Here is a 144179-nt window from a genome sequence, read left to right as displayed (position 1 = left end):
TTAACATGCTGTCTGACCTGCTGACTTACACAGGTCAGCTTCATTGTTTGATTCTGATAGCTGAGCTGACACAGGCTCTGTGATCTGCTGTAGTTTGTTAGAAATACTTTGACTCACAGAAAAAGCTGCTCAGCTCTTGTTCTGGACACATTTGGGAGAGAACCTGCCTCTGTGTGTAACAGCGCCCCCTGCTGCTCTTGATGATAAATGTGCAGATGCTGATTCTTGCTGTGACTGTTGATCCAACTGGAAGTTCTGTGGTTACAGGTCCAGCTTCCTCCTGTGAAACCTGTACTAGTGAGCTGCTGTTACAGACCACCAAGTTCTAATATCCAGTATCTCCAGGTCACAAAGCTGCAGTCAGTCAGTGGAGACCTTAATATTGACGGGTTCTCACATACCAGTATTTAGCCACGTCCCCGCTCAAGATTATTTTGTGTGATCAACTCGACCGTAATAACAGAAAAATACTTTTAAAGAAGGATCAGAGTTTCTTTTCATTCCTGTAAAAACATTTATCACATTTTTGTGGAGATGAATGTGTTTGAAAAACCTTTAATTTGTTTACTGCCTCAAATACCAACTACTACACCTGCTGCACCTTCTCACCTCTGATGGTGTTTGAGGGAGAGAAACAATTTAAAATTAACAAAAACTTAAATGCAACATAAGCATCATGTCAGTGGCTGCCTTATCTGTATGTTTAGGATCATTATCCTCCTGCATTGACTGAAACTGAAGGACTGTTTGTTAACTTCAGTGAGAACTCTGACATTTCTAAACTGAAGTTTATTTATATAGAAGAAAGTGTGAACAAGCTTAAAAGTTGATGTGAGCGGAAAATAAATTTTTTTTTAGGTCAAACAAACATCGCTCTCAAACTGCTCCTCTTTCTGGAATGAGACACAGCCTGATAAACAAGACAGGCTCCATTCACTGCAGAAACATGTTGTTGAGATCAGAGCTCAGACTAGTTTCAGTTATAACGAAGTGAAACTCACACAGTCACTGACACTGAGAGGAGAAATGGCACAGAAAGGAGTTCAGCTGGACCGAGAAACCTTCTCTTGTTCCATCTGTTTGGATCTACTGAAGGATCCAGTGACTACAGCCTGTGGACACAGCTACTGTATGAACTGTATTAAAGCCCACTTTGATGAAGAGGACAGGAAGGGAATCCACAGCTGCCCTCAGTGCAGGAAGACTTTCATACCGAGGCCTGTCCTGGAGAAAAACGTCATGTTTGCAGCTTTAGTGGAGCAGCTGAAGAAGACTGGACTCCAAGCTGCTCCAGCTGATCACTGCTATGCTGGACCTGAAGATGTGGCCTGTGATGTCTGCACTGGGAGGAAGCTGAAAGCCATCAAGTCCTGTTTAGTCTGTCTGGCCTCTTACTGTGAGAAACACCTCCAACCTCACTGTGAATCTCAAACTTTTAAAAAGCATACGCTGGTTAAAACTTCTGTGAAGCTCCAGGAGAACATCTGCTCTCGTCATGATGAGGTGATGAAGATTTTCTGTCGTACTGATCAGCAGAGTATCTGTTATCTCTGCACAATGGATGAACATAAAGGCCATGAAACAGTCCCAGCTGCAGCAGAAAGGACTGAGAAGCAGAAGGAGCTCGAGGTGAGACGACTAAATGTAACCCATATCAACTACTCCCTGTCACATGACCCACGTCAGCTGATTTGAGGTCCCTCTTCTGATTGGCTCCTCCCACGTCGCGGCAACTCTGAAAACCGGCTGTGGAGGGATACTTCCGGGTTCGACTCCTGCTGTGGCTGTGAGCTTATGGTATTTAGAACGGTGTTGGAAAACAAAGCGTTTTCTCCCCTCAATTCATCTTTAAACTTTAAACTCAGCGGTCAGGTTTTTTTCCCCCTTTGAATTGATCTTCTTCATATTGAAGTGGCGAGCCGGTAGGACCATTCTTTGTTTTCCCCTCTTTTCCCCCACTTAGCCGTCTTTGGATTACGGACATATTTCCCCCTTGTATGAAGCTGGACCCTAAGGAGGAATACCTTAAAAGTGAACTTTAAAAAGAAAAGGACCAAAAAAAAGGACTCTTAGCAAAAGGACTCTTGCACAGAAAAATCACAGCACTGATTTATTATTTAATTGTGGACATTTACGTTGTGTGTTGTGTTAATTATTTTGTTCCATTTCCCCTTTCCCCTATTTATTCAATATATTTTTGGTACAAGACATTGCAGTTTTTGGTCTCATCATTCACACCATCTGGGCTCCATAAAGAACTATTTCTTCTGCGCGTCAGTCAGTAAATTCATCCATTGACATAAACTAGTCCTTAAATAACTTAGCGTTGCATGAAACAGTCCCAGCTGCAGCAGAAAGGACTGAGAAGCAGAAGGAGCTCGAGGTGAGACGACTAAACATCCAGCAGAGAATCCAGGAGCGAGAGAAAGATGTGAAGCTGCTTCAACAGGAGGTGGAGGCCATCAATGGCTCTGCTGATAAAGCAGTGGAGGACAGTGAGAAGATGTTCACTGAGCTGATCCGTCTCATCCAGAAAAGAAGCTCTGATGTGAAGCAGCAGGTCAGATCCCAGCAGGAAACTGAAGTGAGTCGAGTCAAAGAGCTTCAGGAGAAGCTGGAGCAGGAGATCGCTGAGCTGAAGAGGAAAGACGGCGAGCTGGAGCAGCTCTCACACACAGAGGATCACAACCAGTTTCTACACAACTACCCCTCACTGTCAGCACTCAGTGAGTCTACACACTCATCCAGCATCAATATTCATCCTCTGAGCTACTTTGAGGATGTGACAGCAGCTGTGTCAGAGACCAGAGATAAACTACAGGACATTCTGAGAGAGGAATGGACAAACATCTCACTGACAGTCACTGAAGAGGATGTTTTACTGTCACCAGCAGAGCCAAAGACCAGAGCTGGATTCTTAAAATATTCACATGAAATCACACTGGATCCAAACACAGCAAACACACGTCTGTTATTATCTGAGGGGAACAGAAAAGTAACATTTATGGAACAACAACAGTCTTATTCTGATCATCCAGACAGATTCACTGGATGTTTACAGGTCCTGAGTAGAGAGAGTCTGACTGGACGTTGTTACTGGGAGGTGGAGTGGAGAGGGAGAGAAGTTCGTGTAGCAGTCGCATACAAGAATATCAGCAGAGCAGGGACGGGCGATGAATGTTTATTTGGAAACAATGACAAATCTTGGGCATTACATTGTGACACAAAAAGTTATAAATTTTGGCACAACAAAGTCCCAACTGTCCTCTCAGGTCCTCGGTCCTCCAGAGTAGGAGTGTACCTGGATCACAGAGCAGGTATTCTGTCTTTCTACAGCGTCTCTGAAACCATGACTCTCCTCCACAGAGTCCAGACCACATTCACTCAGCCGCTCTATGCTGGACTTTGTCTTGGGTTGTATAATGGAGCCACTGCAGAGTTGATTAAAGTCAAATAGAGAAGACAGGTTCATGTTGATCCCTGACCATTATATGTACTTGTGTAGTTTCTAAATGAGGCTTTACATTTTAGAAGCTGAGAAGTTCAGTGGTCCATTGATGTGTGAAAATAATGTTGCACTGATTCAAACTGTACTTACATTTATATACCTTACATCAATATAAATCTGAATTTGTTCTTATGGCTGATAATCATGTGAGTTTAAATGATACTACTCTTCATATTCAGCATGTTTGAAATCTGTCATCAGTCTGGTTAGTGCTTTTATTCTGTAGTTGCTGTAGTGGGTTGTCAAATGCAACAATATATTGGAGCTGCAGTGATTCATCAGTTAGTCAATGATTAGAGAATTGATTGTTTTATCATTATTTTAGTCACATTTAAAGCTGCTTCCAGTTTCTGAAATGTGAAGATTGTTGGTTTTCTTGATCATATATGACTGTAAACTTAATGTGTTTGAGGTTTGAACTTTTAAAATGTAACAAAAAAAATTTAATCTTTGAGGTTTTTTACATCGTTATTATTGTATCTAGAGTGATGACATTTAATGTCATTTTTCAGATACAGAGACATGTGAAGAAACCAAATCACACAATAATGAAGTGAACACATTTATAGTCAGTGTTCAAGATGATGGATAGAAATGAGAATCATGGAGCATTTATGCATTTTTACGTCTGTGTCACAGAAACTGTTCAGCTATTCTCTGTTTATTAGTCTATTTATCAGGAACCTCTGTTGATTGGTGTTTGATCAGATGTTTGATCCCTGCAGGGTTGGAGTTTTTTCTATGAATGTTGAATTTGATTTGAGTTAGATTTTTACTGATGAATGATTCATTGTAACAAGTGGATCTACCAACAGTTTATTTCTTTGTTATTGTGATTAAAATGTCAAACAAATATATTTTCCACTTTTTGTGTGACAGAGGCAGGAATTTCTCTGTCCTGCATGTGGAGAAATCTGCTGTTAAATCAGAACATTAACAGGTTTCAGGTTGTGTTCAAACACATATTACTGTGTATCATGTGTCAGCAGGCATGTGTTAACAGGGACTATAAGACACTTTAGTGGCTTTAATGCATATTTATATGTTTAACACAGTCAGGTGCACAGGTTCTTTAGACTAAAATGAGGAAGGAGATGTGCTTCCAAGATTTATTATCCAGACAGAGAAAGCAAGAGAAAGTTTTTATCTCAGATGTAAATTCATCCAGTGAATCGTTAAACTGTCAGAAATGAGCTTGTTTGTCTTTTGTGACATAAACACTCAAAGTTCACAACACTCATGTGTGAAAATGTGCCGATAATGTGTGTTGGGAGCAGATAACAAGTTAAGACAGCCAGCAAATGTGTGCCCTTGATAGTTGTTCTTTTAACAATGCTGGTTAATTCTGTCGTGTTCATGTTGATTCTTAGTAGCCGTGTGTGGTCAGTGTGGTTTGTGCTCGGCTGCAGGGGAGGAGTGGAGCAGTGGGTTCAGGGTGTGGTGTCAGGGGATACTGGTTGTTACAACCAGCAAGCATCATCTAAACACACCTTCCCTCCTTTAAACAGCGAAACAAATGAGATTCATGGTACGATCCAGAGGATTTCTGAAACAGGTTTCCAGCCTTACATTTCCAGTTTGAATTAACGACGCATTAGTGAATGCTCTTTATCAGCTTCCAGGCTCAAGCTGAATAAAGTGCACTTTGTTCTGCGTAACGCAAATGATGATGTGGTGCACAATTCCCTGGATCACAGCAAGTCTGTTGCACAAGAGGAGAAACTGCTGATGTGGGAAGCATAAAACAGGCGCGCACTGCTGAGTGTTTTTGTGTGATGGGGATGAAATAAGATGTGTTAACACTCACAGTCTGACCACTTGTGTCTCATAGCGATCGTGGAAAACACATGACATAAATGATATCATGACCCTGCTCAGTTGGTGGGTTTGGGCAGTGTGAATAACCCTCTCAAAGCTGCAGGGGAATAAGCAGGTGTAATGTTGTCACTACTGGAGGTGAAACATAGTCATTGTTTAAAGAGGGAGGATACTTACACACTTCATAAACCAGCAAGAAGACTTTGTAGAAGTCTTTCCAGAAGGCAGCAGGGTGAAAAGTGTGTGTGAGGTCCTCCATAGTGCTGGTGGCGTTGCAGATGGAGCGGGTGCTGAAAGTGTCCTTGGTGGAGGGAAGAGAGGCTCCAGTGATCTTCTCAGCTGCTCTCACTATCCATTGTAGGGTATTGCAATCCGATATGGTGCAGTTACCACACCAGGCAGTGATGCAGCTGCTCAGCATGCTCTCGACAGTCCCTCTGTAGAAGGTGGTAAGAATGGATGATGGCAGATGGGCTTTCCTCAGCTTCTGCAGGAAGTAGACACGCTGCTGGGCTTTTTGGTTATGGAGCTGGTGTTGAGGGACCAGGAGAGGTTCTCCACCAGGTAGAGACCAAGGAATCTGGTGCTCTTGACAACCTCCACAGAGGATCTATTGATGTTAAGTGGGCAGTGAGCTCTCCGTGCTCTCCTGAAGTCAACAATCATCTCTTTTGTTTTGTCCACATTCAGAGACAGGTTGTCAGCTCTGAGATGAGTTTGAATCCCTGTGATCTTGACCTCAAGTTCAGAGTCAACTTTTCTGAGATCACCTGTGATTTTCACATTTACCAGAAGTGCAGCTGCTGAGAGGCTGAGGGGTAGCTGCCAAAATGTTTTAGAAGATGAGAAAGTTCATGTGAGACAAGATTCAGCTCTGCTAAGTTTTTTATGCTTTTATTTAAAACATATAAATGTGTGTGAAAAGGTTCTTCCTCAAATCAAATTTTATCGTCACAGGGAGAAGATGATCTGCAGGATCCTGCTGCTCATCATCCTCACTTCATGTGTCTCTGGTTAGTTTACAGCTTCACTTTATGAACTCCAAATAAAGCTCAACAACAGATTTGTTCCAGTTCTCAGTGTGTCTGCTCCTCTCTTTCCCTCTCTGTCTCCTCAACAGGATCATTTGTAGTCAATGTGACACAGACCTGCTATCACTCTTCATCAGTGATAAACTCTCAGTCCTGTATCAGGTCCATGAAGGTGTTGAGGTGTCAGAGTCTCAGGATGAAAAGTTTTCAGGACGAGTCCAGAGTGACAAAGACGCCCTCAGAGAAGGACGAATCAGACTTCAACTGTCCAGACTCAGGACTGATGACTCGGGTCTGTACAGATGTGAAGTGCAGACAAATGATGGCTGCAGCTTTCAAGATTGTAAACTTATTGTTACTGGTAAGTTGATTGAGTAGAACTTTTAAACTGAGTCTCATATTTTAGTTGAACTTTAGGATAATAAACTTTGGTGAATAGATTTGATGAACGTTCAGGATAAAATAATATTTTCTGTCCTTCCAGCAGCTGCTGATGAGCCCAAACATCAAACTCCAACAATGAACCCACAGACAGAGAGTCGAGGAAGGATCAGCCTCTATGCTGCACTCACACTGACAGCAGCTGCTGCAGCTCTGCTCATCACACTGAGTTTAAAAAGCAAAGTCCTGAGATTTTAACTGTGGATGCTCATAGTTACAATGTGCAGTTTTCTACTTTTCCTAATGTTACTGTTTATAGTAAGTTATAGTAGCAGCATATGATGGGGAGATGAAACAAACATTGGATGAAAAACTGTTGGGTGATTTTGCATCTGAATGGAAACAGAATAACTTTGTTATTAATCCTCAGGAAAATCACTTCCAGAGTGAGGAAGAGTTTTATTGCCACCAGTACAAAGGATTTCCTCTGACGGTCAGTTCTGCGTTTCGGGGCGATGAGTCTTTTGCTGCGTGTGCGCCGATGGTCCATCATGGAGGCGTGCATGGGGTGGGAGGGGTTGTCCATGATACAAAGAAGCTGTTTTACACCCCCTCCAGGTTCTCCAGTCTGACACCCAGGACAGACCCAGCCTTGTTAATCAGTTTGTTCAGCCTGTTGGCATCGGCTGTCTTCACCCTACTGCCCCAGCACACAGCTGCAAAGAACACAACACTCTCCGCCACAGCGTCATAGAACATGGTCAGCATTTTCCTACAAACATTAAAGGACCTGAGCCGCCTCAGTAGGAAAAGCCGACTCTGCCCTTTTTTAAAGACAGCACTGGTGTTCTTGGTCCATCCAGTTTACAGTCCAAGTGTACCCCCAGGTCACTACCCCTGTCACCCCTCTGATGGTGACGGGGTAGGAGGAGGAGCTTCCTAAAGTCCACGATCAGTTCCTTTGTCTTCGTGATGTTAAGTTGTAGATTTTGTAAATATGAACACTTCACTGAGTTATTTTGATTCCTCAGAGGCATCCGACGGAGGACAAAACACTGCTCAGTTGACCATTTAACACTTTATTACTTCTAGAAGGGAGATGCGTCCTGCACGACTCGCTGCCTCGGACCTCAAAATGGTGGTGTGCCCCTAACAGTGTTATTACAGACGCTCTCTCATTCTAGTCTAAACAACAGTGTCTCAGTAACTTTCCACTAGAGATGGTCCCCTCTTATCTACATTTTCCCAGGCAAGTGTGAGCGAGAGTCTGCAGCTTTCTACTCTCCAAGGACACATGGTCTCACGCCTTTATTTTTCAGGGCTGTGTCCATTTAATACTACACTGTATAACTTTTAACACTTATTAATAAAAAAGCAGTGATGACACACAAATATGTATGACAGCAGGTTTTAAAACAGGAGTGCTGTAAAGTGTGCTGATGACTCTGTTATTGTTAGTCAGCTCCAGGATGATGAGAGCAGCCCAGTCCTTGATGATGCTGTTAGATGCTGTGATGAGTCCTGTCTTCATTTAAACAGACACCATCACTGATTTTAGAAAATGCACTCATACACAAGAGGTCACGTCCATTAAGGGTCAGGGTTTCCGCTTTTACACTCATTTGTGTCCAGAGCGTCTAAAATAACTGCTGTGATTTATAGTTTGTCTTTTCTGATCTTTGGAATCAGAAATTTTTGAGGACTCAGCTGTGAAACTGACTCTGATGATCTGTGAAACATTTCGATGACTCTGTCCTTGTGCGTGTTTGAGAATAAAGGGTTTCTGTTCTTTATACACAGTGTGTATACTTTGTACAAGTGTGTTGTAAGCTTTCATGGAGAGTCTACCTACTTTTGATGCTGCTGCAAGCTGAGAATTATTATCAGAAATAAAGTTCACCTGACTGAAAAGGTCTTAAAAACCTACCAGCATCAAACCCTCCTGCCCCTAAATGTTTCCACCTTCATCTTTTAAAAGTTAATACTGCACACATGTGCATCAGTCAGTGCACATGAGAGAAAGCAGATGAAGAATCGTGCTCAGCGACTCAGGAATAGTAGTGAATTTATGTTGAAACACAAATAACTAGATTAACAGTTGTTACATGAGCTGCCATGACACTGCTCTGGCTTATCTTATGCCGTCTCTGGACAGTTTTGGAGCTCACCATCACCACAGAACCCAACTCTGAGCTGAGAACAGTTCATGTCATGTACAGCTTCGTGGACACGTTCCTGATCAGAGCCACACAGTAATCCAGGAGCAACTGAGTGAAGAGATCCTGCAGGACTAAAGCACACAGCTACATTCAGACACATAAGAGGAAACGCGGCCATTAGAGAGGAGTGCAGCTGTACTAGGTAGTACAACTGCATGAGAAATCAATTATTATGTTGGAAGTGATTTCTGAAATAAGAAAAAAAAGAAACATTGGGCATTGTGTTAAAGTAGTTCCCATTTGCTAACATGCCAATATCATAAGCTCTCATATTTTCATGTTGGGTCTAGTTCAGACATTTATGTCCAGATTTGTTATTATGCATGTAGAATAACGCAGAGCCATAAAGATACTTGCAAATCAGGTAATTTCTTTATTTTGTTTATAACCCCTTTAGACAAGATCTCATGGAAGTGGACTGGAAGGAGGTTTATGTTAATGAGGTCAACGTTGCATACAGAGCATTTTTAAATACATATTTGGCCTTGTATGATAAACATTGTCCATTGGTAGCATTTAAGCATAAGAAAAAGAATAAGAATATGAAACCTTGGATAACTAAGGGTCTTGCAAATGCGTGTAAAAAGAAAAATAATTTATATAGGGATTATATAACACAGAGAACTAAGAATGCGGAAATGAAATATAAAGTTTATAAAAATAAGTTGGTATTAATATTGAGGAAAGCCAAGAAAGACTACTATAATAAACTTTTTCAGGAAAACAAGAATAATATTAAGTGAATTTGGAATATTTTTAAGGAGGTATTGGGTAACAAGAACACACCCTTAGATCGGCCTAATTATTTTATTAAGAATAATCAAGTTGTCGAAGATAAGACTGAAGTAGTAAACGAATTCAATTCCTTTTTTGTAAATGTTGGACCTACTTTAGCAAATTTAATTAGGAAAAATGATGATCCAGAATATGAGGAAGCCTGGAAAGGAGATAATAGAATGGTTAATTCCATATTCTTGGCTGATATTACCATAAAAGAAATAGTAGCAATTGTAGAAAATTTTAAAAATAAAAAATCTACTGACTGTGATGGTATAGACATGGTTATAATTAAAAAGACTTTAGATTGTAAAAGTATTCCTCTTTGCTATATTTTTAATCTTTCGCTACAATCAGGAGTATTTCCTGATCGAATGAAAGTGGCAAAAGTGATACCCTTATATAAATCAGGAGATAAGCATAGTTTTAACAATTATAGGCCAGTGTCTCTTTTGTCACAGTTTTCAAAAGTGCTTGAAAAACTCTTTGCGCAAAGACTTGATAGTTTTATTGAAAAATAACAACTAATAAATGAAAATCAATTTGGATTTCATAAAAATAGATCAACGGCATTAGCATTGTTGACTTTCATTGATGATATTTCATCTGCAACCCATAATAATAAATATACAGTGGGGGTATTTGTTGATTTAAAAAAAAGCTTTTGATACATTACAACATTCTATTTTGATTTCTAAATTGTATAACTATGGTGTGAGAGGAGGGGCATTGAATTGGTTAAGGAGTTATTTAGAAAATAGGTTGCAATATGCACATTATCTCGGCAATACCTCTGAAAGATTGAAGATTGTATGTGGTGTTCCTCAAGGTTCAATTTTGGGACCTAAACTTTCTAATTTATATATTAATGATATCTGTGATGTATCAAAAAGGTTAAATTCTTTTTTATTTGCAGATGACACAAATTTTTATTGCTCTGGAGAGAATTTGAAAGAATTGGTTGAAATTATGACTTCTGAGATGTTAAGATTAAAAAAATGGTTTGATGTAAATAAATTATCTTTGAATTTGACAAAAACGAAATTCATGATATTTGGCAATCGTCTAAAGGAGGATGAAGTCATTATGTCCATTGATGGAGAATTGATTGAAAGAGTTACTGAATTTCGTTTTTTGGGTGTAATAGTAGATGAAAATTTTACGTGGAAATCTCATATTGACTATATTAGAAAGAAGATGGTTAAAAGCATTTATATTTTGGGAAATGTAAGAGATTTATTAGATTATAAAACAATGCGCATTTTATATTTTTCATTGTTTTTCTCATATTTTAGTTACTGTGTTGAAGTTTGGGGGAATACATATGAGAATACTATAAAACCTCTAAACTTATTACAGAAGAAAGTGATACGAATGATTCATAATATTAAATATAGAGAACATACAAATAAATTATTTATAAAATCAAAATTATTAAAATTAGGAGATTTAGTGAAATTACGGACACTATTAATTATGTTTAAGGCTAAAAATAATATTTTGCCCTTTAAGTTACAAAGAGTATTTTTAATGTGTTCAGGGGGAGAAGATAGCAGAAGGAAATTTTATTTTAAGCATCAGTTAGCTAGGACTACACAAAGATTAATGAGTCAACAGTTAGGGGTATACGACTGTGGAACTCTCTTCATTATAATTTAAAGAATTGTATAAGTTTACATTGTTTTAAAAAGTGTTACATGCTTAAAACGATAACTCAATATGAAGAATGCGAATGAAATTGGAGTTCATTGAAAATGGATCTATTATAATTTTTTGTTTTATTTATTTTATTTTCTCCTTGTTACTACACTCAACAAAAATATAAACGCAACACCTTTGTTACTGCTCCCATTCCCCATGGGATGGACGTAGAGACCTAAAATTCATTCCAGATACACAATATAACCATCCCTCCCAAACAGTGGTCACAAATCAGTCCAAATGTGTGGTAGTGGGCACATCTGCCATATTGAGATAATCCATCCCACCTCACAGGTGTGCCACATCAGGATGCTGATCTGACATCATGAGTAGTGCACAGGTGTACCTCAGACTGCCCACAACAAAAGGCCACCCTGGAATGTGCAGTTTTGTCTCACAGCAAAATGCCACAGATGCCACAAGCAATGAGGGAGCGTGCAACTGGCATGCTGACAGCAGAAATGTCAACCAGATCTGTCGCCCGTGCATTGAATGTTCATTTCTCAACCATAAGCCGTCTCCACAGGCGTTTCAGAGAATATGGCAGCACATCCAACCGGCCTCACAACCGCAGACCTCGTGTAACCACACCAGCCCAGGACCTCCACATCCAGCAGGTTCACCTCCAAGATCGTCTGAGACCAGCCACCCAGACAGCTGCTGGAACAATTGGTTTGCACAACCAAACAATTTCTGCAAAAACTGTCAGAAACCGTCTCAGGGACGCTCAACTGCATGCCCGTCATCCTCATCGGGGTCTTGACCTGACTCCAGCTCGTCGCCGTAACAGACTTGTGTGGGCAAATGCTCACATTCGATGGCGTCTGGCACGTTGGAGAGGTGTGCGCTTCACGGATGAATCATGGTTCACATTGTTCAGGGCAGATGGCAGCTGAGAATGTCCCAGTTCTTGCATGGCCAGCATACTCACCGGACATGTCACCCATTGAGCATGTTCGGGATGTGCTTGACCGGCGTATACGACAGCGTGTACCAGTTCCCACGAATATCCAACAACCTCGCACAGCCATTGAAGTGGAGTGGACCAACATTCCACAGGCCACAATTGACAATCTGATAGACTCCATGCGACGATGTGTTGCACTGCATGAGGCAAATGGTGGTCACACCAGATACTGACCGGTTCTGGGTCCCCAGACCCCCAATAGCGCAAAAAACTGCACATTCCAGGGTGGCCTTTTGTTGTGGGCAGTCTGAGGTACACCTGTGCACTACTCATGATGTCAGATCAGCATCCTGATGTGGCACACCTGTGAGGTGGGATGGATTATCTCAATATGGCAGATGTGCCCACTACCACACATTTGGACTGATTTGTGACCACTGTTTGGGAGGGATGGTTATATTGTGTATCTGGAATGAATTTTAGGTCTCTACGTCCATCCCATGGGGAATGGGAGCAGTAACAAAGGTGTTGCGTTTATATTTTTGTTGAGTGTATGTGGAGTGGTATATTCTAATTGTAAATTTGTTGTTTGGTTTGGGTTAGGACCGGAGATAAATGTTAATGTTAGTTTGTTCCCTGATTTTTGGTGCCCACTTGTAATATAAGTTGGAATGTAGATAGGGGGCAGGGTTTAATAAGAATATTTTCTTCTTTCTGCTCTTTTTCACACATGGTTGTAGTGCTTTATTGATAGAAAGTGTGGTTGGTTTGTTTGATCTGTTGTACCAAGTGTGAAATAAATAAATAAATGAAATGAAATGAAAAGTAATCCTGCTGACTACAGTGTATTTACCAATTGAAACAAAAAAATACATTTAAAAACACATGACACATCAGATATGACTTTTTGTGTTAGATCCTGGTTGGACAGAGAACAGAGGGGGTCACTGGTCTAACAAACATTTCTGTAGCCCCAACTTTAACCTTAAAACTTTAAAAAGTAAAATATTTTAGAGTAAATCAAAGTGCACATTTTTCTTGCTTCCATCGCAGTGGTTGTAGTTCTTGTATATTTGATCAGTCAGTGTAATAATCAGGATCATGAACAGGATCAGATGTCGTGATGAGTGACTGAAGTCAGACTGTAGATTTTCCTTCTTCTAACTTTAATGTGAAACATGTCGCTTGTTCTGTTTGGGAGATTAAGTCCAGTGTGTTCACTAAAATCAGACATTTGAATCACAACATCAATAATTTTATGATCACTAACTTGTTGTGGATTTTATTATGACATATATACCTGTATACACTAGACATGTAATCATAAATAAATCATCCACTTTGTGTAATCATATATACTCACATATACTATGAACCATCAGTAAGAAATAACATCTCCCTTCAGGCACAGATTACAGCTATGAATTCAATTAATAATAGAGTTTAACCTTTAATTCATTCACATTATTTAGGTGGTTTCTAAGCTGATGCCCTAAATGTCATGGTGCTGGGTCGGTTTTGAGTTTATTGTCATTATTTTCTAGTTTATTCTGATTTTGTATTAATTCTTTGGGTTTAGTTCTCGTGTCTTATTGTCCCCACCTGTGTCTCTGTGCTCTGTTTGTGTCCCCGGGTTTTGTGTTTGTAAAACAGTCAGTGAGGTTTTACTTTGTAGGTCTGTGTCTCGTTATGTCCACCCCTGCATGTCACTTCCTCATTACCTGGTTTGTATTTATAGTGTGTGTTTGCCTCTGTTTGTTGTCGCTCCGTCTGTGTATTTTGGTATTCCTTGCGGCTCTCTGCTCTCCTTTCCCTGCATGTCCTCATGTTTTCAGGTTTGTTTATTAGTTTTCCCAGTTTAGGCTTTAGTTGTCCCTGTTCCTTATTTCCTGTTTTGTACTTTACGTTCATTACAAATAAACACTCACTCGCACCCCAGCCAGTACCTGCATTTTGGATCCTTCTCTCACTACACCACACGACTGCTGCCCCAGCCGTGACACTAAACAAGCGTTTCTAAACATACATTAAAATGCACAGATGGTATGGCATTACTATGTTTTTTTATGCACAACAAAACAGCAGAGAATGTAATTCTCTAAGTGTCTTGTATGGCTGAGATTGAATCAGTCTTAGTAGATATTCTGGAAGATCCTCATGCAGTTTGGAGTACGTGAAAAGCATGTCTCATGTGCTGTAAATAGCCTATGTACTCTTCCAGCTCTTGTGAGGATGCTCTGCATGTAGCACACTCACACAGAGAAGCTGGATGTTGGACGACAACACAGACACTCTTTGTTTCACTGCACACGTCTTTACGCTATATTGCCAAAAGTATTCTCTCGTCTGTCTTCACACACATTGAGCCCATCCTTTGCATCTACAGCAGCCAACTATTCTGGGAAGGTTTTCCACAAGGTTCAGTTGTGTGTTTATGGGACTTTTTGACCATTCTGATGTTGGGTAAAAAGGCCTGGCTTGCAGTCTCCACTCTAATTCATCTCAAAGGCGTTCTACCGAGTTGAGGTCAGACTCTGCTGGTCAGTCAAGTTCTTCCACACCAAACTCCCTCATCCACATCTTTATGGAGCTTGCTTTGTGCACAGGTGCGCAGTCATGTTGGAAGAGGAAGTGTCCATCCGAAAACTGTTTCCACAAAGTTGGGAGCATGAAATTGTCCAAAATGTCTTGGTACGCTGATGCATTAACCCTCTGGGCTCTATCCTGGGACTTTTCTTTTTTCAACCATTTTCATTCTCTTAATACAAATGGAATGAAATTTCCCAAAGGTTTATATTTGTTCAGATTTTTTAATTTTCAACATCAGCTCCTTAATAATATCAATAATATTCACTATACACCAAATTGTTCCTCTTGACCCTATTGTGGCCATTTTTGACCAATTGAAACCCATTATAACCACTTTTTTTGATTCCTTGTTATTGACAGTACTAAATCATGCAATTTAAGTAAAAATGCTTTCATTCTAAACTCAACACATGAAAATTGTAGTTTTTAATACTTTTTTTTACAAAATTACATCAATTACCCATTTTTGGCCAAACAAGCAATTTCATGTAATATTCCTAGTTTCTACTACGGGCCTTTGATGGCTGACCACACTCCAATGGACCAAAATAATGAAACAATTTTGACATAGGTTTGATCTTAAGGATCTACAGTGGGGCAAAAAAGTATTTAGTCAGCCACTGATTGTGCAAGTTCCCCCACTTAAAATGATGACAGAGGTCAGTAATTTGCACCAGAGGTACACTTCAACTGTGAGAGACAGAATGTGGAAAAAAAATCCATGAATTCACATGGTAGGATTTGTAAAGAATTTATTCGTAAATTAGGGTGGAAAATAAGTATTTGGTCACCTCAAACATGGAAAATCTCTGGCTCTCACAGACCTGTAACGTCTTCTGTAAGACGCTTTTCTGTCCCCCACTCGTTACCTGTATGAATGGCACCTGTTTGAACTCATCATCTGTATAAAAGACACCTGTCCACAGCCTCAAACAGTCAGACTCCAAACTCCGCCGTGGCCAAGACCAAAGAGCTTTCGAAGGACACCAGGAAAAGTATTGTAGACCTGCACCAGACTGGGAAGAGTGAATCTACAATAGGCAAGCAGCTTGGTGTGAAAAAATCAACTGTGGGAGCAATCATCAGAAAATGGAAGACATACAAGACCACTGATAATCTCCCACGATCTGGGGCTCCACGCAAGATCTCATCACGTGGGGTCAAAATGATCATGAGAACGGTGAGCAAAGATCCCAGAACCACACGGGGGGACCTGGTGAATGACCTGCAGAGAGCTGGGACCAAAGTAACAAAGGTCACCATCAGTAACACACTACAACGGCAGGGAATCAAATCCTGCAGTGCCAGACGTGTTCCGCTGCTGAAGCCAGTGCATGTCCAGGCCCGTCTGAAGTTTGCCAGAGAGCACATGGATGATACAGCAGAGGATTGGGACAATGTCATGTGGTCAGATGAAACCAAAGTAGAACTTTTTGGTATAAACTCAACTCGTCGTGTTTGGAGGACGAAGAATACTGAGTTGCATCCCAAGAACACCATACCTACTGTGAAGCATGGGGGTGGAAACATCATGCTATGGGGCTGTTTTTCTGCCAAGGGGACAGGACGACTGATCCGTGTTAAGGATAGAATGAATGGGGCCATGTATCGTGAGATTTTGAGCCAAAACCTCCTTCCATCAGTGAGTACTTTGAAAATGAAATGAGGCTGGGTCTTCCAACATGACAATGATCCAAAACACACCGCCCGGGCAACAAAGGAGTGGCTCCGTAAGAAGCATTTGAAAGTCCTGGAGTGGCCTAGCCAGTCTCCAGACCTCAACCCCATAGAAAATCTGTGGCGGGAGTTGAAAGTCCGTGTTGCTCGGCGACAGCCCCAAAACATCACTGCTCTCGAGAAGATCTGCATGGAGGAATGGGCCAAAATACCAGCTACTGTGTGTGCAAACCTAGTAAAGACCTATAGTAAACGTTTAAGCTCTGTTATTGCCAACAAAGGTTATGTTACAAAGTATTGTATCTGCCAGGTCTCTCTTGGAAATGAGATTTTTAATCTCAATGAGATTTTTTACCTGGATAAATAAAGGATTAATAAAAATTGAGTTGTATTTTTGTTATTGACCAATTACTTATTTTCCACCCTGATTTACGAATAAATTCTTTACAAATCCTACCATGTGGATTCATGGATTTTTTTTTTCACATTCTGTCTCTCACAGTTGAAGTGTACCTCTGGTGCAAATTACTGACCTCTGTCATCATTTTAGGTGGGGGAACTTGCACAATCAGTGGCTGACTAAATACTTTTTTGCCCCACTGTAATAGTTTGTGTTTGTGCATGACATTGCAGCACAAACATGTATTTGCAAGATAGACTGGAATAAATTATGACGCATCAAACATTACAAAGGCTGCAGTGAATTTCTGTGGATGCTATTGAGCTTTGAGGTTCCCAGTCAAACTCAGCTTTGAAGCACATGTTAAAAGCACTTTTACTCTTGTATTTTTCATAAAAAGATATCATACCCAAAATATTAACTCTAGAAAAAAAAAAAAAACTCCAATCACAGGACATTTTGCAGAATTCAAAGAAACAAACAAAGAAACAAACAACAAACAACACTAAACGTGTCCTGGAGTTTATGCAGGAGCATTTTCTGAGACTGAGGAGCCGGTGACTGAGTGGATCCCTCATGAAAGGAAAACCATGTGGGTCCTACCACTGAAGAGAGACTGCTCTACAATCCAGCACCCACTGGTATCAAACCAGGGCTCACCCTGTATGTAGTTCCCTGCATTAGCAGCCTGAGATTTACTTTTGACTTTTTTATAACAAAGGAGATCTTTTAGCTCCTGTGCACCCTTACAAACCTGCACGGGAGGTAAAGGTGTGATGATTAAAGGACTACAGATAAGGTAGAGATGTGAGCCTAAACCAGAATAAAGCAATACATAGCATGTTGGATGACAACACTGGAAGTTCTCAGGAAGTAAAAAAGCTCAAGGGGTTCAGACTCCAACTGATGGAGGAGCTCCGAGGACAACGTCTTTCCTTCGGTCACCTTGGTTTAGGAACTCCTTAGATGAAAACTGGCACAGAGGAAACAACCCAAAGCTTCCTCCCCAGCTCCTCCAGTTGCAACAGAGAAAGGCTTTGTTGTCTGTCTGTCTTCACCAAAACTACCACGGTAATATCCCACATGCCAAAGCAATGGAGGAATGTGCTTCTTTTGAGCAATCCTGGACTACAATAGGCACAAATACAGCTTGGATAATTTAGAGAGGGTGTTGGCACCTCGAGTTGTTGAAGGGAAACTAACTGATGGCTGATGGCTCTTTTCTCCAATCTCCTGGATGTCTTGGGAAACGATGTCTTTGTCCCGCCGGAAACAACTTCACTGAAGTGGGGGAGTCCTCTACAACCTACAAATGAAGAGTGATGCTGGGAGAGCTGGGGCACATGCTGGTGACCTCAACAACTGCAAGACACCCTGATTCTCAGCCACTTCTGCCATTGATCTCAAGATACAGTAGTCTGAACCAGAGTGTGACCCACACCCCACCAACGAAATGAGAAGAAGGTGCAAAAGGCGCACCTCCAGGATTGGTACAGCAGCCCCTTGCACCAGGTGTAGAAAGTGCGCCTACAAAAACCACTCTAATGTGGTTAGTACATCCTGCTGCTAATGAGGATGCACACAGAAGCTCACACACACTGGAATATAAATTTTGATCATTTCAGTGGTTATTTGGTCATTAAATGGCTTTTCTGGCCACTAAAACATCATTTGTGATTTTCTTTTTAGCCATTCATTCCCCCCCCCAAAAATGATACTAACCTACAATGATGATTATTGTAGGTTAGTATCATAAATATATATTTCATCATTCATATGCTGAATTTTTTTGCTATTCCCCCCCAAAGCGAGACCCCACAAGCAGCTACAAAAAGAAAGTTATAGCTTGCCTTCAAGACTTTGAAAAGGACAAAATCATTGACCGCCTTACATATCACCGCCTTTACCCAGGGGATGCCATACCCTGCATTTACGGACTTCCTAAAATCCACAAGGAAGCTGTCCCACTCAGATCCATAGTCAGTACCATAAACTCAGCCACTTATAACATTGCAAAACACTTTGCTACCATCCTTGCTCCTCTCGTGGGTAACACCCCACATCACATCAAGAACTCCACCAACTTCACTGACAAGGTCCAGAAACTTGATCCAGATGAAACCATGGTGTCCTTGATGTAGTCTCCCTCTTCACTTGCATACCCACCAGGGAGGCAGTGGAGACGGTCAGAAAACGACTACAAGAAGACAGCTCCTTGGAAGACAGGACCAACTTGACACCCGATCAGATTTGCACCCTGTTAGACCTCTGCCTCACCACTACATATTTCAAATACAACGAAGGCTTTTACAGACAAAAACATGGCTGTGCCATGGGCTCCCCCGTGTCACCTATTATAGCCAACCTTTACATGGAGGAAGTGGAAAGGAAGGCTCTTGGCTCTTTCAAAGGAAGAGTACCCAGCCACTGGTACAGATATGTGGACGACACCTGGGTCAAAATCAAGACACAAGAAGTGGAATCCTTCACTGCGCACATTAACGCTGTGGATAAAAACATCAAGTTCACCAGGGAAGACAAAAAGGACGACTGTTTGCCTTTCCTGGACTGCGCTGTGCACATTGAAGAGAACGGCAACTTCAACATCGAAGTTTACCGGAAGCCCACACACACGGACCAGTACCTCCTCTTTGACTCCCATCACCCTCTGGAACTTAACAATGTGGTGTATGCTGTACAGTGCAGCGAGGAATGCCCAGACCTCTACATTGGAGAGACCAAACAGCCACTTCACAAGCGCATGGCACAACATAGAACAGCCACCTCCACAGGACAAGACTCAGCAGTCCATCTGCATCTAAAGGACAAAGGTCACTCTTTTGAAGATGCTCACATTTTGGACAGAGAGGATAGAGATTTCTGACCCTTTTACAGCCAAAACTACCAAATAAGAAAAAAATATTGACTGGTTCTCACATACCTGCATCCAAGATGGCGCTGCGTATGGATGCCCTGGTGCTTCAGTGCGTTACTTCTGTTTTGTTTTTGTGCATTTCTTCTGTGTCTGGGCACTCCTCTGGATATTCTTACACCAGAGAAGAGCTTCTTAACTACAGGACTACAACACCTGTGGATTTATTCCCAATATTTGTCGCATCTGCGGCAGATTTACTGCAGACTCTGATCAGGAAAGTGAGACGCCGAAAGAGAGGGAAGCGAGCCGGCGCACTCGTGCGTCTGAGGAGACGCGGACTGCGAACTGCTCTTCCTGGGATCTTCCTTTCCAATGTACGCTCACTCGGGAATAAGATAGACGAACTGGCCCTGATGAGAAGCATGAACAGAGACTTTGCCTCCTCCTGTGTCTTATGTTTTACGGAGTCGTGGCTCAGTGAGGACATCCCGGACTGCGCGCTCAAGCTGGAGGGCTTTCATCTGCTGCGCGCGGACCGGCAGGCCTCTCTCTCCGGTAAGACCAAAGGTGGAGGTGTCTGCTTCTACATAAATAGTGGCTGGTGCACAGATGTAACAGTGATTGCTCAGCACTGCTCTTCCTCTCTGGAATACCTTTTTATTCACTGCAAACCGTTTTATTCTCCGCGGGAGTTTGCTTCATTCATCCTGGCCGCTGTTTACATCCCACCAGACGCGGATGTGCAGGCAGCTCAGTGCGCACTCGCGGAGCAGATACTGCACATGGAGCGGACATTCCCGGACTCTCTCATCATTGCTCTTGGGGACTTTAACAAAGCCAATCTGAGCCATGAGCTTCCGAAATATAAGCAGTATATTAAATGCCCGACCAGAGAGGAGAGGACATTAGACCACTGCTACAGCACGATCAGCGGGGCCTACCGCGCGGTGCCCCGCGCTTCACTCGGACTTTCTGACCACGTCATGATCCACCTAATCCCCGCGTACAGACAGAGGCTGAAGCTCTCCAAACCTGTCGTGAGGACTAAAAAACTGTGGAGCAACGAGGCTGTGGAGGAGCTTCGCACGTGTTTGGAGTCTACAGACTGGGACACAATGAAGGCTTCTTCTAACAGCTTGGACGAGTTTACGGACACCGTCACCTCCTATATCCACTTCTGTGAGGACAGCATTGTGCCATCACGCACCAGGGTGAGTTATAACAATGACAAACCCTGGTTTACTCCTAAACTCAAAAAGCTGTGGCTGGAAAAGAGAAAGGCGTTCAGAAGCGGAGACAGGGACTGCTACAGAGAGGCCAAGTACAGGTTCACTAAAGAAGTGGACATTGCTAAACATCAGCACTCTGAGAAGATGCAGCAGCAGATCTCAGAGAATGACTCGGCCTCTGTGTGGAAAGGTTTTAGGAATATCACCAACTACAAGCCTAAAACCCCCCACTCCACTGATGACTTGCTCTTAGCCAACACCCTCAACGACTTTTACTGCCGTTTTGACGAGCCATCAGGCAGCCTTCACACCTCCAACGGCCCCAACAATAGAGGCACTTTGGACACTAATTCCCCCACCTCTCCCCCCTCCATAGAGCCATCACCACCTTCAAACTGTTCACCTACAACACCCCCCTCCTCACCCCACACAAAAGAGGATTTCACACCACCCCCTCCCACCACAACTCTTCATATTCATGAAGCAGATGTGAGGAAGCAGTTTAAGAATCTGAATGCTCGGAAAGCTCCCGGCCCAGACGGTGTGTCTCCTGCCACCCTCAGACACTGTGCAAACGAGCTGGCCCCAGTGTTTTCTGGCATTTTCAACTCCTCACTGCAGGCATGTCATGTGCCTGCCTGCTTCAAGTCCTCTACCATAATCCCTGTCCCCAAGAAACCTAGGATCACTGGACTAAATGACTACAGACCCGTGGCTCTGACATCTGTGGTCATGAAGTCATTTGAGCGCCTGGTTCTCTCCCATCTCAAGACCCTCACGGCCCCCCTCCTGGACCCCCTGCAGTTTGCATACAGAGCCAACAGGTCTGTAGATGACGCCATCAACATGGCCCTACATTTCATCCTGCAGCATCTGGACTCCCCAGGAACCTACGCCAGGATCCTGTTTGTGGACTTCAGCTCTGCCTTCAACACCATCCTTCCAGACCATCTCCGAGGCAAGCTTTCCCAGATGAATGTGCCTGATCCCACCTGCCGGTGGATCACTGACTTCCTGACAGACAGGAAGCAGCATGTGAGGCTGGGAAAGAATGTCTCGGACTCTCGGACCATCAGCACCGGCTCCCCTCAGGGCTGTGTTCTTTCTCCTCTGCTCTTCTCCCTGTACACCAACTGCTGCACCTCCACCCACCAGTCTGTCAAGCTAATCAAGTTTGCAGATGACACCACCGTTATTGGGCTCATCTCGGACGGGGATGAGTCTGCCTACAGGAGGGAGGTTGAACGTCTGGTGTCCTGGTGCAGCCACAACAACCTGGTGCTGAATGCCCAGAAGACAGTGGAGATTATTGTGGACTTCAGGAAGCACACAGCCCCACTCCCCCCCATCATCCTGACTGACATCCCCATCACCTCTGTGGACTCATTCCGCTTCCTGGGTACCACCATCACCCAGGACCTGAAGTGGGAGCCCACCATCACCTCCGTCATCAAGAAAGCCCAGCAGAGGATGTACTTCCTGAGGCAGCTGAAGAAATTCAACCTGCCAACACGGACGATGATGCAGTTCTACACTGCAATCATTGAGTCCATCCTCACCTCCTCCATCACCGTGTGGTACGCTGGAGCCACTATCAGGGACAAACAGAGACTGCAGCGTGTTGTGCGCTCTGCTGAGAAGGTGATTGGCTGCAGACTCAGAGCGTTCTCACTCCCGAGGCGTAACATGTCGACGTTTTGTCACGTCCCGCGGCGTTCCTGAGGAACGCGAAAGGAGACCTTCGGCGTTCTTATGGTACGCGGCGGGTTATTGCTGGAATCCAGTGCAATGACGCTCCCGCGGTAGTAGACGTTCCAGCCCTGTATTCCAGCCCTAAACCTAACCTTATCCCTAGCCCTGACCATAACCTTATTCCTGACCTTAACCAGGACTTTAATGATGTTAAATAGCGTGTTTCTAAGCGATTTGAAGAAAAAGAGCGAACATGTGTAGGTTCAGTCCAGACGGTTCTCATATTTCCTCTTTTTCCGAGGTCGTCATTTAGGAACGTGGTGGGTAGCCGAAAACGTAATATGGTGACGATTTGTCACCTAGCGTAAAATGTTACGCTTTGGGAGTGAGAACGGGTTGGCAGACTCCCATCTTTGCAGGACCTGTACACCTCCAGGACACTGCGGCGTGCAGCTCGGATCTCAGCTGACCCTTCTCACCCTGGATACAGTCTGTTTGACCTGCTCCCCTCGGGCAGGAGGCTCCGGTCCATTCGCACCAGAACCTCTCGCCATAAGAACAGTTTCTTCCCCTCTGCTGTTGGACACAGGAACAATAAACGTACGACTGTTCCCACCCCTAACACATGACCCTACGCTGTGTTCACTGCATCATTCCATGTTTGGCACTGATCACCACCTGCACTCATGTATATATCTTTCTACATAGCACTTTTAATTCTTATTCTCATGTATATATCTCATGTATATCTCATGCATATATCTTTCTACGTAGCACTTTTAATTCTTATTCTTACTTTTATTTTTTCATGTCTATTTAAGCGCAATTTATGACAGTATGTTTGCACTGAAGCACCGCAGCAATTTCCTAATGTTGTAAACCTGCTCAACATTTGGCAATAAAACCCTTTCTGATTCTGATTCTGATTCTGATACCAGTATTTAGCCACATCCCTGCTCAAGATGATTGTAGATTGTGATCAGCTCGACCATAATAACAGAAAAATACTTTTAAAGAAGGATCAGAGTTTCTTTTTATTTCTGTCAAACATTTATCACATTTTTGTGGAGATGAATGTAAATTTAAAAAAAATACAGGTTAAACAAACATCACTCTCAAACCGCTCCTCTTCCTGGAATGAAGCAAAGCCTGATAAACATGAAAGACTCTATTCACTGCAGAAACATGTTGTTGAGATCAGAGCTCAGACTAGTTTCAGTTATAAGGAAGAGAAACTCACACAGTCACTGACACTGAGAGGAGAAATGGCACAGAAAGGAGTTCAGCTGGACCGAGAAACCTTCTCTTGTTCCATCTGTTTGGATCTACTGAAGGATCCGGTGACTACAGCCTGTGGACACAGATACTGCAGGAACTGTATTAAAAGTTTCTGGGATGAAGAGGACAGGAAGGGAAGCCACAGCTGCCCTCAGTGCAGGAAGACTTTCACACCGAGGCCTGTCCTGGAGAAAAACACCATGTTAACAGCTTTAGTGGAGCAGCTGAAGAAGACTGGACTCCAAGCTGCTCCAGCTGATCACTGCTATGCTGGACCTGAAGATGTGGCCTGTGATGTCTGCACTGGGAGGAAGCTGAAAGCCATCAAGTCCTGTTTAGTCTGTTTAATTTCTTACTGTGAGAAACACCTCCAACCTCACTATGATGCAGCTCAATTAAAGAAACACAAGCTGGTGGCCCCCTCCAAGAAGCTCCAGGAGAACATCTGCTCTCGTCATGATGAGGTGATGAAGATTTTCTGTCGTACTGATCAGCAGAGTATCTGTTATCTCTGCTTAATGGATGAACATAAAGACCATGAAACAGTCCCAGCTGCAGCAGAAAGGACTGAGAAGCAGAAGGAGCTCGAGGTGAGACGACTAAACATCCAGCAGAGAATCCAGGAGCGAGAGAAAGATGTGAAGCTGCTTCAACAGGAGGTGGAGGCCATCAATGGCTCTGCTGATAAAGCAGTGGAGGACAGTGAGAAGATGTTCACTGAGCTGATCCGTCTCCTCCAGAAAAGAAGCTCTGATGTGAAGCAGCAGGTCAGATCCCAGCAGGAAACTGAAGTGAGTCGAGTCAAAGAGCTTCAGGAGAAGCTGGAGCAGGAGATCGCTGAGCTGAAGAGGAAAGACGGCGAGCTGGAGCAGCTCTCACACACAGAGGATCACAACCAGTTTCTACACAACTACCCCTCACTGTCAGCACTCAGTGAGTCTACACACTCATCCAGCATCAATATTCGTCCTCTGAGCTACTTTGAGGATGTGACAGCAGCTGTGTCAGAGACCAGAGATAAACTACAGGACATTCTGAGAGAGGAATGGACAAACATCTCACTGACAGTCACTGAAGAGGATGTTTTACTGTCACCAGCAGAGCCAAAGACCAGAGCTGGATTCTTAAAATATTCATGTGAAATCACACTGGATCCAAAGACAGCAAACACACATCTGTTATTATCTGAGGGGAACAGAAAAGTAACATTTATATACCAACAACAGTCTTATTCTGATCATCCAGACAGATTCACTGACTATTCTCAGATTCTGAGTAGAAAGAGTCTGACTGGACGTTGTTACTGGGAGGTGGAGTGGAGAGGTGGAGCAGTTCGTCTAGCAGTCGCATACAAGAATATCAGCAGAGCAGGGAGCATCGATGAATGTGGATTTGGAAATAATAACAAATCTTGGGCATTACGTTGTGACATAAACAGTTATAAATTAAACAGTTATAAATTTTGGCACAACAATGTCCAAACTGACCTCTCAGGTCCTCGGTCCTCCAGAGTAGGAGTGTACCTGGATCACAGAGCAGGTATTCTGTCTTTCTACAGCGTCTCTGAAACCATGACTCTCCTCCACAGAGTCCAGACCACATTCACTCAGCCGCTCTATGCTGGACTTTGTCTTGGGTTGTATAATGGAGACACTGCAAAGTTGATTAAAGTCAAACAGAGAAGACAGGTTCATGTTGATCCCTGACCATTATATGTACTTGTGTAGATTCTAAATGAGGCTTTACATTTTAGAAGCTGAGAAGTTCAGTGGTCCATTGATGTGTGAAAATAATATTGCACTGATTCAAACTGTACTTACATTTATATACCTTACATCAATATAAATCTGAATTTGTTCTTATGGCTGATAATCATGTGAGTTTAAATGATACTACTCTTCATATTCAGCATGTTTGAAATCTGTCATCAGTCTGGTTAGTGGTTTTATTCTGTAGTTGCTGTAGTGGGTTGTCAAATGCAACAATATATTGGAGCTGCAGTGATTCATCAGTTAGTCAATGATTAGAGAATTGATTGTTTTATCATTATTTTAGTCACATTTAAAGCTGGTTCCAGTTTCTGAAATGTGAAGATTGTTGATTTTCTTGATCATATATGACTGTAAACTTAATGTCTTTGAGGTTTGAACTTTTAAAATGTAACAAAAACTGAATCCTTAATGTTTGACATTTAATATTATTTTTCAGATGCAAGTTTGATCACACTCGATCATTTATACATTTAAATACAGACACTAAATAACACAGGCCTGTATATTGTGGAGGATAGACATGTGTCTTTGCCCTGAGCTGTGTCTGGCAGGCAGAGCGTCTCCACAAATCTGAAGCTTCTGATTTGGAGAAAATGAGCTGAGGGAGACACCTGGTGGACAAACACAGACATGACAGGAAGAAAGACTAAAGTGCAGAGTGGAGACAAACAGCTGGAAATACTTGTTGGAAAGGATTGTCATGCTTCAGAAAAACACACAGCACACACTCTAACAGTCCTTTATTTGCACTCAAGGAGACACGTGAAGAAACCAAATCACACAATAATGAAGTGAACACATTTATAGTCAGTGTTCAAGATGATGGATAGAAATGAGAATCGTGGAGCATTTATGCATTTTTAAGTCTGTATCACAGAAACTGTTCAGCTATTCTCTGTTTATTAGTCTGTTTATCAGGAACCTCTGTTGATTTTATATGTAAAGGATTTTTCTTCTATCACTGAACCTTTTAAGGGTTTTCTCTTAGTAGTTTTGGGGAGTTTTTAATTAGATTTACAGCTTCAGAATAACTTTGTGATGTCAGATTAGAAAGTCTGTGTCCAACCCTGGTGTTTGATCAGATGTTTGATCCCTGCAGGGTTGGATTTTTTTTTCTATGAATGTTGAATTTGTTGTATTTGATTTGAGTTAGATTTTTACTGATGGATGATTCGTTGTAAAGTGGATCTACCAACAGTTTATTTCTTTGTTATTGTGATTAAAATGTCAAACAAATATATTTTCCACTTTTTGTGTGACAGAGGCAGGAATTTCTCTGTCCTGCATGTGGAGAAATCTGCTGTTAAATCAGAACATTAACAGGTTTCAGGTTGTATTCAAACTGTGTATCATGTGTCAGCAGGCATGTGTTAACAGGGACTATAAGACACTTTAGTGGCTTTAATGCATATTTATATGTTCAACACAGTCAGGTGCACAGGTTCTTTAGACTAAAATGAGGGAGGAGATGTGCTTCCAAGATTTATTATCCAGACAGGTAAAGCAACTTCACATTCAACCATACAGGGAAGAGGAGTTCAGGACTGAGGCTTACCAGCAGGTGAGAATGGTCGACACAAGGGGAAGGCGGATCCATCAAATAAATAAATAAGTAAAAATAGATCAACAGTAACACTGTTTCGTCTTCCGTGGACTCTGTATCTCCTGAATCAGAAAACTCCGCTACTGTGTGTTTGAACTCTAAAGACATTATTCAGAGTGACACCTCGGTGTCAAGTTGAAACTGTCTTTGGCACCATTAACCTAGTTTGCCCAGTGACTGTTACTGCTCCTGAGCTCCGCTCTGCTCTTCCAGTTCCTGTTCCCAGGGCAGCTCGGGCCAAGCTTTCCCTTGCACCCTTACCGGTTCCTCGGGTGGGGGTGGCTGAGGTCCAGCTGGTGCCTGCTTCAGTTGCCAGGCTAACTGAGGCTGTATTCATCCCTGCACCCGTACCTGCTCCTTGGGTGAGGATGGCGGACACCCAGTTATTGCCAATGCCTCTTCCGGTTCTCCAGGTGAAGGCAACTGTGACCCTGCCGACTCCTGCACCCGTTTCAGTTCCCTGGGTGGGAGCAGCGGAGGTCCAGCTAGCTCCTGCGCCTACATGGGCTCCCAGGGTAAAGACAGGCAGAACCCAGCTCGTCCCTGCGCCCGTATCTGTTCCTCGGATGGGGATGGCTGGTGTTCGGCCAGGCCCAGTACCCATCCCTGTTCCCCAGAGGAGAGCAGCTAAGAGTCAGTTACCTGATTAGTTGCAAGTTCAACAACCATCACAGCCACCAGCTCGTCGGCTATGGTTACCACACCATCGTATGGTTCTGCACCCACCAAGCCTCCACCAGTACGCCCGGTGCCCGAGAATCATCGCCCACTTCCAGAAAACAACATGGATGTGCAGTTTTTCACTAAAACATGTTTTTATCTCAGATGTAAATTTATCCAGTGAATCGTTAAAGTGTGAAAAATTAGCTTGTTTGTCTTTGTGACATAAACACTCAGTGTTCACAACACTCATGTGTGGAAATGTGCTGATAATGTGTGTTGGGAGCTGATAACAAGTTAAGACAGCCAGCAAATGTGTGCCCTCGATAGTTGTTCTTTTAACAATGCTGGTTAATTCTGTCGTGTTCATGTTGATTCTTAGTAGCAGTGTGTGGTCAGTGTGGTTTGTGCTCGGCTGCAGGGGAGGAGTGGAGCAGTGGGTTCAGGGTGTGGTGTCAGGGGATACTGGTTGTTACAACCAGCAAGCATCATCTAAACACACCTTCCCTCCTTTAAACAGCGAAACAAATGAGATTCATGGTACGATCCAGAGGATTTCTGAAACAGGTTTCCAGCCTTACATTTCCAGTTTGAATTAACGACGCATTAGTGAATGCTCTTTATCAGCTTCCAGGCTCAAGCTGAATAAAGTGCACTTTGTTCTGCGTAACGCAAATGATGATGTGGTGCACAATTCCCTGGATCACAGCAAGTCTGTTGCACAAGAGGAGAAACTGCTGATGTGGGAAGCATAAAACAGGCGCGCACTGCTGAGTGTTTTTGTGTGATGGGGATGAAATAAGATGTGTTAACACTCACAGTCTGACCACTTGTGTCTCATAGCGATCGTGGAAAACACATGACATAAATGATATCATGACCCTGCTCAGTTGGTGGGTTTGGGCAGTGTGAATAACCCTCTCAAAGCTGCAGGGGAATAAGCAGGTGTAATGTTGTCACTACTGGAGGTGAAACATTGTCATTGTTTAAAGAGGGAGGATACTTACACACTTCATAAACCAGCAAGAAGACTTTTTCCCAGAAACAGAGTTTTGATTGGTGGAATCGACAAACAGTTTGAGGCTGATTTGGCTGATATGGGTGAATATTGTGCAGATAATGATAATGTGAGACACTTACTGACATGTACAGATGGATTTTCTAAGTATGCATGCAGGTGTCTTCAAACCAAGGCAGCAGCATCTGTTGCATCTGCTTTTGAGGATGAGTGAGGGACGTGTACCTGTTAAACTTCCAACAGATGAAGGCGAGGAGTTTAATAATAAACATTTGCATCAGCTGATGGTTCAGTTTAACATCACACATTTCTCTGCATAAAGCCAGATTGAACCAAGTGTTGTGGAGCATTTTAACAAAAGCTTTAAGGGCCGTATGTGAAAATACTTCACATCTGTTAACTTATGAAGACATGTAAACGTGGACCAGGACCTTGTGCTGTCAAGGCCAAGCGCTGCAGAGAGGGGGTTTCTCCAGGTGTGTGGTGGAGTGAGGAGAAGAACAACATGTCTAACCTTTCCTTTCCTTTTTCAGAGCAGAGGTGCAGACAGGAGGGCAGGCGGGTGAGTTTTCAGACTTACTCCGGGAAGCTGAGAGGAAGAGCAGCAGCAGCGAGCAGGTAAGTTTCCAGCAGGCAGTGAACAGACAGAGGACCAGCATCAAAATTTCCCCTCAGAGGTGAAACAAGATCATGATGAAGAAGACTTTAACACATTGTAAAGGCGGCACCACAGAAGAGGGAGACTTTAATGTGGCTGATACGCAGAGGTGGCAAAAGTACACACATGTTGTACTTAAGTAGAAGTACAGATACCTGTGTTAATTTAATTTAATTTAATTTCTATTGAGAGCTTCAGTAGATTTTCTGAATGTACAGGCTGTGATCAGCTGACCTGCTGCTCTTTGTGGATTTACACAAGTGAATTCAACCAGATGTCAGCAGATGTTTTATGAGTTGAACAGGCTGATTTCCATCCTCTACACTGACAGTAAATTGTTTATGCTGTCTTTATATTAGACACTATTCAGCTGGTATGAAGGTGGAATTCAGTGAATCTAAGCATCATGAGCTTAACTGCAAATTCATCTCTGCTACACTTGATGTAACCAAACTGAGCATGAAGCCACAGCCACTGTGCAGCAGTCACACACTGTTCTGTACTTAAATCCATCACAGTGCAGCAAACTAACCTGTTTATCCTGCACTAACATGCAACCTTTAAATAAACCAGTTATTCTGCCTCAGTTTGTTTAGCAGCACGTTTCAGAATATGAAAAAACATGATGTCACATGTACAGACCCAATATCTGATTTTAAAACTGAGCTTTAAATGTTACAGGTAAGCTTTACTCCCTCCCTGTGAAACACAGCAGCTGGACCTTTAGCTACAACTCACTGTGAGACAAACTGCACATGAACAGTTTGTATGTTTTTTGATGTTTGAGCTGATAGAAACGTTGCATTAGAAACAAACTCACACTTAAAGTTTGATGCTTGAAGGCTGTCTTCATCCTGCTCTCTCAGTCTTTGTGTCATCACCCAAAAGTTCAATGTTGCAGTGAATCAGAATTTACAAAGTAAAAGACAAAAACAAAAAACGACATGAACTGATCCATATCAGTTTCTAACAATATTGAACACAGGCTGCAGCTGGACGCTGACAGGTAACATATTTTTCACCTGCTGTCTCCTGTATGTGGAGCAGTACTGTAATCAAACACTGAAGCCCAATTCGATCAGAGTAGGAACAGAAATGTGCTATGGGGTGCTCTTGATAACTGTTTCTGTCATGTAACTGGATTGCACTTTGTCAGGCCTCTACCCTAAGACTAGACCATCCTGGGTGTCGCACCTGCAGGCTAAACTCCTGCTGGTCTAGCTCTTAGGGTCACTGAGGCACGCAACCCCCCCCCCCCCCCCCCCCCCCCCCCCCGGACCACATTAAGGTGTTAATCCGTCAGGGGGAAAACGGAAAAACAAAACAACAAACAATAAAATAAAATATTCCTCATCAGATCCTAAACTAAAAACACTAATTAGATGCCCTATATTAAATACATCCAAGCCCAGCAGTAATACTTCTTACTATTGCCAATATTAACTAAACTAAAAAGGGTAGGCAATGTTATTAAAAAATGCAGTTCACCAAGTCTTAAAAAAGTAAAACTCTAAAATAGAATTAAAAAATAAAATAAAAGAAAGAATAAATTAAACTATCCATCCAGATCTTTACAACCAGCAACATAAAATCCATCTTTATTGAATGGCCTAATTCTCAAATACATTTGTAAAATAAAGTAAGAATAAAATAAGATTTCTCAATATAGCCAATATTTACAAAACTAAAAAGGGTTGGCATAGTAATTAAAAACACAACAATTCACCATGTGTTTCAGGTTTTGCTTTAAGCTCATTTGTTTTGCAAGGAACTGAAGTCTGTTTGCAACTAAACAGCTCCACTCTCCTGTCTCCTCAGTCCACTCTACAACAACAGTCTCCTGTTCACCTTTCCAAAAAACTCTTACAGATTCATCCATATCCAGCATATTTGTTATGGACTTCTCATGGACCAAGGTCACCAAATTCCTCTTTCTCTTATGTCACAAAACTAAATAATCTTTGCTAAAATTGCTAATTGCTAAAATTATACAATATCCTGCAGGTACCCGTCTCAAAGGTATGGACACCCACAGTGTGTCTCTTTCCCTCTCTCTGTCTACAAAGCACCTAAAAAAAACCTGAAACCTTTTTGTTAAATATTTGGTAGTCGAGTTGTTTATGATGTTTATTTATGTCTGGGATCATTTATAAGAACAGTCGTCTCAAAGATGTCAACATCTGAACAGGCACTCAAACCAGAAACCTGCAGATTATCAGTCTGCTGCTCTGACTTTATCTCAACAGTTAAACATAGCAGAGCAGATCTGCCGCTGAACTCAAACCAAGTAAAACGAGGTTCTTTTCATTCATATTCAGGTTTCCTCAGTTTCTTACTCAGATTCACCTCTTGCTCGTTATGACTCCATCTTTTATATACAGTCTATGAAGTAGTCCTGGTGTAGCTTACCTGCTCAGAGGTGGGTTTTTTCTATACATGAAATTATGACCTGAGTAACTCTGTGTAACTAACATTTTAGTTTATTTCTGATCAGTTATGAATATTTTCATGTCATTTACAGCAACTGCTGATCAGCTTCAATCTCACAGACCGACAGCAGCAGAAAATGGAGAAAGGACCGGTTTCTGCATTTTAACCACCAGATGGTGGTATTGGATTGCATTTGTCCATGTAGTCAACAGCAGTAGATAAGAGAACTATTTTCATTAGATTGTTGTATAAACCTACACAATCTGTAATATTATGTAAATGTTTTTTATTTGTTTTGCACACAGCATCCAAAGTGTGCGAAACCTGGAGCTGCAGTTCATTCCTGTGATGCATAAATACCTGCAGCTCACTAGATCTGTGTATTTCTAAACGATTTACTGATTTATTTGATATATGACTGTTCCTTTAATGCTTCATTGTGTTTTACACAATGCTATTGAGAAAGTTACTTGTGTTGGGATGAACTGAGAAGGAGTAAAAACATTTTGACTCATGACAAACAAAGAGGAAATGTCACAAAAAAAGCTCCAAAGTCTCATGTGTAAAACATGTTCTTGTTTTTGAATCTGATATTTACAATAATTTGTGCTGGGAACATAAACTGTCTCAAAATAGTTATAATAATAATAATAATATAATGAGGAAAAAGAGCAATGAACTAATGATGTCACATGTACATGCTAGAATGGCTTAATGGTGATTGGGAGCTCAAAACCTTTTAGAATCGAAGGGAAAACCCAACGACGGCACCCTGGGAATTTCACCCAGACAATATTTTGTTTCAAAACATGTTAATTATCAAGAAGTAACTCAGGTACATTATACTTGAGACAGAGACGTGTTTCAGTGTAAACAATTTGCTGAGAGCCATTTAAAATACATCACATAAAAAGAGCTGAGGATTCAACTGCACATGTGCTGTAAATTAAGAGCTGCGGCTTACTAGTGGGTGAATGGGATGCCATGTAGACAAACTGGTGAGATTGTGATTACAGATGTGCAAAATTTTATAAACCTGTTGTGAGAAATCACTTGGTTTTTTGTTTTTCTTTTTTTGTGTGTGTGTGTGTGTGTGTGGGGGGGGGGGGGGGGGGTTCTACTAGCAGCTGTACAAAAGCACTTGAAGCTTTTGAAATGTTAGCGTAAATGTTTTAATCATAGTCTAAATTTCTCCGGAAGCTGCTGAGATTATATAAAGTCCAGCAGGTAAGCAGAGAGCAACTGTTCTTTGTGTGCTTCACACTGAAAACAAACTGTGAATACGTTGCAATATTTTTCTAAACAGAAGCAGTGTTTACAACTGCACTGGTTATTCAAGCTGCATTAATTTATAATTTAAACTCATTTCCATTGAATATCAAAATAATTTAAAACCGGACTGTTGTAATAATTTATTTTAAGGCATTTCTAGTTGTGGTGATCTTAGTTTGTATTTGATTCTGTGCTTGTTTTGGTGTTATTTATTTATTTATTTTTTTGGTTAAGGTCTGGTGACAGATACAAATGAAAAAACTATGTGTAAAACTCTGTGCTCAAGTTCTCTGGCTCTATGTGACTTTCAACTTACAAGTATGAATTTTAACCCAATGTTACTTCCTTTCAGCTGATTGGTTGTCATGTCAATCCCCAATTTAACAATCCAACAAAGAAACAGATTGTTGGGCTGTTGGAGCAGTGCTTCATTGAGATTCAGGTCCAGTAAGTAATAAAAGATAAGGTAAAGGTAAAGGTAAAAGGGTAATACAGTTTGAAGATGGAGGATCTCTATACGAATATCCCATAAGGCTCACACAAGCTAGGTCCCTTAACTTTCGGTAGCTGGTGAAAGGATAAAGTTGTGGTATATGTGACTGCTGAGCTCTGTCGTTTCTTTTTTTTTGTTGTTTTTTTTTGCGGCAGGTCTATGTCCATAGAGCCATTGAAAAGGCTCTGGAAGTCTCTGTATAAGCACGTAAAACTGTGACACAAAAAATTCACAGAACTCGGACATGCACAAAATGTTTCACCTTCATGTGCTGTCTGATTGGATTGTTGAATTTGTGATTGACATGACATTGACCAATCAGCTGAAAAGAAGAAAAAAATATGTTAAAATTCGTACTCCTAAGTTGAAAGTCACACGCAGCCAGGGAACCTGAGGACAGAGTTTTACATGTAGTTTTTTGCTTTGTATCTGTAACCAGACCTTACCAAAAACAATTTGTAACTCGTGTAAATATTTTTTACAAACACACATATTCTCATTTATAGATGCACAAACATAAAAATGTCAGATATTTTTGTTTACACAGTTACAAAACTCAATTCATATTTGCATGCATTTGATTTACAAGTACAAAATATTTATGACCACAACTTGAGCCCATATCTGTGTTTGTCTGCATCTTCAAGGCGTGTTGAGGAGGTAATTTTGCCATTTAAATCAGCTGTGTTGGATCAAGAACACATCTAAAACCTGCAGGTCACCGGCACTCGAGGCCTGGAGTTGCCTACCCCCCAGGGTCCTCCATTCCTGCCTGCTGCACACAACAAACATGACAACTAATATTTTTTCAGTTACAGTCTGACTTCCAGTTTCTACATATTCAGTCCATTCTGCCAACTCTAAGATTGCACTTTTTTATGTATGTTAGATCTGTGGTCTCATGTTTTCATAAGCATCAAAGGGCTCAGCCACACCTCCTCACTGAGGTAAAGTTTTAGTTCTTCCTCTCTCAGACATGCTCTGACAGGTTTAGGAAATCTCTCTTAGTGATAATAATAACAACTTATTATTATTTGGGACATTTTGAATGAAGGGTTTGCATATTTTAATATCATGTTAGGTATAATATATAATAAGTACCATTCTGATTTTCACTCAAACAAAAAAGTTCATGTGACAGTCATGTGTATATATATTTAGAATTCTGCTGATATCAGTAATCATTATTACCGTAGGTGCATTTTCTTTAAGCATTCACATGTTTTCTATCTAAATGCTAACAAAGCACATTTTCAAACCACAAGCGGACTTTCTGATCAGCTGAGCTGAGTGCAGCTGATCAGAAAAATGCTGAGAGAGCGCTTCCCGCACACATGACAAAACTTTGGCGCTTTACTTTGGCAGGAGATCGTGATCAGACACAAGCAAACATGCAGACCGCGTAGTCCACAAGACAGAAATAAAAAGTAAAATGTGTTTGTCACAGATGGAGTACAATTCAAAGATAAAAACAGATCAAATCTGTTCTGTACATACGATCATGTTTTTAAATGTTTATACCGTTAATAAAAGATTTTGTGTTTTGTGTAAAACGCGAACAAAAACACATATCCTTAAATCAAAATCGAGAAACGATGTTTTGAAAACGCTGATAATCCCCATACAGTTACGCGAGGGAAGAAGAAAACTACCCTTTACTTGTATTTAAGATTAAAGACTAAATATTAGCAGAATTATGAATCTGATTAGTCACGTAGGTCAGCTGATGTGACGTATCAGATATGTTGGGTTGGTAGAAGCTCATTACACACATAAACTTTTGTAAGATTGGCCACTCCCACTGGGGGGTGGCTGCTACTCTTGGCTTTTGCGTTTGGCTTTTGACTGCAAGCACCGCCCCTCTGGTTGTGCATTTATACACAACAAGAGGGACAAGAGGGGCTCGAGCAGAATACGTGGTAATTCGTTTTCTCATCATACAAAGGTCTGTTGTTCCACTGGCTGCCTTTTCACACTGGAGGTAATTATTATTATTATTATTATTATTATTATTATTGTTGTTGTTGTTGTTGTTGTTGTTGTTATTATTATTGATATTATTAATAACAATAATAATAAGATATTATTTTCTTGAATACTATTACAGATATTTTGGGTTGATGACCCTTCGTCTTGATGCCAGAGTGAAAAAGAATCTGAAAAAGTAACACAGTCATGTGTGTCACACTGTTTGTCAAAGTCAAGTCAAAGTCAACTTTATTGTCAATTCTGCCACATGTACAGGACATACAGAGAATAGAAACTTCGTTACTCTCAATCCCTAGATAAAATAGAAAATGAACATTTAAATATAAGAGTGATTAAAAATGCAAGTAAAATATTTTAAAGTAAAAAAATTAAATAAATATAATACAATTTTACATATAACAAGAAAGCTATACAATATACAATATAAGGGTAAATGACATTGAGTGCAAACCAGGCAGAGTAGTGCAAATAGGCAAATAGTGCAAATGGAGATTTAGTAATGTACGGTATGAGATAGTGTAACACAAAGTCTTATGAGGTAATGTGGTGTCTGTGGCCTTCAGAATGTCAGAGGAAATGAAACTGTACTTTACCAAAGTTATGGAGTGTGTATTTGGAGGGAAACCCAGGCATTTTATTCAAGTATTATATGCCCTGGCACAAAAACAGTTTTACTGCATATTCTCTGGAACATGTTTGTGCTTTTATTCTCTGTTTAAAGAATTAAGATTGATTAATTTGTTTTTTGGAAGCCCTCAGAGAAGGAAGAATCAGACTTCAACTGTCCAGACTCAGGACTGATGACTCGGGTCAGTAGCTGTGTGAGGTGACAACTAGTGACAACTAAAATAACAAATTCCATTCCCCCGCATGCTCCAGAGTAGTGGTATGACCCAATTTGCAGATTTCCACATAGGCTTGCTCTGACTGTTTTCCACCTTTTAGCTCGTCAACCAAGGGACTGGGAGCAGCTGCCACTGAGGTAAATCAGAAAACAAAGAAAGATTAAATAATACGTGTGACAGTGGAAACTAAAATGTGCGCAGATTTTTAGAATACAGTTTAATGTGATTGTATAAGTAAATTAATGCTAAACCTAAACCAATTCTTTATTACTCTGTAAATTAAATCCTACATTTAAAGAACGAAACATATATGTGTAGTGTTATGGTTAAGCCTCTACTGCAACACTGATGTTCAATAGATATTACCACTGTGTAGCTGTAACTGCAGCCATCACAAGTATATCCAGTTATCCTAAAATTAACATTAAAAATGTTTTAACTTTAATTATTTAACTTTAGAACATCTGTGAGGTACACCTGAGGGGGATCTTTGGTTGCCAGTCTTGAGGAACACCAGCACATATCCAAACATGAAAGATGGAATGTTGTGGAGAAAAGGTGTGTGTGTGTGTGTGTGTGTGTGTGTTGCAGCCAAACTTCAGGAATAAAGTCAATTTTCGCATCATTAATAGTAGATAAGTTTCCATGTTTAAAGGACTGCCATGGCACAGGATATGTAAGTATCTACACTTCAGTGGATACACACAACAATTAAAAAAAACCTAAATACTGGTCAGTTTTTCAAAAGGTATACTGAGTGTCATTGTGATTATAAAAATAAATATACAGTTTGTATGTACTCAATTTCCATATCTTTAAAAAATGTACGCACATTATATGTCACTCATCCAAGTGACTTCTTCAGTCATATGCACATTAGAGATGGATAAATAATAACATTTGTTTAAATCTATTGCAAAGTTAGCAAAAAGGTTTGTACAACCTTGTGACAGTATGAAGTGTGTGAAACATGATACTTGATCTTGGCTTAGTCAATCTCCTAACAATTAATTGCAACCATTCACAACCACAGACTGGTCTGCTTCATTACAGTTTTCTCCTCTCTGAGCAAATGTCAAGTATAGTGTTGAAGGTTAGCGCTCCAGGATTACAGACAACTTGACCAAACAACTGCAGATATTCTTTTAAATGTAACTTTACTGACCTTTTTCCTTTGTTTAAAAAGACGGATGCGTGGTTGGCCCTGGCAGAACTCATAGTTCAGCAACTGGATTTCTGGAGCAGTGTCTACGCAATGTCATGAAAAAGGCTTCTTCTATCAGGAAGAAGAATTCACTAAAGGACCAATAGAAGGTAATTTGTTTCTGCTTTTTGCAGCAGTCTAAGGTCTGTTGATGGCAGCTTCAAAGCATTTTTTGTTTTTGATGCAAGTTACCCAAAGTGACGCGCCCAGGTTTCGGAATTCCTTCACACTGTCATCTATCCCAGGACATGAATCAAATATGATGAAATGAATGAGGGGTCATTTAGCTTTGATGGAAGTGTAAAATGTTGATCATAAAGGTGCATGAAATGATCTGAGAGGGAGATGCCCTCTTGCCACTTTTCCAAAGTGTTGATGTATGTTAAGTACTGAGATAATCATCAATTCATCAGTTTTTTTTAAAGTTCTGAGTTTTTACATGTAATTTGTTCTTGTGTATTAACATGTACATGTGCTGTAACCAAAGACTGATTTGAAGTAATGGATATAATATGAAGAATTATACTTTTTTGTTACTTGCATTTTACTTTCATTGATTTATTTTTCATGAATGTTGCTGTCTATGTTCATGTATCATATGGCAATAAAAGTAGTTTTGAGAAAATCTAGTTTTTATATGCTGAATTTTAAAGTTAGCAGCAATATTAATTCAAATGCTAATGGTAATATAACCCTTGTGATGGGTGCTGAGTTTTGAGTCAATTTTGTATATTAGCCTCAGCTGTAAACACTGGTCAATTTAACCCAATTTTTGGATAGTTATCCTAACCCAGTGTCCTGGGTCAAACCAATAACCCAACCCTGTTAAGTCGAAACAACCCAGCATTCTTTCGGTCCATATTTGACCCAGCACTGGGTTACAAATTGGGTTATTTTTAGCCCAGCATTTTTCAGAGTGTACACTTGTGTAACACAAATGAGACTCTTCAGAAACATCTAAATTAAATCTTCAGTTTAGAGCAGGTAATGTCACTGATCAAACTTCCTGGAGCACCGCAGAAATCAAAGTTGGTTTTGCATGAGACAATCAATAAACTGTAAAGCCAGTTACTGAAATGAACAGAAGAAAACCTCAAAGAAAGACATGAGGACAAAGCAAAAAGGGCAAAAAAAAAAAAAGGCAAAGCAGCAGCTCTTCTGTAAATATAGCTGCCCTGTTGAAAATCTGTTAACTGTCCATTCAGGCCTAGAATTCTGATCAAACGGATTCAGTAACAAAGAGGCTAATAAGAGGCTTCTGAAGCTACAACCAGCAATCGATGGATGGCTTCAAAGGGAGAAATCTGCAGTAAATCTCTAAAAAAAACATGAGTAGCACTATTCAGCAAAAATGCAGCAAGTTCAAACTGAGGCAGCAGGGACGTGTGTGACCGAAAGCCCGGATGCGTATGAGGGTTATTCAGCGTAGCAACATGTGATTGGCTTTTTAAATTTTTTTTTAAATTTCAGTCTGAATGTTTTACTCATAATCTACATTTCTGGAGTTGGCGTGATTACATTTTAAATGTTGTAAAGTCCTGCAGGTAAAAAGATGTTTAATGTCGATTTTGCACTGAAATATTTTTTTCTGTATTTCTTTCTTTTTTAAAACATTGCTCTCACTCAAGGTTTGTATATTTCTTGCTCTTGAACATATGCTGCTTCTCATCTTGGATGTCACACTCCTGAAAACGGGGGAGAATCACGTGAGTTATTTTCAGTTTCTTCTCTCATGGAGTAGTTTAATGCAATCAAAAATGAACATAAGTATTTTACAGGACTGCAGTGCATTATCTAACTGCAGAAAAGCATTAGATGATGAACTATACAACTAAAGGGTAAATAGAAAAATAATTAGTATAAAAACAAACAAGCAGAGGCACCTTTATCTGAAGCACAAGCTCAAGATTTTCATCAAAGCCTCCTCACCCTGTGGTCTTGGGCTGAGGAGGCTGGATTCTGTTGCATTTGTACAGAACAGAACAGAATCGTGTTTATTGGCCAAGTATATGTGCAGACACATACAGGGAATTTGGTTCCGGTAGATGGTGGCTCTCAAGCACAGCAATGTAAATCACACACACACACACACACGTGTCTATATATACGCATTACACATACATACACAAGCTGTGAAAACCAACTATAAATAACGAATCTAAACTTATATACATAAAATACAGAAATGAATGAGGTGGAATGAATACTACAAAATGTACATAAGGTGCAGCTGCAGTCTGGCAGGGGGAGCAGTGTGACAGGTCAACTGTTAAGAAGGGAGATGGCGAGGGGAAAGAGACTGTTCCTGTGTCGGGTGGTCCTGGTCTGCAGGCTTCTGTACCGTCTGCCAGAGGGCAGCAGGTCAAAAAGTCTGTGTGCAGCGTGTGAGGGGTCTGTGATGATTTTCCCTGCCCGTTTCCTGGTTCTTGAGAGGTACAGATCCTGGATGGAGGGCAGGGGGGCGCTGATGATCCTTTCTGCTGCCCGTACAGTCCGCTGCAGTCTGCTCCTGTCCTGTTTAGTGGCTGCTCCATACCAGACTGTGATGGAGGAGCACAGGACAGACTCAATGACCGCAGTGTAGAACTGGATCAGCAGCTCCTGTGGAAGACTGTACTTCCCCAGTTGTCTCAGGAAGTACATCCTCTGCTGGGTCTTTTTGAGGATGGAGTTGATGTTGGTCTCCCACTTCAGGTCCTGGGAGATGGTTGTACCCAGGAACTTGAAGGTCTTCACAGTTGACACAGGGCTGTCTGATATGGTGAGGGGGAGCAGAGTTGAGGGATGTCTCCTGAAGTCCACTGTCATCTTTACAGTCTTAAGAGTGTTCATCTCGAGATTGTGCTGACTGCACCAGAGTACCAGCCGCTCAACTTCCTGCCGGTATGCAGACTCATCACCATCTTGAATGAGGCCAATGACAGTGGTGTCATCTGCAAACTTTAGGAGTTTGACAGCCGAGTTCTTGGAGGTGCAGTCGTTAGTGTAGAGGGAGAACAGTAGTGGTGAGAGGACACATCCTTGAGGGGCACCAATACTGAGGGACCGGGTTTCAGAGGTGATCTCCCCCAGCCTCACTTGCTGCTTTCTGTCTGTCAGGAAGCTGGTGATCCACTGACAGGTAGCTGGTGACACGCTGAGCTGGGAGAGTTTGGAGGAAAGAAGTTCAGGCACAATGGTGTTAAAAGCTGAACTAAAGTCCACAAACAGGACCCTGGCATAAGTTCCCGGGCGGTCAAGGTGTTGCAGGATGTAATGCAGCCCCATGTTCACTGCATCATCCACCGACCTGTTTGCCCAGTAGGCAAACTGCAGAGGGTCCAGCTGGTGGCCTGTAATGTCTTTCAGATGGGCTAACACCAGTCGTTCAAAGGATTTCATGACCACAGACGTCAAGGCGACAGGTCTGTAGTGATTCAGTCCTGTGATGGTGGGTTTCTTGGGAACAGGGATGATGGTGGAGCGTTTGAAGCAGGAGGGAACTTCACACAGCTCCAGGGATCTGTTGAAGATGCGAGTAAAGATGGGAGCCAGCTGTTCAGCACAGGTTTTGAGGCAGGAGGGTGAGACGCTGTCTGGTCCGGGGGCTTTCCTGGGCTTCTGTACAGCCATGGTTTAACATTTCCAGCAAGATCCAGCATGTTTGTAAACTGATGCAACCACCCTCCATGAAGCTACATGTGGCCATCGGCTTGCTGAAGTAAACCAGAGATTAACGTGGAGGCTGAACTCAAACAGGAGCAGCTGAGAAGCACAAAAAAGCTCAGTGGATATGAGTCTCCATACGAGCCCATGAAAGATGGACTTTGAAAAAAGGAAACTACATGTTTTTACTATGGTAGTGAAAAAGCTGTCTCTTCATTTGATCATTTGAGCAGTTTCAGATGTTTGGAGAGGTAAATGACAAATTTGTTTATTTGTTTACAGTTTTAATTTTGTGAGTAGTTAAATCTGAAATTTTGTGTTTTTGCTGTTTATAACGGATTAAAATTTTTGGGGTTTTTTGTTATAAAATATGTTATTTTTATTTATTTTACTTCTAGTTAACTTGTTTACTGAAAATGAAATAAAATAATCAGACACAGATATTCAGTTCCTTGTGTCAGTTTCTGTAAATTATCAGTGGAATTGACTGCGATGCACCTAAAATCTTTCCTACAGCACAAGCAGGGTGATGGCCTGGACTGGCAGGTATAATATTTACAGCTGGGCTCTTTGACAGAGGTGGGTAGGAGAGTTACCATTGTTGTAAGAGAGGAAATAAGGAGAGAAGCTTTTCACCTGATGGTGTTGTTATTGTTGTCAATCCTGGATTCTAGAAATCTTCCCAGACATGTTCATTACACCTGAAACTAAGATCTTTTTTGTTTGTGAGGCAGCAGACGAATGTTAATTCTTAAACTACTGAAAGAGTGTTATTTGTACTTTTTTGAGTTTGTTACTAATGTAATGGTTATTTTATTAAAATGTATGTAAAGTTGCTTTGTCACCACTTAAAATAATTAGAGGCTTATTTGTAAGAGCCATTCAATATTTCGTTTATAAAACATGGATCACCAGGGGGATTATATACTAAAGTATTCTCCTGTGTATAACTCATAATGATTTCCACTGAACTCTGTCTATTCAACAGGCTCAGAGCACTCTTGTTTTTCACTCATTGGAGAGTTCTGTGATGTCACTTCCTCTCACTCTCCAGTTTAGGTAGCAGCTAACTGCTAACATAACTATTGATCCAGTGCTGGGACAAATTTAGATTTCCACTTATGTTGATCAGAGAGGTACGGAGCCCCGCAGGGGACATGGGAGAGAAAAAAAATTAAGACAGACTTTTGCGATATCTCGCAAAACAAACTCGGGATCTTGCAAAACTTTTGCGAGATCTCGCAAAACTTTTAGCCGCATTCTTAGGTCGAGACCTACTACAGCCGGGTGGAACACCGCTTTCCCGGCACATCGTGCCTCGACCGATTATGATACAGACTTATAATTTATTTTTTGAAATTTCAACGCGAAAAGTGAGTGCGAGAGCCTTCGGTGTGTCTGCTCGCTGCTGAAGTCAAACAAAGTCATCTCCGCTCCATACAGTCCAGTATATAGAGACGAGACGACGATCAATAACAATTTAAAATTTATAATTTAGAGTCGAAAGGGGACAGGGGCGGCTGCTTCCAAATATTTCACATTTCATCCATAATGATGTAAATCCAAGCCGTTTATGTATTCATGATTTGAATCCTGGGTTGTGTGAAATCCCAGAAATAAACCGTAGACAAAGCGAATCTGTGAACTAAGGTCTGTTAGGTTATGTTGTGGTGATCCTCGGGTTGGGGGATGGGTGTTCACTGGCGTGCAAAATTAAAACCAATAAAAGATGGACAAGAAAAGTTCAAAACCATCAGGTGCTCAGTTTAGAAAAAAGAGAAGAAGAGCAGAAACGATCAAAGCGGGAGTGTTCCCCTACTATTTCTTTGACCTACAACCCTGCAACTCTCCAGAACTTCACACCACACAATTTATATTATTGTTATCAACAAGGCTTTGAATTATGCTGGACGAGATCTGAAGTCCCACAAAAGTGTGGATGGTTCTCAGTATTTTGTGTTCTGATGAGAAATGCTGCAGTCGCGGTCTCTGTCACTGCTCAGGTATTTATGTGATGAGAGGAGAAACTGATAGAATGAAAGTTGGAACGAGTCTTTCTGCTTCTCGCTTTTCCCCTCATATACTGTACAGAAAATGTACACTTGTTGTATAAATGTTTACAAAGATGCTTTAAAAATATCTTCCTGTCTGTTTTTCCTCCGTTTTTGTTTTTGTCTCTCTGGATACAGTGTACAGTTTATACACATATAAACAGTTTCATTTTAGTGTTTCATATAAACAGTGCAACATAGTACCAGACAAACAGTCCTTTATTAAAATTTATTTAAAAAACAGCTGTGTTTAAATATTCTCCAACTGAATTTAAAAACAGCTGTTTTTAAATTCAGTTGGAGAATATTTAAACTGACAAAGGTTTTAAATTAATTACACACATTTATACACTGGAGAAGTAAAAACACCTTCGTCAACAAGAAAAAAATCCTACTCTTTACATATTTCTTTTGTCTTCACCTTCCCTTTTCTGTTACAAATCAGGATTGTGTTTTTCACACAGAATAAAAACCAAATCTGAGATTGAAAAACAGTTTCTGATCAGTCGAGAAATACGTTTGTGAAGGTTCTCAGTCATCGTAGTAACTTTAAGAAGTCCAGACGCTTTTCTTTCCAAGCTCCTTAGATCAGTCGAGAAACACAGACTGGAGGTCATCAATAAGTCAGACTGTTTTTACTGAATATGAAATGAAGAGAGATGTCTCCAAGGCCTCCAGTTACAACCTCCATAAGGTGCACTCGTGTCAGTAGTATTTAAAGCTACATTTAGATCATCAGAAATTAATAATTTTTTTTTGGATCCAGAACCATTTGGATCAATTGTTATGAAAACTGGTCACATGGTGGTGATATCGCCTTTTTCCAGGAATTAATTGTAGTGAAATGTTAATTAATTTGCATAACAAGAGAGAAAAACACAAATGTATAGTAATGCAATGTAAGAAATTAAGCCTAAACACAAAATCTGAAGCCTGCAGCTCTCCTCCTCACAAAGTCTAACTCATCAACATCTAAAATGTCTACATTTTCTGTTCCAAGGATTTCATCCATCAGTCTAAACATTATTAAAATGTGTATAATGGAACAAATATAATAGTTGATAATAGTAATGCAACAGATTTTAAAGTAAAGTTCCTCTTTCCTATTTAAACTGTGACGCATAATAGAAACTGACAAGTGCTCTTAAAAAATAGGCACCAAAGACAATAAGATGATTTTTTTCAGGAGAATCTCATTCAACAACTCGGGGCTACAAACCAAGCCAATATATGTACAACGTATCAGACAGTTTACCTGATATATTTAAGGTTCATAATATTTAAGTGAGGAAAAGTATGAAATACTAATGTGAGAATATTTCTCTGCACAGTAAGTTCATTATTCTGAGTCAGCACAGAGGTGGATACTAGAGTCAGGCTTCACTCTAAACCCAGCATATACAGGTTCAGTGAAGGTGGTGTTGAAGGTGTGCAGGTGGATCAGTTTATATGAGGAGATGCTGTAGAAGGATACAATTCCTGCAGAACTGTCCACATACACTGCTACTTTGTGACAGAGAGGTGAGGAGAGCAGAGGGATGGCTCTTGCTATGTAATTGTGATCTACATAGTAACCCCTGTCATCACTGCAGTAGAGACTCCAGGATTGGTAAGTCCTTCCAAATCTGCTTTCATCACCATCTCCTTTCCGTCTGATTCTTCCATAAACTACAGCAACATGAACCTCTCCTCTCCACTCGACCTCCCAGTAACAGCGACCAGTCAGACTGTTGGTACACAGCAGCTGAAGCCAGTGATTAAATCTAAGATCATGATCAGGATACAGCTGATCTTCTTCCACATGTGTCACCTCCTTGTTTCCATCAGACAGTTTGAGGTTCTTGTGTGCTGTGTTTGAATCCAGCGTCAGATCACAGAAATCTAAAAGGGACAATAAGACACAGTGTATATAGCAAATAATTAATTATAGCCAATGTGTAACAGTAAATGTGGTCCTCATATTTTGTGTTCTATTGCTTAAACATTCAAGGATGCAGGCAGTGTGATGATGAGTGTGAATGAAAAATAGAAAAAAAATCTTAAAATTTAAAATTATCAACAATAATTAATTCAAAAGGGAAGTGACTGGAATATATATGAACATATAACTATTATTATAGAGGCTTTGCATTCACATTCAGTTCACGTCTAAGGTGCACCACCAACACTAAACACAAACATCAAAGTGATGTTATGTGATTTGATTATTTTCATTTTATGTGCACATCAAAATGCATGTAAATGTGTTGCTAGGCAACTAGGAGTGCCAGAGTTGTTTTACACTGATTTCTACACAGTGAAAATATCTCCTGTGGTGACAGGATTTTTAAAATGCTGATGGGTAAAAATATTCTCCTTGGTAGTTTAGTGTTAACAGAGCCAAACTTTACATTTGCCTTTCAGTCAAAAATCAGGTCATCATCAGAATCAGTCAGCATCAGCAGTGTATTTGATTTATGGAAAGATTTTTCTGTCTTCATTCTCAAATCTGATCATCGGTACATTAGCTAATGCTAGTTAACACAGATGAATTACAACCTGACTCATGAAGCCAAATTCTGTTTAAAGTAGATCAATAATTTAATAAATCTCCCCCCCCCTCTCTGGTAACTTTGATTTCGCACCAAATATTATAAACTAATCACGAGGTTGGCGCTGTTACAGCTGTTCCTCTAGCCATGCCAATCTTACCACTAGCAAAATTATATCTGAATAGAAAATTCTAGTTGACTATGTGGCCACGTTTCTTCACCAGATAATGAAGAAAGGGTTTAATTGGTTTTCACGTTAGTTTATGAAGAAGAAAAACCAGTATGCAAAACTTTGTGATGTTTTAAGATTGTATCAAAAATGGGTTTTTAGTTGTGGAATTAAATAACTGAAACAATTTTTTATAAAATATATGATAAAAGATATTTAGCAGAGATGCATATAATGTGTGAAAAAATGATGTAAATACAGCTAGTAAATCAAAAACACACTTACATTTTCTTAGACCTGGTCTCATCCACTGGACTCCTTCAGGCTCCACACTGAAATAAGCACATCATCTTTTAGTGTGAAAACATGGCCTTTATATTCTCTGATTCATCTCTTCTAGAGAAATAAGCTTGCACTTTATTTTATCTCACAATAAATTGAAAATGATCATAGTTTCTCATTTAGTTCTAAGGTTGGATTTTTTTTTTTTATGTATCGTAAGCACGTTTCTTTTAATTATCAGGTCTGTATTAGGTTCTTAAATGACCTAAATACAACCTGAGGACATTGAAGACGTGTAAAAAAAAAGATCCTGTATAAATAACACTGTATAAAACAGTGCACCCCTGTAGGATCACCTCAACAATGAGTAGGAATTGAATAACTTAAGAAGAATTCTTACTTTTTCACATGACTGTATCTGCACCGCATGAAATGCAAGTACTTACTTCACTTTTATTTGGCACCAGGAAAGTGAAAATCCTGTTTCAAAGCTTACAGTGGTTCTGCATTTATTGGCATAAAGGTACACAGTAAGCTCCAGACTGAGAGTCAGTCTGGGAAGACAATCTGACCCTAAACATTGGCAAGGGAAAATAAATCTGGAGGGGACAATGAAACAGGGTTACATAATGTCATGATCCCTGGGTTTTAGACTCAGAGTTTGGAGTTTTGGGATGTTTGGGTTTTTTCTGGTTTTGAATTTTTGATTATTCTCCATATTCTGTATTGGTTTCATACTTTCTTGCAGCAGCATTTCTTGGTTTCAGTCTGCTTTATTTTCTGCCTCCCTGTGTTTCTGTCACTACAATAAACAATGTGCTTCAAATACTATGTTCTGTCTCTGTTAACATGTGTGAGGATGTTTCAGTTGCTTAGTTATTCAGTGCAACACAAAACAAATCAATATATAGAACAAAACATTTTGAGAAAAGACTGCTGTGTTCAGGCTTCAAGTTATTTGGGTCTGAGTCTGTTTCTGTCTTTGTCACTGTTGCCCCAGCATTGGTGGGGGACAGTGTTGGGAAGGTTACTTTTAAAACGTATTCCATTACAGAATACAGAATACATGCCCCAAAATGTATTCTGTAACGTACTCCGTTACGTTACTCAATGACAGTAACGTATTCTGAATACGTTGGATTACTTAATATATTATCATGCTTTTTACAACAACGTGAATGTACTAGTGCCAGTATACCATGTACACTGACACAAATACAAGAAAATAGCCTTTGAATAGCTGTCCACTGTTGTGACCACTATATGTGAAAGGGTTAAAAGTGTGTGAATTTGAGTGAATGAATAGTGGAATTGTAAAGCACTTTGGGTGCGTAGAAAAGCGCTATATAAATGCAATCCATTATGAAGACGAAGAAGACGAAGATGAAGAAAACATGAATAATAAAACATGTATTAACTTTTGTTGGCTAATTCTGACCAGTCACAACATAACTGTCACATTGTCCTCCCAGCCCATTGTTCCTTCAGTGGGCTGGTTTCAGTCATTATGCAAATGTACTGTTTATAAGGTTGGGGAAACCTGCAGTCAGCTGAGACTGAAGAAGTCAGTTGGATGAGTGACGAAACGTTTCTCCCACAAAAACGCTACGTCCAGATGAACAGAATCAACTTTTGGAGATTGTCCAATACCTTTCAAAATCTGAGCAAACATATCACCCTGTGCAACCTCTAAACTCCGTCTGAGTCTTTCTCCTGTTGTTTATGAGATGTTTCTACCAGAAGTGTCAGTGGGAATAACAGGGCAGGGAAGCATGAGCATCATGGAAAGTCTTTCATTCATCATCATGTGAATATGCTGAAGATATTGTCTTCAAAGTCAGCTGTGTGTGGTGAGTTCATTGAGAGAATATGTGTGTACAGCTTGTCTCTTGCTTCTACAGTCTAACACAGATATTTTTGTACTTATTTTAACCATGGATATATTTCCTTCTGAGTATACTGTGACTGTATAGTTGCAAATATACATTGCTTTTTTTTTTTATTTGAAATGGCAAAAAGAGTCAAATGTCAACCTTTCAAAGTTAATTGCCCCTCCAGTTCATTTAGACTGCTGCTGACCCTGTCATATAGTCCTGGGGCTTCGATCCAGCGTTTGTGTTTGGACTCTAAGTTCTGACTGATCTTTATTATTCTCATATTTTTATAATTGAAAGTTTTTAGGGTAGGCGTCTTTGATTTAGTGTTCCTGGGTTTCTTCATTACTTATTATGCAGTTGTGCTTATTTTTGTTTCTGCTCTTTCATATTCCTGGTTATAGTGATTGTTTATTTTGATTCCTGGAGTTTCAGTTTGTTCCCTGCTTTCCCTCTGTCACTCCTTGAGTCTCTGTCTTTGTGTTTGTATTCCTCTGTCTCCATGTTTGTCTACCTTTCTGTCTCGGTCAGGTTCATGTGTCTCTGTCACAGTCAGTATACTCTTAATTCCTGTTTTATTTTGAAAGTTCCTCATCTCATGTGTGTTTGCTTCCTGTCTCATCAATTAGTTTCTGTTAATCTGTGTTCCCGGGTGTGCCCACACCCACAGATGACTTCTTCGTGAAAATGGAAACCCTGGCGCCTCATCTGACTAAAAACAGGGAGGTATGGCTGTGACTGTGTGGAGCACAAAGGACATGGGTACACAACAGGAAGCAGCAAAAAAAAAAAACCCTCAAAACCCTGTGTCACAGACCCAGAACCATCACAAAGACACCTGTCATAACTGGGGTTAAACAAATCAAAAATTCAAAATATCTGCTCTTTGTTACAATATGTTGGAGAAAAAATAGATTTTTCCAGTTGTATTTCCTGTTTTCCTACCAGAGTATTTCCAGTTTCACATGTGGATCCTTCTTTAGATCAGACAAAAGCTTCATTCCTGAGTCTCCTGGATGATTATAGCTCAAGTCCAGCTCTTTCAAATAGGAGGGATTGGAGCGCACAGCTGTGTCCAGAGAGGGGAAGCCTGTTCCTGTGATCTGACAGCCTGACAGCCTTCAAACATACAACATGTCACATCATTGTTAGGAACTGCTCTGAATTTGATGATGTACAGTCGAACTAACAGATTCTGATTCTAGTTAAAGTTGTTAAAAACACACTAACTGGCTTTTCTGTACTCAAATTTAAAAAAAAACAACAAAAAACATAATTATTTTCTGTCTTTTTTACTATGACGGACACGTTCTCATCCAAAAACGTAACATACCGATGCTATGTGACAAATCGTCTGTATGTTACACATTCGAAAATATGAGAGCCGTTTGGAATAAATCTACACTAAATCATAAATAAAGTTATAGTTTTTTTGATTTGTGAAGTGTGTGTTTCACTTCTACTCTACTGTTCTCTTTCAGAGCTTACATCAGAACAGAAACCACATCTTAAAATCTATAAAATAACGACAGTTGTTGTGAAATACCCACATTTTCTTAAACAAAGAATCAGCTAACCTGAGAGTTTCCAGCATACAGTGTGGACTCCCAAGTCCAACACAAAGCAGCTTCACTCCTGAGTCCTGTAGGTTGTTGTTACTCATGTCCAGCTCTCTCAGTCTGGAGGACTGAGAACTTAGAATTGAGGAAAGAGCCTCACAGCTTCTCTCTGTGAGGTTACAGCCGCTCAACCTGGAAACGTGAATATCAGAGAACTTTCCAAACTCTTAAAAGAAGCACTTTAAAGTAATCTCTTGAAAGGCTTAAACTGGATACTTACTGGGCTTTCTTACAGGCTGTGACCACTGGCAGCAGCTGCAGAAGAGCCTCTTCTGAAGCTGAATATTTCCTCAAGTCAAACTCATCCACACCTGTTTCTGATGACAGTAAGATGAAGACCAGAGCTGACCACTGAGCAGGAGAGAGATCAACTTTGGACAGGTGTCCTGAACTCAGGTGATGCTGGACCTCTTTCACTATAGAGTCATCATTCAATTCATTTAAACAGTGGAGCAGATGGATGCTTTTCTCAGGAGAGAGAGTGTCATTCATCCTTTCTTTAACATATTTGACCATATCCTGATTTATCTGTGAGCTGATTCCTTTTTGTGTGAGCAGGCCTTGTAAGAGATCCTGATTGGTCTGCAGTGAAAGACCAAGGAGGAAGCGAAGAAACAAGTCCAGATGTCCATTTGGACTCTTTAAGGCCTTGTCCACAGCACTCTGGTAGAAATGTCTTACTGAAGATTCTCCAGTCTGCACTGAGGCTGTTTCTTCTTCTTTCAGCAGGTTGATACCAGAGTTGGTGAATGTCAGATGGACATGAAGAGCAGCTAAAAACTCCTGAACGCTCAGATGGACAAAACAGTAAACCTTCTCTTGGTACAGTCCCCCCTCCTCTTTAAAAATCTGTGTGAACACTCCTGAGTACACTGAGGCTTCTCTGACATTAATGCCACACTCTGTCAGGTCTGATTCATAGAAGATCAGGTTTCCTTTCTTCAGCTCCTGAAAAGCCAGTTTCCCCAGTGCTTCAATCATCTTCTTACTCTTTAGACTCCAGAGAGGATCTGTCTCAGCTCCTCCATCATGCTTGATGTTCTTCACTTTGGTCTGAACCACCAGGAAGTGAATGTACATCTCAGTCAGTGTCTTGGGCAGCTTTCCTCCAGCCTGTTTGGTTTTTAACAAACTCTCTAGAACTGTAGCAGTGATCAAGCAGAAGATTGGGATGTGACACATGATGTGGAGGCTTCGTGATGTCTTGATGTGAGAGATTATGGTGTTGGCCTCTTCCTTGTCTCTGAGTCTCTTCCTGAAGTACTCTTCCTTCTTTGGGTCAGTGAACCCTCTGATCTCTGTAACCATGTCTATATACTCAGCAGGGATCTGATTGGCTGCTGCAGGTCGTGTGGTTATCCAGATGTGAGCAGAAGGAAGCAACTTTCCCCTGATGAGGTTTGTCAGCAGCACATCCACTGATGTGGACTCTGTAACATCAGTGAGGATCTCAGTGATGTGGAAGTTCAGAGGAAGTCGACACTCATCCAGACCATCAAAGATGAACACAACTTTGAACTTTTTAAAGTTACAGATTCCTGCTTCTTTGATTTCAGTGAAGAAGTGATGAATAAGTCCCACTAAGCTGAACTTTTTATCCTTCAGTAAATTCAGCTCTCTGAATGAGAATGGAAACATGAACTGGATGTCCTGGTTGGTCTTGTCTTCAGCCCAGTCCAAAGTGAACTTTTGTGTCAGGAATGTTTTCCCGATGCCAGCCACTCCTTTGGTCAGAACTGTTCTGATTGGTTTGTCTCTTCCAGTTGAAGCTTTAAATATGTCTTCACACCTGATTGTTGTTTCTGGTCTGTTTGGTTTCCAGGAAAACATTTCAAGCTGTCTGACCTCATGTTCAGTGTTGACCACTCCGGTCCCTCCCTCTGTGATGCAGAGCTCTGTGTAGATCTTATTCAGATTGGTTGCGTTTCCTGGTTTAGCAATCCCCTCAAACACACACTCAAACTTCTTCTTTAGGGTAGACTTAAGCTCACACCTACAACCTGAATAAGGGTTTTCTAAGCAAAAAAAGAGAAATTCAAATATAAATGTTAGTCCATAATTTCTTTTATAAAAGTATCGTAAGAATGTTATATATTTTTATTAAAGTATTGAATATACAGGACTAGGGAACCGGTACCGGTATCCGGTGCCATGATGGCATAAAGGGTAGTAACCAGACCGAAAAGCAGCGCACATTTCGGTGCTTTATTTCGGTGCTTTTTTTTTTTCCTGAGATGTCACACAATTTGAATTCTAGCCAATCATTTTACGTTTCCGAGGATAGTAGGCGGGGCCAGGTACATACGTTCTTTTAGAGCAGAGCTACAGATTAAAAATGCCCAAGGCGAAGCGGTCAAAAGTCTGGCTGTACTTCACAGCAAAATATGCAAACTCAGCAGCCTGCAACAAGTGCTTTAAGCTGATACTGTGATACTGTCAAAGTAGGTAACACCTCAAATCCGATGAAACACCTGGCGACGCATAGTGTTTTTTTTTTTAAGCCGAAAAATGCACCGTATTTGATAGCTTGCTGCGAGACCTCACACCGAGGTACACCCTGGACAGGTCGCCAGTCTGTCACAGGGCCAACACACAGAGACAGACAACCATTCACACTCACATTCACTCGCACATTCACACCTAATGGCAATTTGGATTATCCAATTAACCTATCCCCACAAGCTGCACATCTTTGGACGGTTGGAGGAAGCCGGAGTACCTGGAGGGAACCCACGCGAACACGGGGAGAGCATGCAAACTCCACACAGAAAGACCCCGGCTTGACGGTGGAATTGAACTCAGGACCTTCTTGCTGTGCGGCAACAGTGCTAACCACCGTGCCACCGTGCTGCCAAAAGTGGAAAACAGTTAAACATGAGAGGTCTTTGGACAAAGTTTGTGTTTTTATTCCATTGTTTAAGCACTGCTTCCAGCCATGAGTGATACCATATATGCCCTATAGCTGCAGAAAAGGCTAACATTGTTATCTCTTTACAAAAAAACAGCTGAACATGAGAGGTTTTTGGACCAATTTTGTGTTCTCCATTCTTTAAGCACCGGTTTGAGCACCGTTTAAGCACCGGCACCGTTTCAAAAGTACCGGTTTGGCACCGGTATCGGATAAAACCTAAACGATACCCATCCCTATACAGGACACACAACAGTTCTGTCCTCCTAAATGGTGCATTTATGAAAAGAAATCCTCTTACTGCTCTCCAGACAGGCAGCCAGATCTTCCAGTTTCATTGTCCTCAGGAAATAAACTGTGATCTGCAGAAGTGCCTCTCCAATGATCCTCCTCTGCTCCTCGTCTTCACTGTCCAATATTTTCACATCTTCTCTCTGACTTTCAGGGGATTCTGCATTTAGATGATTTTGCATTTTCTTTAGCTCATTCTTCACAAAAGTGACAATGTTGTCCTCCAGCCCCTGAAACAGAATGAATGACAAATGAACAAATTTCCTGAAGTGAAGGTAACGCTTTGGCTTTATTTCTGTTTAAAATGTAGCTCTAGTGAAAGCAGATTACTTTTATCTACTTTTTGATTTAAGCTGTATAGTAAAAAAACAAATAAATAAATGTTTCACATATACAGACCATAAATATTTGGCTCAGGTCAGTTTTATGTTGTGGGGCATGATGGGGGCAGGAGACATCTGAGCCAGACTGAACAACTCTATGGAGACAACGTGAAGAATCAAAGCTTAGACTTTGTGTGTCTGTTTTATAAAGGTCTTAAAATTAACCTATTTATGTTCATCTCGAGCTCTCTTTTTAAAATTTGGACTCTACTAGAGTACCATTGCATGAGTAACAGTGCAGGCCTTCAATTCATCCTCTGTCTGACCAGCAGGCGGATTCTACACTCACAGTGCTTGAAATAACAATATAACGGCCATTCTCTCTTCATCTTTCATACCACCATAGATATCAAAGGGAAAAATGTCTAATTTGTTTTGTTTTACATAGTTGTTTCTTAATTTTTCATTGTAAAAACTTTGTAGACCCGATTTTGAAAAGTACTATAAAACATGAATATAAACAAAAGGTGACTATTGAATAATGTTAGTATTAAAATAAGACTTTTCTTTGATACTCAAGAATAATAATCACATACTAATTTTTTATCAGTAGTGTTCCTACAAAGAGAAAGATCAATACCAAGCTCATGTTGATATCATGTATGGATTACAGTGATACACTGAATTCATCTTTCAGACAGAAAATGATTTCCTTATATTTCAATTCTTACTTTAAGTTACCATTTTATCACCAGTTCACCAGACTGGAGTAAGGAAACACGTCAGCTATAACTCCTACTAGGCATCATTTAATCTTACTTCTCAACAGCAGGGGATCCCTTTCCTTTGAAGACAACGATGGCTTCCTTTGATCGATCACTCTTTACAGACACACATCTGGGTTCAGCTTCAAGTCCAGGTTCAGGGACATCTGGTTTATGATGTGTCCTGGTAAACAGAAACAATGACCATCAAGGAGGAAAATACACTTTTCAATCTTCAGTTTTATTAACTACTGGACAAGATATGAGGCATTTATAAATATCTTGTAGTCTGTCCAATCCAACGTGGAATTAACTAAAAGAAGTCAGCAGGCCTGTAGTTTCAGGCTCATAACAGGGAATGATTGTTGTTCTCTTTAGCCTGTTGGGCTTCTGGATCTCTTTTTCAGACACAGACATTTAATGAAGTCAAGTAGAAGCTCTGAAATGATCTTGAAGACCAAATTTGAAAACTATGAGTAGTAATTCTGTCATCGTCTTTAATGTCTGCTGTGGTAGTGTGTAAACTGTGTTTCCTTTAGAGAAGCTACATGTGATTGTTTTTTATTTACACTGACCATTTTAGACAAAAATAGTTTTCATCTATTTTTAGCTTTAATTTAAGGTGTAAGTGAAACAAAAGCAGTTTTTAGGTTTTCCTTACTGCAGATATGTAATGTAAATGGTAAAATGGTAAATGGCCTGTATTTATATAGCGCTTTACTAGTCCCTAAGGACCCCAAAGCGCTTTACATATCCAGTCATCCACCCATTCACACACACATTCACACACTGGTGATGGCAAGCTACATTGTAGCCACAGCCACCCTGGGGCGCACTGACAGAGGCGAGGCTGCCGGACACTGGCGCCACCGGGCCCTCTGACCACCACCAGTAGGTAACGGGTGAAGTGTCTTGCCCAAGGACACAACGACCGAGACTGTCCGAGCCGGGGCTCGAACCGGCAACCTTCCGATTACAAGGCGAACTCCCAACTCTTGAGCCACAATCGCTGTATGGAAATAATCATATCTTACTTATGTGCAGCGGAGGATTTTCTTCTTTTAACTTCAGTGGGATATAATTTTGAACTCTTCCTCTTCATTCTACCCTTCGTCTTCCTCGTGCTGAGTCCAGGTTTAGGACCAGAGGAATCTGATCTGGGGAATGTGGACAATCAGTATTAATTTATGGGTTTTTTTTGTTGTTGTTGTTGTTTTTTGCTTTTTCTTTACTCTTCAGCTACAACAGCTGCTAGACAAATGGTTATATCTTACTCATCATCTGAAGGAGATCCACTTCCTTGGAAAACAACGATGGCTTCCTTTGACCGATCACTCTTCACAGACACACAGCTGAGTTCAGGTTCCTGTTCAGTTTCCATGGTTTCTGGTCTTTGATGGATCCTGGCAGGCAGAAAAGGAGACCATCAGGGATGGAAATTACCTTTACAGTCTTCAGCTGCAGGATATGCTGCACAAACTATTTACAAGAAGAAGAAAAAAAACACTGGGTCTATATAGTTTACAGCTCTTCACACTAAATTATTTTGGTTCACTTCAGTCTTTTCTGGTTTCCAGGAAGACTTCAGACATCTGTTTTCATCTGTTTTTGTTGGTGCTTAACTGCAAGAAACCTATGATCTGAAACAGATCACATAAATCTATGGATGTTAGAGGACAGCTTATAATGGCCGTGAAGACTAAAGGCAGGCAGGTATTCTTTGGATCTAAAAACAAGACTAATATAATAACCAGCACCTCTAGATTTATAATATAGGTTATATGGCACATGTGTATCAAAAACACACCAGTCCAATATTTACTGCAGTCTTTTGAAATGATTTCACATTGATGCTGCTTTTATAGTGAAGCGTTTTGATAAGGTGGTAAAAACACTTTCTTTTCTCTTTAAAGAAAATCTCATAATGAGGCAGATCAGGGGAAATGTTGTTCATTGTAAATATTATTCTAGTAAATATATATAACCCTAAAAGGCATCTTAATCTGTAGGAAAAATAAGCTTTAGTTTCAAACCATCATAGAGTAAAGCTTTCAGTGACACTGTATGAATAAATAACACTTATACTAAAAAGGATGTGTGGTGTTGAGTGTCATACCTTTCCATTTTGGCCAAATCCTGCAGTCACCTGATCAAAGAGAGAAACAAGTTTTAATCTGGTTTGTTTCTGTTGATGTGTTCTGTTTATTTGTTTGTTTCTAATTAGGTTGTGGTGTATTCAATAATATGGATACTCTGATACATAGATACAAAGTACCAGCGCTTTAAAGAGCTTTTACAGATGTTTATGGGCAATTCCACAAGTGATTAAATTCATAAGTGGCTAAAAAAAATCCAGAAGAAAATACTGTGGAAAAATAAAGTAATACATAAAATTTATTTAATTTAAAATAGCATTGTACTGTATTATTAAATAAAAGAAAATGATCCAGAGCGGCTGTATCACACACTCCACAAACTCCGGGCTGAGGCAAAGCAGAAGACTTTGGTCTGAATCTCAACACGTGAAATTATTTTAGGGAAAAGTGGACGGTGAAAAACAGAAAAAAGAAACTCATCATCCGGAGCATTTTTGATAATGTTATGTGTAACTTTCACGTCCTTTTTTTGCTTAATTCAACAAAATGCATCAAGCAGTTACAGCAACATGGCTCAGAGTCACAGCTGTGTTCCAGACCCACTGAAAAGATCTTGGCACATATGAAATATGGAACAAAGGAGACTCCGATCAATAACATAATTTAATCAGATTTAAAATGTTCCTTAAATACTAATTACTGCATTTAAACACAGAGAACCCTAACTGACTTCTTATTTTTTACTACCTTAACTTACTTCCATGTTTCATGTAGTGCATTTTTACTGCTGTCTATACTGCTTGTTTTTGTCCCTGGGGAGATGGCGGCGTCATCTTTAGTTTCACTTTCGTTATTTATCAAACTACGCAGATATAATCAGGATCTTCGTAACTCAGTGAATCCAAATAATAATAGGAAACAAAGAAGACTAAGCCTTCAAAGACGAGTGAAAATGTGCGACATAAACTGGAAATTGAGTTTATTTCGATAAATTCGCAACAAAGACGCATCAGCAGTTTATTTGGTTACAATAACAGTCCAGTCGCCTTTTTTTCCCCAAGCTCTTTACAGTAACTCGACCCGGATGACCGAGAACAATAATATAAATAATATAAAACCGCATAAATGTAATCTGTGCGTTAATAAAGTTAATTGTATAGCTTGAAGAAAGGAAAACAAACTCTGAAGAAGAAGAGAGAAAAACCTAGGACACCGTAAAACGACAGAGTGCAGCCGATGAGCATGAAGGTTTACGGTGTACAACTTTACCTCCAATTAACGGTGCAGAATTTAATCCAGAAACCACCGATAATGCAGAAACGGTCCAGCTGAACAGAAACGTTAACGGACCGCCATGAGAAAACACAGGAATAACCCTTTTCAGGAAGCAGTGAGACCCAACATGGCAGCTCGCTCTGAAAGTAATTTCATATCAGTTTCAGCCAGCTTTTTATGGTCGTTATAAAGACGCAGAAGCACTAAGCGGCGGTCAGCTCTATGTCACGCCCTCCAGCTTAACCAGAAAAATAATTCTGGTAGCCTAATTTAAGGCAAGGCAAGTTTATTTGTATAGCACAATTCAACAGCAAGGTGATTCAAAGTGTGACCTGTACGCACTTACGAGGTTATGACTTTTATAGAAGAATGACACATTTCTTCTGAACTGAACTGAAAGTCCTCAGTTAGATTTTATCCAGCGTCAGTGTTTGTAGCATTCTAACCTGACATGTTTGCTAGGTCAGTAATTTTGCACCAACATCTGACCAAAAAGACTGAAACATTTACTTAGAATTGTTTTTCTTTAAGGAAAAACTTAATTCATGTCCAGTTAACTTCCCTTAAATACTTTAAATTTGGTTTATGTAGTGATGCTGTTGTCATTGTGCTGATCCTCCTTTATAAAATATGTAACACTGTGGATGTTGTATCTTCAAGTAAGGAACATCAAGACATTTAGTTATTTTATTGAACTTTGAATCTGTCTCCCAGTAGCGGTTTTAGATACGGGCGACACGGGCGGGTGCCCGGGGCGGCATCGTGGTGGGGGGCGGCATCACGGGCATCGGCAAAAAAAAAAAAAATGCCCGTACTCATGCTGCCCAGACGTCAGCCAGCGCATATTGGGAATGGCATAGGCTCCGATCGGTTTTCTATCGCCCATTGCTGGGAGTAAGGACGCCCTTCGTCTGCGAGGTGCGCCTGCTGCTTGCGGCGCAGAGATGAGAGGGCGGGCTGGTGCGGCATCTAAAAACCAACTCGCAAAATAAAACAAAATAAAAACAAACCAACAAACACGAAAACACCAGACATCATGATACAGACTTATAATTTGCACCGATGTTTTTTCGAAATTCTATACGCGAAAAGTGAGCGCGAGAGCCCTCGGTGCGCCTGCTCGCTGCTGAAGTCAAAGTAAACTTTATTGTCATCTCCGCTACATACAGTCCAGTATGTAGAGAGACGAGACGACGAGGCTCCAGTTACAGCAATGCAAGTAAACAAACAATATATATATAAGAAGAGTAAAAAAATAAATATACACTTAAGACTAGGGGTAAAGAGATCAATAGCAATTTAAAATTTACAGTTTGATGATTTAAAGTCTCACACACAACACATCGAAAGGGGAAGGTGGTCTTGCTGCTTCCAAATAGAGCACATTTCATTTATAATGTTGTAAATCCAAGCCCATTACGTATTCATGATTTGAATCCTGGGTTGTGTGAAATCTCAGAAATGCACCCTAGACAAAGTGAATCTGTGAACTAAGGTGTAGGTCTATTATTATTATTATTAGATTATGTTGTGGTGATCCTCGGGTTGAGATGGGTGTTCATACTGGAGTGCAAAATTAAAACCAATGGAAGATGGACAAGAAAAGTTCAAAGCCATCAGGTCCTCAGAAAAAAGAGAAAAGAAGAGGAGGAGAAACAAGAAAAAAATGTTGTCCGGACCAATGACCTGTCTCCGCCTCACTCAAGTACCGACCCGAGTCATCAGTCCTGAGTCTGGACAGTTGCAGTCTGATTCGTCCTTCTCTGAGGGCGTCTTTGTCACTCTGGACTCGTCCTGAAAACTTTTCATCCTGAGACTCTGACACCTCAACACCTTCATGAACATCATACAGGATTAAACGTTTAACTACAGTTATCAGTTCACAGAGGATGTTGAGAGTTTTGGTGGATCTGTCAGGTCTGGTGGTGAACGTCCACTCCAGTGTGATGTTGTGGTTCTCCTCTGCCTGATAGCAGGTCTGTGTCACATTGACTACAAATGATCCTGTTGAGGAGACAGAGAGGGAAAGAGAGGAGCAGACACACTGAGAACTGGAACAAATCTGTTGTTGAGCTTTATTTGGAGTTCATAAAGTGAAGCTGTAAACTAACCAGAGACACAAGAGGTGAGGATGATGAGCAGCAGGATCCTGCAGATCATCTTCTCCCTGTGAGAGGAGACAGAGGTGAAGAGTCATCAACACATGAGGTCAAAGGTCAGGCAGTGCAGCTAGAAGATGGAAAATCTGACTTTATTCACTCATTTCAAGATCTGCAAACAAACACAAGGAGAAACTGCAGAAATATCAAAGCAGGCTTAAAATCATTTAGAAACAGTTTTGTAGTTACAGAGTTTGTCCACCAGGAGAAAAAAAAACAATTTTTGTGTTCTTCTTATAAAAAATTAACCTCAAACTGATGCCTCATGCAAATATAGCACAGTGTTACCTCATTACTTTTATAGGAATGATCACAATACAAAGAAACTGTTTCTCCAAGCTGACAGTAAAATATAAAGCGTAACTCATAAAATCTGCCTCTGTGAGTTCTCACATTACAGTGAAATCAGAAATGACATCATCACTTGTTCAACTTTGTAAAAAATGACGATCGATTGATCAAAGAGAGAGAGAGAGGAGAAAAGAAAGACAAACTGTCTGAAAGTAAACCATGCAAACAGTCTGTATTTCACTGTAACATCAGCTGGTAAAATAATAACATTATATTTAATGATAATGAGAGCAGAGATTTCACTTTAAACACTCTCAGAGACGTTTGACATAAAAAAAGAGTTACAGATAAAATACTTACTGATGCTGTCTGCTCTTCTTTATACCCACATTCTGCACACACGAACATCCACGGACAGATTTCACTCACTGAGCTGGAGCCACCAAAACGCATTTATACATGGTTGGTGGAAAGCTGACGCAAATTCATCGTGTATATAAGCGCTCTGCTGGCTCCAGCTTAGTCAGTGAAATCTGTCCGTGTATGTTGGAACACTAGTCAGTCTATATAATTTGCTACAACAGGGAACTCCAGCGCAGTCCGTATAATTTGTCCGTGTCTATATTGGTGTTTTACAGCAGGAAGTGTTTACCTAACAACCATTTTCACATTTCTGCTTCAGCTTAGTTTTTGCTTCAAACTCGTTTCACGTATTAACATTTTTTTATTTTTCCGGACTTAAAGAAAATGTTTGATTCCAGATGAATCGACTCTCGTGTTTCCTCCTTTTTACTCGGTGTGAATCAAAGCCGTTCATGTTTTACATTAACTTGTTTTTCTTGTGTTTCTGATCAGTCTTTAATTTCTAGCCAGCAGCTTCTTCCTCCTCTGAGTCTTTCTCACTGCTGCTGACAGTCACTTCGTTCTTCAGCTGATCATTAAATTATTAATGTGAACAACAGGGACAGCTCGCTGCTCGCTCTCTTTAAACTGGTGAGTAAAAACTGCGGGAGATTTGGCTCTTTCTATTTTTCATGTTCAGTCCTTTAAAACACCTTTAATGTTAAAATATAAAACTCAGCAGGATTTCATGTTAGAATTTTTTTCAACCCATCTACTTCCGCTTATCACTTTATTCCGGGTCTGGAGCCTGTCCCAGCTCTCTTTGGGCGGAAGGCAGGATACATCCTGAGCTGGTCGGGACTTCTTAGTGATCCAGAGGAAGCCCATTAATTAAACTATTATTAAACCAGCTTTTATATTTTGACTCTGGTCCTTCGTCAGCTTTTGTTTGGACCAATCACAGCTGTGAAGTTTTGAAAATTTAAAGTGCGCATTGAGGAAACAGAAGAGCAGTTCAGTCCTTGAACCTTTCAAACAAATAAAATCTTTATTCAGAGTTTAAACTCAGTGTTGCTGCTTCCTGTGGATATTTATTTAGGTCTTAGAGGGAAATCTGTTCCAACTCAGTCCTGAAATGTGTTTTTATCTCAACATTTAAGCATCCTTCTTTGTTTTTGTCACGACTTCTGATGCAGTATTGAAACACATCATGTTATACGCTCTTACTTCGTGGATGGAAAAATGTTTGTTCAGTGAATGATTTTCAGCTGATTCTGAGAAACACAAACACTACTCCCCTACAAGAAAAAAAAGAAAAAAAAGAAGAAACGTTTTATTAATTTTAATTTGTTTAAAAGAAGTCCGACTGATCAATAATCAATAATAATAAAACGAGTCAGCCAGGAGTGAAATGTTGGTGATAATCCCTGAAAGTGCAGCAGGTCAAAGTAAAGCTGCAGGATCGTCTGTAAACTGTGGTGATGTTTGCAAGAAACTGAAAATATGATGGTGTCTGTAACAGAGCAGGAAACAGTGAGCTTACAGCGCCACCATCTGGACAGACAGCCTCATTTCAGCTCAGACGCTGAGTGTTGATGTTCAAACTGCAGCATTTCTGTGATTCTTTGAATGTTACTTTGTACATTAGGTGAAGCTGTTGCTGCTGTGATGCTCCTCCTCTATAACACTCATAAGTCAGCATATTACTGTGATATATACACTGTTTGCACCTGTTCTGTTTATTTCCTGTATTTACCTCTGAATCTGTTCACACAGATGATTCCTGTGATGAGAAGCTGTTATCAAATGATTTATATTCTCTATGAACTTTTCTGTGATAGAAAATGATTCAAACTAAACTCAGTAAAACACTTTGTAACTCTGTAAACACAAATGTGACTCTATTATTTCCTACAGTGTTAAAGTTGAATCAATGCAGAAAATCAGAGTTTGTCCTGACTGTCTGAGCATGGAGGGATTGTGTTTTCCAGATGTGTTCCAGATGCTGCTGTTTGGTTCATATAGTTATTTCCTTCCATGAATCCAACATGTTAATGTTTGAACGATGGAATCAGTCACTCAGTGAATGTTTTCAGTCCACTGGGACCTTGTTTGGTCTCCATGTAGAAGAGCTGAGGTTCCTGTGATGATCCTGTTCTGGAAGCAGAATAAAGTCCAGCAGGTAACCAGACAGCAGCTCATCTTTGTGTCCTTCACACTCAAAGTTCATGTCAAGTGAAAGCAAAGCATCACTTCCTGTAATTATAACTGAATGCATGTCATAGTTGTGAGACTAGTTGTTGTTTGTTGCTCCACTTAAATAGTCTAAAGTGTTTTTCTAACATTAAATCAGATGCATCACATGCTGTATTATACTGTAGTTTACTGATTCTTTGCATCAGCATTTTACTGGAATAACAATAAAACAAATCTAATCTAATCTGAACATCAGAAAAATTGCATGCACATTATACATGTTCAGTGTAATATAACGAACATCGTGCTGCTGTATTTATCAGTGACTTATCCTGACTCAGGTGTGGTGATCAGGTGCAAGCACACTCTGGGTTTGTAGCATTTTTGTTTGTATTTGTAAGATTGTATATTTATTATGTATTTTTAAGAAATAAAACAATAAACAGTCATAAGAGAGACAACAGGCTCAGAGTCCTCTTGTCTCATTGGAGAGTTCTGTGATGTCACTTCCTCTCACTCTCCAGTTTAGGTAGCAGCTAACTGCTAACAAACCTACTGATCCAGTGCTTTGACAAATTTAGATTTCATCCACTTAAGTTGAGCAGAGAGGAGCTCACTGTGTGAAAAACAAACAGCATCGCTGCTCGGTGAATGAAACTCAGAGTGGAAAACAGTTTGCATTATCTGATCTTCCCACAGCAAAACGTCACTAATACCACAAAGATTATATTATGTTCAACACGCTCAGTCATTTGTATTTTTATCCTTAATGTTTGCCAGAAAGGAGGACAGCTCCAGTCATTTTCAGGATATATTTAGGTACAAGACGACCATTACAGCAGGAAGAATACAAACAATAAACAACATAAAAGAATAATTTTCACAGTGGAAGAATCTTTTAAAAAGACGTCTCATGCTGTTTACAGTGTAAGCTTCAGTTTTCATGACCAACCAATGAAAAACAAACAAACAAACAAACAAACAAAGAGAGCCTTGTACAAATTTAACAAAGGTTTTTATTAAAAGATTTCAGGACATGGCACCTGTGAGCTGTACAGGTATTTCTCTTTTTCATTGTCCCTCACTTATGGGTACAAACATGGTATAAACACACTATTTCTTAAGGCTTGTGCTGTGCAATAATGGTTTCCTGCCACATAAAGCAAAGTGTAGCATGGTGTGACATTGATAGAAATGCAGAATGACAAACTACAGCACAGGACATGCAGAGTGCAGCGATCAGCTCAGCACAAATTCTGTCTCATTTACTCAACCTGGCAGTCAGCTCAGGGCGTGCTCTTCCTATGTGAAAAGGGCTTTAAGAATAAGTCTATGACATACATGATGTATACATATATAATCACTGAAACCAGCTAACTAATACACAAACAGAGCTTCTTTTATGCCTTATTTGTAGGTGATCAGCACAGACAGGGACCTTTCCCATGTTAGGTGAATGTGCTGATCACCACACTCACAGGTCTTTTTCTAGCTCCATATTTTCATTCTTGGACTTCACTGCAGGAGCTTGAGATGAGACGTTTTAACCCCACCTGCTTTTAACCCAGGTTCTTCTGATTGGCTTTGCTTCAGAAAAAGGATTTCACAGCAGCTGGGTGGACTTTTGTGCAGTCACAGCCGTGTGTTTGAGATGGCCAAGACTGAAAGTAGATTATGTTGATTATTATTATATGTTATAGGTGATACTGTGCTGCTGTTCTGTGTCCACATTTCTGTATAGGCAGATGTAACCCAGTGTTAAAAATGGGATTAAAAGTATAAATATTCATACTCTCACAATGGGAATAAATATTGATAAAAACAAAGTTAAAATATAATAAATACTGATAAAAAGCATGTAAACATAAGTTAATTAATGTGTACATATGTATATGTAATATATAAATGGTGTGGGGGCAGGACTTAGTCCTGTAGAGTGTGTTTGTCAAATCCACTGAGCAACCAATCATTGGCCGGTCTGACCCTCCCCCAGTCTGCGCGCTGCTCAGACACCTGTGTGTGCCTTCGTGTGCCAGTGAGATACGCCAGAGACACAGACAGTGAAAGATCAGTTTACCCGTGCAGCGAAGAAGCTAGCTGGATAGAGAAAGTCCTTTTTTCGGCGAGAATAATAAGAGTGATACTGTATTCCAGAGGCCGTGAGCCAGCGTGAGCACTGTGAAGCCCCGTGTAGCATTTGTTGCTTCACATGGTCAGGTTTTTTCCCTTTGCTTATTTGGATTGGATTGGGTTTGAGGACCTGAGAAGAATCGAGAATCCCTTTTCCAGTACTGGATGGCGAGCCCAGCCCGAAGAGCCGGATGAACTGGTAGATTGTAACCCGACTGGTTACAAACACACTGAGTGACTATTGAACATTGAAAGACTGAAATTGACTTTAAAAAAGACACAAAAGACAATATATCCTTGAGTCGACCATTTGTGGGGTTTATTTTATTTTGTTTTCAAGAAGCGCGCTCTACTTTTGTTAAATGTGCACAACTTGCTAAACTTTAATAATTGCTAATAAATGCGATTGTGTTTTCTACACCTACTGTGTACAAGTACTCTGTTGTCATACATCCTTGGCTCCTACGAATCTAGAACCTGTCTGATCTGGTCCATATTTCCCTTCTGTCCTCGTACTGTGGTTAAAGGTAACTATACTGCCGCACTACATGCAAAGAAGGCAAGAAGTAGCACTAAGAGGTCTTACATGCCCATTACTAGTATTGCACCACCAGTGTTAATGGGCATGTAAGACCTGCTAGTGCTACTTCTTGCCTTCTTTGCCACTGGTAATTCATAGATTCATTACATAAGTCATCTTTTCAGGATTAATAAATGTGAAAATATATGTGTTTACATAAAGTAATTTTAAGTCACCTCTCACTTTAAGTATGCAAATGCAATAGTAGCATGAAACCCTGTGTGAGAGGGGAGGAGCATGGACAGAGAGGTTATGAGTCTCACGGTTTTCTGACTGTGTGCACAGGTAGTTCTGGATAACTGCTATTTTCTGGAACTTTCATGCTTATTTAGGAAGGAGTTCATTGTTACATCTTCAGTTTGTAATAAATAAACAGTCTTCAAATCATAATGCAACTGGAAGCATTTCTTTTGGAAACCAGGAACACGCGTCAGCCATAGACTCCCCTTTTTTGAACTTGGTTTATTGGAAATTACCCCACATTACTGTTGTTCAATCTCACTGTACAAACACAGCAGCTTCATACTTTGCAGCCAGTAACAGACGAACACTCAGTTATTTTATTTATACAGCTGCTGCCTTTGAATCCACAAAGAAAACAGATTCAAATAAAACAGAAACAAACACTATAACATAAACACACTGATAGAGTAAAATATTATAAACACTCAAATACTTACTCCTAATGTCTCCTCGTTTCAAATGGAAGCTTTCTCTTTGCTTCAAAGACTTGATTTATCGTTGTTGTGCATGATGACTCGCTCTTCTTACTGACTGAAACAAACTCTCTGCTTTAAGGTTCACATGTTCCTGTCAGTGATCAGGTGATCAGACAAATTCCAACATCCCTGTTTGATTTTCACTTCTCCTTCAAGTTACATCTGGATCAACTCAGACTAATAAAGTGTTTGTGGATCCAGAAACTGTTTAAACTGTTTAAAGAGCAGAATTGATCTTTAACTGTAAACTTAAAATCCTCAGAAATGAAACTTGAGGTGAAACTGTTTTATTTGAATCTTCATTAATCACACTCAGTGAGAACAGGAACATCATCTGGTGTCCTGATTGTTGAACTTGATCAGAGATGTTAAAGCAAACAGGTGTGAATCAGGTGCTGCTGTCAGGATGTCTGCAGTCTGAATCACTGTCAGTTATCTCTCACATTTCCTCGCTTTTAAATCCAGAGCCTTTCAGGCCCCCCCCCCCCCCCCCCCCCCCCCCCTTTATGGAGGTTTTTACCCTAAACCTACCAACGGGGTCATGGTGGGAGATTGTGTTTTCCTACTAATTGGGAGTCGCAAGTTTTTGATTATTTGTTGTTTTATGTTTAGTAATATTGTTTTTGTTTTTTGTTTTTTCAAATCTGAGGGGATGGTTACTGCACATTGTACAAGTCATGAGTGGTGTAGGTAAAATAAACATTATCTCAATCAATATCAACGGTCTGGGGAATCCGGTTAAAAGGAGTAGGTTGTTATCTAAATTGAAACGACAGAAGGCGCAGATTATATTCATTCAAGAAACTCGTATGTCAAAAGAAGAACATGAAAAATTTAAAAAGTTTGGCTATATAAATTCCTTTTACAGCTCATGTAAGAATAGCAGACGAAGAGGAGTTATAACTTTAATTTCTAATACGGTAAATTGTGAAATGTTAGAGGAAGTCTGTGACAAGGATGGTAGATATGTTGCTGTTAAAGGGAAGATTAATAATAATGTGGTATCTCTGATAAATGTGTCAGATCACAACGCCATACACTTGACTATTCACTTATATAATCAGAATAAGAAATCATTGTGGAAATTAAATACTGGTATTCTTAACAATGAATCTGTGGTACAAGAGATTAAAAAAGAATTACAAGTCTGTATTGCTGACAACAAGGATGAACAGATGGATCCAACAATAATTTGGGATTCTGTTAAATCAGTAATCCGAGGGTATCTGATATCAAGGACTACCCATTTCAAAAAAATGAAAAAGCTCATACAATTCAAATTAGAACAACAATTAAGGGATTTAGAAAAAAAACAGCATACAGATTTGAGTGCCGACTTGGCTGAAAGCATTAAAGATGTAAGAAAACAACTAAGCGATCTGTCTATGGAGGAAATAGAAAAGAAACTGAGATTCACAAAACAAACATTTTATGAGTCTGGTTCCAAAGCAACCAAAGTACTGGCTAAACGGTTAAAATCAATACAAATAAGTAATGCAGTTAATAAGATTAGAGATCCAAACACCAAGGAACTATTATATGAACCAATACAGATAAAAAATGCCTTTCAAAAATATTATAAAACATTGTATAATCAACCCGACCAGAAAAACAGATAAGAAATTGAAGAGTACTTGGATCAGTTGGACCTTCCTTCTATTGGGACAACTTAAAATGAATTTTTAACTAAACCAATCACTAAGGAAGAACTGGATAAGGCAATAAGGAGAATGAAATCTAATAAAAGTCCAGGGAGTGATGGGTATCCCAATGAGTGGTATAAGACTTTTAAAGAGGTTTTGGCTCCTATTTTGATAGATTCTTTTAACTGGACATTAAAACACGCTAAAACTCCACCCTCTTGGAAAGAGGCGATTATATCAGTCTTACCAAAAGAAGGTAAAAACAAGGAAAACTGTGACTCTTATCGCCCAATCTCTATCTTAAATGTGGATTATAAATTATTTACATCCATAATCACAAGACGCTTAGAGCTGTTTCTCCCAGATCTGATGGATGAAGACCAGACAGGGTTCATTAAGGGGCGACAGACACAAGATAATATACGACGCACATTGCATATAATTAATGAAGTTAATAAAGAGAAAATCCCAACAGCCTTAGTGAGCTTAGATGCTGAAAAGGCCTTTGATAGAGTCTCTTGGATATTTCTTTTTGCTGTTTTGAAGAGAATGGGCTTTAACAGTATCTTCATCGAGTGTATACAATCCTTGTACCACAGGCCATTGGCTAGAGTTAAAATAAATGGAGACCTAAGAGACAGTTTTGAGCTCTTCAGAGGAACCAGGCAGGGTTGCTGCCTGAGTCCAGCCCTTTTTGCTCTGTATATCGAGCCTTTGGCTCAGTATATACAGCAAAGTGTAGACTTAAAAGGGGTTTTAGTTTCTAAAATTGAACAACGAATAGGTCTCTTTGCAGATGATATAATTATATACCTACAGGATCCTGACACGACCTTTCCTCAGTTGATTAAAGCATTAAAATATTTTGGCAAAAATTCAGGATATAAACTAAATATCGTAAAGACTCAAGTACTCTGTCTGAATTATTTCCCCAAAGAATCAATTCAAAACGAATATAAATTAAAATGGGACTCAAATAAGATCAAATATTTAGGTGTCTATCTAACTAGCGAAATAAGTACACTATACGAGGCAAATTATGTAAAGATTAGTAATACAATCCAAAAAGATTTGATTAAATGGGTTCCGCTTGTCATGGATCTTAGCTCAAGAATAGAGGTAATAAAAATGAATGTGCTTCCCCGACTACTGTATCTATTCACTTCATTGCCAGTCCATATACCAGATGCACAATTTGGTAGATGGGATAAATTAGTTAGTAGATTTATTTGGAAAGGGACAAAGCCAAGAATAAGATTTAAAATACTCCAATTAAGAAAAGAAAAAGGAGGACTTGCCCTCCCGAATTTCAAGGAATATTTCTATGCAGCCCAGCTGAGATATGTTGTTTACTGGTGTTCACCGGATTACACCTCAAAATGGAAGCATATGGAGATAAATTATTGCTTATCATATCATCCACAAGCAAGATTGGGAGAAGAAACTATCCAGTCTACGAACACAAATCTCATTACTGAATTCACTATTAAACTCTGGTGGATTATAGTGAAGAAATATAGAATTATAGAAGACTGTAAATTGCTGATTTGGCCTGCATATTCTCGAAAATTCCAAAGTGGACAATGGGATAGTACATTTTTAAGATGGGTCAATAAAGGAATTACAGCAATGTGCACATTAATAGACGGGACAACATTCAAATCCTTCGAGAATCTACAGAAACAATTTGGACTGGATAAATCAGATTTATTTAGGTATTTTCAATTAAGACATTTTTACAATACAGTAATTTCTCCAATTAGGAAGAAGTTCTTGAGAGAAGGAAGCCATATAATAGAAATAATAACAGGTGTAACTGTTGGCATGATGACATTGTATATAATTTGGATTATTTCTTTATCTCGTCAAGATCCATGTCATGATTGTAAATTATTTAAGCTGTACATTACTTTGTTTGTTTTTTGTAGTCAACGTTTTGGTGCTTTTATTTTGAAAGTCAAGTTCGCTTACAAGTTGCGCTAGTTTCCTCTTTGGGTAGAACGAAGAAAAACACCTGTAAGCGCGCAGAAAGGATGGTTTTTATTGAAAAACATGTTAAGTGGACTTTAACTACACACGGTTAAAGGAAACCTCAGAAGAACGGCGGCTAATTCCCTTTTTGCAGCATGCAGCCAACGAGGTATTTATTTATTTATCGTGTTTGTTGTACAGTGTTATTACTGCTGTGTCTTATGCTGAGTTTTATTTTGTTAATGCTGTATAGTTTTCACGGTGGCTTTGGAGAGAAGTCTTCAAATAAACCAGTGACAGAAAACCACTTGCGTCTGGCTGTGCTTCGAGGGAATTATAACAGGTGCATATAAAAATCCTCCATCAAGAATTTTATCGAAATTATATAATGGCCTGCAAAATTTGAATAGGAATGAAACATTATATATCAAACAAAAGTGGGAATCTGAATTACATCTTGAGTTGTCAGAGGATGACTGGCGATCCGTATGTCTCACACAGCATAATTCCACCAGCTCTAGACGATGGAGAGAATATGGCTGGAAAAATGAGAGGGTTAGGGGTACTGAGAGGACAGACGCACGCTCCACTTGACTGTCGCGTCTCTCACCCTCTCTGTTTTTCACACAATGATATTATCCTATATCCTCACATTTGATTGGCCACAATATGGAGAGATTGGAGCACAGCTGAGCCACTGTGTGAGAGCTGAGCAGTGAAAGGAAACTAAGTGAGGAGCTGGCTCTCGCTCAGTGGGAGTCGACTCTTCTGATTCACTACAAAGCGCTCTCTAAGCACGGCTCTTAGAGCTGATGCTTTTGCAGATGACACATTATCGAACGTTATGTTGTGTGTCATGGATACTGTTGACTCCAAATCTCCCGACCACTATGTCGAGCTGAGACAGCGAGACTGAGACAGCGAGACCAAGACAAGACCAAGACCACGTAAAAGTGGTCTCGAGACCAAGACCTGTCTAAAAATAGCCAGCTCTCGTAAATATATGTATTTCATAAGGTGTTTTATAAAGTTGAGTATGTTTTTAGTTAAAATTAAACTTATAGAGCAACATTAAGATCATCAGTCCTCACCTGACAAGAAGCAGAAGAAGAGAAAATAGAGGATTTTCATTCTGACTTTAATCCTGATGCAGAAAAGTTGTTAAACTTCAGTTGTCGGACCATGACACACTGATACATCCAACCACTGCAGAGTCATCATAAAACTTCTGAAGATGGCAAACTCAACATGAACAATTTATAAAAGACTCCACAAAGCTGGGTGGGACAGGCCTTGAGGACACAGCACTCATCTGGTCTGGTCCAGCAGATGTGCTTGACTGGAGTCTTCTCCTTTGTCTTTTAGTGGAAGTGAATGATGGAGGAGAGGCAGCAATGGTGCAATGTGGAGAGGGAGGGAGAGAGAGTGGCATGGCTGTGGATTGCAGGCTGGCTACAGGTAAGTCAGCAGGGGGGTGAGCATTCACTGCAGTGTCGAATCTGTTGAAAACACATTCAAGTATCTGGCTCTGTCCTCACTGCCTCCAGCTCCTCTGTGTTTGGATGGCTTGAATCCAGTGGTTGTCTTCATGCCACAACTGTCTCATGCTGATCTTGGCCTTCAGTAACACCTGAACCGTTGTAGCCTCCTCTCTATCGCCCGCTCTGAACGCCCTCTTCTTGTTATTGAGGAGAGCTTTGATGTCCTTAGTCACCCACGGCTTGTTATTTGGGTAACAAATAATGTCCGTGCTGGGACAATGGAGCTGGTGCAGAAGGTTATGTAGTGAGTGACACACTCAGTAAGCCCACTGGTGTCCTCACCGTGAGGCCCACAGAGTGTCTCCCAGTCTGTCACCTCAAAGCAACTCTGTAGTTCCACTAAAGCCTCCTCCGACCACCTACTACTATACTTCTAGTGGTCACAGCTTCCCTCTTCACAATAGGCACATAGCAGGGGGTGAAACAGGGGTTTATATAAAAGCTAAAATACTAAAACTACAACCTTTAATATAAAGCTGCTGCTGAGCAAACATGGCTTATACATAAAAACACTTGAGGTCTCCCTCTGATGTATTTACCACCCCGTCGTAGATCAATCACAGTATCCTGAACTCTCATTGGTAGATGCTTGAATTGTTGTCGTGAAGTTCAGCCTGGATATCTTAAAAAGAAGGAAACTGATCTTCTTTTCAGGCACTTAGACTAACATGACCTGGACCCTTTAGCGCCCTCTGTAGTTGAACTGTGGAAGTGAAACAGAGCCACAGCCTGCACACACACAGTTTAAATAACTGTAGATTACAATATGATGAGAAATGAGGGCTGAAATGTGAGGAGGTTTCAGACGGTGCAGACTTATGGACGTATCATAGATTTGTATTAAATGTGGTTTATGAAAAGTTCATTACTGCTTTGTAGATTTGCCCTCATTAACATACTGTCTGACCTGCTGACTTACACAGGTCAGCTTCACTGTTTGATTCTGATAGCTGAGCTGACACAGGCTCTGTGATCTGCTGTAGTTTGTTAGAAATACTTTGACTCACAGAAAAAGCTGCTCAGCTCTTGTTCTGGACACATTTGGGAGAGAACCTGCCTCTGTGTGTAACAGCGCCCCCTGCTGCTCTTGATGATAAATGTGCAGATGCTGATTCTTGCTGTGACTGTTGATCCAACTGGAAGTTCTGTGGTTACAGGTCCAGCTTCCTCCTGTGAAACCTGTACTAGTGAGCTGCTGTTACAGACCACCAAGTTCTAATATCCAGTATCTCCAGGTCACATGTACAAAGCTGCAGTCAGTCACTGGAGACCTTAATATTGACTGGTTCTCACATACCAGTATTTAGCCACGTCCATGCTCAAGATTATTGTTGTGATCAACTCGACCGTAATAACAGAAAAATACTTTTAAAGAGGGATCAGAGTTTCTTTTTATTCCTGTCAAACATTTATCACATTTTTGTGGAGATGACTGTGTTTGAAAAATCTTTAATTTATTTACTGCCTCATATACCAACTACTACACCTGCTGCACCCTCTCACCTCTGATGGTGTTTCACGAAGAGAAACAACTGAAATGAACATAAACTTAAATGCAACATAAGCATCATGTCAGTGGCTGCCTTATCTGTATGTTTAGGATCATTATCCTCCTGCATTGACTAAAACTGAAGGACTGTTTGTTAACTTCAGTGAGAACTCTGACATTTCTAAACTGAAGTTTATTTATATAGAAGAAAGTGTTAACAAGCTTAAAAGTTGATGTGAGCAGTAAATAAAAGGGTTAAACACACAGTATCGCTCTCAAACTGCTCCTCTTCCTGGAGTGAAGCACAGCCTGATAACCTCCCTCTTCTTCCTGCTCTTAAACACAGCACCTCCTCTCTGTCCACGTGTTTCCTCGTTCCCTCCCCTTCAGATCTGCACTTTGAAGATGGGTGTAACCAACATGTGGTGACGTGTAAGAGCTGACAGGCTCCATTCACTGCAGAAACACATGATGTTGAGGTCACAGCGTAGACTAGTTTCAGTTATAAGGAAGAGAAACTCACACAGTCACTGACACTGAGAGGAGAAATGGCACAGAAAGGAGTTCAGCTGGACCGAGAAACCTTCTCTTGTTCCATCTGTTTGGATCTACTGAAGGATCCGGTTACTATTCCCTGTGGACACAGCTACTGCATGAACTGTGTTGAAACCCACTTTGACGAAGAGGACAAGAAGGGAATCCACAGCTGCCCTCAGTGTAGCAAGACTTTCACACCGAGGCCTGTCCTGGAGAAAAACGTCATGTTAGCAGCTTTAGTGGAGCAGCTGAAGAAGACTGGACTCCAAGCTGCTCCAGCTGATCACTGCTATGCTGGACCTGAAGATGTGGCCTGTGATGTCTGCACTGGGAGGAAGCTGAAAGCCATCAAGTCCTGTTTATCTTGTCCAGCCTCTTACTGCAGAGCTGGATTCTTAAAATATTCACATGAAATCACACTGGATCCAAACACAGCAAACACACATCTGTTATTATCTGAAGGGAACAGAAAAGTAACATTTATGAACCAACAACAGTCTTATTCTGATCATCCAGACAGATTCACTGTGTGGCCTCAGGTCCTGAGTAGAGAGAGTCTGACTGGACGTTGTTACTGGGAGGTGGAGTGGAGAAGTGGAGCAGTTCGTCTAGCAGTTGCATACAAGAATATCAGCAGAGCAGGGAGCAATTCAATTCAATTCAATTCAACCAGATGTCAGCTGATGTTTTATGAGTTGAACAGGCTGACTTCCATCCTCTACACTGACAGTAAATTGTTTATGCTGTCTATATATTCAGCTGGTATGAAGGTGGAATTCAGTGAATATAAGCATCATGAGCTTAACTGCAAATTCATCTCTGCTACACTTGATGTAACCAAACTGAGCATGAAGCCACAGCCACTGTGCAGCAGTCACACACTGTTCTGTTAAGTCCATCACAGTGCAGCAAACTAACCTATTTTTCTTGCACTAACATGCAACTTTCAAATAAACCAGTGAGTCTGAAAGGAACTTTTAAAGAACACCGATCACATGACCTGTTTAATTTTGCCTCATTTATTTTCTGGTGAGAAACGCCCCCTGTTGGCTAATGCTCAACTTATCTGTGAGCTCTGATGAAATGAAAATCTATTACAGTGATATTTTGTTTTTATCTTGCAGGTCAGTGAGTGAAATGCACCGGGTAAAATCAACAGAACAAACTTCACATGTTCTTCCACGTTCGTTGAGAGGAGCTCATGGTTCGTAGAGACAGCTGCCAGAGACGGAGAAACACAAGGACGGGTACAGATAAACTCAGCCTGCAAACATCTAAACGTGTTACTGGAGTAACACAACAACACACTTCACTCTGATGTCAACAGACAATTTTACATCTTGTAGCTGAAAGTGTGCACAGAACAATGATCATGATTTGGATCATAGACGAACATTAACTCTTCATGTGCTGGTGAGCTGCACTGAAACTGTGGCTGCAGACTCTGTCAAGTGTCAAGCGTCTGTTATTGTCATTACCATGTGCAGTCGTACAGTACAGAGTGAAATGACAGCTTTCCTCCGAGGCCCTGGTGCTACATATGACATATAATAGAAAAACACGGGACTACGTAAAGTGCAATGTGCAAAAAATTGGAAAGAAAACAAGACAAGACAGTGCAACACTAGACAGAACAGGGCGACACAGACACAAGACAGAGCAATGGAAATGTGCAAAGTGCTGAGTTTTGTAGACGAGTGCTTAGCAGTGACGTGTATGAAGGTGTGTGTGTGTGTGTGTGTGTGTGTGTGTGTGTGTGTGTGTGTGTGTGTGTGTGTGTGTGTGTGTGTTCAGGAGTCTGACGGCTTGGGGGAAGAAACTGTTCCATAGTCTGGCAGTGAGGGCCCGAATGCTCCGGTACCTCTTTCCAGAAGGCAGCAGGGTGAAAAGTATGTGTGAGGTCCTCCATAGTGCTGGTGGCGTTGCAGATGGAGCGGGTGCTGAAAGTGTCCTTGGTGGAGGGAAGAGAGGCTCCAATGATCTTCTCAGCTGCTCTCACTATCCATTGTAGGGTATTGCAATCCGATATGGTGCAGTTACCACACCAGGCAGTAATGCAGCTGCTCAGGATGCTCTCGACAGTCCCTCTGTAGAAGGTGGTAAGAATGGATGATGGCAGATGGGCTTTCCTCTGCTTCTGCACGAAGTAGACACGCTGCTGGGCTTTTTTGGTTATGGAGCTGGTGTTGAGGGACCAGGAGAGCTTCTCCACCAGGTAGAGACCAAGGAATTTGGTGCTCTTGACAACCTCCACAGAGGATCTATTGATGTTAAGTGGGCAGTGATCTCTCCGTGCTCTCCTGAAATCAACAATCATCTCTTTTGTTTTGTCCACTTTCAGAGACAGGTTGTCAGCTCTGAGATGAGTTTGAATCCCTGTGATCTTGACCTCAAGTTCAGAGTCAACTTTTCTGAGATCACCTGTGATTTTCACATTTACCAGAAGTGCAGCTGCTGAGAGGCTGAGGGGTAGCCGCCAAAATGTTTTAGAAGATGAGAAAGTTCATGTGAGACAGGATTCAGGTCTGTTAATTTTTTTATACTTTTATTTAAAACATATAAATGTGTGTGAAAAGGTTCTTCCTCAAATCAAATTTTATCGTCACAGGGAGAAGATGATCTGCAGGATCCTGCTGCTCATCATCCTCACCTCATGTGTCTCTGGTTAGTTTACAGCTTCACTTTATGAACTCCAAATAAAGCTCAACAACAGATTTGTTCCAGTTCTCAGTGTGTCTGCTCCTCTCTTTCCCTCTCTGTCTCCTCAACAGGATCATTTGTAGTCAATGTGACACAGACCTGCTATCAGGCAGAGGAGAACCACAACATCACACTGGAGTGGACGTTCACCACCAAACCTGACACATTTATCCTCCTGAGAAGCAGCATTTATGTCCTCTGTAATGGACATTTGTTTTAAGTCTATATCTTTTGCCCCTTTTTAGCTAAGTCCTCATGTACTAAATAGAGGACGTCCTGGGATTTCTATTGATATCTTGTGTGTTTAGGCCTCTTTTAGATTCAAACAGAAAGGAAATAATAAAAAAAAGTTCATTTTTTCTCAGACTCAGTTTGACAAAAGAGCTGAAGCCATAATCAGTGTTCATCTGACACAGGTCCAGTCCTGAGTCTGAACAGCTGAAGTCTGATTCGTCCTTCCTGAGAGTCTGACACTTCATCGCCTTCATGAACATGACAGGTGTTGAGGTGAATACGTTGTGTTAAATGAAACCAGATTTCTGCCCAAACAAATTGTCATGGACATAATACAGGACAGAGATTGTTTGATCAGTTATCTCTCCACAGAAGATAAAAAAATAATTCCAGGATCTGTCAGGTTTGGTTGTGAACACCCACTCCAGTGTGATGTGTGTCATGTTTTAGGCTCTAACACAGGCAGGTCCAACAGAACAGGGGAAACAGTGGATTTAAACACCTGTTGTTGAAAACTCAAAACAGATTTTGGCACAAAATGGAGAATCCACTGTGTGATCATGTAGTTCAAAGTTCAGGCTGGAACTGAAACAACAACAAAAGTGAAGAATCAGGAACAAACACACACAAACACACAGACAGTGAGCACACAATAAGTAAGAAAAATCAAGTTACAGAAAGCAAATATAAAGACTCATTTACACCAAAGAGTGGGGCTGTCACTGAGATGGTGAGCTCAGGTAGAGAGAAAGAAAACTGCGTCTGAGCCAATGACCTGAGATTGGACACTGAATTATTATTAATATTAATAAATTTTCCAGTTTACCTACATTAACATTTCTAAGTGTGCCAAAGAGACACATAAATACGAGCTCATATTAGTTCCTATTACAGAGGATCATATTTTTTGTTTCAAGGTCAACACACACACATAATTATTGTTATTTTTTACTCCTGTTTTACTGCTGTCTTCAAACATTACTCATAAAACCAAACCTAATAATAACTGTGTGTTTCTTCAAAGCTGCTGAAAACTGAACAGAAGCTGTAGTGAAAACAAACAGAGGAACAAACTGGCTGATGTAACCTGACCTCAGGCAGCCGGGCGTGACAGCTGTGTTTGCATATGGAAATACACTTGGGTCCGTGTCCTGTAAGGGCTGATGAAAAAAGTACAGAGTGAAAGAAGGACACACGGCAGATGTACGTATTTTATCTTTTATTTTTCTTTACTGTAATTCTGTGTCTTCTGTCCTGCTACAAATGAATTATTAGCCAGTCAGCTATCTGATGAACGTGGTTAAATATTTCAGTCAGTGCACATCATCGTGTGAAGCTAAGACCAAACAGCTGATTATATGGGATAATGTTGTCCTCTGAAAGGGGCTCGTGACCACAAAACGTTTGAGAACCTTTTTACTGGACTGAGGAGGCTGAAGGTTTCCCACTGCAGGCAGAACAGACTCTGTTGGAAGGACTAAAGGTGAGACATGAACCATGAATTAGGTGTTTTGTGTTTTCAGATAATCAGATGATGGTTTTATGTGCTTTGACAAAACCATTAATGCCTCTGGGTGATGAGCTCTCTGTGTAGTTTATCATGTTTTTGATTCAGGTGGCTGGATCATTTCTGACTTTGTCAGGACGCAGAGCCCTACAGTTCTTAAGATAATTATTATTCAATTAAAATGTTTTACGCCATTTAGTAACTGCATTATTTAAGTTTAGTTGTTCAAACCCTTTACTTGATGGATGAAATTCAGTAGCCAGGGGCAGGAAATTCAGCAAAACACCAGAACAAGGCAGTGTTTAACCAGTTTAACCAGTCTAACAGTGTAGGCGTGTCATCAGTACAGTGAGCACCTGTATTCAAAACAATAACAGATATGAGAAAAACAAGGAAGTGAGCTACAGAATAGTTTACTTAAATCCAGAGTCAAACTCCTGAAGCATAAAGTGATGAAAGTAAGACAAAACCTTAATAGAGAAAGAACAGAATCAGATCTTCTCCCAGTGCAGACAGCAAACAGCTGCAGACAGACAGTGTTCAGGACGATGATAAAAAAGTGAATCTTTGATCTGATTTATATCATGTAAGTGTTTTATGTTTTTTTTTTAATTTGTTTTCTATTTAATCTCCTCTTTAAAAAGTTTAATCATCACAACGATTGTTTGTTGACTCTTTGATTGCCAGACAACAAATCTCACTTTATTTCAGATTTTTTTTGAAAAACAATGAAACCTTAATTATAATATAATATAATATAATATATTATAAAACTATTATTATACTTAAACAGGTCACCACCGTCTCCCTATCAAATATCTCAATAAACAGAAAAAAATATATAATCTGTGTTAGGGAGTTTTTATTGTTTTATTTGCTTATGCTTCAAAAGTTATGTTATACATATTTCACCAGACAGTTTTCTGTAGAAACAGGAAGCTGACCCCTCATTGTTGTTTATTCACCTGACTGTTTGTTAACTGTAAATCTCTGACAATCTGTGTTTTATTCTCATTTTTCTCTTCCATCAGGTGACTGCAGGTTTTTACCAACATGGAAAGGTATCACACACAAAACCTCACGTTATCGTCACTGCTAAAAGAACAAAAACAGAAGTGATTTCATACATGCAATAACTCTACAAAAAAACTGCTCTCTGTTTTGTTCATTCAATTTAACCCTGCAAAGTTTTTCCAGCGTATGTTCCACCTGGAGATTAAAAAAGTGTATATATATAACCCTGCCTTATTCTTTTCCTCACTCCTCAGACCAGACTCTCCTGAGCCTGAGACCAGACCCAGATCTCCAGAGAAAGACCGTCCTGACTTTAAAAGCAGGAAACTGACTCCTGATGAGACGTAAGAGTTAACAAATTGTTAAACATATCTTAACTCCATGAGTAAACAGGTTTGGTTTAGTCATTTATTTATTAAATTTTTTAACTTTGTTCACAAAAAGAAGAAAAGACAGTTGGATAAACAAACAGACTAAAGAGAACATTGTGAAGAGCATCAAAGTTTTTAGCCTTATTGTAATATTATCACTGTGACTAGCTCCAAGTTTATCCAGTACTTTTTGTGTCTGAAGGCGAAAAATGTGATTTCTCTGCCTGATGGTCTTTTTCTCTGTTCACCAGGATCACTGAGACATCAGATGCCCCTAAATCTGAACCTGGACCCAGCTGTGTGTCTTTGAAGAGTGATCGGTCAAAGATTTTCATCTTTGACTTTAAAGGAACAAAGTCTGCTGCTGCTGAGGAGTAAGACGTTTCACATTTACCTTACAGCTCTGTGGTACACCTGGCCTCAGTCCTGAGATTAAAGAGCTCCATAAGTGAGGCTGCTAATTTAAAAGAAAAATAAATCTATCTTAACAGCCCTGCATCCCCTGCACTGGGCATCACACTGATTATAATTTATGTGATAATCAGCAGGAATGTGTCAGCAGTTAGTTTGACTCTTTTAATTGGTAAATTAGAGTTTCAGTCTGATGTGGTTGCCAGTTTTGCATAGGAAGGTGAAATAATCTGAAGCTGTATGTGTGGTGCTGGATGCCATGATATGAGCTGCTGGATTTCTCTAAATATTAAATGATTCTCATAATTCATAGTGACACACCATCACCATGACAATCATCAACAAAACCGATAAAGGAAATTAGCAAATCTTTTATTTTTAACCTTATTTACATTACATTTTTCACCAGTGGTTCTTTTTTATATGACCTGCATGAAATAACAAGACAAAATGGATTATAATGTAGAAAGGTGGTTGGTGCCTGCCGTGGTGGTAATCCCAGAACCAAATGGTGGACACCAGAGGTGAAGGGAGCCACCAGGCTGAAGAAGGAGTCCTATCAGGCTTGGTTAGCCTGTGGGACTCCGGAGGCAGCTGACAGGTATCGACAGGCCAAGCGGAATGTGGCTCGGGCAGTGGCTGAAGCAAAAACTCGGGTGTGGGAGGAGTTCGGAGAGGCCATGGAAAAAGACTTTCGGACTGCCTCGAAGAGATTCTGGCAAACCGTCAGACGTCTCAGGAGGGGAAAGCGGTGCTCTACCTGCACTGTGTATAGTGCTGGCGGAGCGCTGCTGACGTCGACTGAGAAAATTGTCAGGCGGTGGAAGAAATACTTCGAGGACCTCCTTAATCCCACTGACACGTCTTCCGAGGAGGAAGCAGAGTCTGGGGATGAGGGGAATGACCCGCCAATTTCCGGGGGCGAGGTCACTGAGGCAGTTAAACAACTCCTTGGTGGCAGAGCCCCTGGTGTTGATGAGGTCCGCCCCGAGTTCCTGAAGGCTCTGGACGTTGTAGGGCTGTCCTGGTTGACACACCTCTGCAATGTTGCGTGGAGATCAGGGGCAGTACCTGTGGACTGGCAGACCGGGGTGGTGGTCCCCATCTTTAAGAAGGGGGACCGGAGGGTGTGTTCCAACTACAGGGGGATCACACTCCTCAGCCTCCCTGGGAAAGTCTATGCCAGGGTGCTGGAAAGGAGAGTTCGTCCGTTAGTCGAACCTCGGATACAGGAGGAACAATGCGGTTTTCGTCCTGGTCGCGGAACACTGGACCAGCTCTTTATCGTCTCCAGGATACTTGAGGGTGCATGGGAGTTTGCCCAACCAGTCTACATGTGTTTTGTGGACTTGGAGAAGGCATTCGACCGTGTCCCTCGGGGTGTCCTGTGGCAGGTGTTGCGGGAATATGGGGTGTCTGGCCCATTGCTACGGGCCATTCGATCCCTATATAACCGTTGCAAGAGCTTGGTTCGCATTGCCGGCAATAAGTCGGACTCGTTCCCGGTGGGTGATGGGCTCCGCCAGGGCTGCCCTTTGTCTCCGGTTCTGTTCATAATTTTTATGGACATGATTTCTAGGCGCAGCCAAGTGGCGGAGGGCTTTCGCTTTGGTGGCCTCAGAATCTCATCTCTGATTTTTGCAGACGATGTGGTTCTGTTGGCTTCATCGGGTGAGGGCCTCCAGCTCGCACTGGAATGGTTCGCAGCCGAGTGTGAAGCAGCGGGAATGAGGATCAGCACCTCCAAATCTGAGGCCATGGTTCTCAGCCAGAAAAGGGTGGAGTGCCCACTCCGGGTCGGGGATGAGTTCCTGCCCCAAGTGGAGGAGTTCAAGTATCTCGGGGTCTTGTTCTCGAGTGATGGGAGAAGGGAGCCGGAGATCGACAGACGGATTGGGGCTGCAGCTGCAGTAATGCAGACGCTGCACCGGTCCGTTGTGGTGAAGAGGGAGCTGAGTGTAAAAGCGAAGCTCTCAATTTACCGGTCGATCTACGTCCCTACCCTCACCTATGGCCACGAGCTGTGGGTAGTGACCGAAAGAACGAGATCGCGGATACAAGCGGCAGAAATGAGCTTCCTCCGAAGGGTGGCTGGCCTCTCCCTTAGAGATAGGGTGAGAAGTTCGGCCATCCGGGAGGGGCTCAGAGTAGAGCAGCTGCTGCTCCACATCGAAAGGAGCCAGCTGAGGTGGTTCGGGCATCTGACAAGGATGCCCCCTGGGCGCCTCCTGGGTGAGGTGTTCCAGGCATGTCCCACCGGGAGGAGGCCCCGGGGCAGACCCAGGACACGCTGGAGAGATTATATCTCTCGGCTGGCCTGGGAACGCCTTGGTATTCCCCCGGATAAGCTGCAGGAGGTGGCTGGGGAGAGGGAGGTCTGGGCCTCTTTGCTTAGGCTGCTGCCCCCGCGACCCGGCCCCGGATAAAGCGGATGAAGATGGATGGATGGATGGATGTAGAAAGATAGTAAGCGCTATACAAATACAGACCATTTATACAAATACAGACCATTTATACAAATACAGACCATAAGATGATCATTTTTAGTTCAGCATCGGGACACTGAATGTAGCCGAGTGTAGGCTGATTCAAAGTGTCATATGATTTTGTTTATGTGTATTATAAGTTTTTATACTCAGAAAAAAAACTTCAGCTGCTGCTGTAAGAAGCTCTTCATTGTATTTAAAGGCACAAAGGTCAAATTTAAAATGAAACACTTCAACACATCAACATGAATCTGACTTTTTTAATGCGATGATGCAATGTGCAGGAGATATCCATAATATCGTCATTACAAGAACACTGGTACAGAACCATCACTGACCTGTTAGTTTTGGACTAGTGGAGTCCAAAAAATAAGTCTCTAAATTAACATAATAGGTTTGTTACAGCACAGTTGTGCTTGTTTTAATCAGGATGATTTTCTAACAGTAGAAGAAGAAATCTTTGGCTTGTATTTTTGTGCAAAATGGTTCAAATGTCTTCATGATGTCTCCACAGAGCTGATCAGGAGAGTCTGCAGCATCAAACTGATCTGGACTCAATATTTAAGGTTTGTACATGTACACCAACCTCTGTTTGTAATTATTTTCATGTTGCACAGTACAATATTCATCATAAAATAAAAATTCCAGAAATAATTCAACAGTGAATTAATTTTTTACTTTATTTTTATTTATAAAACACTTTTCAAAACAAAGTTGCAGCATAACTTTATAACACAACTTGAAAATAAGGTGCAAGTACCCTATACTTAGGTGGAATTTGCAGGAAACTACAGGGCACTAAGATGTAAGATGGGGAAATGTACCACGAAATAACCGAGTACTGAAAATTACCTAATTTAATTTATGTTATTATTTTATTGTTTCCTGTACAAAACCTGCAATCTAACTATAATAATTATTTTAATTTAGTTTTTTAATTTTTTTCATTGTTTCCTGTAAAATGAACATAAGTACAGGGTATTTTTGTTCAATTAAAAACAAACACAAAACAAATCTGTGAAAATTTATTTTTACAATGAAGATCTGATTTTTGTGAATTCAGATTGTGTCATTCATTTTCCAGATGCTGGAGGGAAACATTATCACGTTTGTGAAGAACGAAATAAAGAAGATGCAGGATGATCTGAATCCAGATTATTCAGAGTGTCAGAGGGATGAAGAGGAGGTGTTGGACAGTGAGGAAGAGAAGCAGAGAAGGAGCAGCAGAGAGGCATTTCTGAAACTTGCAGTTAACTTCCTGAGAATAATGAAACAGGAGGAGCTGGCTGACTGTCTGCAGAGCAGTGAGAGGATTTCTCTTCATAAATTCAGTCTTTACAGGAATGAAATTGTCACATTTTCTATAATCATAACACTCATGTTTCTGGTGCTTTCCTGTAGAAAATCCTGATCCACTTTGTGAGAATACTTTTAAATGTAACCTGAAGAAGAAGTTCCAGTGTGTCTTTGAGGGGATTGCTAAACCAAGAAACCAAACCACTCTAAATGAGATCTACACAGAGCTCTACATCACAGAGGGAGGGACCGGAGAGGTCAACACTGAACATGAGGTCAGACAGATTGAAATGTTTTCCTGGAAACCAAACAGACCAGAAACAACAATCAGGTGTGAAGACATCTTTAAAGCTTCAACTGGAAGAGACAAACCAATCAGAACAGTTCTGACCAAAGGAGTGGCTGGCATTGGGAAAACATTCCTGACACAAAAGTTCACTTTGGACTGGACTGAAGACAAAACCAACCAGGACATCCAGTTCATTTTTCCATTCCCATTCAGAGAGCTGAATTTACTGAGGGATAAAAAGTTCAGCTTAGTGGGACTTATTCATCACTTCTTCACTGAAATCAAAGAAGCAGGAATCTGTAACTTTAAAAAGTTCAAAGTTGTCTTCATCTTTGATGGTCTGGATGAGTGTCGACTTCCTCTGAACTTCCACATCACTGAGATCCTTACTGATGTTACAGAGTCCACATCAGTGGATGTGCTGCTGACAAACCTCATCAGGGGACAGTTGCTTCCTTCTGCCCACATCTGGATAACCACACGACCTGCAGCAGCCAATCAGATCCCTGCTGAGTATATAGACATGGTTACAGAGGTCAGAGGGTTCACTGACCCACAGAAGGAAGAGTACTTCAGGAAGAGACTCAGAGACAAGGAAGAGGCCAACACCATAATCTCTCATATCAAGACATCACGAAGCCTCCACATCATGTGTCACATCCCAATCTTCTGCTGGATCACTGCTACAGTTCTAGAGAGTGTGGTAAAAACCAAACAGGCTGGAGGAAAGCTGCCCAAGACACTGACTGAGATATACATGCACTTCCTGGTGGTTCAGACCAAACTGAAGAACATCAAGTATGATGGAGGAGCTGAGACAGATCCTCTCTGGAGTCCAGAGAGAAGGAAGATGATTGAAGCACTGGGGAAACTGGCTTTTCAGGAGCTGCATAAAGGAAACCTGATCTTCTATGAATCAGACCTGACAGAGTGTGGCATTAATGTCAGAGAAGCCTCAGTGTACTCAGGAGTGTTCACACAGATTTTTAAAGAGGAGAGAGGGCTGTATCAAGAGAAGGTTTACTGTTTTGTTCATCTGAGTGTTCAGGAGTTTTTAGCTGCTCTTCATGTCCATCTGACATTTACCAACTCTGGTATCAACCTGCTGAAAGAAGAAGAAACAGCCTCAGTGCAGACTGATGAGTCTTCAGTAAGACAGTTCTACCAGAGTGCTGTGGACAAGGCCTTAAAAAGTCCAAATGGACATCTGGACATGTTTCTTCGCTTCCTCCTTGGTCTTTCGATGCCATCCAATCGGGATCTCCTACAAGGCCTGCTCACACAAACAGGAATCAGCTCACAGATAAATCAGGAAGCAGTCAAGTACATTAAAGAACGAATGAATGGCGCTCTCTCTCCTGAAAAAAGCATCAATTTCCTCCACTGTCTGAATGAATTGAATGATGACTCTATAGTGAAGGAGGTCCAGCATCAACTGAGTTCAGGACAACTGTCTAAAGTTGATCTCTCTCCTGCTCAGTGGTCAGCTCTGGTCTTCATCTTACTGTCATCAGAAGCAGTTCTGGATGTGTTTGACTTGAGGAAATATTCAGCTTCTGAAGAGGCTCTTCTGCAGCTGTTGCCAGTGGTCAAAGCCTGCAAGAAAGCCCAGTAAGTATCCATTTTAATCCTGGCAAGACATTGCTTTAAAGTATTTATTTCAAAAGTTTGGAAAGTTCACTGCTATTCATGTCTTTCCAGGTTGGGTGGCTGTAACCTCACAGAGAGAAGCTGTGAAGCTCTTTCCTCAATTCTAAGTTCCCAGTCCTCCAGACTGAGAAAGCTAGACATGAGTAACAACAACCTCAAGGACTCAGGAGTGAAGGTGCTTTTTGTTGGACTTGGGAGTCCACACTGTATGCTGGAAACTCTCAGGTTAGCTGATTCTTTGTTTCAGGAGATTTGGATATTTCACAACAACTGTCATTATTTTATAGATTAAACATGTTGTTACTTTTTTGGTGTAAGCCCTGAAAGAGAACAGTAGAGTAGACATGAAACACACACTTCATAAATCAGAAAAATATGATTGTCCATCATAGCAAAAAAGACAGAAAGTCAATGTGTTTTGTTCTTTTTTAAAACTGAGTGAAGAAAAGCCAGTTTGTTTGTTTTTTAACTACTTTAACTGAAATCAGAATCTGTTAATTTGACTGCATGTACATCATCAAATTCAGAGCAGTTCATTACAATGATGTGACATGTTGTATGTTTGAAGGTTGTCAGGCTGTCAGATCACAGGAACATGCTTCACCTCTCTGGCCACAGCTCTGCGCTCCAATCCCTCCTATTTGAAAGAGCTGGACTTGAGCTATAATCATCCAGGAAACTCAGGAATGAAGCTTTTGTCTGCTCTAAAGGAGGATCCACATGTGAAACTGGACATACTCTGGTAGGAAAACAGGAACTAAAGCTAAAAATGTTTTTTTTTTCTCCAGCATATTGTAAGGTAACCACTGATCTGATTGCCAGTAATACAGTCTGTATGTCCAGTTAAGTGGGCAGCTGTGTGGGTGAATGACTCAGAACCAATCACAGTTAAAACACGAGGAAGGATACACAGCTTGAAGGAGAATGTAACAAATACATAAGGATTGGACCCTCGATACTGACGTTTCAAGACTGTGTCAATCAAAACACCAACATCACATGACCATGGCTAAGTGAGGTTTTGATGTGTTTAACCCCAGATCTGACAGGTGCCTTTGTGATGGTTCTGGGTCTGTGATCCAGTTTATAGTTTCATTTTGCTGCTTCCTGCTGCGTTCCCTATGCCCTCACTTCATGCTCCACACAGTCACAGCCTTACCTCCCTGTTTTTAGTCAGTTTTTAGTCAGCTGCACAGATGAACAAGTCATCTGTGCAGGAACATGCTATTTTTAATTGTGATTGGGAAGAATTATATATGCTCTCAGTTCAATTAAGTACTCAGATTCAAAGTGTAATTAAATAAATATTGACTTAATTGGAATGTTTGCTGTCATAGCCTCCTGAGAATCAAGAAAAAAATCATCTTCTCATTGAACTTTTTATTGTTTTCTGCATGCAGGACTCAGTAGGTCTATTGAGGCTGGAAATAACCGAAGCTACAAAACAAAAACAATAACAGGAACAACTTGACTTGAAAAACGGATTCAGACTCAAAAAGTCTAAAGCCTTTGTCATTATCAGAATGAACACAGCAGTCTTTTCTCAAAATATTTTTTTCTATATATTTATTCGTTTTGTTTTGCACTGAATAACTAAGCATCCTCACATGTGTTAACTGAAAGAGGAAATAGTATTTGAAGCACAGTGTTCATTGTAGTGACAGAAACACAGGGAGGCAGAAAATAAAGCAGACTGAAGGTTGTATTTAGGTATTTAGATAATTTACGAACCTGGTACAGACCTGATGATTTATTTTTTTTAATTGTGCTTTGATACATAAAACCTTAGAACTGTATTATCTGTTTGACTTTATTAAGAGATAAAATAAAACACAAGGTTATTTCTCTAGAAAAGATGAATCAGAGAACATAAAGGCCATGTCTGCATACTAAAAGATAATGTGCTCATTTCAGTGTGGAGCCTCAAGGAGTCCAGTGGATGAGACCAGGTCTAAGGAAATGTAAGTATTTTTGATTTATGAGCTGCATTCACACAATCTTGTACTGTTCTACATTTTTTCTCATGGTTCCTTTTAGATTTCTGTGATCTGACGCTGGATCCAAACACAGCACACAGAAACCTCAAACTGTCTGATGACAACAAGGAGGTGACACATGTGGAAGAAGATCAGCTGTATCCTGATCATGATCATAGGTTTGATCACTGGCCTCAGCTGCTGTGTACCAACAGTCTGAGTGGTCGCTGTTACTGGGAGGTCGAGTGGAGAGGAGAGGTTCATGTTGCTGTAGCTTATGGAGGAATCAGAAGGAGAGGAGAAGAGGATGAATGCAGGTTTGGAAGGACTCATCAATCCTGGAGTCTCAACTGCAGTGATGATAAGGGTTACTATGCAAGTCACAAATTTGATTTAAGAGCCATCCCTCAGCTCTCTCTCACAAAGTAGCAGTGTATGTGGACTGTTCTGCAGGAACTGTGTCCTTTTACAGTGTCTCCTCTGATAAACTGATCCACCTGCACACCTTCAACACCACCTTCACTGAACCTGTATATGCTGGGTTTAGAGTGAAGCCTGACTCTAGTATCCACCTCTGTGCTGACTCAGAATAATGAACTTACTGTGCAGAGAAATATTCTCACATTGGTGTTTCATACTTTTTCTTACTTAGTATATCAGGTATACTGTCTCGTACATATATTCGTTTGTTTTTCAGTCCAGAGATGTTGGATTAGACTGATTCTCCTGAAATTATTTTTTATCATCTTATTGTCTTTGGTGCCTTTTTTTAAAGAGCAGATATCAGTTGTTACTTATATACTACAGTTTAAATACTTTTAGTGCTGAGGAAAGAGGAACTGTATTTTTAAATCTGTTGCATTATATACATTTTAATCATGCTTACACTGATGGATGAAATCTTTGGAACATATAATTTAGACATTTTAGACGTTGTTGGTTAGACTTTGTGATGATGAGCGCTGCAGGCTCTAAATATTTTTTGTTTAGGCGTCTTTAATTTTTTACATTGCATAACTGTACGTTTGTGTCTCTCTCTTGTTATGCAAATTAAGTAACATTTCACTACAATTAGTTCCTGGAGAAAAGCAATATCACCACTATGTGACCAGTTTTCACAACAACTGATCTGGATGGTTCTGGATCCATTTATTACTCTGTGTTGATCCAAATGTAGCTTCTAGTACTGCTGATACAAGAAGAGCAGCTTATGGCTAACTGGACGCTGTGGAGACGTCTCTCTTCAGTTCATAATCAATAAAAACAGTCTGACCTCCAGTCTGTGTTTCTTGACTGAACAGAAACAGTTTTACAATCTGAGATCTGGTTTTTATTCCGCGTTAAAACAGACTCATGAAATGTAACAGAAACGGAAAAGTGAAGACAAAAGAATCAAGATGAAAACAGTTGGATTTTTTCTTCTTGACTTCTTGCAGATTCTGTCAGTGTGTGTTTACTTCTCCCGTGTATATATGTGTGTAGTATACACACCAAGTGTTATTAAAGTTAGGATAATTAACAAACTTGATTTATTTAATTTACAAACTTGTATAGAGTAGGTTGCAATTCTGTTAAAGTGATTTAATCCTATAGTTTCAGTAGAGCTTGTTTTGGTTGAGTAGATTTATCAGATGTACTTAAAATTTCTTGTTCAAGTTAAAAGTATCATACATTTTATATTTCACTAACCCAGTTGTGTGGAACCAGTTGACATAACTGGGTGGAGTAAATACAACATTTTATTTCTTAGAGTGTATTTAAAAGTGACTGTTTGGATTCATTTAACCAAAATAATTAAAATCTGTAAATAAATGAAAAAATGCATCTTTGAAAATGAGAGTAGGATAAAAAAAATAATCTGAAAAGGTGAGGATTGAAGAAAGAGAAAAGTACACAGGAGTATTTTAATTTGATTGGGTCCAGTGAGCTCACAGCGCCTCCAGCAGGTGGATTCCAGTACTGTTTGTTTTTTAAGCTGTAAACAGTTTCCTTCTCTGCTGTCAGTGTCTGTTTGGAGCCGAGTTACTAAAGAGGTCTTTTATTTGAGCCAGTTTAAATGGTTTAAATTTGAAATATCTGTTTGTCTCCTCACTAACGGGGCCTAAAACACAACCCAGTTGACTAGAAAACACAAAAGCGCACCACCTGGTGGCCAGAGGTGGAAACACAAATGAAAGCAAAGCACACATACACAGCTCCTTCAAGTTTGGTGATGTGTGTAGCTCTCTGAACACATGAGGCAGAGTTCATGTCACAGCCACTGCTGCAGCAGCAACAAAGTGAGCCACAAAAGACAAGAGCTGTTTCTCAACATCAAATACTCCAAGTTTGTTCTTCCTTAGTTGCTAATTCAAACTTGGCAAATTAACTTAAGCGCCCAGACTTCTGAGCATGGGAGGACACACACACACACACACACACACACATTTCGACTGTGATTAATATATAAAACGGAAATTATTAGAGGCCACATAAATAAAAATATAGGGGAGACCGGGGATAGTTGTAACATTTTTGACATTTCTGTCTGTAGCTTGGAGCTCTTTTAAGGTAGTGGATTCAAAATGTAATACAAAGTATTTACATGTCTCTGCTATTAAATAGTGCAGCTATTTTCTCTGCAGCACAATTACCCATTGCATGGTATGGTCTCAAACACGAAGAGTGAAATGTTACAATTAACCCCATAGTCTGGGTTAGTTGTAACATATCCTGGGGTGAAATGTAACACAATGAAATAAGGGTACTAACAAAACATTAACATGTAATCTTTTTTATTCAACACATGAATGCACTTAGAGCCATTTATGTAGCTGTGTGTGTGTGTGTGTGACAGAATGCAGAAATCTAGCTTTTGAACATATTCCAACCCCCCAAAAAAGACAAATTATGGAATTTTCTGCAACTGAATATTTCGTTAATTTTGGTTGGTCTTCCTTGAGTTTGGCCTCATTGGCTCAGTGGGCATTATAACCTGCAACTCTTGCACCAATTTTGAACATAACAATGAAGCTGAAAAAATGTAGTTGTTCACCAGCATCGCAATTCCATTACTTTTTTTCATGGCTTACCTTGGTGTGGTTTGCAAAGTGCTTCAGAAAGATGAGGAAATCTGTTTCTCGCACCCATCCTGATTTATTTCCACTACCAGTACTTCCTACTGGTCCATCTCTGACACAGAGGTCTGCATAATGTATGTGTGGGAACACAAACAGTGGAGGAATTGTGTTGCCAATGGCATTAACCGCATATACAAATGCGACCAGTGAACCTCTCTGCTGATGTCATTACCCCAACTTGTTTAATATAAGTTAAAGTAATAGTGTGGTAAGTTGTAACATCTGCATTATTGTTACAACTAACCCAGACTGTTGCTGTTACAACTGACCCAGACTCCTATAGCCATGAACTAGCTAACATTACAGCCAACGGCTAAAACATTAGCACTAAAGACCTACACAGAATATATCCCCATAGACATACAAATAACATAATTTAAGTTTGATGAGTTTAACTGCAAAGCAGATAATGCTATTAGAAATTGAAATAAAGTAGAAAAACTTACTTTTTGGCATACAAATTACTTTTTTTCATGTTAAATTGTCTGTGTTTGACAAAATGTGCTGATTTTTCACATGTGATAGCAGAACTGAATTGGGCATGCACAGGATGAGTCACATCATTTGAAACTTAGCCCTGATTGGAGAAATTGGAAGTGTTACAACTGACCCACGTTACAACTATCCCCGGTCTCCCCTATATTACTGATTTATTTTATTATTTTTTTGAAGTGGAAATGTGGAGTTAACAGTTGTTTGTAGACAAAACTCTTATGGCTTATATACAGTCTACTAAATGACTTGTGTAGATGAGTTAGCGAAATTCTACTTCAGAATTGGTATTTATTAAAATTATTTCTCTTTTAGCACATAAACAGTGGTGAGAGTTATAAGGCCATGTGGTGGTGCAGAAAGCTGCATCTGGTCAGAAGGGAACAAACACGTAAACTTGTTGGCTGGATTTGTATAAAATGAAATGTCTGGCAATGGACAGAAGCAAGGATATCGATGGTTACACCCTTGTGCAATGAAGAGGATGCATGTTGTATCACAAGACACGATAAGACAGCTGATTGTTTTGTTTCACTGAGGCATTTTGTGAGGGTATAGCTGCTGTGGCATTTGTCTGGCTGGAAACAACAACTGTAATCTCCACATTTCGACTTTTCTCAAAATACTATTTTGAGGTAAAACTCCTTCCTTTCATTAATGTGACCTTAGTACTCTACTGTACCACTAATTACCCAAATTGTTTTGGAGGATTTCTCCAAAACATGTAGTGATCGAAGATATTGATAGTCTGATATAATAAGTGGTTTTGTTTGAAGTTGTGCAGAACTTGTCTGTGTCACCATTTCACAGAATATGATCAGGACGTGACAACATAGCTGGAGTGGCCATCGGGCCATTTTTTGGCGATTTTTTGTTTTTATGGGCCGATGGATTTTTTATTTTATTTTATTTTTTAGAAAGGGTATATACACTCAACAAAAATATAAACGCAACACCTTTGTTACTGCTCCCATTCCCCATGGGATGGACGTAGAGACCTAAAATTCATTCCAGATACACAATATAACCATCCCTCCCAAACAGTGGTCACAAATCAGTCCAAATGTGTGGTAGTGGGCACATCTGCTATATTGAGATAATCCATCCCACCTCACAGGTGTGCCACATCAGGATGCTGATCTGACATCATGAGTAGTGCACAGGTGTACCTCAGACTGCCCACAACAAAAGGCCACCCTGGAATGTGCAGTTTTGTCTCACAGCAAAATGCCACAGATGCCACAAGCAATGAGGGAGCGTGCAATTGGCATGCTGACAGCAGGAATGTCAACCAGATCTGTCGCCCGTGCATTGAATGTTCATTTCTCAACCATAAGCCGTCTCCACAGGCGTTTCAGAGAATATGGCAGCACATCCAACCGGCCTCACAACCGCAGACCTCGTGTAACCACACCAGCCCAGGACCTCCACATCCAGCAGGTTCACCTCCAAGATCGTCTGAGACCAGCCACCCAGACAGCTGCTGGAACAATTGGTTTGCACAACCAAACAATTTCTGCACAAACTGTCAGAAACCGTCTCAGGGACGCTCAACTGCATGCCCGTCGTCCTCATCGGGGTCTTGACCTGACTCCAGCTCGTCGCCGTAACAGACTTGTGTGGGCAAATGCTCACATTCGATGGCGTCTGGCACGTTGGAGAGGTGTGCGCTTCACGGATGAATCATGGTTCACATTGTTCAGGGCAGATGGCAGCTGAGAATGTCCCAGTTCTTGCATGGCCAGCATACTCACCGGACATGTCACCCATTGAGCATGTTCGGGATGTGCTTGACCGGCGTTTACGACAGTGTGTACCAGTTCCCACGAATATCCAACAACCTCGCACAGCCATTGAAGTGGAGTGGACCAACATTCCACAGGCCACAACTGACAATCTGATAGACTCCATGCGACGATGTGTTGCACTGCATGAGGCAAATGGTGGTCACACCAGATACTGACCGGTTCTGGGTCCCCAGACCCCCCAATAGCGCAAAAAACTGCACATTCCAGGGTGGCCTTTTGTTGTGGGCAGTCTGAGGTACACCTGTGCACTACTCATGATGTCAGATCAGCATCCTGATGTGGCACACCTGTGAGGTGGGATGGATTATCTCAATATAGCAGATGTGCCCACTACCACACATTTGGACTGATTTGTGACCACTGTTTGGGAGGGATGGTTATATTGTGTATCTGGAATGAATTTTAGGTCTCTACGTCCATCCCATGGGGAATGGGAGCAGTAACAAAGGTGTTGCGTTTATATTTTTGTTGAGTGTATAATGAAAGGTGTTGGATTGGCCAATTGGTCATGATCGACTCTGGGCTGGACCAATTACAGCCGAGGAGGCTGGATGCACCCTCCCCCTTGTTTAGCAATCACGTGATTTTCGCGCATTGCATGCCGGGAACTCGTGGCAAAACAATCCAAGTACCGCATCAAATGCAAGCATTTGCAGCACCGCAAAACGTTCATTCTCCGGTTCCAATACCTTCTTTTTTTTTTCTTTGCCGCACAAAAAAGGAATGTACAAAACAAAAGGAGAACAATGCCGGTCCATACAAAGACAGACTCGACGAAAAGACAAAGAAAAGATACGAGGAAAAAATCAAAGGAGTGAAAGGGTCAGACCCTTACGAGCACACAGAGGGACCAAAGACGTCAGTGTGCTGCCCAACTTTCACCACGCTCAGATTTATAATTACATGGTTCTTGGAGTGAGTGCATACACTCATGAAGTTTAGTAACTTCAGGTCACTGCAACAAGCCCAGGTACAGTTTACCGACGGATGGGTACAGGACCTTGAAATGCACCGTGTAGAACGAAAGACTATTGTACGTATCATAAGTTTACCAGTCTCACAAATCGTCTTCATAAATACACATTCATTAACAGTTTATTAATAGGACCTTTGAGCTCAACGGTAATTAATTAGTAGTGGAAATAATTTCTGGTAGTGTAACAGTGTTTGTGGTATTATTCCACTTGCCACAAATATCAGTGTAATGGGGAAACAGCGCCCCCCCGCTCTCAGTGTGGCTGGTTAGGTGAGGCTGGCTGCAGTAATCGCTGCCAGTCTGCTGTAGCCATACGAGAGGTGAGTTGTATTGTTCCGCACACAATATAGCTAAGTAGTACAGACACATAAAACATGTTTGATTAGCTGACGAGCACCGAGTGTAATAAGTGCTTAGTGGACACATGTCCAACACCAGTTTTATGTACTTTTCATTTGTTTATTAATGTGTGAAACTGTATGCTAAAGCGGAATGCTAATGAGATGTTCTGCCGTAGTGTGCTGTGCGGAGTGGTGTGTGGCGAGCCTGTGCACTGATAATACACCGTTGTTTCCATTCAGGTACATCATTTGTTGTTGCTGTTATTTTATTGTATATTAGAAATTGTAATATTGCTGCAGTAATCGCTGCCAGTCTGCCGTAGCCATACGAGAGTGTGCTGTGCGGAGTGGTGTATGGCGAGCTTGTGCACTGACACCGTTGTTTCCATTCAGGAAATAAAGTGGCAACGATCGATCAGAGACTCCTTGTCTTTTTAAAAACACTACACAACGCAGAGTCGAGGAGTCTGTTTGGGCCGAACTGTTGCAGCGGGATGAAGCAGAAACCGGTTACAGTAGCATTACAGAAATGTAGCAGTGACAATAATACTGTATGCTGTAATCGCAATGGACAATTAGTGATACAAAACAACTGTTTTATCCTGTGAATAAAAGTATATGTTTTTGTCAATGTACCATGGTAATAACAGAAGCGAAACGCAATATTGTGTCAGGACAATTCACTATTTATGCACAATAAATAAAGGAGCATAGTGCAACAATTTCTGTTCAGCGCCAGACTTGCTTGTAACCTATATCACCAATTATGTTAAGAAAAATGACGTATTAACTACAACAAAACTCTGACGTTTGTGGGAATGCTTGGAGCAGACTAACCTGTGAGCTGGAGTGTTCTGAGACGTTATATTTGGTATATCCAGACCATCCGTCGGCTCTTACTTCGGAAACATGGCTTAAAAAATTTCTCTTCAACGACGTAATCCGATAAAAAAAAAAACGATCTCTTTACCCGTCGGCTTCCCGTGGTTGTCATGCGACCAGCTATTGTAGTTAATAATACAGCAGCTTCTTGCCATTTTTTGGGTTTCTTTTTATCGCTGTGTAACTGAGTTCAATTGAAAGCCTGCGTGCGCTAGTACCTCTTGCCACAAGTTCCCAGAATCCTTTGCGGTTTTATCCCTGAATGACGTCACATTTTCAATCTTTATCCTGGTGGGCCGGTCTCTAGTCAAAATGCCCGGGCCGATTTTTTGTCCCAGTCCAGCCTTGCGTGACAATAGCCAAATTGTCCAGCAGGGGGCACTGTGGAGATGGTTTCAGATTGTTTGGAATCATCAATACAAGCACAAAGACTTCAAATGTTTCACGAAGTCTCGCTTTGCTCATCACTAGTATGGTGACAACTTCACAGGAGGTCCGTATCTCAGCACTGTCATAGTTAAAGGTGACCTTCATAAACCGAGAAACTGACATTCATGTTTGCCACAGGAAATCCACATTTACTCCTAACTAAGGGTTTAAATGCACAAAGGGCAAAAATAAGATAGAAACAGACCCTGAGGCAGAGACTAAGATGCATAAACTTGACAGGGACAAAAGGAAAACAAACATGAAAATGAAACTGACTAAACATTTGACACACAGGGTTCATAAGAACAACAGGCACATTTTTACTCAAAGTCCCCAGATACATTCATTAGACACTATTATGTCTAACATTTTGTCAGATTGAAGAAACCTTGTTGTATTTCTCATCAATTTCAGTGCAAAGTGTTTCACATGTAAAACCCAACATGGGAAATAGACTATGTGCATGTTAGCATATGTTACTTCCGGTGTGGAAACTCCTGTGGGGAGCTTTGTTTCCGGTGTCCAATTCGCGCCTTGTTTATGGCCCAAATCAAGTTAAGCAAATGAATGAATCAAGTGGCGATTTACATTTCTATAGATGTCTTGGGCATTTACCCAATATGTCTGTAAATGATGTTCATCGACTTGTCGATATTTTTTTCCCCGTGCCTCAGAGCAAAAGAGAAAATGGATTCAAATTTTATATTTCTCAGCTATCCCTCGTTTATCGCGGGTGTTATGTTCTAAAAATAACCAGCGATAGGTGAAATCAAGTAGCCAATTTTATTTTTGACGGTGCGAAACGTCTGCCTCTCGCCCTATGACAGCTGGGATAGGCTCCAGCGCCCCCCGCGACCCTGAAAAGGATAAGCGGAAGCGAATGGATGGATGGATGGTGCGAAACGTTTCGTCAACATACAATACTGCACCTCAGAGTCACACTGGTAGTGATCGATGCAGCGATTCTGTACTGTACAGGAGAGACGTCACGGAGGAGATCGTCTGCAGCGATCAGGATGCAGGAAACAATGTGATTTAAAAAAAACATAAATTTTTGTGTGGCTTTTTTTTCACGGTTTGTTAACATGCTGTGTAGGTGTGTACTTGACTAGCTGATATCAACAAAACAGGGGAAACATCTGGTTTGACTATTCTTCACCTGTAGTTTGAATGCTGAACATTTGCCTGTTTAAATCATAATAATTGTCACTATACAGAGATGTGCTTCTGAATGTGGACGATGTGTCTTCTGCATGCAGTAATGCAGTTCTGCTTGTGTTGAGTGATGTAAACAACTGATTGATCTAAACGCTTTAAACGTCAAAGTTGATCATTAGATTTTTTTATGACACAACAGTGGCGAGTGTTCCCACCTTCTGCTCTTTGTAACTTAACGCGATCTTTCCGTTTTCAAGTTTTGGACATGATTTTGGAGTATATCTACACAGTAGCGATTGACCGCAAAATAAAGCTACTGGAAATGTACAACCCTACATACGGTCTCAAACCAGGAAGTTAGCATTTTCTCGTGCACAGGGTCTATTCTGCAATTCTCCAGTTGAGGTGCTTGATCAGATTACTGGAATGCAAAACAAACAGCAAACAACACAAACAAACAACAAATCTCCAGAAGCAAAGTTAGATAATTATCTGCTATCAGATATTTATCATAAGTAAGCACATAGATGTATAAATCATACAGTAGACAACAATGAATGAAATAAAACCAAATGTTTACAAAATTTTTCAGTTACAGTTGGGAAATAGCAATCGATTTGTGAAATCACAAATCTCAAAATTCATTTTTACTTGTTAGATTTTGCTCTTTAATAATGAAGAGTGGGTTTTGTCCTGTTGCTTTTGGACTCTTTGTGTTTGATGGTTGGATCCCAGTTCTCATGTGTTACAGATAACTGAAAAAAAAGACAATAACCTCCTGCAGCATCACAGTTTAATGCAAATTGAACTTTAAAAAAAACAGAAGCACAAAGTTTATTCAAGAAAAACAAACAAACCAAAAAAATGTAACATTATAAATATCATAGGAAGTTAAACAGGTTTGCTTCAGAGCAGCATACATGTACTACAGTGTCTGGAAACAGAACTAAAGGGGCTTTCACACTTTTAGATATGACATCCTGAAATTATGATGCTGTGGAATAACCTCAAAGGACCAAAAAATATGTTGTATGCATTTATATCTACATAATTATAAAAATATTTCTGTCTGGTATTAAAATTGTTCACTTTGTCTTCACCTCCCACTGCTGGTAAAGACTACTGTTAAGATGTATCTGTCCCACTGCGCAAGTGTCCAGTGAAGGGGGGCATGGCTACGCGCAGGCGGGAAGGGGGAGTAGAAGTTTTGGAGGGTCAGTTTTTTTTGTGTGGTTGAACGAAAGAAGGCGACCATTAAAGTTGGAGTTAACATACCAGTTGTGTGATTATTGGACTAACATTGGTAGCAGAGGATGGCTGCTGCTGGGAATTACAAAGTGCCACCATCGTTCGATGAGAAGACATCTTATGAAAGTTGGAAAAATGAAATTGAAATCTGGAGACTCGTTACAGACTTGGACAAAAAAAAAATCAGGCTCTAGCAATTACTTTGTCGCTATCGGGAAGAGCGAGGGAAAACACACTGGAAATCGCAGCCCACGACCTCAACACTGATACGCGGATGGATGTTCTTCTAACCAAACTGGACTCTATGTTTTTAAAAGAAGAAAAAGATCGACAGTATGAAGCTTACACAGAATTTGATCGGATCAACAGACAAAGGTGCACGTCGATGGTGGATTACATTATCGAATTTGAACGACGGTAGGCTACAAGATACGCAAGTTCAAAATGGAATTACCAGACGCAGAGTTAGCATTTAAGCTGCTAGACATCACGGGGCTAAATACTAAAGACAAACAGCTAGCACTTACCGCTTGTTCCGCCATCTCTTTTGATAACATGAAATCAGCCTTGAAAAGGATTTTCTGAGATAACGTCTCTTCGCCACAAGAGGGCGATTCCGCTTACTTCACAAAGTACACAGGCAAGCGTGAACATAGTTCAAACTCAGAGCAACCCCAAAGAATAGCTGCAGGGACTAATCCACTTGACAAATATGGGAGGAGAATAAGATGTGCAGTATGCCAAAGTACGTATCACTGGGTAAAAGATTGCCCTAACAAAACAGAACATGTGAAGTTAGCAAAAGCTGAGGGATCAAAGAGTGATGTTGAAGAATGTAATATTACTCTGTTTTCGAATGAATCACCCTCTGATACACAAATCTTCATGATGGAAGCTTTGGGGTCTGCCATAATTGACACTGCTTGTACAAGAACTGTGTGTGGAGTGAAATGGCTTGCAGATTATGTAAGTTACCTCAGAAAGAGTTGCAAAAAATAAAAGATGAAAAGAGCACAAGGCCGTTCCGCTTTGGTGATGGAAAAAATGTTCAATCCACAAGAAAAGTGACAATTCCAGCAAAAATAGGACAAACTAGATGCAAGATAGAAACAGAAGTTGTTCCAGCAGATATACCGATGCTTTTAAGCAAGACTTCATTAAAGAGAGCAAGTGCAGTCTTGGATATTGCTCAAGACAAAGCAACAGTATTTGATCAACCTGTAAAACTTGAACTGACATCTTCTGGACACTATTGTGTAAACTTGAGAAATGAGAGCAACCTTAATAAAAATCAGCTAGAGAAAAGTGAGACACCTAGTGATGAAGATGAAATTCTCATTGTGACAGAAAACATGACAACAAAGGATAAAAAGACAGTCCTTCTTAAACTACACAAACAATTTGGACATGCATCAGTTGTTAGACTGCAAAAACGTCTGTCTTGCTCAGGCAATAGTGATGATGAAAGCATTACAATCCTGAAGAATATTATAAAAAAAACTGTGACACATGCATCCGATACGGTAAACCAAAACATAAGCCTGCAGTGGGTTTACCCATGGCTTCAACATACAGTGAAACTGTTGCAGTGGACCTGCATGAGCTTGAGCCGGAACTGTGGTATCTACATGCCATTGACCATTTCACAAGATTCAGTGCAGGAAGTATCATCACCACAAAAAGACCCAGGGAGATAGTGAAGCACTTTATCCACTGCTGGATAAGCATTCACGGTCCACCGCGCAGACTATTCAGTGACAATGGCGGTGAATTTAATTATGAAGAAATAAGAGACATGGCGGCGAAATTGTCACGGCGAGTGAGAAGAGCCGTGTGGAAGAAATGAAGGAGGATCCAAGCGCAGGCAGTCGTGAAGGTCGTTTATTGAATAAATGGCAAAGGAAAAATGGCAAACGAAGACAAACTAAACTATACTGGAAAACAACTGAACTACAGCGCAGAAACCAGAACACGAACATGAACGAGCAGAGGCAGACAATGGTATACAGCAGGGAACACACGGATGAAACATGGTGAACACACAGACGGACCAGCAACTACAATGACAGAGGACACGACTTAAATATACACAGAGAAACACAGGGGAATTAAACACAGGTGGTGGACACAGCTGGGAATAATCAACAAGACGAGACAGAGGTAAAACTGAACACACTCACATGAGACGCAGACCTTCACAATAAAACAGGAAACGAGAACACTACACCAAGACGCAGACCTGACACTGAGAGACAGACAGACAGAGAATGACACATGGAACCTGAACTAAACTAAACGTGAGATACAACTGAGAACAAATCCTTAACATGAATAAACAGAAACATAGAATTCTAATAATAATCATCATTATAATAATAATAATAATACTCATAGCGCCCAAAACCACAACAATCATTCAAAAATAAACTAACAATCAAAACTCAAAATACTGGGTCGAAACTGATCCAGAACCATGACAGAAATTTAACATTGAGGTTAACACCACTGCAGGGTACAGTCCGTGGAGCAATGGCTTGCTTGAAAGGCACAAATCCTTACTGAAATGTTACTGAAGGTAAAGAGAGACAATGAGCGTGACTGGAAAACTGCTCTGGACTGGGCTTTGATGGCAAAGAACTGTATGCACAATGTACATGGCTACAGTCCCTACCAACATGTCTTTGGACAAAATCCAAATCTGCCTTCAGTCCTTACTGACAGACCCCCAGCTTTGGAAACTGAAGTGAGTACATGGATTGCCCAGCACACTGCAATGTTGCATGCCATGAGACGAGCTTTTACAGAGGCTGAATGCTCTGAATGGATACGAAGAGCCCTTCTCAAACAGCTGCGATCCATTGATGACAAATATAAAACGGGGGACGAAGTCTATTATAAAAGAACAGACTGTCATGAGTGGAAAGGTCCAGGAGTGGTCATTGGCCAAGATGGTGTAGTAATATTTGTCAGGCATGGAGGAACCTATGTCAGAGTACACCAGTCTAGGCTCAGAAAAGTGGATGAACCACAAGTGAACATGGAAGAAACCGAAGAGGAAAATCAGAGTAAAACAGATTAAAATCTTTTAAAGACTTTCATCTGTACTTGGTGAGGAACACGATTTTGAAAACGAAAATGGGGAGATGGCACCAACTAACGGTGAACCACTTGGCAGTGCAGAAAATGAACCGCTCGGTACTGCAGAAAAGAGCGAGTCCTCTGATCCAATACAACCTGGAGAAAGAGATCCCATGCTCTCTCACTCAACTACAGATATAGAAAGATCAAAACTTAAAGTTGGACAAATAATTAAATACACAGACAAAGAAACAGGTCAAACATATGCTGGAAAAATAATCAGTCGAGCAGGAAAAGCCACAGGGAAAAACAGAAAGTGGTACAACGTGGAATACAGTGAGCTGGAGGAAATTGCTGCATCCATGGGTTCCATTAATGTGGAGCAAGTAAACAACCTTCAAGTGACACGGTCTGAAGATGCCAAGTCATGCACAGATAAAAACAGAGATGAAATATTAGTGGTGAAGGAAGACATCTTCTCACAAGCCAAACAAACTGAATTTGACAACTGGAAAAGAAACAATGTGTTTGAAGTGGAGAAAGATAAAGGTCAGAAATGTATATCAACAAGGTGGATATGCGCACTCAAGGAAACACCAGGGGGCATTGTTCCCAAAGCTAGACTGGTTGCAAGAGGCTCTGAAGAAATAAACACTCAAGGACTTTCCAAAGACTCACCAACATGTTCAACCGAGTCCCTGAAGATGGTCATAGCAGTAATATGTCAAAATCAATGGAAACTGAACTCTATGGACATTAAAGCAGCTTTTCTGCAAGGTAAAGATTTAACCCGAGACGTGTACATCTGACCACCTAAAGAAGCACAGAGCAAAGGAACTATATGGAGGTTGAACAAATGTGTTTATGGCCTGGCAGATGCTTCATTATTCTGGTACAACAAGGTGAAAGAAACCATGCAGAAGCTGGGGGGGGGGCACAGTGTCAAAAGTTGATCCGACTGTCTTCTACTGGCTAGATGATCTCTGTAAGGTGACAGGAGTACTTGCATGTCATGTAGATGACTTTATGTGGGGTGGTTCAGACATGTTCTCCACAGTAGTCATCCCCAAACTGAAAGCTACTTTTCAAGTTGGATGAGAAGAACATAACAGCTTCAACTACATCGGGATGGAGGTTCACTCTCTTCAGAATGAAATACAACTACAACAAGATACGTACATAAAAAACCTACAGCCTATTCCTATTGATCACACGAGGGCACCACACCGGGAGGCTTCTTTAACAGATACAGAGATGGACATGTTAAAATCCAAGATTGGACGGATACTGTGGGTAGCAAGACAGAGCAGACCCGACATCATGTGTTACATTTCCATCCTGGCATCAAGCACAAAACATGCTACTATTCAGACAATGCACTACACAAACAAACTGATCAGAAAACTTAAATCGGAGGAGGTTACGCTGAGGTTTCAGTTCTTGGGTGAAAGCAAATCCCTCAAATTAGTGGTGTTTAGTGATTCCTCCATGGGAAACCTCTCAGACGGAGGACACAAGGTGGACATTTTATCATGTTGATGGGAGAAGGTTTTTGCCCATATGTGGGCAGTTGAAACGGATCAGGAGGGTGGTACGGGTACACTAGCAGGAGAGACTTTGGCCCTTGCAGATGGGATCGACAGTGCTGTTTTTCTGGCTGCACTCTATTCTGAGCTCAGCACTGGTGGTGGTACACACAACATCTTGCCAATCTGCAATCTGTCCCACTGCGCAAGTGCACCAGGGGGAATAGAAGTTTTGGAGGGTCAGTTTTTTTTGTGTGGTTGAACGAAAGAAGGCTACCATTAAAGTTGGCGTTAACATACCAGTTGTGTGATTATTGGACTAACACTACAAGGATATTATTGAAGAAACCGTAATAACAGGTAACATCACCTCTTTTCAATAAAATTTAACTAAGAAAGTCACACTGACAGCATGAATCAACAACACTCACTGAAACCTGCAACAACAGACAAGTGATGAAAACAAGTGACACAAACTCACCTCCATGTTTGTGTCATTTTCTCTGGTGTTCAGTCCAAAGTTCCTCCTTGTCTTACTAATGTAGCAGAGCATGAGGAAAACAGCCATCAGCAAAACACCATCCAAGGACGCACGCACAACCAGAAGCCAGGAGGAGTCAGGACAATGTGTAGAGACTCCTGCAGTGACACTTTCACTCTGTGTTGTTGCTGTCTGCAGTGTGGAAGCAGGTGTGTTTGAATCTGTGAACAACAAACAGAAAAAATATCAATACTAAATCAATAGCGATACAGACAAATGCAGTAAAACTAATCATATCATCATACAGGTAAATACAAGCATGTATGAAGCACTAAATGCAGCATTAACATGAAGCTTATGTGTAAGTTCAATAGGGAAGATCTGTAATCACTCAGCTGCCTGCTTTCCTGTTCTTTACATCATTATTACTTTTTCAGATAAACCACAAAGTCACGTTCAGTGTCAGTCTCATCAGATCAGCTGATGGATAAGCTGATACTCTTTTACACATTAGACTGGGAAATCTCATATAAAGCATATAAAGCACACTACATATGTTTTCACCTGCAAGAGTAGAAACACTCAGCTTTAGTGAAAGATGATGATGATGATGATGATGATGATGATGATGATGTTTTGACCTCAATTTTAGCTCCATCATCACAACTTTAAAAACATGATTCAAAGTGGAGCTCACACATCTTAAACACACATAACCTTAGATTTCAAATAGTTAAAAAACTTTTAATAATATAAAAAGTGATGTTTTGTATATAATATGTGCTCTGATTAAAAATTATTAGTGCACATTATGATTGTGAAACTTACTATATTTAAATATCTGTATGTTTTTTAAAGCTTCATAAGAAATATGGTTTATATTTGTGAATGAACAGAGGAATAAATTTATCAGCACAACAGGAAATTAATACTCTGAGATCGGACATCCAGACTTCAACAATTTGTCCTTTATTTGATGTTAGAAAGGTATAATGATGTCTCAACCAATCAGCTGATCTCTGGCAGTAACAGCAATCTCACCTCAAAACCACCAAAAGTTAAAAGTTATTTTTACTATTTTGAAAAGAAACTTACCATCAATGACAAGAACATATTCATTCGCATATGAATCAGGAGACAGAGGGTTTCCATAACCACAGATGTACTTTCCTGTGTCTGACTTGGACGACTGTGTGATGGTTGCATACAGTCCGTACACAGATCCTGGTCTGTATTCAATGCTGTATCTGCCACTCTCAGATTTGTTATTGGTTGTGTCAATGAGGATCTCCCCTTCATTCTTACACTCATTCTTACAAAAGAACTTCCTGTGTCCATACGTGTTGTTGGAACATACCAATGTGATCTTTTCTCCCTCAGTTTGTGTGCGATAAAAACCAACGTTTTTATCCAGATCTGTGGAATAGAAGAACATTAATTAGTCTGAACTGAACCAGTTTGTGGGGGGGGGGGGGGGGGGGGGGGGGGGTGGTCCCTGGCTCAGCTGCAGGGGAGGAGTGGAGGAGTGGGGCAGTGAGCTCAAGGGGGCAGTGCCAAGGAGGCTGGAGGGACAGGTGGTGGTCATTTAACCATTGAGGTTTCTCCCTATATATATAGTGAAGGCGGAGACCTGAGAGAGAGAGTTTGTGTGCTTATGACTTATGTGCCGAAACGTACAGCCACGTGTGTGGCACTTCAATAAACACCCCACAAGCATACAACATACAACATACTAGTGTGTTGGGTCATTTTTTACACTGTTGTATTATGATTATATTTCATGGATCAAATGAGCACAGTTATCATTTCATAATCAATCAGAAAAATCTGAAAAACACATTCTTACCTGATCCTCTGAGAATCAAAACTTGTTGTTGCATATTTAATGAAGCCATGCAAAACGTAACATTTATACTATGAACTTAGAGGGCAGCGTTATAGTTATAGACCCTGGGAGTTCACTTGTCTTATTTTTTGAGGCATTTCTCAGGACTCACAGCTTGAAGATGAGCCTGTATATAAAAAAGGTGACTAACTTCTTTTTAGCATGATGACACTCTTGGAAGATCATCAACTTTTTAGGTCAAACATTTCTTCTGTTACTCTCCATCATAGGAATTAAATTAGTAGATTTCATCTATTTAAATCATGATGTAAACCATGATACTGATGCTCAAAATCAGTTATAGACAAAAGAAAATCTGAACAAAAGCAAGATTTTGCTTTAGACTTTGATAGTTGGAGGTGGTGTAAAACTCAGTTTTAGCAGAGCCTGAATTTGAATCAATAAATCATTGAATATTATTGTAGGCTTTACACTGAGGTGCTAAAACGTTATCTTAGTACAGTTGTCACATGCCATATAACATGGACACTTAAGTGCAATAACAGGTAAAATGTGCTTGTATTTATTGATTGAACAGGTTGATCTAAAAGTGGTCCACATTACTAAATTAGACCTGGGGGGTCTCCATATTTTCAATTCCACCCACCTTTAGTAAAAACTCACCATTTGAAACTCTGACCTCAAAGTCAAAGTATGAATCTGGAGCAGAAGATCTTCCCAAACCACACCTGTACATTCCTGCGTCAGACTTGATCATTTGTGAGAAGCTTAAAAACACAATTCCTCTTCTTGGAGATCCATCTTTATACTTCATGCTGCATCTGCCACTCTGAGCTGTGCTTCCATCTCACATTTTTCCTTACAGAAGAACTTTGTGCTTCCAGACAAAGATAAGTTGCAGTTAAGCGTGCCATTAAATCCTTCAGCTGCAGACCAAATATTATGTTTTGCCTTGACGAGCCCAGCTGGACCTGTCAGATGAAAAATAATAATAATACATCTAAAACAAGATGGATAATCACAACATTATTTAGTGTATGTAGATAAATGTATTTCATAAAGTGTTTTATAAAGTTGAGTATATTTTGAATTAAAGAGCAACATTAAGATCATCAGTCCTCACCTGACAAGAAGCAGAAGAAGAGAAAATGGAGGATTTTCATTCTGATGCAGAAAAGTCGTTAAACTTCAGAAGAACAGCGTCTGACTCTTCACTCTGTCAGATCATCAGAAAACTGAAGTTACTGAATGAGTTGTTTCCTTTTTATCACTTCCTTTAACTTTTTTTGGATCCATCCATCACACGATGATGTAGATCAGTACTGTGAAGTTTCCCTGATGCCGTAAGTGTGAATGAAAAGAGTTTCAGACCAAATTTGACTTTGAAAACCTGACGACAGCTGGTTCAACCTCTGAGAGGAACACATGAAGCACATTGATTTTTTTTCCAGGTAATAAAATGTTCCTGGCATTTTATTCTCATCTGAATATTGTGTTTGGCTTAAGGAATAAAAAGTATATTTATTTATTTATTTATTTCTGAATCACCATCATGTCTTGATGTTGCACTCTGAGATTATTTAACATTAAATACTCAAAATAAATCATAGAGTTGATATAAAGCTAAAAATATCTGATCAAATCATCCCATGCAGAAATCTTACAAACTGAATTTATAAGCAACAACGAAAACCTCTCACCAGCTTAACAGATGGATAAAACTAGAGTCCTCACTGCAGGGCCGGGTCTAATTCTGCCTCCGACCACTTCCTGTGTCATTTCCCCTCACACTCTCATCACCCTCCTGTTTCCTTTCTGTGCTATCTAAAAAACAAAAATAAACAACATCTCAAAGCTGACTGTTTTCTTAGGAATAAAGAGGCATATTAATTAATTTGTTTAGAAATCAATTTTTTTTTTTTTTTGCTGTCTCATTTTGACATTATTTTATATAAAATATTGAAAGTAAATGGCACAATTAGCCAAGTGGCACAGAATTGAAAATGGATTTAAAGTATTTCTTTGAACATGAACCCTTTTGTAATCTCTGAAGAGGAAAACACATATCCCTGTTATGTAGCAAGAACAGCAGGCTAAACAGAGATACCCAGAGATATTGTATTCCTCTTCCTGATAGACAACAGTAAACCATTTAAAATATAAAATTAAAAATATTTGATCAAATCATTTCATGCAGGAATCTTACAAATTGAAAGCAACAACAACAACAACAACCTCTCACCAGCTTAGGTAAAGGAAGAAATTACAATGAAGGTAAAAATAAATACTTCTGTTGTCTCCTTCCTGGTGGTTTGAGAGTTCTTTTGAACTTCAGTGAAATTTACCAGTTATTAAAGTAAGAACGAGTCGTTAGAACTCAGTTATGCTCACCTTCACCTTCACTGTCTGCCAGCTTCAAAGAAGCTTGCATAAAGTCTCTGTCTAAGCCGTCATAGTTGGAGGAGGGAGTGGGTTTGACTCACTGTCATTAACTCACTAACTCACTGTCAGACTGAATTGACAGTGTTGTTATAGTTAACCTGGCTGAGCAGATGACCAATGTAGTGAAGGTTATAGTCCTCACTGCAGGGCCTGGGTATGAATCTACCTCAAACCATGTCCTGTGTGTCATTTCCTCTTACACTCCCCACCCTCCTGTCTACTAAACACCACAACATTACTGCCAGCTTGATCATTAAGTACCCATACAGCCAGATCCATTTATTTGTTGTGTTTATTTGTTGTGTGTTACGTTGAGCTGCAGATGATTCTGCTTGCACCATGTGACAAAACAGCCCAGTATTCAGCCTCATCTCCGTCACTGTGTCACAGTCAGAGGCCAAACCAGACAAACGGACTCAATTGCAGATACAAACAGAGTCACTGGGAAACATGATAACAAGACGTTATTTACAAACACAGAATCACAGCTATGATGTGACTATGAACTGTGAACCATGATGTACGTGAGATTCTAAGAAGTAGTTTAGCAAATGTGAACTGTACAACAAACATGAAGTACTAGGAAACTATACACATATGAATTCTGTGACGTGGGGAAAAGGGAAGTCAGGCTGAGGGAACGAAACCAGGAGACTTTTGAGTCACTATAACGAGAGGAGATAAAGTTCAGAAGGTGTTTTTCTGCAGGTCAGGAAAGACCAAATATGGACAAGAACTGTGTTACTTATTAGGTGGAGGATCTGCATGAGAGGGGTAAGTGTTCCGAGTGAGGCGGTGATGGATACCGGTGGTGGTATACACATGTGGTATCCGGTAACTGTGGCAGGGAGGAGAAGTGAGCAGGAGCTGTGGAGGAAGAGCTGAAGAGAAAACTGGCGTCCAAATGAAGGTGAGTATTGACAGAGTTTTTTAGCATCGGGATCAGGTGGATGACTACAGGCAGAGAAACACAAGGTGAGCAGAGAATATCACTGTGAACAATATCACAAGAGCTGTGTCGGCCTACACTAACAGAGGTTAGTTGAAGACCTGGTGACGCTGGTCTTAAGTATTGGCAGCTTAATTGCCAACAGGTGTGGACTGCAGGCTGTAATGCAATGACTCCGCCCAGAGGTGGAGCCACCGGCTCTATGGAAAAACCTGCACTCAGCCGGACCATGACACACTGATACATCCAACCACTGCAGAGTCATCATAAAACTTCTGAAGATGGCAAACTCAACATGAACAATTTATAAAAGACTCCACAAAGCTGGGTGGGACAGGCCTTGAGGACACAGGTCTCATCTAGTCTGGTCCAACAGATGTTGTAACAGTCACAATGGTGTGGTGTCTCTTTAAGACAACCCAAGTCGAGGGTTAATGTTGTCATCCATATGCGCCACTGGCTCTCTCTGTGATTGTGTGGACATGTGCTTACACGCTAGTGCATGAGGATGGACAGATTTTATGTTTTACCTCTCCAGACACCTTTGTTTGCAACGTTATGGGTTGTACGAACACTATGCGCTATGTTTGTTAAGCTGCAGCCGTTCAACCGGGCTTATATGGTTGATGAACAGAAGGTATATTAAAGAACACGCTGTGGAATTCCCAATGCCAGTGCGAGTGTGTATTCTTTCGACTATCCTGCTAAGTGTTTTGCCGCCTCCTCTCAACCACTAAACACAACCCGACGTTACAACGTGCTTGATTGGAGTCTTCTCCTTTGTCTTTGAATCTGGTCACGAGTGGAAGTGAATGGTGGAGGAGAGGCAGCAATGGTGCAATGTGTCCGTGCTGGGATGATAGAGCTGGTGCAGAAGGTTATGTAGTGAGTGACACACTCAGTAAGCCCACTGGTGTCCTCACCGTGAGGCTCACAGAGTGTCTCCCAGTCTGTCACCTCAAAACAACCCTGTAGTCCCACTAAAGCCTCCTCCGACCACCTACTACTATACTTCTAGTGGTCACAGCTTCCCTCTTCACAATAGGCACATAGCAGGGGGTGAAACAGGGGTTTATATAAAAGCTAAAATACTAAAGCTACAACCTTTAATATAAAGCTGCTGCTGAGCAAACATGGCTTATACTCCTACTCTTTCTGTTAACTAGACATAAAAACAGTTGAGGTCACCCTCTGATGTATTTACCACCCCGTCGTAGATCAATCACAGTATCCTGAACTCTCATTGGTAGACGCTTGAATTGTTGTCGTGAAGTTCAGCCTGGATATCTTAAAAAGAAGGAAACTGAACTTCTTTTCAGGCACTTAGACTAACATGACCTGGACCCTTTTAGCGCCCTCTGTAGTTGAACTGTGGAAGTGAAACAGAGCCACAGCCTGCACACACACAGTTTAAATAACTGTAGATTACAATATGATGAGAAATGAGGGCTGAAATGTGAGGAGGTTTCAGACGGTGCAGACTTATGGACGTATCATAGATTTGTATTAAATGTGGTTTATGAAACGTTCATTACTGCTTTGTAGATTTGCCCTCATTAACATACTGTCTGACCTGCTGACTTACACAGGTCAGCTTCACTGTTTGATTCTGATAGCTGAGCTGACACAGGCTCTGTGATCTGCTGTAGTTTGTTAGAAATACTTTGACTCACAGAAAAAGCTGCTCAGCTCTTGTTCTGGACACATTTGGGAGAGAACCTGCCTCTGTGTGTAACAGCGCCCCCTGCTGCTCTTGATGATAAATGTGCAGATGCTGATTCTTGCTGTGACTGTTGATCCGACTGGAAGTTCTGTGGTTACAGGTCCAGCTTCCTCCTGTGAAACCTGTACTAGTGAGCTGCTGTTACAGACCACCAAGTTCTAATATCCAGTATCTCCAGGTCACAAAGCTGCAGTCAGTCACTGGAGACCTTAATATTGACGGGTTCTCACATACCAGTATTTAGCCACGTCCCTGCTCAAGATGATTTTGTGTGATCAACTCGACCGTAATAACAGAAAAATACTTTTAAAGAAGGATCAGAGTTTCTTTTTATTCCTGTCAAACATTTATCACATTTTTGTGGAGATGAATGTGTTTGAAAAACCTTTAATTTGTTTACTGCCTCATATACCAACTACTACACCTGCTGCACCCTCTCATCTCTGATGGTGTTTGAGGGAGAGAAACAACTGAAATGAACATAAACTTAAATGCAACATAAGCATCATGTCAGTGGCTGCCTTATCTGTATGTTTAGGATCATTATCCTCCTGCATTGACTGAAACTGAAGGACTGTTTGTTAACTTCAGTGAGAACTCTGACATTTCTAAACTGAAGTTTATTTATATAGAAGAAAGTGTTAACAAGCTTAAAAGTTGATGTGAGCAGTAAATAAAAAGGGTTAAACACACAGTATCGCTCTCAAACTGCTCCTCTTCCTGGAGTGAAGCACAGCCTGATAACCCTCCCTCTTCTTCCTGCTCTTAAACACAGCACCTCCTCTCTGTCCACGTGTTTCCTCGTTCCCTCCCCTTCAGATCTGCACTTTGAAGATGGGTGTAACCAACATGTGGTGACGTGTAAGAGCTGACAGGCTCCATTCACTGCAGAAACATGTTGTTGAGATCAGAGCTCAGACTAGTTTCAGTTATAAGGAAGTGAAACTCACACAGTCACTGACACTGAGAGGAGAAATGGCGCAGAAAGGAGTTCAGCTGGACCGAGAAACCTTCTCTTGTTCCATCTGTTTGGATCTACTGAAGGATCCGGTGACTACAACCTGTGGACACAGCTACTGCAGGAACTGTATTAAAAGTTTCTGGGATGAAGAGGACAGGAAGGGAATCCACAGCTGCCCTCAGTGCAGGAAGACTTTCACACCGAGGCCTGTCCTGGAGAAAAACACCATGTTAGCAGCTTTAGTGGAGCAGCTGAAGAAGACTGGACTCCAAGCTGCTCCAGCTGATCACTGCTATGCTGGACCTGAAGATGTGGCCTGTGATGTCTGCACTGGGAGGAAGCTGAAAGCCATCAAGTCCTGTTTAGTCTGTCTGGCCTCTTACTGTGAGAAACACCTCCAACCTCACTATGAATCTCAAACTTTTAAAAAGCATACGCTGGTTAAAACTTCTGTGAAGCTCCAGGAGAACATCTGCTCTCGTCATGATGAGGTGATGAAGATTTTCTGTCGTACTGATCAGCAGAGTATCTGTTATCTCTGCACAATGGATGAACATAAAGGCCATGAAACAGTCCCAGCTGCAGCAGAAAGGACTGAGAAGCAGAAGGAGCTCGAGGTGAGACGACTAAACATCCAGCAGAGAATCCAGGAGCGAGAGAAAGATGTGAAGCTGCTTCAACAGGAGGTGGAGGCCATCAATGGCTCTGCTGATAAAGCAGTGGAGGACAGTGAGAAGATGTTCACTGAGCTGATCCGTCTCCTCCAGAAAAGAAGCTCTGATGTGAAGCAGCAGGTCAGATCCCAGCAGGAAACTAAAGTGAGTCGAGTCAAAGAGCTTCAGGAGAAGCTGGAGCAGGAGATCGCTGAGCTGAAGAGGAAAGACGGCGAGCTGGAGCAGCTCTCACACACAGAGGATCACAACCAGTTTCTACACAACTACCCCTCACTGTCAGCACTCAGTGAGTCTACACACTCATCCAGCATCAATATTCGTCCTCTGAGCTACTTTGAGGATGTGACAGCAGCTGTGTCAGAGACCAGAGATAAACTACAGGACATTCTGAGAGAGGAATGGACAAACATCTCACTGACAGTCACTGAAGAGGATGTTTTACTGTCACCAGCAGAGCCAAAGACCAGAGCTGGATTCTTAAAATATTCATGTGAAATCAAACTGGATCCAAACACAGCAAACACATATCTACTGTTATCCAAGGGGAACAGAAAAGCAACATTTATGAAACAACAACAGTCTTATTCTGATCATCCAGACAGATTCACTGTATGGTATCAGGTCCTGAGTAGAGGGAGTCTGACCGGACGTTGTTACTGGGAGGTGGAGTGGAGAGGGGGAGGAGTTCGTGTAGCAGTCGCATACAAGAATATCAGCAGAGCAGGGACGGGCAATGAACGTTTATTTGGATTCAATGACAAATCTTGGGCATTAGATTGTTACACAGACAGTTATACATTTCTTCACAACAATGTCCGAACTGTCCTCTCAGGTCCTCGGTCCTCCAGAGTAGGAGTGTACCTGGATCACAGAGCAGGTATTCTGTCTTTCTACAGCGTCTCTGAAACCATGACTCTCCTCCACAGAGTCCAGACCACATTCACTCAGCCGCTCTATGCTGGACTTTGGCTTTATAGAGATAGAGACACTGCAGAGTTGATTGAAGTCAAATAGAGAAGACAGGTTCATGTTGATCCCTGACCATTATATGTACTTGTGTAGTTTCTAAATGAGGCTTTACATTTTAGAAGCTGAGAAGTTCAGTGGTCCATTGATGTGTGAAAATAATATTGCACTGATTCAAACTGTACTTACATTTATATACCTTACATCAATATAAATCTGAATTTGTTCTTATGGCTGATAATCATGTGAGTTTAAATGATACTACTCTTCATATTCAGCATGTTTGAAATCTGTCATCAGTCTGGTTAGTGGTTTTATTCTGTAGTTGCTGTAGTGGGTTGTCAAATGCAACAATATATTGGAGCTGCAGTGATTCATCAGTTAGTCAATGATTAGAGAATTGAGTGTTTTATCATTATTTTAGTCACATTTAAAGCTGCTTCCAGTTTCTGAAATGTGAAGATTGTTGATTTTCTTGATCATATATGACTGTAAACTTAATGTGTTTGAGGTTTGAACTTTTAAAATGTAACAAAAATTAAATAGTTAATGTTTGACATTTAATATTATATTTCATATGAAAAGTTTGATCACACTCGATCATTTATACATTTAAATACATACACTAAATGATACAGGCCTGTATATTGTGGAGGATACACATGTTTCTTTGCCCTGAGCTGTGTCTGGCAGGCAGAGCATCTCCACAAATCTGATGCTTCTGATTTGGAGAAAATGATTTGAGGGAGACACCTGGAATCTCAGCCTGGACACAAAGGGAATAAAATCAGCAGAGTTATAAACAAGTGGTGATGTTGAATGATTGGCAAATAAACATCAGTTTTAATAATGGACAAACTGGATGAAATCGTTTCTCCAAAGCTTTTTTAGAAAATGTTTGTTTGTTTGTTTGTTCATTAGACATCTATTTTATTCAAACTGCTTCACCCAAAGCTTTTCTTCTTCTCTCATACATAAAATATAGTCATTAATCTTACTAACATGAAAAACGATTTTGTTGTTTTGTTTTAAATGTGTTCTCTAAATGTGCCTTATCCAGTCTGTATCCTGGACCCTTAGCAAATACAAGAATGAACACCAGGCTGAAATAGTCACAGCAGGGACTCAGCAACTCAGAGTCAGCATACAGTCAAAGACAAATCAAGGACGCGGTTCAAAAGTCCATAAATTATAATGACGACCAGCCTGAACTTTTCAGTGTCTGAATGTCAGGTCATGCTGTGGAGTTTCATCTGGTGGAGACGATGTTGTTATTGTTGCAGGTTTTCTGTATAAATTCCACACAGGCGAGTCATAAAAATGTCATTTATATCAACATGGTTAAACAGTACAAGTGCATTTTTCCTTTACAACGGTGTCCTGCATGTTGAAGAAGAATCATGAGTGAAGCACAATTTAAAGTCTTTCACTCATCACACGTCATTTTGAGTTGACAGCTGGTTGCTATAATGAGCGGCCGAGGCTCCGTTTGAACAGGACATCGTATAGCTTACATTAACACACATCCTAACAGAGTTTGTTTTGCATATTTCAGAGAAAAAACAACACAGAGAAAAAACATGTTGACATAAAGCCACAGCCACATGCTGGTCAGGCTTCACTCAACAGTACACAGTCTGAATAAAGTGCACTTTGTTCTGCGTAACGCAAATGATGATGTGGTGCACAATTCCCTGGATCACAGCAAGTCTGTTGCACAAGAGGAGAAACTGCTGATGTGGGAAGCATAAAACAGGTGCGCACTGCTGAGTGTTTTTGTGTGATGGGGATGAAATAAGATGTGTTAACACTCACAGTCTGACCACTTGTGTCTCATAGCGATCGTGGAAAACACATGACATAAATGATATCATGACCCTGCTCAGTTGGTGGGTTTGGGCAGTGTGAATAACCCTCTCAAAGCTGCAGGGGAATCAGCAGGTGTAATGTTGTCACTACTGGAGGTGAAACATTGTCATTGTTTAAAGAGGGAGGATACTTACACACTTCATAAACCCGCAAGAAGACTTTTTCCCAGAAACAGAGTTTTGATTGGTGGAATCGACAAACAGGCTGATTTGGCTGATATGGGTGAATATGGTGCAGATAATGATAATGTGAGACACTTACTGACATGTACAGATGGATTTTCTAAGTATGCATGCAGGTGTCTTCAAACCAAGGCAGCAGCATCTGTTGCATCTGCTTTTGAGGATGAGTGAGGGACGTGTACCTGTTAAACTTCCAACAGATGAAGGCGAGGAGTTTAATAATAAACATTTGCATCAGCTGATGGTTCAGTTTAACATCACACATTTCTCTGCATAAAGCCAGATTGAACCAAGTGTTGTGGAGCATTTTAACAAAAGCTTTAAGGGCCATATGTGAAAATACTTCACATCTGTTAACTTATGAAGACATGTAAACGTGGACCAGGACCTTGTGCTGTCAAGGCCAAGTGCTGCAGAGAGGGGGTTTCTCCAGGTGTGTGGTGGAGTGAGGAGAAGAACAACATGTCTAACCTTTCCTTTCCTTTTTCAGAGCAGAGGTGCAGACAGGAGGGCAGGCGGGTGAGTTTTCAGACTTACTCCAGGAAGCTGAGAGGAAGAGCAGCAGCAGCGAGCAGGTAAGTTTCCAGCAGGCAGTGAACAGACAAAGAGGACCAGCATCAAAATTTCCCCTCAGAGGTGAAACAAGATCATGATGAAGAAGACTTTAACACATTGTAAAGGCGGCACCACAGAAGAGGGAGACTTTAATGTGGCTGATACGCAGAGGTGGCAAAAGTACACACATGTTGTACTTAAGTAGAAGTACAGATACCTGTGTTAAAAAATGCTCCAGTAAAAGTTAAAGTACTGATTCAATGTCTTTACTTAAGTAAAAGTGAAAAAGTACAGGCTCTGAAATATACTCAGAGTAAGAAAGTAAAACGTAGCTGAGCTCTGCCTCATGAGCAGAGAAAAAGAAGGAAAATAAAAAGTGGCTCTATTTTCTGTTGCCTACATTGTCGAGGGCGACTTTGTCTCTAAACAGGAAAATGAGGAGTCAGGGGTTGAAGTGGATTCAGCAGGTGGAGGAACCCTAAGATCAGTTGTAATGGCTCAGTGTCTGGAAAAGAATCATGACTCACATAATTTCTATTGAGAGCTTCAGTAGATTTTCTGAATGTACAGGCTGTGATCAGCTGACCTGCTGCTCTTTGTGGATTTACACAAATGAATTCAACCAGATGTCAGCTGATGACATGTTCTTTTTTTTTCTTTTTTTTTACGTCCGGTTGCACTGTAAGATGGCTGCACCAACGACAGCTCCCAGTCATCTCAGCACAAATGTTATTATTTATTTTGTACTGCTTTCTATTTCTGTGCGCACAGCACGATCATACACTTGGTATGACAGACAAACGCTTTTGGAGTTACGTTCGTCAGCCAGTTCGGACTTTACAGCGGGTTTTGTTAGAGTGAATTGTTAAATGTTGTCATTTTTATGCTTGCCATCTCTACAAAAGGAATTCCACTGTCCCCCTCCCCAGATTCTCGAGGTTCTGGGTGGGGGGGCTGTAGTTTTTTATTATAGACACATCCTTGTGAGGGTCTTTTTGATGTAAGCTCACACACACACACATTCTTACAGAAGTTCACACATATGCATACAATGCCTGGTCTTAGAACCATGCGGGCGTTGCTTTGCTGTGATGTGTTTTGTGTGAACTGTTTCTCAATAAAAGGCAGCAGGAGGGGGCCAGATTTTGGGTCATTTTCGTGGTGGACACAGACGAGGCCTCCCTTGCAAGGAAAATCGATCGATCACTGACTGTCTTGTTTTCTTCATGATGAATAAGTCTCTAGAACTAGCGGGGCTTGTGGAGACACAGACCCAACAGGTTTCGACTCCGTGGACGCTCTGCTGCCTGGGATCCTTTGTTTACACGCATGAATGCCAACATCACCTCAAATTTCTACAGGTGTGCAATCGAGAGCTTGCTGACGAGCTGCATCACAGTTTGATACGGAAGCTGCTCTACCAGCAGCCGTAAATCACTACAGAGGGTGGTGAAGGCAGCAGAGCACATCACTGGCATGAGGCTTCCTGCCATTCAGGACATTTATCTCCAGCGATGCCTCCGTAAAGCACACAGCATCATCAAGGACCACAGCCACCCAGCACATCAGCTGTTCTCCTTGTTACCATCTGGCAGACGTTACAGGAGTCTGTCTGCTCAGACTACAAGACTTAAAAACAGTTTTTACCACCAAGCCATACGACACCTCAACCACAACACTTAAACACACACAACACAGCACTCAGAAGCTACCCTGCAGCTTCACAAGTACTCTGTATAATCTGCACTGGTCACTCCACTTTATTGATATTTATATTTTAAAAAAGTGCAATACTGTAACAACTGCCACAAAAAACAAAAACTTTTGTACTGTTAAGTTTGTACTGCTGCTCATTCAATTAAATTTTATTTATATAGCGCCAAATCACAACAAAAGCCGCCTCAAGGCGCTTCATAGATACAGAGAAAAACCCAACAATCATATGACCCCCTATGAGCAAGCACTTTGGCAACAGTGGGAAGGAAAAACTCCCTTTTAACAGGAAGAAACCTCCGGCAGAACCAGGCTCAGGGAGGGGCGGCCATCTGCTGCGACCGGTTGGGGTGAGAGAAGGAAGACAGGATAAAGACATGCTGTGGAAGAGAGACAGAGGTTAATAACAGATATGATTCACTGCAGAGAGGTCTGTTAACACATAGTGAGTGAGAAAGGTGTAATATCCCATCTGCCCCCTCATTCCTATTTAAGATTTTCTTTATTTAATCACTAGTGTGTACATACATTTATATATACATATATATATATAGTCAGTTAACTGAAAATCTCTTTTTCTTTTACTACATCTTATTAATAGTTTGCTTTTACTATTTTTCTATTAATTTTTTATTATTTTATTTTATTTTATTTCTACTGTACCATTTGGCTGAGTGATTGTCTTCTGATCGTCAAATACATTTCGTTGCGATGTTGACCCTGTGCTAACTTGCATATGACAAATAAAACTGAAACTGAAAACTTTTTTATGAACAGTCCACTGATAATAACAATAACTTTCCTTTGAATGCAAATGTCATTTCTGTAGTTACCATTAACAACAATGCAAATTTAAATTCAAAGACCTCTGTGTGGAATCAAATCCTTTAAACAATGTAATGTAATTAAAGGCAACAACAAATAAAAACAGTGTTTCTCTTTTTTGGCTTATATACTCTTGATTAATGTGACATACAGGCCATTTCGACAGCTTGGGAAGTCTGTATATCCAGTGAACTTGCTGTTATCAGAATGTACTAAAAAATGGACTAACAGTGACCAACCGTTAAATTGTTGCTCTAGCCTTGAAGAAAAAATTTCACCCAGCTGTCCTCTCCTCCTGTGTCTGATTCCTTCTTTACTCCCGTGTGTATTTAAGCCCTGTGTTTTCCTCACTCTGTTGTTGCATCATACCATCATGTACTAGGGCTGGACCCAAAAATTCATATCTCGATATTCTTTTAATGGAATGCGATGTACGATAAATATCTCAATATTTTTTAAGCCATAAAGTAAAAACAAAAAGAGAGTTCTTAGTCAAAGCTGTGTCCAAGATGTCACACAGGCATTTTTATTAACATACAGCAGCATTTATAAAATAATAATGCTCCATAAATAAGTTAGAACAAAATTGTTTTTGTTTATAACAAAAAGCTCACAATTGTGCTGTCAAAATGTATACATAGGCTATGTTCACACTGTACGCAAAAGCGCATCAAATCTGACTTTTTTGACCCTATGTGACCCATATCCGATCATGGTATGACAGTGTGAACGGCACAAATCCAATATTTTCAAATCCAATCTGGGTCACTTTCGTATGTGGTGCTGAATCCGATACGTATCTGATGTTTTAGAAAGCGACTGCTGTTTGTACGGTCAAGTAGCATTAAATCCATCTTTTACGTCACTGACACAAGACAGACGCCAATTATCAGCGCCGGAGAAGACATTGTGAACGCTTCCTGGACATCCAGTGAAACTGTTGGGAAGACAACGTTGGAGAAAAGTGAACATTTTATTTGTACTGTATAATCTGCAGATTCTGACAGAAATCTGCAACTATCCTTTGAAGCACCGCTCCTCTAAAACAGCAACAAGGATCATTATTAGGCCATATGTAAATAACAAAATAACTTAAAGCAAAATAGGGAAACGTAAAGTCCGACACAAGTCTGTATATTAACGACCATCAGTCAAACAATACTGTTTGCTCCGGGTCTAAACAGCGCGTCACACTACATTTTATTTATAGTGTGAACAAGCAGACAAAAAAATCAGATTTGATCAAAAAATCAGAATTGAGCATTAAGATCTGCAGTGTGAACGTAGCGTAAAAGACACTGAGCATAATAACACAGACAGACAGATTTCGCCGCTGCTCTATTCCCATGTTCTCCTGCGTGACTGACAGCCTTCAGTTTGAAATCAACTTCTTAAACATGTCTCTTAACAGGTGCCATTTTGGGGTCCTTACATACAACCATACATACAATCTGGTTGTATTATGTTGAAGCACAGTACGTATTACTCTGCGAGGCTCCTGACTACGGTAACTGTAAGGGTAGTCCATCAAGCAATGCTGCTTCAAAGCTTACAAAAGTCGTACTAAAACATTTTTGACGGATTTTTGAGCGACGTGTACCACATAAAATTGGTTCGAGGTCATTAAGCACAACCAGAATTCAGACATAAGGTGCACTGTTGATTTTTGAGAAAATTCAAGGTTTTTAAGTGTACCATATAGACCGAAAAATATTGTATATGAGTTTTGTAAGGTTGATTGTTTCAGGGCAGGAGGCTGGGAGACTTGGCGGTCTGGGATACATCACACAGTTTCACACACTCTTCATTTTACACTTAATGGTGCTGTTGTAAATGGTGAAAATACTAGTAGTAGTAGTACAACAAGGATACCCAATGGATTTATTTTGCCAAATGGATCATCGTGGCATTGCCGTATTGGTCCATTTGATCGACCTTTGTTTTTATTATTTATTATATTTTATTTTCAGATGTTACAGACGGGACAGACATGAGTGAGGGATAGGAAAGGGAGAGAGAAAGAGGAAGGAAAAGAAAAACAGAAGGGGAGAGGGACAGTGAGAAAGGGGGGGAGAAAAAAAATCTCCTGGATCACCTGTTGAGAGAGAAAGAATAGAAAACAAGCAAAAAAAAACAAAGCAACATACTAAACACATCACCATCTGTTACGTCCCCCTGACTAGTCTAGGGGGTTGAAGGGACGAACATAAATGTGGATAGAGAAGGAGGAGCCAAGATGGTAAATTTAAAAGGTTTATTTAATACTGGTGATGGGGTTCAGACCGAGGTGTAACGTCAGGGAGAGCCAAGGCCAACATAACAAACAAAACATCCCTGACGTAGAAATAAAAGAAACTTACCTAACTCCAAAGAAACAAAATATACAACCTATAACCATAACCTACCTAACAACACATAAACAGGAGAAAACAGGGTGTCAAAACAAAAGGCAGCTCTCCCCTACAAGCAGTCTGAACATGAAACAATAATGCTCACACAAAATACAAAGGCATGCAAGCCTGCACAAGTATGGCAACCAAAATGGCCAGAGGGCCCAGAAGCACAGCTCCACAGGCCTTAAATAGTGCTCTGCTGATTACCAATCAGCCGGACTCTGCACAGCATCCAATCAGGACAGAGGAGGTGGAGCCTGGACAAAACAAAGGGTTAATAGGGAGAAGAGACATCCTCCTGGGGGATGTAACACGATCGCATTAATCTAGCTAAGTGTAAACAGCAGTAAATACTAAATATTCAATGTTGTTGTGCAGCACGCAGGACAGACAGCGCACAATGTGCTTTGAAGTAGCAGCCAAGAAAGGTGTAATTTAAGTCTACGAGCAGTGAACATCCGTGTGCATACCTGTGTGGATCAGCGCACTTGTATTCAAATGGTTTCCACATGTAATGGTCTGCAAGAGGATGTAGCGAGCCATAGCCCCGTCCCCCAGGGCATGAAGCAGGCATGGAGGAGATCCAGGCCCCAGACATCCAGAGGCCCCAGAGTGCGAGAGCCCAAGGAGGACCAGCGGAGGGGCATCCGTGCCACCCTCATGGGAAGGGCTGAGGATCCCCAGATGAGGCGTCACCCAGTAGCCACCGAGCAGAAGCTAGAGGGGGCTGCACCGGCATGCCCGCCAGCTCTGCTGGCAGCCAGCTGTGCCAGAGTGAACCGAGCCGCAGGCCCAGAGGCCGGAGGCCCGAGGGCCCCCCGCACCCCGGAGGAGGCCTGACCGAGCAACAGGCGCCAGGCCCCGCCAAGTAGCCACCGGGAGTGAGCTGGTACATACCTGAGCGCCCAGCCCCGGACATCAAGAACCACCAATGCACCGACCCTTGCCTGTGGGATCCTTGCCACAGTTGACAGCCTGCACGAGAGTGGGCCCAAGCCTCCAGTATCCACCTCTCTGCTGACTCAGAATAATGAACTTACTGTGCAAAGAAATATTGTCACATTTGTGATTCACACTTCTTCTCACTTAAATATTGTGAAAGTTAAATAAGTATCAGGTATGATCAGGTATAAACTGTACAGTGTGTCCACATATCAGGTATTCTGTATTATACATTGTACTTATATTAGTTTGGTTTCCAGTCCAAAGTTGGTGGATGACACTGATTCTACTGAAAAAAAAAACCGTTTTATTTATTTGTCATTGGCTATGATAGCTATTTTATGTTTTATCAGTTTCTACTAATACGATAATATGATAATATATTTAAGTATAATTTCACTACAGTTAACTAGCTTGTAATACTACTGACACAAGTGCAGTTTATGGAGGTTGTAACCTGAAGCTTTGGATACATCTCTCTTCACTTCATATTAAGTAAAAACAGTCTGAATTATGGATGAACTCCAGTCTGTGTTTTCTCAACTATTCAGAAACCGTTTTAAAACCTCAGATTTGGTTTTTATTCTGTGTGAAAAACATAATCTTGAATTGTAACAGAAAAGGGAAGGTGAAGGGGGAAAAAAAACCAAGATAAAAACAGTGGGATTTTTTTCTTGTCAACTTGCATATTAAACTAAAACCAAAGAGTGTTTGTTGTCAGCGTATAAGGTGTGTTTAATTCTCACTTGTATTTATGCGTGTAATTAATTTTAAACCTTTGTCAGTTTAAATATTCTACAGCCGAATTTAAAAACAGCTGTTTCTTTTAAATAAATAAAAAAGGACCATTTGTCCGTTACTGTGTTGCACTGTTTATGTAAAAACAACTGAAATAAAACTGTTTATATCTGGATAAACTCAACATTGTGTACAGAGAATTAAAGGAAACAAATAAATAAACAGACGGCAAGATGTTTTTTTAAATGTCTTAGTAAACATTTATACAACAAGTTTATTTATAGGATAGGGTGTGTTATGCTGCAGGTATGAAACATTACATTATAAATTGTCTATACGGTATATAAGGAGAAAAGGCGACAAGCACAAAGACTCGTTCCGACTTTCATTCTGTCAGTTTCTCCTCTCATCACATACAATTGAAACCACTTATTTACATACACTAAAAACGCAAACACATTTTAATCTTTACTATCAAACATCAAATCCGAGAATATAATTTTTGTATTTGTGAAATGTCAGAATAAAGAGAGGGAAAATTGTTTTTGTTTTTTGTAATACTTTCATCAAAAAAAAGTATACATACACTTCCTTAGTATTTGATAGAATTGCCCTGAAACGGTTTCACTTGGGCCAAAAATTTCAGGTATCCTTCAACAAGCTTTCTACAATAGTTTGCTGGAATCTTGGCCCACTCCTCTTGACAGAAGTGATGTAAGTGGGTCAGGTTTGTAGGCCTTCTTGCTTGCATTTGCCTTTTCAATGCTGTCCACAAATTTTCTGTGGGATTTAGATTCAATTCAGTTCAATTCAATTTTATTTATATAGCGCCAAATCACAACAACAGTCGCCTCAAGGTGCTTTATATTGTACAGTAGATCCTACAATAATAGATACAGAGAAAACCCCAACAGTATGTATGTTATCCCTAATGGAAGTAAAAATAACTTGAACTCCAATTTTGAAAACACAACTTTCTTTGTTTTCTTTCTTTTTTTTTTTAATTTTTTATAAAGCTCTGACTTGTATTATTAGTATGAGTCTGTGGTCTGGAAGAGAGTCCTGTCTGCAAAATACAGCATATAATGACCAATGTTGAGCAATTAATTATATAGTTACTTCTTCAAAAAAGTAACCCAGTTTGGCAAACAACAAAGTTTTTTGCAGCTATTTATTTTTTTAATGCAGCCAAGGTGTTTTTTTAAATAAACATTTCAAACTGTTTACAGAACAATCAGCTGTTCTGCATCAAATTTGATGCCACACAAATTATTTGTGCCACTCCAAAAAATAATTTCTGTCCACCATAAAGGAGAACAACAGCCTGATACCTGCAGGAGATGTATCACTCCTGTAACATTCAGCAGTCGCCTCATTGTTCTGACACACACAACAAAACTACACTACACACTGACTACACGAGATTTGCGCTAAACGTCTCAAATCTCTCACATCTCAAAACACCGCCGTCACTCCTAAAACTTCCCACCGTTTCAACATGGTACTTTTTTCCACCAATAGGAAAGGGTGAGTTTTTTGGTTTTGTTTTTGCTCACAGGCTTTCGAGCGTTTTCCTTATAAAACGCTGTTTTCCCCGTTTCTTCCCGCAGTAAATATAAACAACATATTCAGAATAATAGTATTCAGGAAGAAAACCAAACACTGCAGATATTTTTATCATAACTCTGGTTTTACGCCTATCAACACAATTTAAACAATTTAAAAACTGGCATAAAGTCCACACTTTTTCCCTCAATTGTCCTGTCTGTCCTGCTCACATCTCCAGTGGTTGTACACGTTGTCATTAACGTGGCTCCACATCAGCCACGCCGCTTTGCTAGCTAAAACACTGGTGTCGGCACATAAGGACGCTGTCATAGGCTGTCAACGATGTTGATTAGCTGCGTATATACGAATGTGAATGGCATCAATGGCTGGACTATGGGATAAGGTGACGTCGTTCTAATCCCATCCGGGAGCAGCCAGTCACTGACTGACTAACACTGCAAAACAGAATTATTAACGTATTAATTTTAAATTCAATTCAGGTTAGATTTTTTTTTTGGTTGCTGGTCCATATGAGCCGAATACAGCAGGCTGTGTAAAAACTGAAGATGTCAATTGATTAAAATATTTAATAGTTAACTTTAGAGGGTTAGTGCACAACTCGGAGCAATAACACAAAGGTTGCTGGTTTAAGTCCCAGTTGAACTCGTGAGACTCTCTTATTTAAGTTGGATGTTTAAAGGCACTCATTAATTAAATAATAACTCCCCTCAAATGCATTAAGCCTAAAGTAACTAGTCTATTTTGAAAATGTAAGAAGTAGAAAGTACAGATATTTGTTTAAAAATGTAAGGAGTAAAAGTAAAAAGAAAAGAAACTACTTAAGTAAAATACAGATACCTGAAAATTGTACTTAAGTACAATAATGAAGTATATGTACTTTGTTACTTCCCACCTCTGCAAATAACTATGCCAATACATATAAGCATTTATATAACAGGAACACATTAAAGCATAGTGAAGCAAATGATATAGGAGGTGATCCTCGTATCCAGAGCTTTTAGTGAAATCTCAGAAATATGTCCAAAAATATCAACAAAAAACAGGTGTGGAAGAGGAGATAACCGCAGAGAGTAGATGGCCAAAATTAATTTTTACTTTTTAGATTTTGGTCTTTAACAATGAAGAGTGGGTTTGGTCCTGCTTCTTTTAGACTCTTTGTGTTTGGAGGTTGGATCAAAGTTCTCATACCCAACAGATAACTGAAAATAAAACACCAACAATAAACCTGAGATGCACAACAGATTTTAAATAACCTCATGTAACATCACAGTTTTATGCACTTTGAAGTTTAAAACTAAGAAACACAGAGTTTTTTCCCCCAGAGTAATAAACAAACAAAAACAGATGTTACAATATAAAAATTATAAGAAGTTTCAGAGCAGCATACATGTACTGCAGTGTAAGGAAACAGGCCTAAAGGTGCTTTCACACTTTTAGATATGACACCCTGAAATGTTGATGTTGTGGAATAACCTCAGAAGGGACAGTAAAATATGTTGTATGGTTTTCTACCTAAATAATTATGTAACAGGTTTCTGTCTGGTATAACAATTGTTCGCTTTGTTTTCACTTCCCTCTGCTGGTAAGAAAGTAAGTAAATTTTTATTTATATAGCACATTTCTAGATAGAGATCACAAAGTGCTTTATAATGGATTGGATTTATATAGCGCTTTTTCTAGGCACCCAAAGCGCTTTACAAAATATAACAGATTAAAAGACAAAATACAAACAAAGTTAACAAAAAGCAATTTTAAAAAGATGTGTTTTTAGCTGTTCTTTAAAAGTAATCAATGAATCAGCGGATCGTAAGTCCTGAGGAAGGGAATTCCACAGTCTGGCGGCCACAGTAGCAAAAGCTCTATCACCCCTAGTTTTCAATCTCGTATACTGAAAGACAAGTAGGCCCTGACTACTCGACCTCAGAGACCTACTAGGGGCATAGGGCTGTAAAAGTTCAATAATATATGGTGGTGCTTGTTGTTGAAGAGCCTGGTGAAGATGGTGTTATTAAAGAAACTTTAATTTAAGAAACTTTAATAACAGGTAACATCACCTCTTTTCAGTACATTTCACTGAGAAAGTCCCCTCTGACAGCATGAATCAACAACGCTCACTGAAACCTGCAACAACAGACAGAAAACAAGTGACACAAACTCACCTCCATGTTTGTGTCATTTTCTCTGGTGTTCAGTCCAAAGTTCCTCCTTGTCTTACTAATGTAGCAGAGCATGAGGAAAACAGCCATCAGCAAAACACCATCCAAGGACGCACGCACAACCAGAAGCCAGGAGGAGTCAGGACAATGTGTAGAGACTCCTGCAGTGACACTTTCACTCTGTGTTGTTGCTGTTGTTTGTAGTGTGGAAGTAGGTGGGTTTGAAGCCGTGAACAACAAACACAAAGCATATGGTTATTGAATCAACAATGATGAAGGCAAATGCAGCCTAATTTAAATCATGTTATCATACAGGTTAATACAAACATTTAGGAAGCACTACATGCAGCATTTTGTGCATAGTGAAATAGATAGACCACATAGTCAGGTTCAGTTGCAGTTTTGTTAAATCAGCTGATGGATAAGGTAATGCTGTTAAACATTAAACTGGGAACAGCAACAAAAACATGGGCATTTGTTTGTTTCTTTGTCAAACCCTCTGATGTTAGAAAGGTATAATGATCTCTCACTCAGTGTATCAGCTGATCTCAGGCAGTAGCAAGAATCTCACCTCAAAATCACCAAAAGTTTCATGTTTTTATTTATTGTTGTTCTGATTGTGTTTACTTTACTTTCCAAGCAGTGATCTACTTTTATCATTAGTAGTATTTTAAGGCACATGGAATATGCAAAAAGTTTGTACTATTTTGAACAGAAACTTACCATCACTGACAAGAACATATTCACTCTCGTATGAATCAGGAGACAGAGGGTTTCCATAACCACACCTGTACAATCCTGTGTCTGACTTGGTCAGCTGTGTGATGGCCGCATACAGTGGATACATGGATCCTGGTCTGTGTTCAATACTGTATCTTCCACTCACAGATTTGTTGTTAGTTGTGTCAATGAGGATCTCCCCTTCATTCTTACACTCATTCTTACAAAAGAACGTCCTCTGTCCATACGCATTAATGGAACATACTAATGTGATGTTTTCTCCCTTCATTTCTGTGTGATAAAAGCCATTGTTTTTATCCAGATCTGTGAAATAGAAGAACATTCATTACTATGAACTTAAAGGGCAGAGTTAGAGGTCTTAGAAGTACACAGGGGAGAGTGTGAATGTTTTTTCATTTGTCTTATTTTTTGAAGCGTTTTTCAGAACTCGGAAATCTCAGAAATATGTCCAAAAATATCAACAAAAAACAGGTGTGGAAGAGGAGATAACCTCAGAGAGTAGATGGCCAAAATTAATTTTTACTTTTTAGATTTTGGTCTTTAACAATGAAGAGTGGGTTTGGTCCTGCTGTTTTTGGACTCTTTGTGATTGGAGGTTGAATCAAAGTTCTCATACCCAACAGATAACTGAAAATAAAACACCAACAATAAACCTGAGATGCACAACAGATTTTAAATAACCTCATGTAACATCACAGTTTTATGCACTTTGAAGTTTAAAACTAAGAAACACAGAGTTTCAAACTCAGAGCTACAAGATCAGCCTGGTATCCACACATAAATAAAAAAAAATGACTAACTTCTTTTTATTTTATTTTAATTTTTTTTCGCCTGTCCCGTTTGGTTCTTTTGCCATCAGAAGTATTGTCTAAAGGCAAAGAAAGATGCCCAATGAATTTACTTTCCCAAATGGGCCATCACGGCATTGCTGTAAAGGTACATTCGATTGAACTTTGTTTTTATTGTTTATTATATTTTATTTTATTTTCACTCGCTACACATGGGACAGACATGACTGGGGGAAAGAAAAGGGAGAAAGAAAGAGAGGTAGGGAAAGAAAAACACACACACACACACATATGTATATATATATATATATATATATATATATATATATATATATATATATATATATATATATATATCCATCCATCCATCGTCATCCGCTTTATCCGAGGCCGGGTCGCGGGGGCAGCAGCCTAAGCAAAGAGGCCCAGACCTCCCTCTCCCCAGCCACCTCCTCCAGCTTATCCGGGGGAATACCGAGGCGTTCCCAGGCCAGCCAAGAGATATAATCTCTCCAGCGTGTCCTGGGTCTGCCCCGGGGCCTCCTCCCGGTGGGACATGCCTGGGGCATCCTTGTCAGATGCCTGAACCACCTCAGCTGGCTCCTTTCGATGTGGAGGAGCAGCGGCTCTACTCTGAGCCCCTCCCGGATGGCCGAACTTCTCACCCTATCTCTAAGGGAGAGGCCAGCCACCCTTCGGAGGAAGCTCATTTCTGCCGCTTGTATCCGCGATCTCGTTCTTTCGGTCACTACCCACAGCTCGTGGCCATAGGTGAGGGTAGGGACGTAGATCGACCGGTAAATTGAGAGCTTCGCTTTTACACTCAGCTCCCTCTTCACCACGACGGACTGGTGCAGCGTCTGCATTACTGCAGCTGCAGCCCCAATCCGTCTGTCGATCTCCGGCTCCCTTCTCCCATCACTCGCGAACAAGACCCCGAGATACTTGAACTCCTCCACTTGGGGCAGGAACTCATCCCCGATCCGAAGTGGGCACTCCACCCTTTTCCGGCTGAGAACCATGGCCTCAGATTTGGAGGTGCTGATCCTCATTCCCGCTGCTTCACACTCGGCTGCGAACCGTTCCAGTGTGAGCTGGAGGCCCTCACCCGATGAAGCCAACAGAACCACATCATCCGCAAAAATCAGAGATGAGATTCTGAGGCCACCAAAGCGAAAGTCCTCCGCCACTTGGCTGCACCTAGAAATCCTGTCCATAAAAATTATGAACAGAACCGGAGACAAAGGGCAGCCCTGGCGGAGCCCATCACCCACCGGGAACGAGTCCGACTTATTGCCGCCAATGCGAACCAAGCTCTTGCAACGGTTGTATAGGGATCGAATGGCCCGTAGCAATGGGCCAGACACCCCATACTCCCGCAACACCTCCCACAGGACACCCCGAGGGACACGGTCGAATGCCTTCTCCAAGTCCACAAAACACACGTAGACTGGTTGGGCAAACTCCCATGCACCCTCAAGTATCCTCGAGAGGATAAAGAGCTGGTCCAGTGTCCCACGACCAGGACGAAAACCGCATTGTTCCTCCTGTATCCGAGGTTTCAACTAGCGGACGAACTCTCCTTTCCAGCACCCTGGCATAGACTTTCCCAGGGAGGCTGAGGAGTGTGATCCCCCTGTAGTTGGAACACACCCTCCGGTCCCCCTTCTTAAAGATGGGGACCACCACCCGGTCTGCCAGTCCACAGGTACTGCCCCTGATCTCCACGCAACATTGCAGAGGCGTGTCAACCAGGACAGCCCTACAACGTCCAGAGCCTTCAGGAACTCGGGGCAGACCTCATCAACACCAGGGGCTCTGCCACCAAGGAGCTGTTTAACTGCCTCAGTGACCTCGCCCCCGGAAATTGGCGGGTCATTCCCCTCATTCCCAGACTCTGCTTCCTCCTCGGAAGACGTGTCAGTGGGATTAAGGAGGTCCTTGAAGTATTCCTTCCACCGCCTGACAATTTTCGCAGTCGACGTCAGCAGCGCTCCGCCAGCACTATACACAGTGCAGGTAGAGCATCGCTTTCCCCTCCTGAGACGCCTGACGGTTTGCCAGAATCTCTTCGAGGAAGTCCGAAAGTCTTTTTCCATGGCCTCTCCGAACTCCTCCCACACCCGAGTTTTTGCTTCAGCCACTGCCCGAGCCGCATTCCGCTTGGCCTGTCGATACCTGTCGGCTGCCTCCGGAGTCCCACAGGCTAACCAAGCCCGATAGGACTCCTTCTTCAGCCTGGTGGCTCCCTTTACCTCTGGTGTCCACCATTTGGTTTGGGGATTACCACCACGGCAGGCACCAACCACCTTGCGGCCGCAGCTCAATGCAGCAGCTTCGGCAATGGAGACGCTGAACATGGTCCATTCGAACTCAATGTCCCCAGTCCCCCTCGGAATGCTGTTGAAGCTCTGCCGGAGGTGTGTGTTGAAGATCTCGCGGACTGGGGCCTCTGCTAGACGTTCCCAGCACACCCTCACTACGTGTTTAGGTGCACCAGGTCTGTCCAGCGTCCTCCCCCGCCACCTGATCCAACTCACCACCAGGTGGTGATCAGTTGACAGCTCAGCCCCTCTCTTTACCTGAGTGTCCAGAACATATGGTCGCAGGTCTGGTGATACGATTACAAAATCGATCATCGACCTACGGCCTAGAGCGTCCTGGTGCCACGTGCACTTATGGACACTCTTATGTTCGAACAGGGTGTTCGTTATGGCCAAACTGTGATTAGCACAGAAGTCCAATAACAAAGCACCGCTCGGGTTCAGATCAGGGAGGCCGTTCCTCCCAATTATGCCCCTCCAGGTCTCGCTGTCGTTACCCACGTGAGCATTGAAGTCTCCCAGCAGGACAACAGAGTCTCCAGGTGGAGCACCTTCCATCACCCCCCCCCCCCAGGGACTCTAAGAAGGCTGGGTACTCTGAACTGCCACTCGGCGCATAAGCGCAGATGACAGTCAGGACCCGTTCCCCGACCCTAAGGCGCAGGGAACAAACCCTCTCGTCCACCGGGAAAAACCCCAACATACCGGCAGCAAGCCGAGGGGATATCCCTCCTCCTTGAATCGCTACCTTATCGTGGTGGAGGGGTTTGTGTGTCCCAGGGATCCCAGGGGCTATGTTGTCTGGGGGCTTTTGTCCCCTGGTAGGGTCTCCCATGGCAAATTGGTCCTGGGTGAGGGACCAGACAAAGAGCGATTCAGAAGACCCTTATGAAAAGGATATCGAGGGAACCGTTTACCCTGCCCGGGATAGGGTTACCGGGGCCCCGCCCTGGAGCCAGGCCCGGGGAGGGTGCCCGAGGGCGAGCGTCTGGTGGCCGGGCACAGCCCGAAGATGAGACATGGGCCCATCCTCCCGCAGGAGGCGCCATAGGGGTCGGGTGCATTGTGTGCCGGGTGGCGACCAGGAGCGGAGGCACTGGCGGACTGACCCCCGGCTGCCAAGACTGGCAATATATATATATATATATATATATATATAAACACCCAGCACGCCCCTGCGGGCGGTTTATCCTTCAAGCTCGGGTCCTCTACCAGAGGCCTGGGAGCTTGAGGGTCCTGCGCAGTATCTTAGCTGTTCCCAGGACTGCGCTCTTCTGGACAGAGATCTCCGATGTTGTTCCCGGGATCTGCTGGAGCCACTCGCCTAGCTTGGGAGTCACCGCACCTAGTGCTCCGATTACCACGGGGACCACCGTTACCTTCACCCTCCACATCCTCTCGAGCTCTTCTCTGAGCCCTTGGTATTTCTCCAGCTTCTCGTGTTCCTTCTTCCTGATATTGCTGTCATTCGGAACCGCTACATCGATCACTACGGCCGTCTTCTTCTGTTTGTCTACCACCACTATGTCCGGTTGGTTAGCCACCACCATTTTGTCCGTCTGTATCTGGAAGTCCCACAGGATCTTAGCTCGGTCATTCTCCACCACCCTTGGGGGCATCTCCCATTTTGACCTCGGGACTTCCAGGTTATACTCGGCACAGATGTTCCTGTACACTATGCCGGCCACTTGGTTATGGCGTTCCATGTATGCCTTGCCTGCTAGCATCTTGCACCCTGCTGTTATGTGCTAGATTGTCTCTGGGGCATCTTTACACAGCCTGCACCTGGGGTCTTGCCTGGTGTGATAGACCCCAGCCTCTATGGATCTTGTGCTCAGAGCTTGTTCTTGTGCTGCCATGATTAGTGCCTCTGTGCTGTCTTTCAGTCCAGCTTTGTCCAGCCACTGGTAGGATTTCTGGATATCAGCCACCTCCTCTATCTGCCGGTGGTACATACCGTGCAGGGGCCTGTCCTTCCATGATGGTTCCTCGTCTCCCTCCTCTTTCTTGGGTTTCTGCTGCCTGAGGTATTCACTGAGCACTCGGTCAGTTGGGGCCATCTTCCCAATGTATTCTTGGATGTTCGTTGTCTCATCCTGGACTGTGGTGCTGACACTCACCAGTCCCCGGCCCCCTTCCTTCCGCTTAGCGTACAGCCTCAGGGTGCTGGATTTGGGGTAAAACCCTCCATGCATGGTAAGGAGCTTTCTTGTCTTTATGTCAGTGGCTTCTATCTCCTCCTTTGGCTAGCCTATTACCCCAGCAGGGTACCTGATCACGGGCAGGGCGTACGTGTTGATGGCCCGGATCTTGTTCTTACCATTCAGCTGACTCCTCAGGACTTGCCTGACCCTCTGCAGGTACTTGGTGGTTGCAGCTTTTCTAGCGGCCGCTTCATGGTTCCCATTCGCCTGTGGGATCCCCAAGTACTTGTAACTGTCCTCTATGTCTGCAATGTTGCCTTCTGGTAGTTCAATCCCCTCAGTTCTGACTACCTTCCCTCTCTTTGTTACCATCCGACTACACTTCTCCAGTCCGAACGACATTCCAATGTCATTGCTGTATAGCCTGGTAGTGTGGATCAGTGAATCGATGTCTCGTTCACTCTTGGCATACAGCTTGATGTCATCCATGTACAGGAGGTGGCTGACAACTGCTCCATTCCGTAGTCGGTATCCGTAGCCAGTCTTGTTAATGATCTCACTGAGGGGGTTCAGGCCTATGCAGAACAGCAGTGGGGACAGAGCATCTCCTTGGTAGATCCCGCACTTGATGGTGACTTGTGCTATGGGCTTGGAGTTGGCCTCTAGTGTTGTACGCCACATCCCCATTGAGTTCCTGATGAAGGCTCTTAGGATCCCATTGATCTTGTACAATTCTAGGCATTCCAGTATCCAGCTGTGGGGCATTGAGTCATAGGCCTTCTTGTAATCAATCCAGGCAGTGCACAGGTTGGTCAGTCTGGTCTTGCAGTCTCGGCTGATTGTTCTGTCTACCAGTAGCTGGTGTTTTGCGCCTCTGGTATTCTTGCCAATTCCTTTCTGTGTCCCGCTCATGTATTGACCCATGTGCCTGTTCATCTTAGCCGATATGATGCCTGACAGGAGCTTCCATGTAGTACTGAGGCAGGTTATTGGTCGGTAGTTGGAGGGGACCGGTCCCTTCTTGGGGTCCTTGGGGATCAGGACCGTCCGGCCTTCAGTTAGCCATTCCGGGTGTCTCTCGTTAACTAGCAGCTGGTTCATTTGTGCTGCCAGACGCTCGTGGAGTGCAGTCAGCTTCTTCAGCCAGTAGGCGTGAACCATGTCGGGCCCTGGTGCTGTCCAACTCTTCATACTGGAGACCCTTTCTTGGATATCTGCCACTGTGATGGTTACTGGACCCTGTTCAGGGAGGTCGCTGTGGTCTGCCCTCAGATCCTCTAGCCACTGAGCATTGCCGTTATGGGTTGCATCCTTCTCCCATATGCTCTTCCAGTATTGCTCCGTCTCCAGCCTTGGTGGTGCTGTTCTCTTATTGTTCCCTTGCCACTGAGAGTACACCTTTGCTGGTTCTGTGGAGAACAGCTGGTTTATTCTCCTGCCTTCTATCTCTCTGGTGTACCTCCTCAAGCGGCTGGCCAAGGCTGTGAGTCTTTGCTTGGCAGATATATATATATATATATATATATATATATATATATATATATATATATATATATATATATATATATATATATATATATATATATACACACACGCCTCCGATGCTTGCTACCCACGCGATGCAGATGGCAGGTCTGTCCAGCACTAGAAACGGCTGCAGGACAAGATGCCCGCTGTCTACACAAGATCATTCCTTACCTCATAACCTCCCGTTGCATGTCACATCGTTTTACATGGTGTAGATGTGAATATTCATGTGCTTTTTTGTGCTGAGGTGGGTTTTTTTTACTATCCTCAAACTGGTATCCAAGTTAGGGGCCCAGTTTGAGTAGAGCTCTTTTTCTCTCCTCTTGTCCCTGATGTGAGTACTTTCACTGTTTTCTTTTTGGCACGGCCACATCTGCAGCTTGTCCCCCTCCCTCTCTTGGACACAAGCATTTCACTGCATGTTGTACTTGTATGACTATGTATGTGATGAATAAAAAATTGAACGTGAACTTGAACTTTTTCATTTAAGTCACCTTTAGTAAAAACTCACCATTTGAAACTCTGACCTCAAAGTCACAGTATGCGTCTGGAGCAGATCTTCCCAAACCACACCTGTACATTCCTGAGTCAGACGTGATCATGTGTGTGAAGGTCAAAAACACAATTCCTCTTCCTGAAGCTCCATCTCTATATTTAATGCTGTATTTCCCACTCTGAGCTGTGCTTCCATCTGTTTTGATGAGGATATCTTTTGCTCGCTCACATTTTTCTTTACAGAAGAACTTTGTGCTTCCGGACAAAGTTAAGTTGCAGTTAAGTGTGCCATTTGCTCCTTCAGCTGCAGACCAAATATTGTGTTTTGCCTTGACGAGCACAGCTGCATCTGTCAGATGAAAACAGATGAAAATTTTTTAAAATTAGAAAGCAGCATTAAAGACAAAATCAGATCAACAGTTCTCACCTGACAAGAAGCAGAAGAAGAGAAAATGAAAGATTTTCATTCTGACTTTGATCCTGATGCAGAAAAGTTGTTAAACTTCAGAAGAACAGCGTCTGACTCTTCACTGTGTCTGTGTCTATCATCAGAAAACAGAAGTTACTTAGTGAGTTGTTTCCTTTTTAGCACTTCCTTCAACTTTTTTAAAGATACATTCATCACATTCTCATGAGGAGAAGGAGTTTCAGAACAAATTTGACCTTTAAATCCTGATGCCAGCTCAGGCAATGTCTGAGAGGAACACATGATTGCCTGAGCTTAAGAGATAGAAAAAAAATGGAAATGACATTTCCAGTGTGTCATTTCCTCTCACACTCTCAACTACACTCCTGTCTACTGTGCTATCTAAAACACACAAAAAAAACACCACATGTCAAAGCTGACTCATTTCTTAGGAATTAGAATAGAGTAATATTAATTAATTTATTATTAATATATTTATTTATATATTTATTTATAAATCAACATCATTTTTTTGCTGTTGCATTTTGAGATTATTTCATATTAAATATTGAAAATAAATGGCAAAGTTGGCCAAATAGCATTAAGTCTAAAATGGATTTAAAGGATTGCTTGAACATGAACCTGTTTGTAATGTCTAAAGAGGAAAACACATATCCATGTCTGTCAGTGAGGGCTGCAGTCTAAACAGAGATACCCAGAAATATTTTATTCCTCTACCTGATTGCCAATAATAATGGATTGGATTTATATAGCGCTTTTCAAGACACCCAAAGTGCTTTACAATGCCACTATTCATTCACTCTCACATTCACACACTGGTGGAGCCAAGCTACGGTTATAGCCACAGCTGCCCTGGGCTGACAGGGCTGACAGAAGCGAGGCTGCCATATCGCGCCATCGGCCCCTCTGGCCAACACCAGTAGGCAAGTAGGGTAAAGTGTCTTGCCCAAGGACACAATGACCAGGACAGAGAGCCCGGGGATCAAACCGGCGACCTTCTGGTTACAAATACACTTCCCAACCCCCTGAGCCACGGTCGCCCCAAATAGTAAAATATTTAAAATATAAAAATAAAAATATCCACATCATCCCGTGCAGGAGTTTTGCAAACAATGACCTCTGACCAGCAATAGAACACATATCATTGAAGGTAAAAATAAATAGTTGTTGTCTCCTTCACTTTGGCTTGAGAGTTGTTTTGGACTTCTTCAGAGGCCTGGTAATGAACTCATCATTTGAATTAAGTGTGTTAACCCAGGGTGGTATCTAAAACCTGCAGGAAACTGGCACTTGAGGCCTGGAGATGCCTATCACTGCTCTAGTTACAGGAACAGGATTTCCTTTTTACGTGTTTCAAATCAAATCAAATCAAATCAAATCAAATCAAATCAAATCAAATATATATGTTTCTGTTAAGGTTAAAATGAGTTTGATCTAACGTGAAGAAAAAATAACTCCCCTCAAGTGTGTTAAAGCAAAAGTCTGTTTTGATAAGGTAAGAAGTAGAAATTACAGATATTTGTTTAAAAATGTAAATGTAAAAGTAAAAAAGTAGTCAGAAAAAATACTCAAGTAAAGTACATACGTGAACTGAAATTTGTACTGAAGTACAGTAACAAAGTATCTGTATTTCTACCTCTGTAAACATCCATGCACACAGTATCGAGACCACTGCACGTGCTGAGGAAATACAGAAGAAAAATCTTACAAGAAATATATTTTTTATTTTAGTGCATTCATGTGTGTGTGTCACATATCTCTGAAAATGTTTAGAGCACTTGTGCAAATATGTGATGTCTTGATGAATCGAGCAGATATTTGAAGTTTACACAGCACCATTCTCACATGAAAATATTTTGAAGTTTATTTTGTGACCCAGAAAGAGTAATTTTTCAAACTCTGCCACTCTGTGTTCCTCAGCCACTGCCTCATTTGAGTTTTGGACGAAATGGATTCTGGGATATTGCATTTCGTCATTTCGAGCTGATTGGAGACCAGAACAGCCAATCAGATTTTTTTTGCATCCAAGTCTGTGATTGGCTGGTTTGGTCTATTTGGTCAGAGTAGAAGTAGGAACCCGACACTGCAATGGTCCCTTAATCCACAGGGCAAGTAATTTACGTACAATACCCAAGCAAATTAAATGCATATAGTCTAAGGGAAAGGCTGAAACCATGCCAATGCCTAGCTCATGAAGAGGTGATTTGGAGTTATGGTCATCTTCATCTAACATTTCTTCAAACTGAGAATCTGATCTGAGACTTGAATCCATATCTGGAAAGCCTGGTCCACGGCCTTCTCTGCAAGTTCCACAGCATCTAAAGCAAGGCTATTTAAATGCTGCTAAACTCTAGCTTTAATTCTCCTTCTCCTCGTCCGTGATTTGGCAAGAAGGTAATCCATTTCACTAAAATACACAGAAGATTGTGTGCAGAATAGAAGTGTGAGCCATTTTCACACATACGGCAATCCAAAAAATTTATTTAGTCATTAGCACTCATCAGGCAATGTCTATGGGCAACTGACTGCACTCAGACCAAAGGGGGCTGAATAATTACGCACACCCCACTTTGCAGTTATCTATTTGTAAAAAAATGTTTGGAATCATGTGTGATTTTCATTCCACTTCTCACGTGTACACCACTTTGTGTTGGTCTTTCACGTGGGATTCCAATAAAATTGATTCATGTTTGTGGCTGTAATGTGACAAAATGTGGAAAAGTTCAAGGGGGCCGAATACTTTTGCAAGCCACTGTATGTGGAAACATTGTTTGTAAAAACACACTTTAGCCAGAGTGGAGATTTTCCATCAATCTACACTGTAAAATGTATAAATCAGCAAGTGATAAATTATCACTGTTGCTGGTATTTTCTCAAAGAGTTGTATGTGATAGAAATTGCTGTTTGTAGTCCTCCTGTACATCTGCATGTTGCTTCCCAATTAAAATCTATAATTGTGGAGATTCATATTCATGTGATACTTTGTTAAGAAATAGAGAGATATTTTTTAATGCGTATCTGCTCATTAGATTGTTTTATGCATAAAAGAAGGCCAGCTTTGAGACAAGGTCACAGGCTGACAGGAAACTGCAGGTTTTTGCAGAAGTATGAGCAACAGACAGAGTGAAACTAAGTTCAGACAGGTTGCCCTGGCAACAGACCTTAGGAAGGGGAAGTTATTGCAAGCTGCACAGGAAGTTTTAGTTCACAGACATATTAATAACTCAGACACAGAAAAGAGGAGCTGAATAGTGATGGGTCAGTCGCGAACGAAATGGCTCTTAGAGCCGGTGTTGTGCCAAAAAGTGATTGTCTGCCAAAAACTGATTTCCGGTATTTGCCAAAAAGCGATTGCTCATATTTAAAGTGCTATAAGTAACTTGTTGGGCTATAATATGTTAAACATATGTCAAATGCATCCCTTATGGATGACATAAAGTCATCTTGAGCCACAAACAACATTCGTGTAGCAAGATACAAGCCGCAATCAGTTTTTGGCAGCGACTTTTATATAACCTTTATTTATGCAGTAAAAAAATCTCATTAACATTAAAAATGTATTTTGTAAGAGTAAGTTGCCCAACAGGACAGCAGAAATAGCAGCAAATATTACAATAGTTCTGTAAAAATATTTTAAGTGGGGATAAAGGACCGGATTGGTTATAATGTAAGTACAAGTTGTAAAGATACTTAAAAAACAGATAATTTTTTAATTCTTTATGTAACCCCTTTGTATCCCCTGTTCACCGAAGTCTATTTACGAACATACGTAAAGATATTACACATAAAAAATACACAGAAACACTGGAAATCAGTTTTTGGCAGACAATCACTTTTTGGCACAACACCGGATCTTTGAAGTGAACGATGCGAGCCGGCTCCTTATTGGGAGCCGTGGTTTTTTTTTTTTCCGTTCTCCTGCCCTCCTTTTCACTTTTTTCACTTCATGCTGCAAGTCACCCTGGTGTTTGCGCTGAGCAGAGACGGCAAACAGAGCCTTGCATTTGCGCCCCTCCCCCCTCTCCTCAGCGCTGAGCTGAGGGGGCGGGGGCGGTAGTTACACTCGCAACAGCAGTAGCACACAACAAGAGCAGGAGGGAGAGGGAAAGAAAGAGAGCCGGGAGCAACAAGAGACAACACCGTCACATTGGAAAGGTACAGTAAAGAAAATGAGTGATACCAAGAAAAGAAGCAAAGTCTGGAACCATTTCAATCTTATTGACAAAACAAAGGCAGAGTGTAGAGTCTACAAGAAAAGGATATCATATAGAGCCGGCTCCACAAACAACATGCACAGGCACCTAAGAACTGTCCACCCATCAGTGCAATGGGAAGATAAAACGCAGTCAGTTGAGTGTGAGGACTCTCTTCCAGACACTAAACCAAGGAACAATGTACATTTCAAATTCCTTTAATTTTAAACATGTTTATATTGTCTATCCTGTAAAATAGTCAGATGTCTATTCATATTAATGTACAGAATTCACCTGCTTGCTGCTACTACTGCACATTCACCCAATGTATATACTATATATATATATAATGTTCCTCCTCTACAGCCCCCCCCCCCCCCCCCCCCCCCCCCCCCACAATTTTTGCACATGTCGAGGCAACCCGTTCTCACTCCCAAAGCGTAACATTTTACGCTAGGTGACAAATCGTCACCATATTACGTTTTCGGCTACCCACCACGTTCCTAAATGATGACCTCGGAAAAAGAGGAAATATGAGAACCGTCTGGACTGAACCTACACATGTTCGCTCTTTTTCTTCAAATCGCTTAGAAACACGCTATTTAACATCATTAAAGTCCTGGTTACGGTCTGGAATAAGGTTATGGTTAGGGCTAGGGATAAGGTTAGGTTTAGGGCTGGAATACAGGGCTGGAACGTCTATTACCGCGGGAGCGTCATTGCACTGGATTCCAGCCATAACCCACCGCGTACTATAAGAACGCCGAAGGTCTCCTTTCGCGTTCCTCAGGAACGCCGCGGGACGTGACAAAACGTCGACATGTTACGCCTCGGGAGTGAGAACGCTCTGGTCGAGGAGTGTGTCAGGCTACATTTCACTGTGTGTTATACTTGTATAACTATGCATGTGACAAATAAAGAACCTTGAACCTTGATATTAATATTTCTAAATGCCAACCTTTCCCTTAATTAAAGATCTGTTCTTTCTTTAATTTTGAGGAGTTCCATCTAGCTGTTACAGTGCACCTAAAACAAAAAATCTGATTTACATTTGTTGAATGAGCAATTTTGTAAAATAACAGTCTATTTTTGTGTGCACAGCTTACAAAACTGTACTGTAAGGTATGCTCTGATTGCATGCTAAAATGTTGTTGCTTAAAAATAAAATCTGTAATGCATGATAATTAATAACATTAGCAGAAAGACTTATTAAAAAGTAGATACACAATTTCTATAGAATGGAAAACAACTTAGTTAATTTTTGTTCCTATGAATACCAGCATCCTAAACAACTCCAACAACCATGACGAAAAGTGCTTTCCTGCTCCCCTCACCATCAGCTGATTAACACTGAGCTGCTGCTGTCAACACCATCAAACTTATTTAATGTTTAATGTTATGTTATTTTTAAATCTTTACCAAAGCTTAACGACTGTGGATCCTCACACCTGCTGTTAAAAAACTGTTAGAGATTACAGGAGTAATTTCTTTTTTTTAAAGCAGCAAGCTTGCATTTTTATTGGTTACCATGTTTATTACCACTTTTATCAGTAAAAACCTTCCTATAAAGTATAGATTTCAATTCAATTCACCTTAATGAGCTGCACTACTTACAGTCATGTGAGCTCTGGTTACTGACAGCAGGTGTGAATGTTTGGAGTCCTAAACTCAGATAGAGATTAGAATAACAAGGGAATGTAAAATGGTTTGATGCACCTGACAGCAGCAGCTCAGAGAGAACTCCAATATGAGGGGAGGAGCAAAACTGTCAGAGTTGTGGCACAAGTGAAGAGAGCACTGTTGGCATTATTGTTAGCACAAAACATTGAAATTTCAATAGATGTCTAATTATGAAATTGGTCATTGACTCCTGCAGCTAAATAAACATTTTATACCGATTACCAGAAGAAAAAAAATAGTAATGCACTTCTTTCACAGATGTCCCATTAACCATCACTTTTCAAAATAATCTGTGCAAGCTATTGAATATGGCCAATAAGTAATACAAATAATATGAAAATGACTTACATATCTTTATGTCAAAGATGGTGTTTGAGATCCCAAAGAATTTAAATGTCAGAAGGAAATAAAAGAAAGTACATGAGAAAGAAAAAGTTGCAAACATTTCCATTTTTTCCAGGATAATTCACAAAATGAACAGTGTAATTATAAGTTTGAAATGCACTGCAAGTGTTTATATGGTAAACTGATCAACTCCAGCAACAAACACTGGCAGTGCAAAAATGTACCTAACTAGCTGACAGACTTTAAAGTCACAGGAAGATATATATAAATGGTGACATATCCCAGAACAAATCTGAACATAAAAATATTTTTAATTGTCTGTCTTCAGCAACTGTGTGCTGTACAAGCAGTATAAAATTTTAACATGTTTCATTTGCAGTTGAATGACACAAAATCACTTAGAGGGGCACATATGACCTGCAGGCTGCACTTTGGACATCCTGCAGTAGACTGCTACATAGACTACTTAACTATGCATAGGGGGATATTCAGTGAAAGACGTAATTTTATTAAATAGTTAATTAAGCCATCAATGGGAGTTAGATTTAATACTAGTGTTTTACACAGCATTCAGCTATAGTAACATGTTCTGCATTTTCCTACATCACCATCTGATCTGAACAGCTGCACTTACTTATTAAATTAATAACTGCCCTGGCCAAACATTTTTCAGTAACCAATAACTAGATGGAACAGCACAGTATCTAAGGCTACGTCCACACGTACATGGGTATTTTTGGAAACGCAGATTTTTCTGTGCGTTTGCACCTTTCGTCCACACGTAAATGGCATTTTCGGTCACTGAAAACGAAGAATTTTTTGAAACTCATGCCAGGGTGGAGATTTTCGAAAACTCAGTTTTTGCATTTACTGTGGACGAGGGAAACAGAGGAAACGCAGCATCAAAGGTCTGTGCCTTTTTTGACGTCACACTGTGCGCCAGGTTATTGCTTCGGTGAAATGAATTTCTACAATGGCGGACTTGGACAAAATACCATTACTGTTAATTTTACTCTATGCAGTGTTTCAATGCTTACATATACACACAGTTACTGTTCCTCCACACATAGATTGACAGACCACGTGACTTTCGCGCATTGCATGCTGGGAACTCGCGGCAAAACAATCCAAGTACCGCATCAAACGCAAGCATTTGCAGCACCGCAAAACGTTCATTCTCCGGTTCCAATACCTTCTTGCTTTTTCTTTGTCCCCCAAAAAAGTTATGTACAAAACAAAGGAGAACAATGCCGGTCTGTACAAAGACAGACTTGTTGAAAAGTCAAAGAAAAGATACGAGGAAAAAATCAAAGAGTGAAAGGGTCAGACCCTTACGAGCACACAGAGTGGACAAAAGACGTTAGCGTGCTGCCCACTTTCACCACGCTCATATTTATAATTATACGGTTCTTGGAGTGAGTGCATACACTCGTGAAGTTTAGTAACTTCAGGTCACTGCAACAAGCCCAGGTACAGTTTACCGACGGATGGGTGCAGGACCTTGAAATGCACCGTGTAGAACGAAAGACCATCGTACATATCATAAGTTTACCAGTCTCACAAATCGTCGTCATAAATACACATTCCTTAACCGTTTATTAATAGGACCTTTGAGCTCAACGGTAATTAATTAGTAGTGGAAATAATTTCTGGTACGCGTTACAGAAATGTAGCAGTGACAATAATATTGTATGCTGTAATCGTACTGGGCAATTAGTGATACAAAAAACCTGTTTTATCCTGTGAATAAAAGTAAAGTTTTTGTCAATGTACCATAATAACAGAAGCGAAACACAATATTGTGTGAGGACAATTCACTATTTATGCACAATAAACACAGGAGCATAGCGCGACAATTTCTGTTCAGCGCCAGACTTCCTTGTAACCTATATCACCAATTATGTTAAGAAAAATGACGCATTAACTACAACAGCAGACTGACCTTTGTGGGACTGCTTGGAGCAGACTAACCTGTGAGCTGGAGTGTTCTGGGACGTTATATTTTGTCTTTGAATGGCTGCAATCCAGGCCATCCGTCGGCTCTTTGTTACTGGCTTAAACAATTTCTCTTCAACGACGTAATCCACAACTGATCTCTGTACCCGTCGGCTTTCTGTGGCTGTCATGCGACCGGCTATTGCAGTTAATAATACAACAGCTTGATGTCTGGAGTTTTGACCTCCTCCATACCCGCTTCACACCCTGGAGGACGGGGCTGTGGCCCCCCCACACTCCCTAGCAGATCGTTACATGGAGAAACCTTTGGAATACAAGCATGCTGATCCACACAGGTGTACACACGGGTGTTCACTGCTCGTAGACCCAAATTACACCTTTCTTGGCCGCTACTTCGAAGCACATCTGTCCTGCGTGCTGCACAACAACATTGAATATTTAGTATTTACTGCTGTTTACACTTAGCTAGATTAATGCGATGGTGTTGTGTTTAGTATGTTGCTTTGTTTTTTTTGCTTGTTTTCTATTTTTCTCTCAACAGGTGATCCAGGAGATTTTTTTTTCTCCCCCCCCTTTCTCACTGTCCCTCTCCCCTTCTGTTTTTCCTTTCCTTCCTCTTTCTTTCTTCCTTTCCTATCCCTCACTCATGTCTGTCCCGTCTGTAAAATCTGAAAATAAAATATAATAAATAATAAAAACAAACATCGACCAAATGGACCAATACGGCAATGCCACGATGATCCATTTGGCAAAGTAAATCCATTGGGTATCCTTGTTGGTCTTCAGACAACAATTCTGATGGCTAAAGAACCAAATGGGACAGGCAGAAAAAAAAAAGAAAAAAAAAATAATAATAATACAACAGCTTCTTGCCATTTTTTGTGTTTCTTTTTATCGCTGTGTAACTGATTTCAATTGAAAGCCTGTGTGCCCTAGTACCTCTTGCCACGAGTTCCCAGAATCCTTTGCGGTTTTACCCCTGAATGACGTCACATTTTCAAGCTCTATAGGACTCAGTTCTGCTTGTCACTACCCGATCCGTACCGGAAACCCGATCGGTATCCCGCATGCGCGAAAGGTGTCTGCTTCCGGTCGTAGCGTTTTACGATAGTTATGGGTCAGAGTATCTGTTAAGATGTTAAGAATAATAAGTATATCTTAAAATGTTTGCAATAATGAAGCATTTCAGTACAATGTAGACAAAAACGAAAAATAAAAAGATAGTTTCGGATCAGGACTCTCCGATCCTTACTGCGCATGTGTAAAATTTAAAGTAAGATTTGCGCATGCGGGGTACCGATCGGGTTTTCTTTTTTTTTTTTTTCTTTTTTTTTTGCCTGTCCCATTTGGTTCTTTAGCCATCAGAATTGTTGTCTGAAGACCAACAAGGATACCCAATGGATTTATTTTGCCAAATGGATCATCATGGCATTGCCGTATTGGTCCATTTGAGCGACCTTTCTTTTTATTATTTATTTTATTTTATTTTCAGTTGTTACAGACGGGACAGACATGAGTGAGGGATAGGAAAGGGAGAAAGAAAGAGGAAGGAAAAGAAAAACAGAAGGGGAGAGGGACAGTGAGAAAGGGGGGGAGAAAAAAAATCTCCTGGATCACCTGTTGAGAGAGAAAGAATAGAAAACAAGCAAAAAAAAAAACCAAAGCAACATACTAAACACAACACCATCGCATTAATCTAGCTAAGTGTAAACAGCAGTAAATACTAAATATTCAATGTTGTTGTGCAGTATGCAGGACAGACAGCGCACAATGTGCTTTGAAGTAGCAGCCAAGAAAGGTGTAATTTAAGTCTACGAACAGTGAACACCCGTGTGCACACCTGTGTGGATCAGTGTGCTTGTATTCAAATGGTTTCCACATGTAATGGTCTGCAAGAGGATGTAGAGAGCCATAGCCCCATCGCCCAGGGCATGAAGCAGGCATGGAGGAGATCCAGGCCCCAGACATCCAGAGGCCCCAGAGTGCGAGAGCCCAAGGAGGACCACCGGAGGGGCATCCGTGCCACCCTCATGGGAAGGGCTGAGGATCCCCAGACGAGGCGTCACCCAGTAGCCACCGAGCAGAAGCTAGAGGGGGCTGCACCGGCGTGCCCGCCGGCTCTGCCGGCAGCC

At 41.0% G+C, this 144179-nt stretch overlaps 6 protein-coding genes, 1 long non-coding RNA gene and 1 pseudogene across 21 annotated transcripts; 5 read left to right on the top strand and 3 right to left on the bottom strand.

Moving 5' to 3' along the window:
* Positions 1-1011: 1011 nt before the first annotated feature.
* LOC146579410 (tripartite motif-containing protein 16-like) lies at positions 1012-4177 on the top strand. 9 transcript variants are annotated; one of them, XM_085269262.1, is made up of 3 exons: positions 1027-1061; positions 1197-1629; positions 2384-4177. In XM_085269262.1, the coding sequence occupies exons 1-3, from the start codon at positions 1027-1029 to the stop codon at positions 3455-3457; spliced, it is 1542 nt and encodes a 513-aa protein (XP_085125388.1). In that variant the 3' UTR covers positions 3458-4177. The 9 variants fall into 9 exon arrangements, with proteins under 9 accessions (XP_085125391.1, XP_085125392.1, XP_085125388.1 ...); XM_085269263.1 differs by having other exon boundaries at positions 1027-1287; positions 1480-1629; XM_085269264.1 differs by having other exon boundaries at positions 1027-1324; positions 1559-1629.
* Positions 4178-24054: 19877 nt separating this feature from the next.
* On the top strand, positions 24055-25788 carry LOC146579409 (tripartite motif-containing protein 16-like). The gene has a single exon (XM_085269302.1). The coding sequence runs from the start codon at positions 24070-24072 to the stop codon at positions 25786-25788; it is 1719 nt and encodes a 572-aa protein (XP_085125428.1). The 5' UTR covers positions 24055-24069.
* A 10115-nt stretch (positions 25789-35903) lies between these two features.
* On the top strand, positions 35904-38623 carry LOC146579408 (uncharacterized). 4 transcript variants are annotated; one of them, XR_014891605.1, is made up of 6 exons: positions 35905-35969; positions 36096-36152; positions 36730-36786; positions 36923-36959; positions 37282-37380; positions 38009-38623. It is a non-coding gene; the product is annotated as an uncharacterized LOC146579408 (long non-coding RNA). The 4 variants fall into 4 exon arrangements; XR_014891604.1 differs by lacking the exon at positions 35905-35969 and having other exon boundaries at positions 35990-36786; XR_014891602.1 differs by having other exon boundaries at positions 35904-35969; positions 36096-37380.
* Positions 38624-43997: 5374 nt separating this feature from the next.
* On the bottom strand, positions 43998-58025 carry LOC146579407 (protein NLRC3-like). Its single transcript, XM_085269178.1, has 12 exons — positions 57849-58025; positions 56600-56629; positions 55758-55886; positions 55518-55640; positions 54539-54667; positions 53796-53874; positions 53407-53626; positions 50418-52212; positions 50156-50329; positions 49524-49697; positions 46708-46754; positions 43998-45603 (listed from the first exon to the last, which is right to left on the bottom strand). Exons 2-12 carry the CDS (start codon positions 56605-56607, stop codon positions 45062-45064), a joined length of 3420 nt encoding a protein of 1139 aa, XP_085125304.1. The 5' UTR covers positions 56608-56629; positions 57849-58025; the 3' UTR covers positions 43998-45061.
* Positions 58026-73795: 15770 nt separating this feature from the next.
* On the top strand, positions 73796-88792 carry LOC146579406 (protein NLRC3-like; annotated as a pseudogene). The gene is made up of 15 exons (XR_014891589.1): positions 73796-75667; positions 75794-75975; positions 76061-76116; positions 77411-77589; positions 77770-77869; positions 78925-78954; positions 79162-79251; positions 79530-79652; positions 82690-82741; positions 83260-83479; positions 83577-85371; positions 85462-85635; positions 85979-86152; positions 87325-87371; positions 87448-88792. The product of XR_014891589.1 is annotated as a protein NLRC3-like (transcript).
* Positions 88793-100060: 11268 nt separating this feature from the next.
* Positions 100061-105933, bottom strand: LOC146579405 (polymeric immunoglobulin receptor-like). Its single transcript, XM_085267949.1, has 6 exons — positions 105894-105933; positions 105434-105616; positions 104020-104340; positions 102925-103145; positions 102875-102880; positions 100061-100084 (listed from the first exon to the last, which is right to left on the bottom strand). The coding sequence occupies exons 1-6, from the start codon at positions 105931-105933 to the stop codon at positions 100061-100063; spliced, it is 795 nt and encodes a 264-aa protein (XP_085124075.1).
* A 4849-nt stretch (positions 105934-110782) lies between these two features.
* On the top strand, positions 110783-113442 carry LOC146579404 (tripartite motif-containing protein 16-like). Its single transcript, XM_085269271.1, has 2 exons — positions 110783-111355; positions 111407-113442. The coding sequence occupies exons 1-2, from the start codon at positions 110860-110862 to the stop codon at positions 112531-112533; spliced, it is 1623 nt and encodes a 540-aa protein (XP_085125397.1). The 5' UTR covers positions 110783-110859; the 3' UTR covers positions 112534-113442.
* A 7876-nt stretch (positions 113443-121318) lies between these two features.
* LOC146579403 (polymeric immunoglobulin receptor-like) lies at positions 121319-134128 on the bottom strand. 3 transcript variants are annotated; one of them, XM_085269323.1, is made up of 6 exons: positions 134110-134128; positions 133874-133988; positions 133463-133795; positions 126151-126471; positions 125431-125618; positions 121319-124470 (listed from the first exon to the last, which is right to left on the bottom strand). In XM_085269323.1, the coding sequence occupies exons 2-6, from the start codon at positions 133911-133913 to the stop codon at positions 124384-124386; spliced, it is 969 nt and encodes a 322-aa protein (XP_085125449.1). In that variant the 5' UTR covers positions 133914-133988; positions 134110-134128; the 3' UTR covers positions 121319-124383. The 3 variants fall into 3 exon arrangements, with proteins under 3 accessions (XP_085125449.1, XP_085125451.1, XP_085125450.1); XM_085269325.1 differs by having other exon boundaries at positions 121319-123705; positions 133874-134115; XM_085269324.1 differs by having other exon boundaries at positions 121319-122482; positions 133874-134115.
* Between the last annotated feature and the right edge of the window lie 10051 nt (positions 134129-144179).

This window comes from Mchenga conophoros, linkage group LG3, assembly GCF_057382185.1.
Source record: "Mchenga conophoros isolate Kocher_MC1m ecotype Shallow Benthic linkage group LG3, M_conophoros_male_GT1.1, whole genome shotgun sequence".
In the NCBI taxonomy this organism is placed as follows: Eukaryota; Metazoa; Chordata; class Actinopteri; order Cichliformes; family Cichlidae; genus Mchenga; species Mchenga conophoros.
The sequence above is the reverse complement of the archived record's forward strand: the minus strand, read 5'-3'. Positions and strand labels throughout refer to the sequence as shown.

Bases quoted from the DNA above. Each gene is read 5' to 3' on its own strand.
- LOC146579410 (XM_085269265.1), top strand. From the start codon at position 1,027: ATGGCACAGAAAGGAGTTCAGCTGGACCGAGAAACCTTCTCTTGTTCC. The intron at 1,630-2,383 runs GTGAGACGACTA...AAGGAGCTCGAG, and splicing joins AGAAGCAGAAGGAGCTCGAG to GTGAGACGACTAAACATCCA.
- LOC146579409 (XM_085269302.1), top strand. From the start codon at position 24,070: ATGGCACAGAAAGGAGTTCAGCTGGACCGAGAAACCTTCTCTTGTTCC.
- LOC146579407 (XM_085269178.1), bottom strand. The intron at 53,875-54,538 runs GTAAGATTAAAT...TTGTCTCCATAG, and splicing joins GGATCCCCTGCTGTTGAGAA to AGTTGTTCAGTCTGGCTCAG. The intron at 46,755-49,523 runs GTAGGAAAACAG...TGCTTATTTCAG, and splicing joins GTGAAACTGGAAATACTCTG to TGTGGAGCCTGAAGGAGTCC.
- LOC146579405 (XM_085267949.1), bottom strand. From the start codon at position 105,933: ATGAAAATCCTCCATTTTCTCTTCTTCTGCTTCTTGTCAG. The intron at 104,341-105,433 runs GTGAGTTTTTAC...TCTATTCCACAG, and splicing joins TGAGGTCAGAGTTTCAAATG to ATCTGGATAAAAACGTTGGT. The intron at 103,146-104,019 runs GTAAGTTTCTTT...TGTTGTTCACAG, and splicing joins ATATGTTCTTGTCATTGATG to ATTCAAACACACCTGCTTCC.
- LOC146579404 (XM_085269271.1), top strand. From the start codon at position 110,860: ATGGCGCAGAAAGGAGTTCAGCTGGACCGAGAAACCTTCTCTTGTTCC. The intron at 111,356-111,406 runs GTACTGATCAGC...ATGAACATAAAG, and splicing joins GGTGATGAAGATTTTCTGTC to GCCATGAAACAGTCCCAGCT.
- LOC146579403 (XM_085269323.1), bottom strand. From the start codon at position 133,913: ATGAAAATCTTTCATTTTCTCTTCTTCTGCTTCTTGTCAG. The intron at 125,619-126,150 runs GTAAGTTTCTGT...TACAAACAACAG, and splicing joins ATATGTTCTTGTCAGTGATG to CAACAACACAGAGTGAAAGT. The intron at 124,471-125,430 runs GTGAGTTTGTGT...TTTTATTTTCAG, and splicing joins AAAATGACACAAACATGGAG to TTATCTGTTGGGTATGAGAA.